Below are 125127 nucleotides of genomic sequence, written 5' to 3'. Positions count from 1 at the left end.
AGGTTAGAGGTGTGTGTAGTGTGTGTATGGTGAAAGTGTGTGTGTAGAGTGTGTGGTAAGTGTGTGTAGTGAGTGTGTGTAGTGTGTAGTGACTGATGTTCACATGTTCCAGTGCTGCTCTGGCCCCCCGTCTGTGGGTCGGAGTGATGTGAGCCGAGCAGGTAGAACAAGGCCTCTGGGGTTAGTCCATGTTAATAATATTTTTTTTTGGGGGGGGGGGGGACCTTGGCCCCTCAGAGCCACGCCGGGGTGTTTAATTAAATCTCTGAGACAGCCGGGCAGGAATGTTTGCTTTTTTCTCCCACAATCCCTCAGCTCCTCTCTTTACTTTTCTCAGAGCTTCAGCTCATTCCATCAGAGGAACATACAGGAACGTCTCAGGAACCGGACCAGGACCAGGACCATCAGCGCCACAACCACGAGGAACCAACTACACCACACACATGAACCTGAGGGTGACCATGGTTCCAGTGCAGAGTTATTAGGTTCCTGTTTCGATACATTTAATACAGACGTTTTTTATCTGAAGCACTTGAAGCAACTGAAGCAAAGTCTAAGCAATTGAGGGTTAAGTGCCTTGGTCAAGGGTCCAACAGTGACAACCTGGCAGTGGTGATGCTTAAACCAGCACCAGTACCTTACCCAGTAGTCTTCCTCTTATTGTGTTTTAGCTGCACCAGATTGATCATGTCAGAGGTCATTTACAGCAGGATTTGGGTGTTTTTGAGAGGTGCTGCTGGTCCCCCTGATGTCCCCCTGTCATGGTTCAGTACAGATCTGTTGCTCTCACTTCACCCTCTCATGTTTATCTCACGTTTCATCTCTGCTCCTCTCTGTTGTTCTGCTTCATGGTCACTGATTGATCTTTTATATTCTGGATCTTTTTATTTTAGTACAATTGAAGCTTCCCCACCTTCATCATTCAGCACTGTTTATCTAAGGTGTGGGGTGAAGTTCAATGCCACTGATCAGTAGGTTGTGAGTTTCAATTCCAGAACTGACAGATTCACTTGCACTGAACTTTTTCATTCTTAAACATAAACATACAGAAAGCAGCAGGAACAACAGTTACACTGAGAATCAAACTGCAGCTTCTGCATCACCTTAATTCCTACAAAAACACCAAACCTACAGTGAAGTACGGTGGTGGGAGCATCATGATATGGAGCTGCATCACTACACACAATACTGGAGGATTTCACATTAATGCAGGAAATATAATGAAGCAAAAGTATTTAATCTCATCGATCAATAAACTAAATCTGGACGTTTCAACAAAACAACGAGTCCTAACATGAGGACTTTTTCAGAGGGAAGAATAAAAACTGAACCACAGTGCTGCAATAAATGATTTCTAACTCTAAAGCCTCTAAGCTGATACTGACAGCAACGATTGACTGACTGAAACAAAGCGCTAATGAAATACATTTTATAATGTTTAAATACTTCTGTGAAATCATATAACTGTGTATAACTGCAGCGAGACGAAGCCAGAATCAACACACACCTATAATCCATCATGCATGTAAACAAAAAAACTGCTCAGATTTGCATCATGTGTCACATCAGTGAGAAACATATACAGCTCTGATGGTGCTGTAGGAACATCAAATACTGTGATCCACACATAATTTTGTTCCATAAATATCTTAATTACAGGTCAAGGCTCCGCACACACATGAACCAGGATCATCAAAAGATCTATTGAAATCATCCCTGTATATAAATCCCTGCAGTCCTGGTCTGAAGTTCTAGCTGCGTTTTAAACACGAACCTCCAGGTGAGCAGCAGAAACATCTACTCTTACCTCGGATCAGAGAAGGTTCTGCGGCACTCCAGAGTGAATAACTTTCACTACGAGTCTGTTTCTTCCATCAGAGGAGAATGAAAAGCAGCAGACAGGGACGCGGTGCGTGCGGAGCTCCTGTACAGAACAGCAGAACTGATCCTGTGATTGAGAGTCTGACTGCGCTCACACCTACAGCCCAGGCTAGAATAAACACGGGGCGGGGCTTAACACAGAACAGGGCGGGGTTACACCATACAAGGCGTGATTACACATGCGGCGGTCGGTGAGAGCCCGCCCCCAGCTGTGTCTGTGTTGCCAGATTGAGAGCGAATCCCACAACAGTGAGCCTGTTTCAACCCTTTCAGCTCCTCAGTCCAGGAAATGAAGTCCGAACAATTTTATAATTTATTTTCATAATTCAGTTCTCATTTCTGCATGATCTGGACTGTACAGTAACACATTTACATTTCAGTATACCGTACACTTACATAACTCAGCGTCAACTCTTGGAGCAGCTTGTTTGTTTACATTCCTTCCACCTTCTGAAGGTAGATTTGTGTAAATGATGTGAAATAAAACAGAGGAGGAACCAGAACCTCAGATTATTAATTATTTCATCATGGATTAATGAGCCATTGTCTTATAAGTGTTTATTTGCTTCATTAACAAGAGCACAGCCATGCTGGAACAGGAAAGGGCCTTCCCCAAACTGTTTCTACAAGATCTGGAAGCATGACTTTTGATTTATTTTTAGCTACACAGCTCCTCTCATCCAGCAATCCCACTACATGCGCACTTGACCCTATACCATCCACCATCCTCAAAGACATCTCACAGGACCTAATCCCCTTCATCACACCCATCATCAACAACTCCCTGACATCAGGTGTCGTCCCTACTGCTTTTAAGAAGGCTCAGGTCATCCCCCTTCTTAAGAAACCTACACTAGACACTACAGACATCAACAACTACAGACCTGTCTCACTCCTCTCTTTTCTATCCAAAATTCTTGAACGTGCTGTCTATAACCAACTATCTGCCTTTCTCACTCAGAATGATCTCCACGATCCGTACCAGTCTGGCTTCAAGGCAGCGCATTCTACGGAAACAGCTCTTGTAGCGGTTACTGAGAAGCTTCATGCAGCCAAAGCAGCCAAACTGTCATCTGTCCTTATTCTTCTTGACCTCTCTGCAGCCTTCGACACAGTGAATCACAGCATTCTCTTGTCCACTCTCTCCAACCTTGGAGTAACAGGTTCAGCATGGCAATGGATGGCCTCCTACCTGGAAGAGCGCTCCTACCAAGTGTCATGGAGGGGATCCATATCTCCCCCATGCACTCTCTCAACCGGTGTTCCTCAGGGCTCTGTACTTGGCCCACTTCTTTTCTCTATCTACACCCGCTCTCTGGGCAAGGTCATAGCCTCCCATGGCTTCTCCTACCACTCCTATGCAGATGACACTCAGCTCGTTCTGTCATTTCCTCCTTCAGACATGCAAGTCTCAGCTCGCATCTCAGCATGTCTGCAAGATATCTCACAATGGATGTCGACTCATCATCTAAAACTTAATCCCAGCAAGACAGAGATGTTGCTCATTCCTGGAGATCAGTCTCCAACCCAGGACCTAGTCATTTCTCTGGATGACTCCCAGATCAGACCATCTGATAAGGTAAGAAGTCTTGGTGTTGTCCTTGATAACCAGCTGACCTTCTCTCCTCATATAGCCAACATGACAAGATCATGCCGGTTCCTCCTGTACAACATCAGGAAGATTCGTCCATTTCTCTCCAGGGAAGCTACCCAGATTCTGGTGCAATCACTTGTAATCTCACGGTTGGACTACTGCAACTCCCTTCTGGCTGGAGCTCCCATGTCCACGATTAAACCCTTACAGCTCATTCAAAATGCAGCTGCACGTCTGGTTTTTAACCAACCCAAACACTGCCACATCACCCCACTGCTGCCTCATCATCACCCCACTGCTGCCACATCACCCCACTGCTGCGTTCTCTTCACTGGCTTCCTGTAGCTGCACGCATTCAGTTTAAAACACTGACGCTCGCCTACAAAGCCAAAAATGGACCAGCCCCAAGCTACCTTCGTGGCCTAATCAAACCCCGCTCTGTACCACGCAACCTCCGAGCCACTAGTCTCGCTCGACTTGAGCCTCCATCCAGGACTAAAAGAAGACAAGCATCAAGGCTGTTCTCTGTTCTAGCGCCGAAGTGGTGGAATGAACTTCCTCTGTCTGTCCGAACATCTGAGTCTCTTGCTGTCTTTAAAAAACGATTAAAAACACACCTTTTTACTAAACACTTAGGCTGACTTGTACTTATTTACTAACATTTTGTTCCATTCTTTTCCATTAAAAAAAAAAAAAAAAAAAAAAAAAAAGAAAAAAAGGCACTTTGGTTCTAAAAGGTTTTAGCAGATTTGTGTTCTTTGACTGTTGTTTTCCTAAACTTGAGAAATGAAATGTTCACTATAGAAGCACTTCTGTAAGTCGCTCTGGATAAGAGCGTCTGCTAAATGCTGAAAATGTAAATGTAAATGTAAATGTACTCTATTTAAATCCATGAACACCCCGAACATGACACACACACACACACACACACACACACACACACACACTCCCCCCCAACTGCTGTCCAAATAAAACTGGAACTCTGTCTATAATCACACTCACAGCACAGGTCAGAAGATTAAATACAGTTATAAGAAGTGTGGATCATTTCTGCAGGTTTGGTAAATTACATTATGATCAGAGATCTAACCAACGTCGTACCAGAAGCTTGCTGATAGCTCCTAAAATCATCTGATGAAGGTCAAAAGATCTACAGAGCAAATCTCTGAGACATCAGCTCTTTTAATCATGGCTTTTAGGAATAAAGAACATTCCTGATTTGGGCTCCGTGCTCTTTTCTCATTCATGTTTTCATTTGTGAGAAGCTGCAGGAACATGAAGCAGCACGTCCATGTCAGCAGGGTCTCAACAGGGATTAAATAAAGTGCACTCAACTAGAGGAACCAGGAATGGGATTATGAGGACCTCCAGCTTTCTGAATCTCAGAGGGTGAAGAGGAGTTTAGTGAGCGTTCAGCTCTGTATCAGACCCAAACCCAGTGAGATGAATGAGCACATAAACATCTTCTCTATTCTGTTCATGTTAAACCAGAGGTTTTCCAGCTGTGGTCCCGTTGTCACACGTCTGTATTTTAAGCTTATAACTGAATCCACTGACCATTTGTAATCGACTGACTGGACTGAAGCATCGAGCTCAAACCCTCCTGAAGAGGAGCAGTGGAACCATCACACTGAATCTAAACCTAATGCTGGTCAGCCGTCAGTGTGAAGTGACCAAGCTGCTAAAGCAGAAAGTGTAGAGGTAAAAGTGTGAATAAATCATATCATGATGATGAGGATGATGAAGATGAGGATGAGGAGGAGGAGGAGGATGATGATGATGAGGAGGAGGATGATGAATGACGTGCTGCAGTATTTTACATGCTGTGTGTAATAAAGTGAAGAGTGTTTAATTCAGGAACAAACTCTCACTAATCAAACACCTTAAATGAACCGAGTTGCTGAGGAAACTGTATATGTATGTGTGTATGTGTGTGTGTGTGTGTGTGTGTGTGTGTGTACATCGTGGAACAGCTGTGTTTGTTTGCACTGCTTGAGAGTGTGTGAGAATCACAGTCCTACTGTACACAGTGTGTGTGAGAGAGACCTTGGTTTATTAGCATTCTCATAATCTACATTGTGCTCTCTCACCATGGGAACTTAGAGCGAGTTTACATGGTGGGTGTGTGAGTGAGTGGGTGAGTGGGTAAGAGAGGGTGAGTGAGTGTGTGAGTAAGTGAGTGAGTGGGTGAGTGAGTGGGTGAGTGAGTGAGTGAGTGTGTAAGTGAGTGAGCGAGTGAGTGGGTGAGTGAGCGAGTGGGTGAGTGAGTGAGTGAGTGGGTGAGTGAGTGGGTGAGTAAGTGAGTGGGTGAGTGAGTGAGTGAGTGGGTGAGTGAGTGAGTGGGTGAGTGAGTGGGTGAGTAAGTGAGTGGGTGAGTGAGTGAGTGGGTGAGTGAGTGAGTGAGTGGGTGAGTAAGTGAGTGGGTGAGTGAGTGAGTAGGTGAGTGAGTGAGTGGGTGAGTGAGTGAGTGAGTAAGTGAGTGCGTGGGTGAGTGAGTGAGTGAGTGAGCGAGTGAGTGGGTGAGTGAGTGAGCGAGTGAGTGGGTGAGTGAGTGAATGGGTGAGTGAGTGGGTGAGTAAGTGAGTGAGTGAGTGGGTAAGTGAGAAAATGGGTGAATGGGTGAGTGAGTGGGTGAGTAAGTGAGTGGGTGAGTGAGTGAGTGGGTGAGTGAGTGGGTGAGTGGGTGAGTGAGTGGGTGAGTAAGTGAGTGGGTGAGTGAGTGAGTAGGTGAGTGAGTGAGTGGGTGAGTGAGTGAGTGAGTAAGTGAGTGCGTGGGTGAGTGAGTGAGTGAGCGAGTGAGTGGGTGAGTGAGTGAATGGGTGAGTGAGTGGGTGAGTAAGTGAGTAAGTGAGTGAGTGGGTAAGTGAGAAAATGGGTGAATGGGTGAGTGAGTGGGTGAGTAAGTGAGTGGGTGAGTGAGTGAGTGAGTGGGTGAGTGAGTGGGTGAGTGAGTGAATGGGTGAGTGAGTGGGTGAGTGGGTGAGTGAGTGAATGGGTGAGTGAGTGGGTGAGTAAGTGAGTGGGTGAGTGAGTGAGTGGGTGAGTAAGTGAGTGGGTGAGTGAGTGAGTAGGTGAGTGAGTGAATGGGTGAGTGGGTGAGTGAGTAGGTGAGTGAGTAGGTGAGTGAGTGAGTGGGTGAGTAAGTGAGTGGGTGAGTGAGTGAGTGAGTAGGTGAGTGGGTGAGTGAGTGAGTGAATGGGTGAGTGAGTGGGTGAGTAAGTGAGTGGGTGAGTGAGTAAGTGAGTGGGTGAGTGAGTGAGTGAGTGGGTGAGTAAGTGAGTGAGTCAATGGGTGAGTGGGTGAATGGGTGAGTGAGTGGGTGAGTAAGTGAGTGGGTGAGTGAGTGAGTGAGTGGGTGAGTGATGAGTGAGTGAGTGAGTGAGTGGGTGAGTGAGTGAATGGGTGAGTGAGTGGGTGAGTGGGTGAGTGAGTAAGTGAGTGAGTGGGTGAGTGAGTAAATGGGTGAATGGGTGAGTGAGTGGGTGAGTTAGTGAGTGGGTGAGTGGGTGAGTGAGTGGGTGAGTGAGTGAATGGGTGAGTGAGTGGGTGAGTGGGTGAGTGAGTGGGTGAGTGAGTGGGTGAGTAAGTGAGTGGGTGAATGGGTGAGTGACTGAATGGGTGAGTGGGTGAATGGGTGAGTGAGTGGGTGAGTAAGTGAGTGGGTGAGTGAGTGGGTGAGTGAGTGAGTGAATGGGTGAGTGAGTGGGTAAGTAAGTGAGTGGGTGAGTGAATGAGTGAGTGAGTAGGTGAGTGAGTGAGTGAGTGGGTGAGTGAATGGGTGAGTGAGTGGGTAAGTAAGTGAGTGGGTGAGTGAGTGAGTGAGTGAGTGAGTAGGTGAGTGAGTGAGTGAATGGGTGAGTGGGTGAGTGAGTGAATGGGTGAGTGAGTGGGTAAGTAAGTGAGTGGGTGAGTGAGTGAGTGAGTAGGTGAGTGAGTGAGTGAATGGGTGAGTGGGTGAGTGAGTGAGTGGGTGAGTGAGTGAAGCACTTGAAGCCAATTGGGTGAGTGAGTGAAGCACTTGAAGCCAATCAAGAACCTTCAGGTCCCCAGATCTTTTTAGACAATAACTCATGAGTACATGGAACAGTGGTCTCTTTGGCAAACTGGCCAAATGACCACATTCGCATAGTGGATAAGAACTACTACATTCCAAACATTCAGTTACAGAAAATAAAACAAAGACTGAAATCTGTTAAATAAATAAATGTTTCTAACAGGTGGATGTGAACTGGACTGTAAATGTAATAATGATAGCTATTATTATAAGTAAATTATTTTTAATTCTAAACGTTTTTAAACAAACTGTATTTCTGTTTTTATACTTTGTCGCCATCTAGTGTCATTCTCTGCAACAACAACTGCAATCATTCCGGTTTATACAGTACAGTGAGTACACCCCTCACATTTCTGCAAATATTTCATTATATCTTTTCATGGGTCAACACTATAGACATGAAACTTGGATATAACTTAGAGTAGTCAGTGTACAACTTGTATAGCAGTGTAGATTTACTGTCTTCTGAAAATAACTCAACACACAGCCATTAATGTCTAAATAGCTGCAACATAAGTGAGTACACCCCACAGTGAACATGTCCAAATTGTGCCCAAAGTGTCAATATTTTGTGTGACCACCATTATTATCCAGCACTGCCTTAACCCTCCTGGGCATGGAATTCACCAGAGCTGCACAGGTTGCTACTGGAATCCTCTTCCACTCCTCCATGATGACATCACGGAGCTGGTGGATGTTAGACACCTTGAACTCCTCCACCTTCCACTTGAGGATGCGCCACAGGTGCTCAATTGGGTTTAGTCCATCACCTTTACCTTCAGCTTCCTCAGCAAGGCAGTTGTCATCTTGGAGGTTGTGTTTGGGGTCGTTATCCTGTTGGAAAACTGCCATGAGGCCCAGTTTTCGAAGGGAGGGGATCATGCTCTGTTTCAGAATGTCACAGTACATGTTGGAATTCATGTTTCCCTCAATGAACTGCAGCTCCCCAGTGCCAGCAACACTCATGCAGCCCAAGACCATGATGCTACCATCACCATGCTTGACTGTAGGCAAGATACAGTTGTCTTGGTACCTCTCACCAGGGCGCCGCCATACATGCTGGACACCATCTGAGCCAAACGAGTTTATCTTGGTCTCGTCAGACCACAGGGCATTCCAGTAATCCATGTTCTTGGACTGCTTGTCTTCAGCAAACTGTTTGCGGGCTTTCTTGTGCGTCAGCTTCCTTCTGGGATGACGACCATGCAGACCGAGTTGATGCAGTGTGCGGCGTATGGTCTGAGCACTGACAGGCTGACCTCCCACGTCTTCAACCTCTGCAGCAATGCTGGCAGCACTCATGTGTCTATTTTTTAAAGCCAACCTCTGGATATGACGCCGAACATGTGGACTCGACTTCTTTGGTCGACCCTGGCGAAGCCTGTTCCGAGTGGAACCTGTCCTGGAAAACCGCTGTATGACCTTGGCCACCATGCTGTAGCTCAGTTTCAGGGTGTTAGCAATCTTCTTATAGCCCAGGCCATCTTTGTGGAGAGCAACAATTCTATTTCTCACATCCTCAGAGAGTTCTTTGCCATGAGGTGCCATGTTGAATATCCAGTGGCCAGTATGAGAGAATTGTACCCAAAACACCAAATTTAACAGCCCTGCTCCCCATTTACACCTGGGACCTTGACACATGACACCAGGGAGGGACGACGACACATTTGGGCACAATTTGGACATGTTCACTGTGGGGTGTACTCACTTATGTTGCAGCTATTTAGACATTAATGGCTGTGTGTTGAGTTATTTTCAGAAGACAGTAAATCTACACTGCTATACACGCTGTACACTGACTACTCTAAGTTATATCCAAGTTTCATGTCTATAGTGTTGTCCCATGAAAAGATATAATGAAATATTTGCAGAAATGTGAGGGGTGTACTCACTTTTGTGATACACTGTAGCTCAGTGTCCAGTAATTACACAGATTTTACATTTGTACTATGTTTAGTTTTCTGGTTTTAGATTTTATAGCTTTTATAATTAAACTTACAACCACATTAATGTAAATACAATAATACACAGTGATTCATTTTTAATGAAACACCACAAACACATTTCAAGAAAAGTTGGAACGTTTAGTAAAAGGCAGTAAAATGTGTGACGTGTTTCATTCTCTTCAATCTTTATTTAACTGATAAAAGTAAAAAGAAAAGATTTATAATGTTTCACTGATCAACTTCATTCTAGTTTGTAAATATTAACCACACACTCCAAAACAGTCAGGACAGGAGCGTGTTCCCCCCTGTGTTCCCCCCTGTGTTCCCCCCGTGTTCCCCCCTGTGTTCCATCAGCGTTCTTATTCATGTTCATATTTACACTGGAGATCTTTTCTCTCTACTTTTGTCCATTAAAGATTGAAGAGAACGAAACACATCACAGATTCTTCTTCTTACTGCATTACGCAGCGTCCCAAACTGTGATGAAAATGTGGTTATAGACTCAATAGTGCATAAAAGATTATAACAATAATAACAATGATTAAATCATCTGTGTGGATGCAATAATGACTGGCAGTGTAAATCATCAGGGCTCTTGTTAAGACAACAATATAAAGAGGGCGCTGTGGGTTTCAGGGATTAAAGTTTGTTTAATTATTATTAAAATAGTTATTTTAATTATTTACTACTATTTATTTCTTTATTTTTATTTCAGCTCCTGTTTTTCTCTGCTCCTCTGACTGGATTTGTAAACGTCATTTGGATTATTAGTGTGTTTGCTAATTTTATCCACATGGCGGCGCTCTTACTCCTCAAATGTGAGTAGAAACTCAATGATAGTGAGTGACAGCCTCGAAATGTTCACTCACTCACACCTCATCCAGTTACCCACCCACTCACTCACCCACCCACCCACTTACTCACCCACCCACCCACTCACTCACTGAGTCATTAACTCACACATAAACGGTGCAAATATAAAAGGTTTAAAACCACAACATTAACAGCAGGATGAAACAAAGATCTGAACAGACGTTTGGAGAAGAAAAAATGAGGCACAAACCAAACAACACTGTACCTACTGTCAATCATGATGAAGCAAAGCTGTTCGAGTCTAAATCAGATTAAAATGAAGCTTTTAAAATCAGCCTTTCCAAAATCCTGATCTAGACCTGATCAAAAATATGTGGACTGTACTAAAAAGTCTGTTCTAGAAAACAAACCTGTTTGGTTGAGACCAGAACCAGAAGCTTCACGAGTGTATGTAAATGTCTGACCTCAGGTCAGGGGGTTGAGCTAATTATTATGGGATGGCAGATGAACACCACAGCTTTTCCAAATAACACTGTTAATAGTTTGATGATTAAAATTAGCGCTGGAGGCATTTTAACGTGTTTACTCGTCTGAAAGTGAATCAATTCAGGTTTTCTCTGTCTGTGATGATCTGGTGCTTTTTATAGATGGAACTCCAGCGGTGGGAGGGTTTATTTTCAGACTCTCAGCGTTCCTCAAAGGTTCTTTCATGGTTTGGATAAACTGGACATGTTCGCTCTGGTTGTTTTTAGCTGTGAGGTTACAGCAGATCAAATATGTGTGAGGAGCTGATGTGTATAAACCCAAACTGAGCTGGTCTCCAAAACACAGAGAGGGGTGGAACGTTCTGCCTCTCATCTCCACCTGTCCAACTGGGACTGGAACCCCTCCTGCACACACACACACACACACACACACACACACACACACACACACACACACACTGAAGATACCAGGTGCCCGACACTGTGAATGTGTGAATAAATGCTGAGAGTGAATAAATGATTCTCAAAAATCAAACATCAGCCACGTTTAACTCCGGGATAAATACACATAAATACACCGTCCCTCCCTCAGCTTTAGTAAGTGCTAAGACCAACAGTTGAGATCTTGAGCAAGTCATTCAAAGCAAGTGCTGGACATTGCTGACCACTATCAGGGTTACAGTTAAGAGGTAGAATGAGCACATTGAGGAACTCCTCAACACAGTGGGTATACTTATGGAGGTTCTAAACCTCCAGGTGGACTCACAGGTAGATAAGATTCAGCCTGAGATGTTGAAGGCACCTGACAGAGCTTTGGTGCTTCAGATACATTTTCAGTGTGGAACAGTAAATTTGTACAGAGCTTTTGGACTGACAAACCAGAAGGACGAAAACTGAACCAGAACCAGAGTTTGTTCCAGATACTGCGGAACTCTCACATTTCTCAGCCAGACAGGAAACACTCGTGCCAGGCTGCTGAGGAGGAAACTTAATCTGATAGCTCAAACAGGGATGGAGGGGAACTATGTTGGTTCCAGCCAGTCTGTGGAACAGCAGCTGTTTTCTCCTGCACAGCTGTGTGAAGAGTCGTGTTAGTTCACATATCCGCCCAACACGTGTTAACCTGGAGAAGACGTGCACCTTTATACACATCAAACATCAACGAGAATTTATTTACATTAGTAAAGAACTCTGTTGGTTGCTCCGCATTTTATTCGTCCGCCATGTTTGTAATTTTTGTGAGGAAAGTCGTGCCGCACTGAATGCTGGGATTGATCTTCAGTACTGAGGAGGCGTCGGACGCTCCCTCGTTATTCAGTCAGATCATCACTCGGAATTAAGAACCTCAGTAGGAGCATTTTAAGGGGTCTAAGAATTTTGTGTAGGAGTGTAGGATGATTTGAAAACAGACTCTCCGTCATGGAATAAAGATCTCATCCATTTAGAGGAACATCAGAGCAGAGCTGATGCCACTTCAAATCTCTTTTTAAAGCTCTTTTTTGGAGGGACGTCCTCTGGTTGGTTTCCACTGGGTAACCGTGGGGTTAAACCATGACTGACTGTAGGGATTGTCTCTGTGACTTGAGATAATCCTGTATAGAAGCTTCACTCGTGTATGATGTTCATACAGGCTCTGCATGGCTCCTGCAGGTTTCTGTACATGTAGACGTTTGGCGTTTGGGTGGTTACCATGCCGTCGGCGGTGCCGCAGGGTTCAGACGTGGTAGACATGATCACAGCGCTGCTGCCATTTGGGCAGAATGAGAGTTTCCAGCACTGAAAGAGTTCTTTGTGTGGATCATTACATCACGTCATGCACACAATCAGCCGCGCCGCTTCATTACAGTGGAAATGAGCAGTGAGTGGGTAAGCGGAGGGGTGAGTGGGGGTGCGGGGGTGGTGCGGGGGTGTATTAGGGTGGGTGACGGCGTGGTTTGGGCTGGCCGAGGCTCAGTACAGTGCAGCAGTGTGATGTATATCTCCTCCTGTATGATGATGTCTTTTCCACACTAACCACAGCCCTCAGATCAGCGCTGCACGTTTCCATCGTTCCCACCGACCCACCGAGACACAAAAACAGTTCCAGCTTTAAATTTAGAGTTTCTGTTACCACAACTTAAAAACATCCCGCTGTTCAGGAAAATCTTTATAAAAGACGCGTTTCACAGCACAAACACAGCTTTAACACTGAGAGAAAAAAACATCCTCCAGACGCAGCAGGACTCATCCAGTCCACCAACACAAAAAACCTGTTTCTCTGTAGGAACGGACGCCACACATTTTCCTTAATCCCTTTTTTTGGTTTGTCTATAACCTCTTTCACTGGTGCACGTTTTACTGGAAATGTACTGGTAATTTTACTGTGTGAGTAGAAATCCCAGCTACATCTACTGTATAGACCGACCCGTTGTTCTGGGGGAACCTCAGGTGTCCCGTCCCGTTAAAAACATCATTTCTGAGGAATAAAATCTGCTTTTGATAATGAATATTTTGATGGTCACTGGTGCATTAGGTGTGATAACTGAACAGCGGTGTTAATTACAGTCGAGAGAAGACCGTCCTCTGCTTTTAAATATGATACTAAGATGGTGATTTAGAGACTCGTACACGGTGCAGATCCTTCTCTACACTCAGAAGGTTCTTCTACGAGCGGTTATAGTGCTATCAGGTGGTTATTTATCTTATCTTCTATCCTATAATCTTCTACCTGTACCTGGTTCTAACAGGGTTCTATCAGGGTTTATTTGTACTGGAGTGAGGAAACATTCACTAATGGAGTTCTTCAGTCACTCTGGAGAAAAGATTCTGATCACTGGTGCTCACTGTCAGTATTACTGGGCAGGAGTGAAAAGACACAGATCCGTGAGTCCCAGAGAGGCTGGACAGCGACTCCTACTGTCAGCTTGAGGCGCCGGCAAAAGAATATTAACATTTAACACAGCGAGTGGCCTCATGTGTAGGAGGAAGCATGTGCCAGCCTGTGGTGCAGCCAGCAGAGGTCGCCAGAGTGCCCCGAGGAACTGAGTATTTATCCCAGACTGAGAGAGAACCGGGTGCAGGAGGAGGAATAGAGGGCGCTGGTGAGCTCTGGTAAACAGTTTAGGGAAGGAGTGTAGATATTTAAAGTGGCTCCACATTTCTGAAGAAGTTTCCAGTCTGGACTGAGTGAATCTGTGTGCAGGTGAGCAGGATTACTGGGAGTTCATACTGGGATTTAAGGTTTCAGTGACCCGCAGGTTAACAAGCAGTCATGAAGCGTAATCCTTTAATACTGAGCTCTGTGTGCAGGAGACAGGGGTACCAGCCCAGGCCTGGGGCAAAAACCCAAATATTTACCCCACTGACCCACAAAGCAGCCAAACACGAGGAGAAGCTGAGAATGTTGTTTTAAATTCAGGACATTATTAATGAGCTCAGATCTCTGTGTATAGAACAGGCTCTGGATCCACCGCAGCCCTGACCAGGAGACAATGTTAACCCATAGCTGTTTACCCCACTTAGCCAGAATCAGCTTACAGTGACAGTTGGTCAGCATTAGTCATTATAAATGGAGAATGGTGACATAACTTGTCACTGTCTGAGACATTTGGCATGTTCTCCTCACTAGCGGTTTTTGGGAGAGCAGGAGTTACTCTAGTTTTCCACCTGCCCTTGAGTTCCCCTGTGTTTCTGGGTGGTGCTGGACTCACAGCAACCCAGATCACTGTGGGGTGGGTGCCACATGGCAACATGTGTCCTCGGTACCTGGGGTTTGATTCTCAACCTAGTGTGGCTGCCTGTGAGAAATTTGGCATGTTCTTCATGTATCTGAATACATTGTCTCTCATTTCCCAAAAATTGAGCAGTAACTGAGTGTTGCTCTGTGCTGTCCTCAGACCCACTGTGACCCTGACCAGTATAATTTTAAATAAGAGACTGAATTTTGGGATGTCCCCTGAAGGTTCTCAGCTCGAGTCCTACAGGAACTCTCAGCAGAAGATGAAGCTCTAACCATCACCAGCCTAAAACCATCCACACGTCCACCACAGTCTCGTCTCGTCAACCCCGAGGCCCGTGAGAACCGGGCAGAGCTCTGACCGCGCCAGGCTGTTACAGCGGGCACCTTTCACCCTCTCACATGGCACGATAAGATCTGAAGCAGCACCGGCGGCACTTCCCTCTTGATTGCTCAAACCAGCCGAGAGCAGCTGAGGCCAGACGGAGCCCCGGAGAGACCGTTTACTGGACCACCCACCAACACGCCCGCACAGTCGGAGCGCCGACGAATTCCTGGATTTATACGTGTGAGCGTCTGGACGGAGGAATGTTCACGCTGCAGACGGACCTTCTGCTCGCCGAGACGGTAACCAGAGTTACACCCTAAATAAATACCGACACCGAAGATCTACAACCGTGAAACCTGAGAGGAACCGCCGGAGGAGGACGCTGGACCGTCCAGATTTTATTGTCCAGACTCCCTGAACCTTTGATCCTGTTATAAATATGGAAACACCAAATGCTTCGTCCTGCTCAGGGTTACGGTGGGTGTGGCTCCGCCCGGAAAACACCCTGAACGGTTGCCGGTCCCACACAGGGCACCCCACACTCACACCCACTGGTGTCTTAGAGCAGCCAATCTACCTTCTGCATGCTTTCTGGGGGTGAGAGGAAACATTACCCATTTACATTTTATCTAAAAAGACTGACAGTTTTGACGGATACAGTTGAGGGTTAAGGGCCTCGCTCAGGGGCCCAACAGTGACACCTTGGCAGTGGTAGGGCTTGAACCAGAAACCCTCTGATTACTAGTCTAGTACCTTAACTGCTGAGCTACCACTGTCCTCATAGCTGATACACAGTGGGAACCAAGTATATCCAAATGAGGTGCACAAATGAAAGCAATGTTTTTCCTACACAGGTTTATCATTTCTAAACTGTCGTCCTAAACTGTCATTTACCTCTCCCATGACCCCCCCTCCTCACTTTTACACCACCTCCTCCCTTTAAGACCCGCCACGCCCGCCAGCACCACCAACCTCGCCAGAGATTCACTTGTCACCCATGTTCTGTTCCTCTCTGAATCCCTCCATTATATTCCAGCACACGTTCTGTCTCTTTGATGTGTGAGTCCTGTCAGATTCGGAGCACCCCTCCTCCCCCCACACGCCCCTGTCCCGTTTTAGGAAGCGCTGAATGAATGCCAGTGTTGTTTTTTCTGGATTTGAGTCAGAAAGTGCCAATCTCAGCTTTTCATCTTCGTTTTTATCCGAGAGCGGTGTTGTGCAATGAGTCGAATTCAGGGAAAACCCAAAATCACCCCCCCCCCCCCCTTCATCTGCAAGTTCAGGCAGCACTAGCAGTTAGCACTCGGGTCCATGTAGCTCTGTAGTATGGTCTAGTTTTTCTGCATTAGAGATTATAATGCAGCGAGTGCAGCTGAAATCATAGCATCCATATAAATAAGGCTATGTAACAGTGCCTACGTCAGAGAGAACATGCTAAATGCCACCTGATGCTCTGAGGAAATTACTCCACTAGTCCAAGAGCAACCATAAAAATCTGATCTGCACTGAATTCAAAGCTCCTTTAACATGAGCGTTTCTGTCCACTGTCAAGTGAGCTTCACATCACCGTGACATTTACATTTACATTTTCAGCATTTAGCAGAAGCTTTTATCCAAATCGACTTACACAATGAGCGGAACACGATGAGCAATTGAGGGTTAAGGGCCTTGCTCAGGGACCCAACAGTGGACACCTGGTGGTGGTGGTGGGGCTTGAACCGGCAACCTTCTGTTTACTAGTCCAGTACCTTAACCACTGAGCTATCACTGGCCCTGCTATCACTATCACTGGTGACCTGCTGAGCAAAACAACAACAATGAAAAGCCCTGAAGCTGAACTGAGACGTGCTGCTGATCACTTTAACAAGAAGTATAAATGTCTAAATGCAGTATAAATGCAGAGATTCTGTGCTCAGAGTTAATTAGTTTACATTTGTTTGGACGAGTCATTTAAACCCAACCACAGTGTAGCTGCTGTAAAGCATGGTGGTGGTAGCATTATGCTGTAGTGCATTGCAGCATGTGGACAGAATATTGGCAAACAATTCTTCAGCACAAACTCAAACTGTCGCTCAGGAGGTTAAATCCAGGATGAAAGTGGGTGTTCAAGACAGTCGTACAGCAACCCTGATGCTCTGTAACGTGTAGGTGTGGCACGGACTTCTGTACTTCAGGTCTATTATTATTGTTCACTGATGCTTCCATAAGGTCAGCAAAAGCCAATTCTGTCCAAACTGCCTGTTATGACGACTCAAGGTGAGATCAGTCAATTTCAGGCCTATTGAATGGCAGAATGTCGCCCCCTGTTGGCCACCACCCTAAGCAGTGGCTTATATATACGAGGGATCTTCATAAAAGTTTCCTCGCGTGTATATTATGGTTATAGGCGGTAAGGGTGGAGGAGGAGGAATCACTCATGTCTGAAAGACGCTTATAGTCGGGATTTAGCTCCATCTGATTTCCACCTTTTTGGAGGCTGAAAGAAGCTTTAAGGGGAAGAAGATTTTCATGTGATGATAATGTGAAAGCAGCGGCGCATCAGTAGCTACGAGGTCAATGTTTTAATGCTGATGGTATTAAAAAGTTGGTACGACGCTGGAAAAACGCATCAGAAGGCGACGATGTAGAAAAGTGGCGGAGTTTGTGTTTAAATTCTTAATAAATAAAGTTTAAAAAGTGCTGAAACTTTTTGAACCCCCTCGACATACTTCAGTTAGGAAGCTCTCCAGCAGCTGGTACGATTCTGTCTCAGCCTCTCTTCACCCTGAAGGATCTCGCGTCTCTTTTTACCTTTTAGTAGCCGTTTCCCTTCAGACGTCTCGTCCATAATCTCCAGCGCGAGTTGAAAGCCTCCGGTCTCCCGGGCGTTTGATCCCTCACGGTAAGCCGACAGATCCTCCTCAAGGGGCTCACGGCAGCGCTGGGGGGTGAGAGGAGGTAAAAAAAAGCACAACAAAGATTAGAGGAGTGATGATAGCTGAGATGAACCACTTCAATCAGCACCTTTGTTCTGAAGGATGGCAGGTCCACACTCGCAGCTGATGAGGATTTAGACCTTCTGATGAAAGCGTTTGAGATGAGGAACATCTGAGGAGCAGATCTCATCTAACGCTGCAGATAAACGCTGAATGATTGGTCCACAGATCACGACACGTACAGAAATCAGAGCTGGGTGAGATGTTCCGATTCATCTCTCTCTTTCTTTGTTCTCTTTTATATGTCATGACCACACAAATTAGCAGCGCTACATTTAAACATAACCTCCTCCCCTCCAGATGTACCTGCCATCAAAGGCTTTCATCAGACGACCTGCGCTCACTGTAACGTCACACTGGAGGAGGTGAAGCTGGAGCGCCAGGTGATGCAGCAGAGGAACCGTATTAGGGAATTAGAGATGACTAAATAGGGTGAAAAGCAAGAAAAAGCAGTAAAATGCAGCATCCCAAACCTCACATGACTCCACTAGAGTGCTGTTGGTTCGATTCTCTACTTGAGGAACTTAAGCATGAAGTGAGGTGCAGCGATTAGCATTAAATATGACAGCAGTCTTTTTTTTCTGTTATTATATAAACTCATTAAATAAAGTTATAAAGAATTAATGCAGCTCACCGACCAATCAGATTCTTCTGTGGTCATTACTTATAAATAACTGACGTTTAGATTTAATATAAATGTGTTTCTGATTTAAAAGGCACAAATGATTTTCTCTTTAGTCGGGTGGTGTGAGGTGTGGGATGCTGCATTCCACTGATTTTCACCAGATTTAGTCATTTCTAATTCCCTATAAAAGTTCCCTATTACTGTAGGCAGTTGTAGCCTAGTGGTTAAGGTACTGAACTAATAAAAGGTCGCTGGTTGAAGCTCCACCACTGCTAGGTTGCTACTGTTGGGTCCTTGAGCGAGGCCCTTAACCCTCAATTGCTCAGACAGTATGCAGTCACAGTACTGTAAGTCACTTTGGATAAAAGCATCCGCTAAATGCTGAAAATGTAAATGATTTTCTGAATTTAGATATACTCAGTCCCTCCCCTCAAACAAACCCCTGTTGACGTTACACAGCGTGTTTTTTCAGGCCGTCTGACTTGAGCTGTTTTTTGACAGATAGGAACATTTGGGGTGCGCTCCCCGTCCCTGTTTTAATGCACTACAGTAATGTGAGAGCACAGATTGGGTGTTACAGTGTTTTTTATGCTCGACAGGTTCTGAGCATTAAAAACACGAGACCTTGAGGGGTTCCTCACACCCCCCGTAATGAGACATCACTTATTCTGTAGTTAACATTCCAGCCGGGCGACTGCAGTCCGTCTTATCTCTCACCTGTCTGATCATAAATCTGAAACGCTGCCAGAACCACATGGATCAGATTGCACGCGCTAGCACACACAAACACGCGTGTAGTTTCACCACGGGTCAGCTTCATGTGTCCGACCAGACGGCGTTTAAATCCTCCTACAATCACTACATGATGAACAGCTCAACACACGAGGATCTTCACATTCTGAGATACCGGCCTGCGTGGTACAAATCCCCACAGTTTTATTCTGTTACTTTATTATATAAACTCATTAAATAAAGTTATAAAGAATGCAGCTCACCGCCCAATCAGAATCTTCTGTAGTCATTACTTATAAATAATTAACGGTAAGATTTTATATTAAATGTGTTTCTGATTTAAAAGGCACAAATGATTTTCTGAATTCAGTTCCCCAGTTTGTTTTTATTAATGAGGACTGGGTTTAAACAGGACGCTGGTGCTGCTTTCGTCTTTGTGTTGGTGTGTAATGTTGGAATTTGTTTCAGAGTCGGGCAAGCTGGCACCTGACTGCTCCACAAAGCCTGATGTCACAGGTCACAGGTCAAATGTCATGGGTACAGCCCCAACGTGGGGGTGAAACTGAATATACAACACTTAAACTAAGTCTTTTAACTAGCCTTCCCCTTCCATCATTCACTCACCTCCTCACACACTCATTCATTCACTGGGTTCCGTCGCTCTGAGCGTGATGGATACGCGGCTAAGTGAAAGAGACGCCCGGACTGAACCATTAGCACTGAAGCGCAGCAGATGGTTCGGTCCTTCACCGACCACCCAGAACTTCATGTTGGACATGACTGAGCTTCTCTAAAGATCTTAGAGTGCTGCAAAAATCCATCCCACACGGGGCTGAGTGGAGAAAATCACACCCCAAAATCACACCCCAAAATCACACCCCAAAATCACACCCAAAAATCACACCCCAAAATCACAATACATTTATAATAACAAACAAACACCAACAAACACCAACACAAACACCAACACAAACACCAACACACACACAAACACCAACACCAACACAAACACCAACACAAACACCAACACAAACACCAACACAAACACAAACACCAACACAAACACCAACACAAACACAAACACCAACACAAACACCAACACCAACACAAACACCAACACAAACACCAACACAAACACAAACACCAACACAAACACCAACACAAACACCAACACAAACACCAACACAAACACCACCAATAATATTATTGAATCTGAGTGTTATTAAATTACAGTATTAAATTACAGTATTAAATATATATTAATAGTATTAGATCAGTATTAAATAATCACTGATGATATCGAACTCATTACATTCATCACACCAGAAAAAAATGATCCAACATTTTATTTATATTAAAATGAAACAGAATCGTTTGTTTGGTTTAGATTTTTATATTTATTAATGAAGTTTATTTCAATCTAATAATTGATTTATAAATGTGTAAATCAAATAACAGAACCAGAAGATTATTTAGAGTGATTTAGATGTGTGGAATTATTCTGGAATGTTTATAAATCTGTTATAAATCCTGAACTTTTTATGTTTTTTATATCATTTTTAATGAATTAATATTTTGATCTCGTCCCTCGTCAGCGTGAGGAGATTCCTCTGTGTTCTTTTGTTCGATCTCTACCCCGTGGTTTCTCTTCTCCTGGAGGCGCAGGGTCAGGAAGTTCACACTTTAGCTCTTCTGATTGTCTATGTTGTTGGTTTTTTTCTCTTCGGGTCACTTTTTTACCCCCCGGTCTGTTTTTAAACCCAAATCTCTCTCAGTTCTCCAAAGTGCTTCTTGGTTCTCTCTGATCACGCTGGTGTTTTGAAGAGCTTGATGTGAAATGAACGATGGCATCTCTCTACAGCTGCTTCCCTTTCTTTCTTCACTCATTTCCTGTCTTCCTTTCTATTATTCTCTCAATGCTTCATCTGAGTCCAGCACTCAAAGCCACTTACCACCCACAATCCCAAAACAGGCACCAACAGGGAGGAAAAAAGAGAAGGTTTGAGGAAAGTGTGGGGGTGGATGGGGAAGGGGGGTGACTGCCATTAACGAGGAAAATAAAAAAATGTGTCTCTCAGATCCTCAAACCTGAAAACAAAGAACAGAGAGGCGAACCTGCAAAACTACTGAGAGAAACAGAAACCATTTCAGAGTGACGAATATAAACATCAGAGCTTTCACATGAAGAGGTTCTGCAGGAGATCCATATCAAATTAATTTAAGGATTTTTGGTGTCTAGACTTGATTACAATTGTTGGAATGTTATGATTAGGGTCACAGAGCTCGGAGTCCAGTGATTTATGGTACCAGAACTTTATCAGCAGGTCCTTTAACTCCTGTAGGTAAGAGTCCACATGATCTTGTACAGTTCTGATACCTGCGTGCACTCTGTAGGACACTGGACAGGAAGAAGTTGCATGGGGAGCCCACTACCGCTGGGATCCAGGGTTCCAATCATCAACGGTTCTCTCGGCCTTTTTTATAATAATGGCATTCAGCATGATGACGAACCACATCACACATCATACCAAACTGCCTCTGTCGTCATGGCAACGAGTTCAGGGAACGCTAATGTCCTTCCCAGGCTGCAGATCTGAATCTGATAAAGAACCTTTGGGACGAGGTAGAACAGAAGACCAACGTCCAAAATCTCACAGGAACGTTTCCTTCAATAAAGTGGCTGGTGTGTGTGTGTGTGTGTGTGTGTGTGTGTGTGTGTGTGTGTGTGAGAGTGTGTGATTTAGATACTCTTCCTTGACAGTTCAATAGTAAGTTCCTTTGTATGTTCAGTAAAGTTAAACAGCCCCCCCCCACACACACTCACTCCCACCCAGCCACCCCCCAGCTATAACTCAGCATGGTAAAAAACACTCCATCACCCCCCTGCCGTGCCGCCCATCCCATCACCTTTCATACCCCCCTTTTCCTTCCCAAAACATACACCCCTCCGTCTGGCCTGTCCATCCTTCCTCTTTTACTGACATTCCTGAGCTCTGTTAGCAGTGGAGAGTCACGTTTCTGCTCCACATCAGATCATCACATACACAAAAGTACCTGGACACCAACATTTCTGTTCAGTACGTTCAGGGGTTTTAACCAAACCTGCTGCTACCTGATAGATAAAATAAATTATATAAACTGAATTAAAAGCTCTTGACATTGTGGTCACAGTTTTCGGGCTCCTGTGAACAAAGCAGTTCCATATAGAGAAACACTGGTGTTCAGAAATGAGACAAAACAGTTTTGGGATGAATAGGAATGTTGACTGTGAGCCAGGCCTCCTTATCTAACACCAGCGTCTGAACTTGTCACAGCTCTTCTGCCTGAATGGGCACAAATTCTCTCAGAGACACTGAACAATCCTGTGAGAGGGATTTTCAGCGGAGTGGAGACTGTTAAGGACAGTTATAACCGTGGTCAGAAGCTGTGGTGATGAATAAACTGATGGTCAGGAGTCCAGAAAATGACAGAAATATAAACACCAGCTAAAAGTACGAGTTTTACTTTAATCTGAACAAGCAGAAATTACATCTGATCACATCATCACAGAAATAACAGATCCAGTACAAACACCTCAAAGTACCAGAAACCCACCAAACAACTGTGAGCTTCTCCTGATAAGCTCATACGTTTCTACTGAAGATAAAGATGAAAATAAATGTAACTGGTTCTGGTTCTGCAGGTGAACTGTGGATCCTCTGTGTTGTGATTTAACGGTTCTGATCTGATGGTTCTGATGTATCCTCTGTGTTGTGGTTTGATGTTAAAGATGGTTCTGATCTGACAGTTCTGATTGGTCTGGTTCTGGTTCTGCAGGTGAACTGTGAATCCTCTGTGTTGTGGTTGAATGATTCTGATGGATCCTCTCTGTTGTGGTTGGATGGTAATGTAGTGGACTCTGGTGTTAATGTGAACGGTTTGATGTGGTTTTTCCCTCCGTGTGTGTGGTGTGTGTTCACATGTATGAAGCTTTTATCTTCTTATTTATCTGTCAGCAAGTGGGTGGGGGGCGGTGCTGTGGGGGGTGCGGTCAGGGTTGTGGTGGTGATGTACGTCACGACGCTTTTAATGGCTTTGAGGTTGATGAGAATCTGCAGAATTAAATTCAGACCTGAACACAATGATACTGGAAACTCCACACGGTATCATAATCCCTACATACTGCCGGGGGATGGGGGGGGTAGATAAACCGGGGTAGTTATAGAGCTCTGTGGATTAGTGCAGAGAAGTAAAGTACATGAAGTAAAAATATTTAAGAAGTTAATAAAAACTAAAAAATACAATGAAATATAAATAAATGTTTTCCACACAATGAGATCTGACTGATGCTCCACACACCGAGTGGAGCATCATGCCGCAATTTATGATAAAGACATAGGTCTTACTGTAAAATCATCTCCCATAACAAACTCGTTTGAAGTTCTTATCTCTGACATAACCAATAAATGTTCATCTGATAAAAATAGTATGTTTAAACTGGTTACTGTTTATCGACCCCCTGGTCCTTACTCAGAATTTCTTAACGAATTTGCCGATTTTCTTTCTAAATTAGTCTTATCAACTAAGAAAGCTTTAATTGTTGGTGACTTTAATATTCATTATGAGGATAAGTGTAATCCACTCAAAATTGCGTTTGATTCTATTTTAGAATCCTTAGGCATCACCCAAAATGTAACAGGACCCACTCACCGCTGTAAACATACCTTAGATTTAATACTTACTTATGGTATAAACATAGACAACCTGGAAATTATACCACAGAATGACTTAATCTCTGATCACTCCCTACTAATATATGAAGTGTCCCTGTCCAATAATATACAGCAACCAAATCGTTTTAAATGTAAGCGCACTATTACATCTGCAACTGCAGCAGCGTTCATAAACTGCCTACCAGAATTACCAAATATATCAGCATCAGAACCTAAAGAACTAGATCAGGCAACTCAAAACCTAGAGACCGTACTGCGCACAACCTTAGATAACGTAGCCCCACTCAAAACTAAACTGATTAGGGAGAAAAAACTTGCTCCTTGGTACAATGACCACACATGCGCACTTAAACAAGCAGCACGGAAATTAGAACGTAAGTGGCGTCACACTACACTGGAGGTGTATAAGATTGCTTGGAAAGATGCTCTAACTGAGTATAAACATGCACTTATAAAAGCTAAATCTTTATATTATTCATCCCTAATAGAGAAAAATAAAAACAATCCTAGATTCCTTTTTGAGACAGTGTCCAAATTAACTAAAAACGTCAATGAAACTGAATCTAATATACCGCCTGACTGTACCAGTGATGATTTTTTAAAATTCTTTAATGACAAGATAGAAAAAATACGACTTCAGAGTCAGAGTGTGTCACTTGCCAATGTTAAGTATGGACTCACTCCGAGCAGCATTGGTGATAATAGTAACGAGTTAATCCAACTAAATTCCTTTAATCCAATCTCCCAAAATGAACTAACTGTGTTGATTAAATCATCGAAGTCATCATCGTGTATACTCGATCCTGTTCCAACTCGTTTACTTAAAGATTTACTCCCAGCTATTGTAGAGCCCCTGCTTACATTAATCAATGCATCCCTTAGCCTTGGGTACGTACCTAAATTGTTTAAAAGTGCTGTTATTAAACCCCTGATTAAAAAACCTAATCTTGATCCACATGTTTTATCTAATTATAGGCCAATTTCAAACCTTCCTTTTGTCTCAAAGATATTAGAAAAAGTCGTTTCCAAACAGCTATGTTCTTATTTGAATGAAAATTGTATTCATGAAAAATTTCAATCAGGATTTAGACCCAACCATAGTACCGAAACCGCATTAATTAGAGTAGTTAACGAGTTGTTAATGTCTTCTGATAATGGATGTGTCTCTTTTCTTGTTCTATTAGATCTTAGTGCAGCGTTTGATACGGTCGATCATAACATTTTACTGGAGAGGCTAGAAAATACAGTAGGTGTTAAAGGACTCGCACTCTCTTGGTTTCAATCATATTTGACTGACCGCTCTCAATTCGTTTATGTAAATAATAAATGCTCAGAAACTACAAAAGTAAAGTGTGGTGTTCCACAGGGGTCGGTACTTGGACCGCTATTATTTACACTCTATATGCTTCCACTAGGTGAAATTATTCATAAACATGGCATAAACTTTCACTGCTATGCAGATGACACACAGCTGTATATATCAGCCAAACCAAATGATACTGACACAATCAGTAAGATAGAAGATTGTGTAAACGACATAAAAAACTGGATGTCGTGTAATTTTCTTTTACTTAATTCAGATAAAACTGAGGTTTTACTTGTTGGCTCTAAAGCTGCAAGAGACAAGTTGTCTAACCTGGTGCTAAACTTAAACACGTTCTCTGTTACTCCCAGCCCAGATGTAAAAAACTTAGGTGTCACAATAGATTCAGATCTCTCCTTTGATACACACATTAATAATATTACTAGAGTTGCTTTCTATCATTTGCGTAATATCTCTAAAATAAGAAATATACTATCTGTTAATGACGCCGAAAAACTGATCCATGCGTTTATAACTTCTCGGTTAGATTATTGTAATGCTCTTCTAACTGGATGCTCTGGTAGATCCTTAAACAAACTCCAGTTAGTTCAAAATGCAGCAGCTCGAGTGCTAACTAGAACTAAAAAATTTGATCATATCACTCCTGTTCTATCATCTCTACACTGGCTGCCAGTTAAATTTCGCATTGATTACAAAATACTTTTACTAACCTATAAAGCGCTACATGGTCTGGCTCCACAGTATCTGAGTGAACTTATTAATTACTACAATCCAGCACGTCCACTTCGTTCACAAGATGCAGGGTTACTTATAGTTCCTAAAATTAAAAAGACCAAAGCTGGTGGAAGAGCATTTTCTTACAAAGCTCCACAACTCTGGAATAATCTTCCTGCCTCTGTTCGGGATTCGGACACAGTCTCAATGTTTAAGTCTAAACTGAAAACATATTTATTTTCTCAGGCTTTTGATTAGTATAGACAAAGGCGCAGAGCTTGGGGGTTCTTGGTCATAGAAACTTGTGGTGATCAGGGATGTTGGGTCGCTGTCGTTCTGCCTCTCTTGTCCAATCACTCTGGTTTGGGTAGGAGAGGTGGGCGCTGATGTCCTGTGAAAGCCTTCATGACCTTGTTACCTGCTCGCTCTCCCTTTTAGTTATGCTGTAATAATTAGGGCTGCCGGAGTCTAAAACTCTCTGTAAAACTGTTTGTCAACTAGCATTGTACATTATTAACTACATTCTCTGTTGTTTTACCCCGAGGGCATTCTGATGGAAACCTGTTTACCCGCCGAGGTTAAGGATTAAAGTCGAGACTGCCGGGACAACGATGCTGCTCCTGTCAGATGTGACGGGTCTGGAGTAATTGCAACGACAAGAAATCACTACAGACTTTATTGAAGACTAGAGTGGATAACAACTCTATTATTATTTAATTGTTTATTTATCTATTTATTACCACTGGATGACTTTTAGATCATTCAATTCTGTGTTTGTATGATTTGTGTAAATCGTGTATTTATTTAAAGTATCCTCCAGACCACCCAAGAAGGATGGGCCCTGTTGAGTCTGGTTCCTCTCAAGGTTTCTTCCTGTAATTTTCAGGGAGTTTTTCCTTGCCACAGTCGCCCTCGGCTTGCTCAACAGGGGTTTTTGTATCTGTTGGTCCTGGATTTTGTAAAGTTGCTTTGAGACAATGTATATTGTAAAAAGCGCTATATAAATAAAGTTGACTTGACTTGACTTGACCGAGGAGAACCAGATTCAGGTACAAACAGGAACCACAGTCTGAAACACGTGATGGAATTTACCAACGAGATTTTATTATAATAAAAGTGAAAAACATTAATTCTGCTCTTACACACTTTATTCATTTATTCATTCACAAATGTACAAGAAATCTAAATTATGTTTATTTCATTACGACGTCGTTGTTTGTTTTATTGTTGTTTTATTATTCGATTGTTTCTGTAGTTTCAGGTCAGAATCAGTTTTAAGGTTTTTTTTTTATTTTTATTTTTTTTAACCTTTTTTGAGGTAATTTGGACCCTGACCGGCACTGATCTTCACTTCTTTCCTTCTGGCTAAATCCCAACACACACACACACACACATGTACAGATGTTCCTTCAGTCATACACTTGTGTACACATGTGTTCATACACGAGTCTACGTGTATCTACAGATCTGGACAGAATAACAGAAACCCATAAATATTTACATGTGAACGAGGACGGTCGCTGTAACTCTTCTGTCAGGACATCAGGGAAACTTTAAAACTTTTTTAATAATATCAGAGTCCAGTTCTTTAGAGTCCAGGGGTGAAGAAGGTGGAGATCTACCTCACAGTCTGCTCAGATTTCTGTTTGAATCGTGTGTTTGTGGAGAACATGACAGAAGCTCCTGCTGTACATTAAACCGTTCATTAGTATAATTTTAGTCTTTATATGTAGAGCTGAAACTGCTTGCACCATAAGGTGCACCGGGTTCTGTCTAATGGCCCCATATCTGTTGGAAAAGTTATTGCTGGACCTGATGTTGCTGGTACCATTAAGGATCGTTTGGTGTCACCTGTCTGATTTTTAAGACTGTTCTCCTTCACACATTTACATTTTCAGCATTTAGCAGATGCTTTTATCCAAAGCGACTTACAATACAGTGACAGTACACTGTCTAAGCAATTAAGGGCCTTGCTCACGGGCCCAACATTGGCAACCTGGCAGTGGTGGGGCTTGAGCAGACGACCTTTGGATTGCTAGTCCAGTACCTTAACCGCTAGGCTACAACTTGGTAAATCTTTTCACGTTTTTCTGATGCTTCTGAAATTTGATGCCTACTGCAGGTTTGTTCTTCTGATAAATCTTGTAATCTAATCTGATCTGATTAGCTCGTCTGGGTTTCCTCTGTTTTTTACTCCCTGTGTTTTATTTACTGTGCAGTGCAGTAAAATCCCTCTGCACATTTTCTCCTGCATGGCTGCACTTCTCCTTCTCCTCGTTACACAAAGTGGGCAGGTGTGATCCTCCCAAACAGGAAATAGAATAACCTGCCCCCGGGCCACGCTGCCATAAACACACACACATTCAGTTCAGCAGGTTCAGGTTTGATTTTGTACTTAAGCAGGGGATTCGTGCCCGAACAGCTCCAGCACATTCCACAGTGGGATTGAGCAGTGGTTCTCCGGATCTTCTCTCCTGTACCTGCTGTTAGAGCCGTTTATCTGTGACCATTCAGACGTGAACTCCAGATTTCAGGACACTTTCCCACAGGGTCAAATTCTGAACACTGTATTTTTGTAAACCAACAACTGGGCCGTGACACCAAAAGCTCGGCAGCTTCAGTTACGCTCAGGTTTAATATTTAACATTCTGAAGCACTTCCACCTTCAGCACGTTCATTAGATTTTATCACTTTAGCTATCAGCTGCACAAATAAAAAGACTTTAGTCCTAAAAACTAATTATTGGTCTTGTTTTGGTCTCGGTTGATTTGTCCAGGGTCTCGTGTGATGGACAGATCTGAACTGGTTATAAGAGATGGGATTATGAAAGTTTGGATCTCTGTGCAGCAGAACGTTTCTGGTTAAACCGTCTGTGATTCTACAGAGACCGAAAATACATCATAAAAAAATCTGGACAGGACTAATGGTACAAAAGTTTTGATTCCATTCATTCATCTCTGAACACTAACTATTTCTAAACATCAGCTATTTTATCTGCTAAAGCTCGTGGAAGCTCTCTCTCTCAACTTGACCTTCATTTTCTGTCTTTATCTCAAATCAGCCATGAACACAAAATAAAAAAGCTGAAACATAAGAACAAGAAACAAATTCTCTCTACCTTCTCCTCTCTTCAGCTCTGAAACTCATCCTGGTGGTTCTGATGTATTTACAGCAGTTCTGAAAGCAGAAAAACAACATTTAATAAAATGTCTGATTAAAATAATTTTATTATCATACAAAAACTCATGTCTACAGTTTAACTGGAATAATTTTTTTAAAGGAATGAAGTGCAAATACACTCTTACAGAACCCTGTCACTGGGGTGGAAGCATCACATGTTTTTTTTTACTTTACCGTCATCAGTGTATTAAGTAGAGATTTGTTAGACATGAGCAGGTTTCCCTACTGCTGCATCGTCGAGAGTAATAATGGTGGTGAGAGTAATAATGGTGGTGAGAGTAATTGGTGGTGAGTGGTGGTGAGAGGAATAATGGTGGTGAGAGTAATAAAGGTGGTGAGAGTAATAATGGTGGTGAGAGTAATAATGGTGGTGAGTGGTGGTGAGAGAGTAATAATGGTGGTGAGAGTAATAATGGTGGTGAATCTTTTAATAATTTTTACGGACTGTAGATGATAAAAACTGAAGTATGCTGAGAAAATATTTGCTCACACAGTTTTTCACAGTGATGTAACTGTTAATGCTCCTATCAAAACCAACCATGAGCGTTTTTCATGACATTTCCAGTAATTTTTTGTTATTGGTTATTAAATACATATAAACAGTTTACAAACCAATTTTATTTACATTTTTACATTATTTATATGATCTATTAATTATTTACATTATCTATTTACATTTTTGGAATTAGATTTGTACTAAAATGTAACTTTCCTAGTTATTGAGGTGATTTTTACATGCACTCAATGTTACAGAATAAATCCTACAGAAACATTAGAATGAAACATGCAGTGATGGTTTATTTTAGTTCTTATTTAGTGCAAAATCATAAGTTGCTCAATCAAAGTCATGAAGTTGCTGCTGCTGTGTTTAGAGCTACAATAATAATCAGAGAGACTCAGAATTAAATCATCCACATTCATCTGCTCATACACACTGCTGTACTCAACCTGTACTGCTAATGGAAACATCCATCACATCCCAAATACACTGGTCCTATTGTTCACACACACACACACACACACACACACACACACACACACACACACACACACACACACACACACACACACACACAGACTAACACACACAGACTAACACACACACACACACACACACACACACACACACACACAGACTAACACACACAGACTAACACACACACACACACACACAAAGACTAACACACACACACACAGACTAACACACACACACACACACACACACACACAGACTAACACACACACACACACACACAGACTAACACACACACACACACACACACACACACACACACAGACTAACACACACAGACTAACACACACACACACAGACTAACACACACACACACACACACACACAGACTAACACACACACACACAGACTAACACACACACACACACCCATACACACACACACACACACATATACACACATACACACACACATACTATACACACACACACACACACACATATACACACACACACAGACTAACACACACACACACACACTCACACACACTCACACACAGACTAACACACACACACTCACACACCCACACACATATACACACACATACACACACACACACATACACAAACACACACACCCACACACATACACCCCCACCACACACACACAGACTAACACACCCACACACACACACACACACACATATACACACACACACACACACACACCCACACACACACACACACACACATACACAAACACACACACCCACACACACACATACCCCCCCCTCACACACACACAGACTAACACACCCACACACACACACACACACACACACCCACACACATACACCCCCCCCACACACACACACACACATACACACACACACACACACACACACACATACACAAACACACCCCCCCCCCCCCCCCCCCACACACACACACACACACACACATACACTGTATTTTTTGGACTCTGGAGCTAAACGTTGATATAAATCCTGATCAGTGGCGGTTCTAGACCATGTGAGGTGGGGGGGCCAGAGGCTATGTTAGAGGGGCCAATTACTTTCTGCCCAAATGTGCATTGTGGGCATTAGGAGGAAACAGTCGATATTCAATAGAATTCAACATTTTATTTATGCAGTTTTCAGTCTAGATTTTTTTGAGTTTGATGTAAACAGGCTGGTTGTCACAGGGGCACTGCTGCACCCCCCACCCCAGAACCACCACTGATCCTGATCATCCTGAGTGGAATCTTTCTTGCTGTATTTAGAGCAGAAATGTTACTAGTTAACCTAGTTAGCATGTTCTTGTTAGTAGTTGTACAGTAGTTTGTAATAATGTGTGTAATAAATGTGCTTTATGATGGGTCAGCTTCTTATTTGTCATGTGTTTGGAAATACATTGCAGTTTGATAATACTGTAGTTTTGTCATGTTTACCTAAGTACAGCAGATCTGTGTTTTCGGGTAGGTGTACAGCTCCAGCAGTTACAGTACTTTAGCCTTCTGTAATGTTTGATATGTGGTGGTAATAATTTCTTTTCTGAAGAAATGGTAAGCAGAAGGTTGCTGGTTCAAACCCCACAACTGCCAGGTTGCCACTGTTGGGCCCTTGAGCAAGACCCTTAACCCTCACTTGCTTAGACTGTATAATGTAAGTCGCTTTGGATAAAAGCGTCTGCTAAATGCTGAAAATGTAAATTTAGAGCAGGTCTGGTACTCAGGTACTTGCACAGTAGTTTGTTTGTTTTTCTTGAATAAATATCTTTATGCAGCGTGTGTCTACTGTCCCAGCAGTTACAGTAGTTTATCTGTTTGTAGTTGTGCAGCAGTTTGTTTGTAGTTACCTGCAGTTTACCCATTGTTAACTGTTCTTAGGGCAGGTGTATTAATAATTCACTATTTAATAATGTTTAGTGTGTTTGTATTAAAGTCGCATTATTAATATGTAACTATGGCAACACTTACAGCACAAACACAACACAAATCTACACAACCGGGAGCTAAATACCATTTAAAGCTACAAAAATAACACACACATGGTAACTCAGTGTCTTTAAATCAGACAGAATTTAGGCAGTGAGTTTTCCTCGATTATGATTTATTAACTAGAAATAATACATAATAGAACTATAAATGAACTCAGCCATAAATAAAACCCGTTTCATGATTGTATTTATAAATAGTTTATTAGCGGCTACATTTGAGCGTTTAGCTACTGTACTGTACTGTACATACTGTATATGAGATCTAATCAGACTGAATCAGTGTTGGTTGAAGAAATGTAGCTACAGAAGTGAAAAGTCGTGTAAATCTGTTGGTTACAAGGAGAATCGAACCCAAGCAACGTCACTGTCCGTTACCAAGGTTACAGCTCCATAATAAAAAAAAGCTAATTCAGCTTTTTCAACGTTAAATCCATGAGTGATGCAAACACGTCGAGTCCCAGAGTCTCTCTCATCAAGGTCCAAGTGTTTTGCTCAGAGCTCCCCCACAGCTCAGTGTGGGCAAAGTGAGTCCATGATTGATTGATCAAGTTTGCCTTCTCACTGGCTGAGTTCTGACGGAACCAAGGATTCTGATTGGACGATCAGCTCTCTATTTGACCGCTCTTCTTTTTGTTCCCCAATCAGAATCACCGTATATCTGCAAACACAAACACATTAAATTTATATTAGAATCTGTATTACTGATGTGACCAACTGTGACCTTCAGACCACAAAACCAAATCAGAACCTTTTAGGTCGTTGTAATGAGTTCTGAAAATGGAGGGATACAGAAAAAACAACAGAAGAGGATAAAGAAGCCCAGGTTCATATTTTATATTAATTATACATCAAATATTCTAGAGGAAACAAAACTGATGGACAAACCACCAAATCATTCAGTGAGCATTCAAATCCTGCACATAGGGGCATCAGAATAAACCCTAACCCTTAAATCTGAGCAAATAATCAGTGAAAATAATGTAGTGTGGATTTGCAGTGACCTTTATTTCTACTGGAACAAGTGGAGCCAGACAAAACAACTGTTTCAACACACACACACACACACACACACACACTGGCAGTGAGAGTGTGTGTACCTGTGTGTAGTCGGGACTCTGTGTGGTGTTTGGACACACACACACATTCGAGATGATCCTCCAGCTGCACCTGAACCTCCTTCAGCTTCGGCCTCCGACGTACGTACTCAATCTTTGCCACCTGAAATACAGACAGTGATAAATTACACACACATACACACACACACACAAACAATGCACAATAAAAGCACACACATTATGTACTGCCACACTCCTGAAAGCACCGACCCCCTGAAGGCCTGATTATAAAGAAATCTATTCAAGTCTCAACACACACACACACACACACACACACACACACACACACTCCTACACACACACTGCTCATACACACACTTTCTAAACTGGCAGTGAGAGACAGACGGGCGCAGTGGTTCATGCGAGGTTAGCGCTATTGAACGCTCCCGTGGGGAAAGTTCTGGCCTGAAACTCAGTAAGTTCAGCTGAGATGAAATCCTCTCCTCCGCCTCTACCCCCCACCCCACCCCCCATTTTTGGTGGTGCCAGTCGAATAAAGCTCCTCCGCTTCAGATTAAAATGTTTGTACAGTAGGACACAGTGAGAAACGAGCGTCAACATGTCTACTGCCAAGAGCAGAGCTAATGCAGCTAATGCAGCACGGAGTGGCTGAACCAATCGATTAAGACTTCAGCTCAACAAACGTCTTCAGCCTGTAATAAACACGACTGAGATTCAACACTGCATCCACAACCCAACCTCAAACCCTCAAACTCACCCTAATACCTCAAACTAACCCCCAAACTCTAATCCTCAAACTCTTTAAGCCCCATGTTGCAAAATTCAAACAAAAATATAAACAATTCTATGCTGAAACGTACATTTTAATATTAAACTTGACCTTTGAACAGGAGTTGATGGGAACATTAATCTGTGGTGTGAATCTAAAATAAGAAGCGATGGCTGGATTGTAGCGAGGCTAATTCTGTTTCCATTAAAGATGTAGCGTCAGTACCAGAATTATTTTATGTTAAATGTAGAACCATCTTGGTGATTAACGTCTGACCTTCATGAATGTCAACTGGCCAAGTGGCTAAAACAGAACCAGCCCAGAAAAGTCACTGTCACTGGTCCAGTTTAAACTGGTAGAACAATTGAAGTCAGAAGAAAAGGTAGCAAAAATCAGGCGTGTGATGGTCAGTGTACATGAGGTGATGATCAGATCTGTGCTAACACTGCAGTCTGTACAGGTGTGTATCAAGTGTCTGAGCACACTAGAGACTCCTGTACTTTGTCCTTGTACTGTAGCTCTGTGTGTGTGTGTGTGTGTGTGTGTGTGTGTGTGTAAGATATTCTACTAAACTAGATGTCTGAGCCGCTCTCGTTCGTTCTGCTTGTTTTGGATTCGGTTCAGTCGGGTTTTGCCGTCGGCTCAGCAGATACAGACCGGACCACGTCAGATTCACTGATCTGACCGACGGGTGTGTGTGTGTGTACCTTGACAGTCCGGTGTGTTTTCTTGTTGGCATGGCAGCGCATGTTACTGGTGTTGCAGCACCCGGAGCAGCGCGTCACCTCCACACACGGGGGCCAAACGAGGAAATTCGCCGCTGTGGGGTCGACCTGTGAACGTGGGATCTCATACACCACCGTCCGGGTCTTACACACCGCAGGAACCGCCTCCTCTACACACACACACACATACACACACAATTAGTTTAACTATTCTAGCATTTTAGTCAATTTCATCCTTATCACATGATTACAGCTGCAGCTCTGATTGGCTGGGTTTGAATGTGTAAGTAGTTTGAGAACTTGATCACCTTTTTTATCTCCATGATTATTTTCACTGTAATGATGAGCTACAGCTTTAGTACATTCAGCATTCATCTGTATTATAAGTACTACTATACCTTTACTATATCCACTGCAACACACACACACACACACACAACTACACATACAGCTATGTAACTACACAACAGTTACACACACAGCGCTACAACCCTACACACAGCGCCACATCACTTCACACACAGCACTACATCACTACACACACACACAGCTACACACACACACACACAGTGCCACAACCCTACACACACACACGCAGTGCTACACACAGTGCTATGTACAGTGTATCACAAAAGTGAGTACACCCCTCACATTTCTGCAAATATTTCATTATATCTTTTCATGGGACAACACTATAGACATGAAACTTGGATATAACTTAGAGTAGTCAGTGTACAGCTTGTATAGCAGTGTAGATTTACTGTCTTCTGAAAATAACTCAACACACAGCCATTAATGTCTAAATAGCTGGCAACATAAGTGAGTACACCCCACAGTGAACATGTCCAAATTGTGCCCAAATGTGTCGTTGTCCCTCCCTGGTGTCATGTGTCAAGGTCCCAGGTGTAAATGGGGAGCAGGGCTGTTAAATTTGGTGTTTTGGGTACAATTCTCTCATACTGGCCACTGGATATTCAACATGGCACCTCATGGCAAAGAACTCTCTGAGGATGTGAGAAATAGAATTGTTGCTCTCCACAAAGATGGCCTGGGCTATAAGAAGATTGCTAACACCCTGAAACTGAGCTACAGCATGGTGGCCAAGGTCATACAGCGGTTTTCCAGGACAGGTTCCACTCGGAACAGGCTTCGCCAGGGTCGACCAAAGAAGTTGAGTCCACGTGTTAGGCGTCATATCCAGAGGTTGGCTTTAAAAAATAGACACATGAGTGCTGCCAGCATTGCTGCAGAGGTTGAAGACGTGGGAGGTCAGCCTGTCTGTGCTCAGACCATACGCTGCACACTGCATCAACTCGGTCTGCATGGTCGTCATCCCAGAAGGAAGCTGACGCACAAGAAAGCCAGCAAACAGTTTGCTGAAGACAAGCAGTCCAAGAACATGGATTACTGGAATGCCCTGTGGTCTGACGAGACCAAGATATACTTGTTTGGCTCAGATGGTGTCCAGCATGTGTGGCGGCGCCCTGGTAAGAAGTACCAAGACAACTGTATCTTGCCTACAGTCAAGCATGGTGGTGGTAGCATCATGGTCTTGGGCTGCATGAGTGTTGCTGGCACTGGGGAGCTGCAGTTCATTGAGGGAAACATGAATTCCAACATGTACTGTGACATTCTGAAACAGAGCATGATCCCCTCCCTTCGAAAACTGGGCCTCATGGCAGTTTTCCAACAGGATAACGACCCCAAACACAACCTCCAAGATGACAACTGCCTTGCTGAGGAAGCTGAAGGTAAAGGTGATGGACTAAACCCAATTGAGCACCTGTGGCGCATCCTCAAGTGGAAGGTGGAGGAGTTCAAGGTGTCTAACATCCACCAGCTCCGTGATGTCATCATGAAGGAGTGGAAGAGGATTCCAGTAGCAACCTGTGCAGCTCTGGTGAATTCCATGCCCAGGAGGGTTAAGGCAGTGCTGGATAATAATGATGGTCACACAAAATATTGACACTTTGGGCACAATTTGGACATGTTCACTGTGGGGTGTACTCACTTATGTTGCCAGCTATTTAGACATTAATGGCTGTGTGTTGAGTTATTTTCAGAAGACAGTAAATCTACACTGCTATACAAGTTGTACACTGACTACTCTAAGTTATATCCAAGTTTCATGTCTATAGTGTTGTCCCATGAAAAGATATAATAAAATATTTGCAGAAATGTGAGGGGTGTACTCACTTTTGTGATACACTGTAACTATACACACACAGTGCTACAAACAGTGCTACCACCCTACACACACACCGCTACACACACTGCTACATAACTACACACACAGCACTACATGACTACACACACACACACTCTCTAGTTTTGTGGAAGGTGCTTATTTGAGGAGGTTACTCAGTTCAGCTCTAACAGGCCGCAGCACGATTACTGACACGTATGGAATCTCTACCTGTTAAACTGTGTGTGTGTGTGTGTGTATACATGTCTTACCAATGCTCCTCTTGCGTCTGTGGTGTGTGTATAAGCTCTTGTAGTTGGTCTTGTGGTTGATACGTTCTTTATCGTAGCGCCATTTCGTCTCCTGCACCACCTCGTTCTCTGCACCAATCAGAAGAGCAGAACAGTCAGAGCTAACAGGTACCTGTTTCATGGGTTCTGGAACTTTCTTAGGAACTGACCTGCAGTTCCAGTGGTTTGTGGTCCAGTGATTACATAATCAGAAGCTGAATTACATCAAACCCCTAAAGTTCCTCAATCAGGATCTGATTCAGATTAGACACCAGCAGGTCTGAATCAGGTTTACAAAAAACATCAGAACAAACGGTACAGGAACTTTAAAATTCTAATCATTAAAAAACTTTAGACGTTTTTGGCCAACAATCAAAGCACCTCTGTCACTCAACCAATCTGTCACAGAACCCATCCCTACAGCCACGCCCACATCCCGAAATCTGAGTCTCAGGGCTACGATCAGAGAGTGCGTTTAAATCTGATTTGTGTAACCTGATGAGCTGCGTGCTGAGACGAGCTCCTGTTTATGGATGAAGAACCACATGAATCAGCTCTCAGCTATACAAGATCATATTACACACGTCTAGACTTGTGATGACGATGAGATATGTATCAGGCACACGAGAACACGCCTGAGCATCATGAAGGTACCGTCTTCACCTCACGGTCCTGCTCCACTCAGTACCCTCACTGTGCAGAAGATCCAGCACAGATGTGCTGGTGGAGGACATGGAACAGTGGTCACTGGCCAAGGGCAGGAAGAAAACCTTACGCTGTGAGGACGTTTGTCGGGATGGTCATAAATTCAAAACCACTGGAAACTTTTGGAATACAGGTCTCACTGTCCACAGTCAAGCCAGCTTTACACAGCCATACATTTAGAGGCTGCTTTACTAAATGGTGTTAAAATTATACACATTGCATTATAAGCTTTAAAAGTGGCAGCAGTTTGGGGAAGGGCATTTTTATGCTCCACATGGATTGAAGAGTGTTTCAGAGAACTGAGGAGGTCTACACAGAGCCCTGAGATCTCTCTACTCTACACCCTTTACAACACCCGGCCTTTAGGTCTTACATAAATACCTGACCTCTCCCAAATGCTCTTCTGACTGAATGGGCACAAATATCCACAGTCACACTCAGAGGGACAGTAGGAGCTTAGTGGGTGGAGCTTTGGGTTATCAATCGGAAGACTGTCGGTTCAAATCCAGCCTCTGCTATGCAGCCACTGTTGGGCCCTTGAGCAAGGCTCTTAACCCTGCTTGCGTGACTGTTTCTCTTTACACGGTGAATCGTAGCTGTTCTGTCTGTGTTGTTTGTCTCTTTGTTTACATGGAGGAACCTAGACGACGCTGCTGGTGACTGTTAAACTGCGAGTAGAGTTCCAGTGTTCCCCATGCTGTGTGTTTATTACAGCGCTATAAATACCACGTTTATCAGCTCCATCCACCAGATCAGTCATGCTAGTCATGCATTATGACTCAACAGCTAACGTTCAGCCCAGGTTAATGTGCACAGACTTCAGACCATGTGCAAAACGGCTGTAAAATGATGAGCCATGAACACGTTCACACTTTATTTAGTTTAAATTTGCAGTCGATTCTGTTTAAAACGTTCTGACGGTGGTTATTAGAGTGGAGATCAGGCGGTGGAGAAGATCTGCAGTGTGACTGTTGGATCCACCAACAACTGATCCATCACTAAACATCTGTATGCTGTGTTAGATATAAAGAAATGCACTGGCCTCTACTTGTCTGCTATTAAATGCTTATATGCTAGATAGCATAATACTACCTATAACTACCGCCTGTTTAGTGGAGCCTGACAGTGAAATTGAAACCAATGGCAGAATGTTAGCCGATCATAATGAGAATGACTGGAAAAGCAAACAACACAAACACTGTTCCAGACGTTTGAGAACCTTTGGTGTTCCTGAAGGATCTTTTCAGTAAACATCAGGATGTTCCTCTAATCCTCTAAAGTTCAGATAATGAAGTTAAGAAATGCTAATCTGTAATTGCTGGGTAAACCTAACAGATAAATGACAGCATGAACCCCTGCTCAGTCTGATCCTCCAGCCTCTCCAAATATCCTCCTGCACCACGGTGGTCGTGTATTTTCAGAGATGTCATGAATGGAACTCAATGGCATTCCGATCCCACCGGGGTGGCGACTCCGACGTACCCAGATTAGATTAAAGGACACGTTTAGAGGAGAACCTCCAATGGAAACTGGCTTTGGCGCTGGACCAGGGTGACGTCATGTGTAAAACGAGCTCGGAGGGGTCGGGGTGATGAATTAGGTACCAGCAGCAGTGTGAAGATTTTCTCCAACACATTAAACCAGCTGAATCACTCCGGAGGGGGCAGGATGCCCCTCTGTCGCCCCCGGGAACCCCCAGCATGATGAGGAGGGGGTGGCTTTAAGCGCTACATGCAGGCTGAAGCCTTCAAACAGTCGTTAGCGGAGTACAGAAACACACTCCCCGAGGCCGCTAGGAATTCAACATGAATAATACATTACAGTGCTGGCATTCAGCCCGCTAAGCTCATAAAGACAGGATGACACAGGGCTAGAATGGAGGGAAGCTCTTGACACGCCTGGAGCATCAGCGCCTCTACACAGGCACTCGTTTGCATTTCAATTACGCATCCAGAGGGGATATACGAGGTGTATGATCCTAAAGCATTGACCAGTATCCAGTGCTACACACTGGGGTTCATCATAGCAAACAGAAGTTCTCTAGCGACCCCCAGCAAAGTGAAACGGTCTGAATGCTAAACCCAGAAACGTTCATTTATGAGAACAAGTCGGTTTACTTGCAGAAATGAATCTAATAACTTTATTCATACACACTTTGACTTCTGAAGGTGTGGACCGAAGTCATCTGCTGTAGCCAATCAGAATCAGAATTCAAAAATCCAAAAATACAGGACAGAAAAATGATTGACATTCCACGTTAAACTATTAATTTCTAGTTCAGTCACCACTAACACGACCAGCCGGGACCCTGAAGATCTTCACTTCCCAAAGCTTCCTAAAGGTCAGGAATTCCTAATCAATCTTCACTAAATTCCAACAAAGTCAGAGCAGGTCAGGCTGCTCATTGTGACTCTAAATCAGTTCTTTGTTCGGTCCTGTCGTCGCGCTTTCTTGCTCTGACACTGACTAATCTAGGAACACGAGAGAAACGGCCAAAAAAAGTGACATCCTTCACCAAGTTCACACGCAGCAGAACTCACGGCGCCTCCATGGGTGCGACTGAAGGAACCGTCTCCGAGCAACAGTCCACGAGGCGCTTGGCATCAAGCAACCGACAGTTATTAGAAAATGGAGATAAATGAATAGATCAGAAACTGTTGGGTTTTGTTTTGGATTCTTCTACAGCAGCTACGTACAGAACACAGCATACAGTATTGCTAACAGCTAAGCTAATCACAGGACTAGATTTCATCTTCCAAACATTACATTTCATTTATGAAGCTGCAAAACCAAAACTTCACTACAATATATCAGTGGCTAAACTGCTGACAACCATCGTCTGACAACAAAGATCGTCGAAGGTTCGTACCTGTAGAGTCTAACTCCAGAATCCGCTGCAGGTCGCTCATGCTGCGGATCTCGCTGTTGGCAAGTCTCTCGATCAGCTCTCGAGGAATCGGTGCCTCCTTCAAGAACAACAAACGAAATGAACAATTTATTAACCGTTAAATTCATGAATGAAAGAAAATGTTGTGATTTGTGTAAGTTTTAATCCTGAGAATCTAAATCAGTTACTTACAGGGGTAAAAAAGATCAGAAAAGCTGCGTTATTCCAAAAACAATTAAGAAACTTTTATTGGAATTATTCAGTGGTACCTCAGTGGTCAAGGTACTGGACTAGTAATCAAGATCAAGCCCCATCACCACCCAGTTGCCACTGTTGGTGCCCTAAGCAACTCTTAACCCTCAATTGCTCGAATTCAATTCATAATTGTAAAACGTCTTTTAAATGCCGTAAATCTAAAAATGTAAATAAAAATAACAAAGCAAACTGCGGTAAAAGTACTGGACTAACATTCAAAAGGTTGCTGGTTTATGCCCCATCACTGCTTAACTTTCAAAATCAATAAAACGTGTAATGAGTGTTTAAACTTTTGACTAAAGCAGATATGAATGTAAAAGTGTTGTTGGTTTCTATGATGAACAGTTGATATCTGTGTGTGTGTGTGTGTAGGGTCCTGTATTACAGTACTACAGTATCATTTAGGATAATTGGTAACCTGCACGGCTGGTATATTTACACTTTTTAGGAAGCTTTATTTACTCTTTAGAGAAACGTTTTCTCTGTTCCTTTTGAGAGAAGCTTTTAAATGTACTGTATTTATTTGACTGAGATAATAAACGCTGTAATTAAAGGCTGAGCGAAGAGCAGGTGGAAAAACCCCAAATCCCCGACTATTCATTTAGGTATTTAAGGAAAATGTGTAATTGTGTGGGTGTTGCAGGGCAGAATTAAACGACTCCCGTGCAGAAATCCACCACTAAAGCTGCAGTAAGAAACTTTTGGGCGTTTAAAAACCTGCCTGACTAAATTATTTTAATGAAAGCAACTTGATCAGATGCGTGAAAGTGACAGTTATGAGTCTGAGCATAAACACACAGTCATGGAAAAGTTAAGCAGCACCAAATTTGACCCAGTTTTAGCAGAGCAACACAGCAAGTAGGTGCTGCACAGAACAAAAGTTCTAGAGACCTGGGTTTTAATAATTGTCTCAGTGTTTGTAAGGAATTCTGGCATGTTCTCCCACTCTGTATAGGGTTAATTGGCAGACTGGCTCTCTAAACCGCCCCCTTGACCATAGGAATATGTTTTTAGGAATTTGTGCTCATTTGTGAGGTTAGACAGTGATGCTGGAATAAAATATTTCAGCAACTGATGTTCCAGTTTATTCCAAATGTGTTTAATGTGATTAAGTCTAGGGTTCTGTGCAGGTCACTTTGTACACGAGGGAACAATCAAGCATATACAGGAAAGGTCCTTCCCCAAACTGTTCCCCTAAAGAACATATACATTTACTCTATATTTTATTTAATTAAACATATTTTGAAGCAACAATCAGCAGTAAATGTGGCGTAAATACCCAAACATTAAAGATCGACATGTACCGTAGATCATCTGATTTTAAATCCTTGCACCGATTGGCCTGAATAATATAATTAGATCTGTGATGTTACTGGATTGTGATTAATGTTCTGATAATGTTCTCCTGCGTCCACGTGGGTTTCAGTTTCCTCCCACAGTACAAAAACATGTTCTGGCCAATTGGAGCGGCTAGAAATTGCTCTAAGTGTGAGTGAGTGTGTGAATGTGTGTGTATGTGTTTGCCCTGTGATAAACTGGTGACCTGTCTAAGGTGTATCCTGCCTTTCGCTCAACCGCGACCTTGACCAGGATAAAGTGGTAGTAAAATGGACTAGGAATAAAATAAATGAGTAAATGAATGAATGTTATTGAGTTGTGATGAATGCTGGTGTTCAGTAGTCTGTACATGATGAGACTGTGATATTACTGAATGCTGTAACTACAGCTACAGTTAAAACCGTTACAGTAGAAACTCCTTGACGTCACATCTTTTTCCCTTTCACTCAACTACAGCTGGTGTCTATGGAACACCAAAAGGGTCAAATGTGACCATGAACAAGTGCTTCCAACCTTTATGTAACAGTATGTAACTTTAGTATTGACAGTGGTATAAATATTGCAAACAAAAATATGATATCTGTGCTTTTTTAAATCTAACCACTTGGTTTGGCTTTTGGCCACTTATGGTGTGAATGTGTGGTTCAGTACAGTGTTAAAACAGTTCTACAAAACCTGTATTACTAAAACACAAATAAGACTTTTTAAGTCATTCTAAAATAAAACATCATATCTAACATGTTTAATGTCTTATAATACAGCTCTGTGTCGTTCACCATCATCTAAGCACTTGTGGCAAAACTGAACTTCATGGTGTTAATGCTGATATTTATGGTGCAGTGCTGAAGCGAGTGTTCACCTCGGTCCTGGTCGCAGCGGCGGCCTGCAGCACAGTGAAGCAGCAGCAGCAGCAGCAGCAGCACGCGAGGAGGCAGCAGAGCGCGGCTCTCATCTCCACTGTGGAACGTTCTCAGTTCCCATGGAGGAGTGGACCAAGAAGAGTACTGAACAGAGGGTCAGCAGAAAAAAGTGGACCTCCAGACGCAGTCCAAGAGGAAGGCAGAAAAAATGTGGACCAACTAAAACAGCCTGAAGATGAATTGGCTTCTGGACACAGGGTCAGCAAAGAGCAGTGGACCACGTTCAGAGAAGATAAGCCGGTTAACTGGTTTTAGAGTAAGTGGACCCTTGTTCAAAGGGTCAGTAGAACAGAGAACCACCAAGTCCAACCTTAAGCATCATGGAAATAGTGGAGAAGAGTGGATATCCGGCAGAAGTAGGGCTCCCTCTCTGATACAGGGTCAAGACTAAACTAAATAAAATCAAATACTCAAATAAAAAGCTACTACAAGAAGAAATTAGAAATAGTTTTAAACAGGTCTGCGGACCATAAATCCACGATTTACTGCCAGACATGGACTTGTTTTATACTGGTAGATGATTAATGATAGATTCAGCATGTTTTCCTCTTACACAGCGTGAAGTGTGTGTTATACATTCCTCTCAAATCAACCAAATTCAACTATAGAACATCAACTGATGAACATGAAATATAGATTTAAAAAACAACTGAAGTTGCCCTGCAGAATAAAACCGAATAGAAACTAACAAAGCTAACTTAAAAACTAACTAAAACTAAGCTAAAAGTAAACAAAAGCTCAGTATGATAATAAATCAGTAGTATACTAACTGTTGTACACAGTGACTAGAATAGATTTGGGTTCTTTATGAGTGCTGCACGGTGAACCTCCACCTCGAGTTCTGAACCAGTCAAAACAGCGCGCATACAGGTCCAGTCGGTAAAGAAGAAGCTGTTAGTCCTCCGTAAATACAAATCCACTCGCTTTCGGTGTGTAAAAGACGTAAAATCAGCGTTTTGTTGTTTGGGTTCCGTTGGTGCACGGTGTGTGTGTGTAACCCGGAGCTCCGCCGCACCGACACTGAACTCTGCACACTGCGCGCTCACAATAAAACAGAGAGCGAGGCGCGCTCACAGTCAACGCGCGCTCCCGCGGTTTACCTTAGTGACACACACTGACCAAATACTTATGAACCCAGTAAAAGTAAAATGTTTATGGGTGATTCTTCAATTGCGGGCTCTTTTGACCATCTTAACTTTTGAAAAATAAAATTAGGAATAATTTAGTTTTAATTATGTCAAGATAATGCTAGAGCAAATACTTAATGATGGCTACAATTGAGCTTATATAGAATTTTAATATTTCATATTTATTTGCGAAGTGACATAGCAAAATGTCATTATGTGTTGGTAATGACGTGTTGCGGTAATGACAATTTTTACTTTTTTTAAGAAAAAAACTAGATAGGCCATGGATTTGCTAAAGCTAGTCAACAGCTAGTACAAGATGCACTTTAAATACAAATAAATAATGTGTACATTTCTTTTTTTTTTGGTAAAGTACTGCCATACTGATGTAAATGGTAATGACGCTGAATAAATATACTCTATGATCAGGAGGAATACATGATTAAATTACTCGCATTTCCAGACATTAAAATGTTAATCTTCTCTCATGGCTGGCATGTGCTTCCTTGCAAGTCTTTGTTTCCATGGTTACAACATAAACAAGTGTTACCTTCAAATGATTCCCTACAGAAACCATACACTGTTGCGGTAATGACGATAATGCTGGGGACAGTAATATATTGCTCAAAAATATGCAAAGGTTGTACAAATATGAAAAAAAAATTTAAGTTATTATAAAACTCATATTTATAGTTATTTTTATAATGAATTGATCACTTTTTAGCCCAAGTTTTAAAGTCTGGGTTGGGGACAAGGCCAAAGTAGCTAAATATTGATGTTTAAATCATCATAAAAAATGAAGATCATAATTATTTTGGTATGTAATTTTTTTTAGTGATGCAATGAATGATCTTTTTAATACCTAAAATATTTGTTTTGTAATAAAGTATTTTTAACACAAATTTATAACTTAGGGACGTAAAAGTTCCCCCAATTGAAGAATCACCCTTATATGTAGCGTGTGTTCTGTTTGCATTGTATTTGGTATCAAAAACCACCAGATTCTCTGAGCGCCGCAGATTTTTTTTACCTCATTTACACGACATTTACATTTCATGCATTTAGCAGAAACTTTTATCCAAAGCGACTTACAGCACTGACAGTATACAGTATAAGCAATTGAGGGTTAAGGGCCTTGCTCAAGGGCCCAACAGTGACAACCTGGCAGTGATGGTGTTTGAACCGGCAACCTTCTGATTACTAGTCCAGTACTTTAACTACTAGGCTACAACTGCCCTGAGTGTTAATGTATTATTATTTTAATAGTTTTGCTAATATTAATTGTAATAAAAATAGTGCAGATGGGTCACAGCTTTTTTCTTCGTGTAACCAAACCACAAACTAACCTGAATAGTGTTTACAAATTAATAATAGATCTGATAAAATAGTTGAGTAGTTTGAGACAGACCCTGATTTCACCTTAGATAAACACGAGTGGACAAGATGCGTCCACTAATTCAGGCAGAATCACCAGTGTGGTCAGTGTTTCTAATCTGACATCAGGCTTTATATTATTATTTATAATTTTTAAATAATTAAATTATATCCTCACATTATTTTTTAAGAAATCATCAATAGAGAACCATAACAGGAAAATTGGGCCAGTGATGTTATAGTATCTGTATAAAACAGGAAAATATCTCAACTCTACGTCTACTGCTTTTCTGATGATACATTAAGCTCAGCCTGGTTTATGCAGCCATGTTGATTCTTGGAAGTCAGTTTCTGCATTTTACTGATTTACAGACACAATGACATCATAGGTGCCATTTTCTCTGGATCATTTTCCATAAATAGTTTTGATAAATTAATCTTATGCACTAACCCGACACTACTGAGACCTCACACTCCCGTTTAAATCTCTGCTGTGCTACAGACCATATCAGGTGTCTAACATACACAACTGACTGAATTGTGTCTGAGGGAGGAAAGATCAACAGGACTCCTCATTGTTTTTGTTTTTACCTGCACAAGAGATGAATTCAATGACTAACTGTGAAAACATGAGGGAGTGGGAATCAGAATAAGATTCTCTCACTATTCACCCACCCACCCATTTCTCCTCTCCACTTCCCTTTCTCCGTTTCAGATGAGTAAAGCTTTAATCAGCTCCCTTCACTCCAGACAGGAAGTGACACAGACAGAGTCAGTCGAGGTAACATGAGAAAAAATAAGTAAACAATGATGCAGGAAAAAGAGCACTAAGAGGTGAAGCTCAGAGTCCCTCAACCTGAAACAACAGTGGATAACATAACAGACACACACTTACACAAAACCTGAGGGTTTGATGAACAGCACTGTAACTCATTTCATTTGCAGCATTAAACAGATGCTTTTATTAAGGTGCAACAGTGGCAACTTTCTGATCAATAGTCCAGTTTCTTAATCAGTGAGCCAACACTGCCCCTATACTAATGCTATTGTTATTTTAAGTTGGGACACCTACAGTGGTATGTAAAAGTTATTACACCTCTGGCCAAATTACATCTTCGTACACTAATTGTGGATAGTCTGTACTTTTAGACATTTAGAGAATTTTGGATGTGCATTAGAAGCTTTTACTCTTGAGAGACGTGGCCTGTAATGGACGTGTGGAGCTTTAATTCCGTTTTTTCTCATGATGGGAAAGTATATCTAACATGCAGATTAAATAAATAAATGTGGCTTCCTCTGTAAACAAGCTAATAAAGTATATGAACCCGTCCAGATTATTAACTCTGAACTCAGTAACAGTAAAACTTTTACCAAGTGTGTAATCATAACGATCTGTGAGTGCACTCCAGTACTGCATGTTAAATTAGAGGTAATGAGTGTGAATTACACGCCACATTACAGCAAGTATCAAAGATACTGTTCAGCCTGATTTGAGTTCAATTAATACACACCTGCCAGCCAATCAGAAACCAGGAACAATGCTCATGCTGTACATTAGTTCAGTGTTGTTTGAGCTAAATAGCATGATGTCATACACAACTCCTAATGTGTGTGTGTGTGTGTGTGTATGTGTGTGTGTTGGGGGGGGATTAGGGTTAGTAATTCATCTGAATAGAATGTGCTTTGATTAATTTGTTAATTAATTTCTGAATGCATGAATGGAAACTGTGTAGCTGGTAACTGGTGTGTGTGTGTGTGTGTGTGTGTGTGTGTGGAGCAAAATGCTTTCATTATAATTGCAGCAAAAATAGCCAGAGACCAAAGGATCATGGGAGTTATTCTCCCCTGAGATTCAACACTGCCAAAGAGAATAAAGCAAGAAGCTCCTGCTTTTAGCCCATGGTGATCTAAAGCTTGCTGACAGTGGAGAGTGACACCCTTTTACAGGCTGCTTTAATTTCCTTCAGGATCAATAAAGCATCTGTCTGTCTATCTATTTATCTATTCAATTAAACATCAAGTTTTTATATAAAGACAGTTTCAAAAGCTCTGTGTATCAGCTGATCACTCATACTGCTGTTTTTATTCTGCTTATTTATGGCTGTATGGTGTTTTGTGTTAAATCAAGAAATGTTCATAAAGTATAGACAGTCAGCAAGTCACTGAGTCTATAAAATACAATTATGACTTTCTGACATTAATGGTAATATAAGTTAAAAGATTATTTATCATTGTGTTTATATTCATCTAATCATCAGAACCTCAGAACTTTTACTCTTAACTGAAGATTTTAGGTAGATAGGTAAGTAGATGATCATTAATCTAGTGGTGACACTTAATAAATCCAGTATCACTGCTGCGTCCAGATCACAGAACACACACACACACACACATCTGCAGACCTGAGGAACTGGTGGACATCAGGCACCTTAACCTGCCAGCACAAACATATACACACCAAACCAAGCACAGCCAAATTAGGACATGTTTAATATAGAGTAGAACTGCACCCAGGTTTGTTTGGGACCAAGCCAAATAACTCGTCCATTACAAGCTGTTTTGGTCTGTTAGCTTAGAGGGAGGTAATGGAACAGGCTACATTGATAAAACTTCCAGCTATTTATTACAGATACATGGTCTCCAAACAAAAACACAGGGCACAAGACAGGAATACACACTCAACAGGTGCCAGTCCCTTACAGTGCACCTAACACTAATTCACTAAATCATTCACACAAACTGGAGCAGCCAGGCGTGGTAGGGTGGTGCACCAGTATAACACACTAACAACCCACCACTAAAGTTATGAATTTAAGTCTCAGTGGTGCCACCTGAGGAAGGCAGGGCCGGATACACTGCATAAGTAAATGGTACTATTAGTTTATGCACCAGGAATACAAACACGAAGAGAGTCAGTGTGCTCTCTATAAGAAAACATTGTTTGCCTGTGTAAAAAAAAGCAGCAGGTGGCTACTCACGACTCGCCTCGGACACTTGTGGTCACCAGAGTGCACAGGGGAACTGAGCATATCCATATTGAGACAATGTAAAAGGGGAAAAAAAGATTCTTTTAATGCTTTTCATCTCCACCCTGTCTCGGATTACACACACACAATTACAAAGACACACACACACATTGCTTCTACCACAGCATTAAAATTAAAATGCCTATCAAGTCTCTTCAGTACAGATTCAGTATGTTTATAAATTCAGCCCCCCCCCCACACACACAGTTGTCTCATGGGTATGGATGCTTGCTGTCTGTGTCATGTCAGTGGAAATTCCCAAATTTTGATTATCGGATGCAGCCGTGGGGGGCGTGTTTATACAGAGACCTTTCTCATCACTACTGAGGACTGTGCATTTTATAGTGTGTGTGTGTGATCAGAGTTGTCTGGAAGCCTGCGGGTGCTGATGCCCAGTATGTGACCCTGTGATGTGTATACATTTGCGTGAGAGATATTTGATGCTGAGACCACACACACACACACACACAGAGTAAAGTGTGTGTGTGTGTGTGTGTATTAGTATGTAACGATATCCTGCTGATAACACATATTCTGTGCAGGAGTGTGTAACAATAGCTCCTGTAAGATGAACACTGTTAGTACAACATGAACAATATAGTGTAGCACATCTTAACCTGTGGACTGTAGCGGTACTGCAGCGGTTCTTCATCTTCTCAGACCCAAACCTGGATGTAATTTTCCAGGAACAAATAATCATTCAATAATTTATACTTAAAAGACATTGTGTGTAAATGTAAAGTGGAGATTTGTACTGGGAGTAATTTGAATTAAGAGATTATATACTGGTTTCCTCACAGTGTGAATAATGAAAATCCTCTATAAAAATCAACTACGACTTTTTATCCATCTTTTCCGACTTACAATAATTACAACATCTTTCTGGACAGGAAAGTGGATATGAGAGCTTAAAACTCAGAGTAAATCTCACTTGGCCACCGACCAACAGCCATTGTGCTTTAAAGCTGCAGTATTTGGACTCTGGCCACCCAAATCCTCATCCTGGATTATATTCCGACATGGGTAAATATGGTACAGTTTATTCATAGCTGCTGTGTGTGTGTGTGTGTGTGTGTGTGTGTGTGTGTGTGTGTGTGTGTGTGTGTGATCGTATTACAGGCGCTACAGCTTTAGTGTTGAGGTGAATCCGAGCTTCTTTGACCCCGGAGTTCTCAGAGTTCTCATGCCTTTAATAAGAAACAACACACACATATTTACATGCAATACTTACAGACATTAAATCTTATTTAAACATTTACTTCCTGTCTCATGCTCTGATATGTTAACTGTCTGATTTCCTACATTTAAATCATTGGTTCAACCAAAACTGAAATGTTCCCAGTGTTCCTCTTACCCCAAATGAACATGTGTGCAACAGCGTACATGCATACAGGATGCGTTTCATGTATTTGAAAGATTTCTGTGAGTAAATTACTGGAACAGAACCTTCATAAGTTCTTTCATACGTTTATTGTGGGATTTTTAAAGATTCACTGGACCAACCACGTCCAGACACGAGCTTACAATTGTGGTAGTTATGGAACTTCTATATTAATAATTTAACTTTGTATCATAATTTCTCATTACTGACTCTGGTGCTGGTGACTTTTTGTGTTCATATAAATAGGACTAGTTTGACCTCATTAGTTAGACTGAGCCCTAAGTGCTATAGTGGGAAAGTCTTTGTAGGTTCTGTTTAGATCTTAAAATAGATGATCAGTTGGTGATTTTATTAGATTTGTTTGGGTTTTAGCAAATACAAGTCTTCTATTTTGTGAAGCTTGTCTCTGATTGGCTGAAGGTAATCTAAAAGCCGCTTTGATTAGTGTAAAAGCAGTTACATTAAAAAAAGAAAGCCATGTTTAATCTGTAATGTGATTCTGAAATGTGTAGGAAACACAATATACACTCATGAGGGTAAAAGTCAGAGCAGGACTTTGTTTATCTGATCTTTGCTATTATATAAAAGTGCTCTGATGGTTTGATGTTTCCAGGCGGTTCATCAGATCTCTATATTTAGGCTCATGTGCAGCTCAACTAATCACACTGTTTAACAGTCATTTTATTGTCTGCAGCAGCATTATGACTAAATCATTGTACGCATTGTGCTTTCAGGCTTTTGTTAGCATTCACATTGTTTGCTAACATCTGTGCAAACAGTCCGTCAGCTAGCTTCAAGGAATATGCATGCCACAAATGATTCCAGGAATGTTTGAGGTTCCTGGAAACCTTTAATCTAATTCGACCCACTCAGACTACAATTGACTTTGGTGTTGAATTGAGACACGCCCCTGCAGGGTTCTGACTCTCTAACAGTGAGTGTTGGTGTGGATGAATCTAGTTAATAAGACTGGATTCAGTTGTGTGTGTGTGTGTGTGTGCTACCTACAGACTAATAACTTCACCACTAACTCTCATGAAAAAGGGGTGACAGGTAAACAACGTTAATGCTAAAAATGTAATCACACAGGCACCACAAACTAAATAAAAACTTAAAAACACTCAGCTGCACAGTGATGTAGGCTGAGCTCGATGCTTCCTTCTCTTGCTAATCTGTGATGTTTAGTTCTTGGTCTATAAGAACAAGAGATGAACATTGTTTATCATAGCAGAGCATCACTGAAAACCCACAACGTTGTTTATTATTTTCTTCTTTTATCAACTCAGTAGTCCATAACTGCAAAGAGCCCCCTAGTGGTAGAAATAAGTAATAACAAAACATAATCGGTGGTTAAAAGTCAGGTCTGGAAATACTTTTATACTTAAAATATTTATACTTTTCTAAGCTTGGTGATATTAAATATTTAAGACTGCATAATGAGACATTTCTTTAACTATATTTACATTTAAAATTTGCATTAAAATTATCCAATAATTTAAAAGAGCTCTTTATCATGATCACATTTCACTGATATTGGGATTGTGATGATTCTAATCGGATTATTGATAAAGTGTTTACTCTAATACCTCGAATTAGAATCACTTTATGTAATTGGTGGCACCATGGCAATGTGTATAAAGTCGGGGTTTAAATATTTGACAAATGCATCAATAACCATAAACTTTAATAAATAAACAGCTACTTTTTAACAAGACAACAAATGCAGTTATGTTTTAGATCTGAGCACTCATACAGTGTTTTATACTGGGAGTTTGTTGCACTTTGTGTGTGTGTATGTGTGTATGTGTGTGTGTGTGTGTGTGTGTGGTGCCCAGTGATGGATTGTCTTCCTGTGCAGGGTGTATTCCTGCTTTGTACCCAATGTGAATTCTAAAGAGGAACATAACCAGATAAGGAATGGTGATGTTTTCCTGCTTTTGTTTCAGGATTCAGCTGGTGAAGAAACTGGAATTGAGCTTGTAAACGTTTGATTGGTGCATCAGGAACTCTAATGGAACATGATTTTTAGAGTGAGTGAGAAGAAGTTACAAGAGTAAGTTACAGTTACAAGAGCTGTAGGGAGACCTGAAAGCAGCAGGAACAACAGTTCGAACAATGAGCAATTAACTGTCTACAATCATCTCCACTCCTACAGGCCACGCTGAACTCCTGATATGGTAACACCTTAGGAAATTTAGGACAGTTTGCCAAGAGGAATAAATAAAAGTAAATTCTTACTGTAGAGTACATTTATAGGAAGAAATTATTAGACTTAAAGTGTAAAAAAGTTAAATGGATTTATGCATTGGTAGTACTCTATATTACCAAAAGTATGCAGACACCCCTCAGAGAGTTCATGTGTTTAAGCCACACCAGTTGCTAACAAGTGTAGTGAATCAATTATATGCTTCAACATTTTGTTCCATCAGTTGTAGGTACGATCCTTTACTCTCCAGCCTGACCGTGTCACTGTGTATTAAGCAAAGTCTATAAAACACGTCTGAGCCCTGACCTTAACCCCAATAGGTCCTCTTGACCAATATACTGAACTAGTGTGTGTGTGTGTGTGTGTGTGTGTGTAAAGTGATGCATGTTGTTTTCTCTGATTGTAGAAATGATTTTGTATCGTGTTGGTGCTAAAGCTACAGTTTAACGCTGAGTGTGGAACTACAGCAGCTACCAGATGTGACAGGAAGTGTAAACGCTCGCTCAGGCTATTTATAGTTTATATCAACTCGACTAGGCAGTGTGATGGAGTATCAATGACGCTCCTTCTGTGTATAATGAGCTTCTGGTGTCTGTGTGTTACTTCTGCTCGACATTTGTGATCCAAAAGAGAAAACGATCACCTCCACCTGCAGATCAATATATAATTCAGATCAAAACACAAACATGATATTCCTGAATCTCATGAGCTATTAATGACCTTCTTTTAAAAATATGTCCCATATAATGATATCATATGTACTTAGAGTCAGTTTATACAATCAAATTCTCTCATCATACCTGCAAAACACACTTTCATGTTACCTCATCAATCATAAACACACATCAGCATCATAGAGACATCATCACACCTCAATAAAACAGGATATAAACACTGAAGTATAAAAGATAGGAGTGTGCGAGGTTAGTAAAAGAGGAAGAACATGGAATGTCCATTCTTTAATGAGAACATTCTGGCATCACCCTCTAATGTCATCCTATTGCTGAATTTCAGACGAGCCTCAAAGAAGCACTAAAACCGAGATTTTTGCTTCGACACTTAAGGAACTCTTTGCTCAAAGGTCTAAATTAGCTGACTGGCTGAATTTGGAACAAAAATAATGAAACCCTAATTTTACTACACTTTATTTTTGGGTTTCCTTCAGAACCAATGATAAAAATAGGACCCATGAGGGAAAGCAGACGATGAGACGTGGCTGATAGTTCAAACACAAATAAGAAATCTTTAAATGTAAATTTACTCTGATCTGAAAGGGCGTGGCTGGGGGAGGTTGAGGGGGGGTTACATTGTTCCTAAATGACTCAGTGAATGCATTTTTGTTGGCAAAGTTGTAGAGTGCAATGACATCATTCTAAACACCCCCATCAATGCATTTAAACACCTACCTGCACAGGTGGAAAGAACCCCATCATTTGAAGTGCACTTCAGTGGAAACTCCCCCATGTGATAATGGATCAAAACCTAAAACCACCGCATACCCTCCAGCTGTATCAAAACACACACACACGTATACGGTGCGTTGTTCATGCAGGTGTGTGAGAGACAGGAGTAAAAATAAATGCTGAGATGATGAGTGCACTGATAGAACTCTGTATTAAAATGTCAGAACAGGTCATCTACTCAGCTCAAATGTACACTTGCTAGCTAACATACGTAGACTAACATGATAGACTAACATGCTATCGGGTATTTTTTACTGAAGTTATGATGAATAACATTGGCCGCTGGTACGAGATAAAAGTTTGGTTAGTATTGAGCACTGTAGCAGGACTCGGATATAAATACAAAACCTACATTTACAATTTTTTTTCCCTTGTGTTTTTAAAATTGCTGTACACTGGTTGCTAGTGGGTGTTTCTAAACTCAAGTCCCCCCCTGCTAGATAGATTCACTAAGCAGGGCTGCCAGGTTACAGCTGAGACCAAGTAAACAAGACATGAATCTGTAAACTTCATGCTACATTTTTACTTTTTCACCTTGTTCACCAATTACACAATTTCACCTCTGAAGGACAAGCGTGTGTGTGTGTGTGTGTGTGTGTGTGTGTGTGTGTGTGTGTGTGTGTGTGTGTGTGCACAGGTGAATGTTGGTTCTTAGACGCAGAACAGGAACACCCCTGAATTTAGTGGAAAAAGTTCATCAGCTCTTTCAACCACTGGAAAATAGTTACACACACACACACAGCAGGTTATTGTTCTTGCTTTTCCACACTCATGTAATAACTACAGAACTACTTGCTAATTCCATTAATTACTTGGTAACTTTAAAACCCATCTAATCATTTAAGAATTTTCCTCTATGCTAAAACATTTAGGTCTAGGAAACATTTAGCTTCTATAGTGGGTGCATGAATAAATGTGGATGAGATTATTGCAGGACAAGCAGCAAGCAGTCTGATTCTGAGCTGAGATTTAACTTTTCTCTCTGTATCTCTCACTCAGACTAAATCTCCTGCTGCTATTGTTCTAACTTCCTCTCCATGTTTTGGCTACTAATAAAAGCCAAGGTCTCTCACATCAACACAGTAATAAAACAGTATGAACAGTGTGTGTGTTAATGCAGGTGGAGATCAGTTATAGACACGTCAGGATGAGCTGCAGTGTGAATATTTTCACCTCTACCAGCCTCCTGCAAAAAACTGAACTTTAATAACCGTCATCGAAGCTCTGTGATTGCTTGGCACCCTGTCCAGGTTATTCCTGCCTCACACCCTGTGCTTCCTGGTGAATCTGGACCCACTGTGACCCTGACCAGGATAGAGGTTGATGAAAATGAAGTATCAAACTAGTTAGATCGGATTATGTAACGTTAAGCAGTTACATGAACATGATGAGACTACAGGATAAATGTTGTACTGGATTATTTGACGTTGAGCTGCACAGATAAACAAAAAGTTGTTGCTTTTATTCCGCTTGTAATGACTGTGTATAGCGCCACCTTTCTGTGTGTGCGCTTCCTTAACCCTGCACTTATTTTGATTCATTTCATATGAAACTTCACATCTGATAAGTTAATAAATCTGAATGTACCAGATCTAGTCATGATTCTGTGATCTGGACCTTCTAAAGTGAAGCTTCTGATTTACACTTGAAGAAAGGAGCTCGTGCTTTATACCAGCCTGGCTAACGTCAACACACTGGCATGAGTAAACACCGCACCCTCACTAATCATTAACCTGTACAAACACTGAGTTTCTGAATGGAACTGAACACACATGTTATTCTAAGGCTTTATTTATATCAGCGTGTGTGTGTGTGTGTAAAGCAGACACCACTGCATGGATTTATACTGCATCAATCACTAAATGTAAAGGTGGTTTAGAATGTGTTTTTCACTCCAGCATCTATTTTACATGGTAGTGTTTGTACATGCTTGATCCAGAGCGGCGGAACTGCTAACCGTAGCGACTGAGATTCAATACAGAATTATTCATCAACGTCAATAATCCAGTAAACATGCAGCAACAGATCACAACTCCTAAAATGAGTGGAAGAGAAATACAGAGATCAGCACGGTGCTCCATAGGTACTGAGATGGTGCAAAGGAAAATTGAGTATATCCAAATTGGGACAGGAAAATGTTAGACTTGCTGTCAGGATTTACTTTGGTAAAACAATATGATCAATTAAATGATTGCACTTCTTATTTTTTTGCATTTACCCCCCAATTTTCCGCACAATCTAGTTGTATCCAATTACCCAATTGCACCCCCTCTAACGTGTGCAGTACTGACCGCTTCTTTTCACCTTTACCAGGCGTGTTCATACAAAGATCTGTATCGCGCATGGAGAGTCACACACTGATCTCCATTACCCCCGTCTCTGTGCAGCACCATCAATCAGCCAACAGAGGGTGTAAATGCAGCAGTTATGAGGAATCCCCTCCAGCATCTAACCCAAAGGACGAGTTGATCATCGTTTGTGTAGACGCCCAGCTGTAACTCACGAGTTTGAGGTGTCAGCTCTGGTTTGCTAGTGTGTTTTACAGCTGTGCCACCTGAATGCCCATGATTGCACTTCTTTAATAATAAATCATTTTATTTCGTACTAAATTCTTACTACACATCATTATAAACTCAGTGGGGGTTCTAGACCATGTAGGGCAGAGGCTATGTTAGAGGGGCCAATTACTTTCTGCCTGTTTTCAGTCTACATTTTCTTGAGTTTGATGTAAACAGATCAACAAAGAATCACCATTGAAGGCATTTGCTCTGCTTAAATGTAATTTATTCAGTTCTTTTCTTTTTCATATTCAATTTGAGTTACATATACTGTATTCCTGGGGGGGCAGTAGGGGGGCCAAGCTGGTTGTCACAGGGGTACCGCCACTGTATAAACTAAGATTTTACTGCAACTAACAGGGTGCTAGTAACAATACACCTAACACTCACCTGCATTTATCCACCAAATATCTAACTAATCTCACATCTGCTGAAGGTGGTCTAGGGTGAAACTGAGAACCATGAAACTGTTTAAAAAAATAATGGGTTAGCGTTAATGCCATTTAGGAGACACTTTTATCCAATCATTTAATAATCATGTTTAAATACAATGCAAGCAATTTAGCATTAAGGGCCTTGCTCAGGGACCAAACAGTGGTGGTGGTGTCTGGTATGGACCGACAGAAGATCTGCTGTGGCACAACACAGTGCATCAAACCCTTCTGTGTACGAGGCTGCAGAGTCACAGGAGGGTAAAAGTAATTCCTGCCCACTGTCCAGAACATCTACAGCATGCATGCAGGTATCAGAACTGGACAGTGGAAGAAGGTTAAGTGGTCCAAAGAATCCCGTTTTCTCCAAGATGATGTAAAGATCCAGGCATGCCCGCATTGCTTAGCTGCAGAATAAGATGGTACCATGATGCACTGCAGGATGATCAACCTCATAATGATCAGAACATGAAGGAGCTACTGGTAATGTTCTGGTACCAGAACCCTTCAGACGTCTCAGCAGGTCAGGGCTGTTTTGACAGCATATACTGTAAGGTGTATTTGTGCCTGAATAACATCATAATGCCAGAGATCTTTCTAAATCATTTACTGAGCATTTATTGACCTTAACTCAATCAGGTAAAATTTAACCAGGCCTGCTGATGTATCTGATATAAACAAGATTTTTTTAAATTAAAGATGTAAATGAATAATGGCTGGTGAACTGATGGTTGGATTCATGCTGTGGAATAAACAGGGCTTGGACGTTCATGTCCTTTATTTAGCTGTAACACGTTCTGATCCTGATATTTATGTTCACGTTTCTGTTATAAATTATTGCTACAGCTCATATTTTACAGATCTGTCTGTTTTGTAGATCAGACAGCAGTGAAATCCACTTTATTCATGAACAATGACTCAATCTAAATGTTCTCAGTATCTCACACCGTATCATGAACTATCATCAGCAGCCAATCAGAAATGCTGCTAACCCGAGAGGTCAGGTTAGAGTCTCCTCAGTGAAAGATAATTTGCATAAATTTAGCTTGAGATCACATGTAGAACAATCCTGGGGCTGCGCAGTGGGACGGAGCTTCTGGGTGGGTCTGGAGTTTTTTGTTGCCACTGTGGCTCTGAGCTGCTAATTCGAGGTTTTTAAACCAGAACTTCTGTTGCTTTGTGACGTTTATTATGAAAAGTGCAAATACATTTGACTTGACTTTTGTTTTCTGAATCTTTTTTCCTGAGTATCAGAAAACCGTTTGCATGCAGTAAACATGAAATAACATTTTGAACTGTAAGAGAGTAAAATTATCATACATAAATAATATTATGCTTTTATTTAGATTTAATAATCAAACATGAAACAAGTTTACTACATATAGTTAAAACTAACTAGTATTAAACAGGGGCAACGTTTGAAGAGTCTGTGGGTGGAGACAAATTTCCCCAGATGTAATCCTACTTACTGATCACAACTGGCCAGTGAAGAGTACCTGGTAATGGACACACTGTGTGCTTTGGCGTGTGTGTGCTTTGGTGTGTGTGTGTGTGTGTGTGTATCATGTGTGACAGCCTGTGTTGAGCAGTTCAGTAGCAAACTTGTTTAGTTGTGAACATTTCTCCTCCACCACACCAACACAGTCATCTGATGAGGGCCAGGACTCCACCCATGTCTGCTTTCCCATTGTGTAGGTGTACCTGTAACACACATTAAGAATCATTTAATTATTTTCTCCCAATCTAGTCAAGTCCAATTCCCCTAACTGTAACAACTCAGCTGCTGGCACCACACAGTTGGGTCGACTGAGGAGAGTTGCAGACTATCACACGCCCCCCTGACAGGAGCACAGTACCTGGCAGATTATTTTCTCACCGAGAGCCACAACTGCAACAGCAATCGAGATCCCCTAATGACGTCCCTCTCTCAGACACGACCAGCTGTGCCTGTGTGGATGCGTGGCCGGTCGATTGCACAGCTGAGGTTCAACCTCGATTTTGGTGGTGGTAGGCTGCATTAGGCCGCTGAACCACCCGAGCACCTACTTTTCTAAAATATGTAAACAATATTTCATTCATTTATATCATCAAGTCTTTTATATTACCATACTAAATCAGAGTCTGAACTGCTGCAGTTCCGGCGTTATGATCAGGTGGATTTAAAATCTGTGTATTGTGCCAAATGTTTGTGTTTCCTGTTGACATTAAGTCCTGTTGACTATAAATGAAAGGTGGCCGGGACTGGGGGGGATTAAAGGAAGTGGACGGTGCAGTGTGTGTGTATAGTGTTGTATTATCTGAGAGCTACAGTGATTTTGCACACAGCTCAGTGTTTGATCACCTGTTTTACAGTTGAGATAATGAGACTGATTTAGTGATAGCTGAGTAGGTATTGAGATAAGGTGCTTCCTCAGCATTTGGCTCCACTCACCTGACCTTGCAGAATGATTTTTTTTGTCAGCTGGAATACAAATCCTGACTTAACCTTTATTTTACACCTCTTTAAGAAAAAAAACAATGTTTGATCAATGATACATTTAAAAATGAATGGGGTTTTTTTTATTAAAAGTGCTTTAATCGTGTTAAGTAAGGGTCTGTGTGGACTGAGGGTGGCTGGTTGGTGCAGTTTTAATCAGACTAAAATATCAGGTAAATAAATAGGTTCTATTAAATATTTAATACTTATAAACATTGTTTTCACATTTTAGTAATGTCCAAATACTCGTTTTTGTTTTCTCTCTACTGCTGCAGACCTTCACTTCTGACTGAAGAGAGGTGTGACTAACACACACCCCCTCCAACACGTGTGCAGTAACCAACTGCATCTATTTACCTGCACAAGACGAGTTAATGTGGGGTTCAGTGTCGTGCATGGAGAGTCACGCACCGATCTCCTTTATCCACCGTCGGTGCAGCACCATTGAGAGATAGAGGTTATAATTGCACACTAGCGCTATTACCTTCATCACATGTTAATGAGTTGGGGTGCCAACTCATCCTGACCATGACAAAGCAGCTAGCGAAAATGAATAAAGGAAAGAATGAATGCTTGTACTTGATTAAAAGTGTTAATTATCTAGCTAAGAACCAGTGATGGGACAGAAGATTTCATCGTTTAGGTTTTTTTTTTTTTTTTTTTTTTTTAAATCACTTACTATCACTGAAGCTTTTGTAAGTGTGAGTGTGTATTCATGGATGTTCGTCTGTGTCCATGTGTGTTAAAAATGGTGGGTAACCTCACCCCTCGTTACTGCTGCCAACCGGCCACACGTCAGAGGATGGGCCGATGATGAGGTAGTCCCACTGCTCAATCAGGTTAAGACCCGCCCTACAGCTGGCATGAGAGAGAAACACCCTCCTCTCCTTTGGTTTTAGACCAACCTCAGAACCTACACACACATACACACAAACAGACAAACACACGCACATATGAACAAACACACATACACACAAACTCATATGAACAAACACAAGTACACACACAGAGTTTAGTACAACAGAACTGCGTGCAGTGTTTGCAAAAAATCCAGCTGATTTAAATACTTGTATGTAAGCTGCTACCTGTCCACATGAATATGAATCTACTCCTGCTGGCTGGTCTGAGTAGTAAAGGAACATAAAGCATGGAGGTATGGCTCTAAGTAAGAATTCACTGCTGACTGCACACATGTTGGAGTGGGCAGGTGCTAGTCTGCATCTTTTCTCAGACAGCTTGGGTAGCGGCAGAGGAATTGCAAAAAGGAATCGGAAATGACTAAATTGGAAGACATTATGGAAATGCCATAAGCTCTAACCTGTGTGAAATAACAGAGCTCCTTACCCTCTTTGATTACCTGTAGGATCTCCAGCTCATATCGATCGTACTGACTGGTACTGGCGCTCATCACTCGTACCTTAAACACTGGGGAGAAGAGCACACAGTACACATGCAGTACAAGCAATACACAGTTTCATTAGCATAATGCTAATCTGTAATGGTTACCGTGGTGAGTTCCGCTGCATGCTGCTCTCTTTCTCTCACTAACTGTGATTGGCTTATCGTTCAACTTCATGACTGTGCAGTCGCCTGTGCACAACAGGAGGGAGGGTTTAATTTCCACAACCACAATGTTCAGAGATGCGTCCAAGTAAAAGCTTTAAAACAGTTATCAGGTAAACACTCTATACGGCCAAAAGTATATGGACACCAGACAATGTACTTAGTGGACACCCTGTTCCTCAAAAATAATGGGCTTGAATATTTAGTAAAAAGTCTTCACTTAAGACTTTGGAGTTTATCTGCGGTTATTTGTGCTCATTTAATCAAAAAAGCATTTATGATGTCAGACACTCATGCTGTTTTGCAATCAATGTTCCAATCATAAGGTCAGGGTTCTGCGCAGGCTCAATCTCATCTTTATTATCCTCACGTTGTGCACAGAGGCACACTTACTCAGCCACCCACCCAACCATTTCCTAACTCACCCCTCTCTCAAACACCCACCCACCGAACCACACACTAACTTACCCACCACACACTAACTTACCTATCCATTTATTTAATGCTAAAGCAGAATAACTGAATGGAGAAACATAATGAGTGCAGGTGCTTGAACATTATTATTATATTTAAATGTGTTTCAGTATGAAATGCTCTTCTTACCCTGAGTGCATCTACATATATTATCCTTACAGATCTGACTGAGCTGCTCTTTATCTTCTGGTGGTGTGTAGAACCTGCAGCACTGTTTATCTGCACACACAAACACACCCCATTTTAATACAATTAATAACATGTTAAAGGAAATCTGATTATCAGCTTATATAAACACTGAAATACTATACATAAAAAACATCACATTCTTTCGATCATTTTATTTTTTACACTTTTAATTTGTAGGAAAATGTCACTGCACACTCACAGATTTATGTATTTAGGTGAACAGCTTGAAGTTTGACTTCATGACTCTTTGTGAAATTGCGTCTCAAACTAGCGTTTCAACTGCCAAAATCCTTTTTCATTGTGTAACATGCTCGATCCAAATACACAAACAATAATGCTCAGAGCTATAGTGATGGTGTAGCTGATGATGGATCTGATGGTGTTGTAAATCAGGGTTAACACTGAGGTTTACAGGATGTAACATAAAGCCTGCACAAGAGGGCGATCACATACAAGTTCATTTTGTGTTTCTGAGCTGTAAAATGTGTTTATTTAATTACTATTATTTTTCTCGCCATTTTTTGGCTCACAACTTGAAAACCCCTGATCTAGACTGTGCTGAGGGTTAGATGGATGGTGCTAGTGGTGATGCTGGTGCTGATGAACCTTTATTGTAGTACTGATATACAGTAACTGTAGACGGCTGCAGTAAACCAACTTTAAACTTCTGGTACAGCCTGAATGGGATCAGATCAGCTTCTTTATTAGGCACCTACACACACACACACAAACACACACATTAAAGCCTGATACATGTTCTAATCATGTACAATTCAAGCTTCCTGACACCACATTTCTTTTATTTTCTTTACATTAAATTCGATTTGATTTTGTTTTACTAAAATAACAAATCCATCATTTTATTATTCATAAATGTATTTCTATTACAAAAATGAAATTATATGAAAGTCTCTTATGTGTGAGTGGCCATTATAATGTACACTAGATAGCGCATTATATTTAACAATAAGCAACAATAATACTGTACATAGAGAACTACTTTAAGGACACTGTATACTATTTGGGTACTCTAGTTTAATTTTGTTATTAATGTTGTTGTGTCTGATCTGATAAGCCAAAACATTAACACCTCCATATCTCAAAAATGTGCATGGCTGTTTCTATCCTGTTGCAGGGGTGCATGTGAGGGTGAGGGATCTTTTAGATGTTGATCTGGATGGTGCACACACACACATGCACACTGTGTACTGTGACGGTAGGTAGATCTTAATGTTACCTTAAACAGGTGGATGATGAGGGAGCCTCGATCGCTAAGGTTATCCACCACCTGGAAGTTGTTAATGTAGCGATCCACTGTGTTGGTTAGCTATAGAACACACACACACACACACACACACACACACACACACACACACTTGCCATATGGAATATTGCTGTATTCCAAAATGTGTCAATAGGTTTTTTTTTATAACACAAGATGCATTCTGAATAATTGAGCACAGGGTTCTGTTGTGGCTTTACATCATATTTTACAATCAATTAAAAAAGGTTTGCTCAGTAGATCCTAAACACCACCAACTCTGGACTGAAGCTCATCTCGGATGGACTGATACAAAATAGAAATGTGAGCTGTGGTCTCACCAAAGAAGAAAAGAACCTACCCTAATGGTACCAGGATTTAAACACCTGATAAATGTATTCAACCCTAACCCTAGATAAAATTCTGTTCATAATTATTCTACACAAATGATAAAATTTTTTCAAAACGAGCAGTTTAGAGACAAACTTCATGGGTGCATCCCCTTACCTGCTCCAGATCAGAGGTTTCCGGTTCGAAACCTGTTGGCAGGCTGATATCCAGAACCACCATGCGCACCTGATGCTCTGCCAGAGCTCTGATTGGGTAAAAAGTATCACATTTACGAATGAATGAATACATGATGACAGAATTCATGAGTGAGCTGTATACAAGGAGTTGCTGGTTTACCTCACACTGATGCTGAGCTTAAACACCTTCTCTACATCTGCAGGAGGTTTATCTGTAACACACGGAGAACATTTACAGGACTGGAGCCTCACTTTCCTCCTACAGATTATTCCACCTAGTAGCTTATAGTGAATCTGACTCCTCAGATTAAAACATTATTAGAAAAACAACTTTAGCTGGTTTGGTGTTGGAATGTTTTGTCTGGTTCACAAACACATCCTGCTGTACTAACCGGTGAGAGAAGACTACACCATACTCATCAAAAAAGTATTACACTGTGTATACAGACAGCGCTTCTAGAGGCTGTACATTTCATTTTATACAATATTTTAAATTAGTGTATTTATGTTGAGTTTTGAATTATCAATATAAATTGGCTGCACATTTTTAATTCCTCACAAAAAGTCATCCTTTGTGGTTTAGTCATTAGCTAATTTGTGTGTTTTTCAGATGTCTTGTTGCATTATGTTTCACTGCAGGTTTATTCTGGACCATTGTGGTCAGTATTTAAGTTAAATGCATTAAAATGGTAAACGTAGGAACATTGAAAGGAAAAAAATGGTCCAAAGTCATAGTCCAAAGATCCTCATTGAGATGCTGTGGCAGAACCTTAAACAGGCAGTTTATGCTCAAAAGTCCTTCAAGGTGGCTGTTCACATCACTGTAACTGAAAAGTTAATGATGTGAACTAATCTTTGGTGGCACTGAGGATCTGAAACCATTCAGTGAAAAACGTGAAATCAGAGAAACAATTATAAATAAATAAGTTATTGTTGGATGTGTTCAGGTCAGCCTAATGTCTAAAATAATCTGCTGCACTTGTTGCTACTGGTAATTTAAAAAAATATCAAAATAAAAAGGTAGAAAATAAATGATTCAGAAATAATAGAAAATATGAACAATTCATTCTTTGAAGAGGGTATTTATATTGCTACTCCCCCCCCACAATGCAGCCCTAATAAAGAAGCACCATTGGTCTCGCTGATGGAAACATTCAGATCAAAGCCGTTACAGGAGCTCCTCTCATGAACATCAGGTAACTGGTTATACACAGTGACCACCTGCACAGGAAAACATGGGTCACAATTCATATCATCCTTCAGTTATTAATATTAAAACATTATTTCTATCAGTAGTGTACTGTGTGTGTGGTGTATAACCTCCAGAATTCCTTGTCCATTTCCTAAAGCAACCACAGAAAAGTCCTGATCCAGAGGCACCTGTGTGGCATTAACAGAACAAATGTGATCATCTGAGATTAATGTACTGTGGTCTGACAAGTCCACCTTTCACACCTACAACAGTGTCCTTAATTCTCAAACCATTAGAGAGCCCTGATCAGAGCACAGATAATTGAACACAGCTACACATCATCAAAACTTTTCTGGACTTCTAGACTTGAATGTAAATTAGATGAAAGGTGAACAGATGATCCGGTGTCTATATGAGACCTGTAATCCCTCACATCTGCTCTTATATAAGCAATTAGGCTTTGGTGGTTCATGTTGTTTATTAGCAGTTAGCTAGCTGACCTGCTATTATGGGATAGAAGAAGAACATGGGGTGATACCAAGTTCCACATATTGCTTAGTGCTGACGGTATTGATGAGGATGAAAATGTGTAGATGTTCCCTCATTATGTGAACGCATGTTTACTCATCAAGAATAAAATTAAATATTTAATCTACAATTCATCATAACAATCTTAAATGTTCTTTTAAAAGAACGCTGAAGAACTCTGACCCGAACTGAACGTGCCACATGAGCCAGTCGGGGTGTGAAAGCCCAGCGCATGTCCGAGCGCCCGGGAACGCTGAGCGCCACCTGCAGGTTCATGTCGGATGGAGGAGGTCTCTTCATTAGATACTCAGAGAGAGCCTGCAGCACCACCATGGTGGACTAGTGAGAAAAACAAGAATCCAGTTAAGCATGATACTGAAGATGTGTAAATTTAAAGTGTAACCACTTTGTATTGTCCTCATAATTGTGTTAACCAAATTTAGACAGCCAGCGAAACTCACTGAATAACAACACAAGAGGCAGGACGTAGCGTTTTATTCCTAAATTTACTGCAGACTCTTAAAGAGATTCTGCTTTTGGACGTGTGTAGGACATATAGTGAATGGTCTGTCATCTATCCAAAAAAAACACAAAATAAACACTTTTTTTTTTTTTCTCTCGCTCTCGTGGAAGACGGACGCACTTTTCCCTCCTCCTCCCTTATCTTCCCTGCTTGGCTTCTCCTGTATCGTATTGTCTCGTCTACTCTACTTTACAGAGATTTTCTTAGCACAGCTCCTCAAAGAACAAATTATGGAATTGGTTAAATGGTCTCTGAATGCTATTGACACCATCTTCTCATCGAGAAGTTCGGGTTCGGGGGAACCCACATGCCCCGACGGAATGCAGATGGCAGGATACGCGATGGATTCGTGGGAGAAGTGGAGGGTCGTGTGCCTGGCACCTCTTTCGTTGGCGGACGTAGAGGATGTTTATCTATTCGGAACTTTGATGGTGGGGTTTTTTGCTGATTAGATTAGGCTTTGCCCTGCTGTATCGGGAAATTAAAAGAGTTGGGTCAGTTGTCAAAGGTCCCCAGAAACTGCCCAATTTGATTTGATTGATATGGTGGGCAGAGCCATTGGAACTCAGACTGTGAATATATATTGAAATATGGATTCCATCTTGGAGAAACTAACGGCTTTGCGAAATGAGATGAACCAGAGACACATTCATTCATTCTGAGAGTAAAATTTTTAGTGCTCAGACAAAACAACAAGCCATTTCTGCTCTTGGCTACCCTGTTATCAGCAACGGCCTCGCTGATAAGTAAATTCCTCCAGAGAATCTGCTGCGATGTACCTACCCCCCCTTCACTGACTGTTTTTTTTTCATTCTGGGCAGTAAGAGCTGTAAACAGCCATGTTATCGCGAACTTTGTACAGACTTTTTCTTGCTGCAGGAATGGAAGACTGACAGACTCTTTCCCAATCCCAACCAACGTCTCCACTCTTAGCTTAATCCCACCAATACGGCAGGACGAGCGGCAGCGAGCGCCGACATATGGCTGCGAATCGCTGGTTGGCTGCTTGTCGTAGTTGGTTACTTTTTCCTATTCCAACATCCCTAACCCGTGGCTCGTTGTGTGACTATGTTATGTTCTTATGTTTACATGTGCTTGTGTGCTGTTAGGGGCTTTTTTTCGTGTTACCATATTCTCCTCAGGGAGCACAATCTGGTTGCTGGTTTTTTTTTTATCTCCTACTCTCTCCCAATGTGTTATAATTTCTTGTCTAACTATGTAAATTTCCCCATTGTGGGACTAATAAAGGATTATCTTATCTTATCTTTTCTTATCTTATAAAACACCTAACAGACAACAGTCTCAAAGAAGGTGGAAGTTCAAACCCAGGTCCCCAAGACATTGGAGCTGTGCAGCACACACACTACCTAAAATGTCCTCTGGATCTAAAATAAAGATGAATTAAATTAACAAGCTGAAACTGATTTTGTAATAAACATGTGAACAGTGGTGCAGCTGGTAGTGTGGGTGGTGCAGCAGATAGGGTACTATTTGGACCCTGCAACTGTTGTCAGTCAGTGTGGAGTCTTTAACCCTTAGCTGCTTCTCAGGTTCTCTAAGTAGAAGCGTCTGCAAATGCATAAACGATCAGAAATCCTTGTGACCAGTGCTGGACTTACCTGACCAGGATGAAGCCCTCAGTAAAATCAGCGTGTGTAGAAGATTTTAGATTTACATAGAAATAAATTGTGTTACCTGTGTGTTTCCATATCCTCCCCCGACCCCACGCTGCTTATTCAGCCACTTGAAGGGAGCGGTTGCCTCCTCAATATGGCCGCCTTTAAGCAGAGCTAGCAGGGCGTAACCTGTCGCCTCCAGTGTGAAGAACCAGTTATTTGCATCCGGCCAGTGTGTATGATCTGAGAGTGAAGGAATAACACAAAGATGTTGTTGCTGGTCAGGCTGAATCTGCTAATGAGGGTTAGAACTCTCAACAGGTTTTCTGTTGTGTGCACATCACATTACAATGTACCATTGTACAATAATAATTTTTTTATTTAACATTAAAAATGTCAGGGGTAAAAGGGGTTAAAATTCAAACTCAAATTCACCTCAAACCTACCAAAATCAACAAATAAGAGCTTTTAAATCATTTTATTACTATTTTCTATTGTGTGCAGATAAACTCTAAGCTGATGAAAAAATTATGAAGAAATAATTAAAGGTACAGTGTTGTAGTGTGGGCTGAGGGTGCGAGAACCTGGTGAAGCTGATTTTAGCAGAACACTCTTCATGCAGCCCTGGTTACTCATGGCTAGAGCGTAACATGCTATAGCTACAGAATACGGCCTGCTCAGCCTGTGGTATCGTGCCTTCAGGTATGATCCTGCTCTCCTAAAATCTACCTGCACACCACATATACACACACAATACACATGCAATGTGCACAAATGAAACTGCTTTCACAGCACAACAGTATATTTACATTCCTGCATATGACTTTATTAACGCCTCCCCAAGTCCCCCTCCCCGCCCCATTTTACCAAGCTTACCTACCTTTCTCCCATACTTTTACAATAGGCTCCACTGGTGTGTTTGTGAATGTGTGTGTTTTTACATGTAAGGTTGTGTGCATGTGTTTATGTGTACGTGTGTATATTACCTCTACATTCAGTTGACTGCAGGTAACCTCGCTCTGAGCTTCAGCCAGTGCGATCAGTACAAACGCTGTAAGTGTCTCCCTAGATTCAGCTCCCTGCAGCCCTCCCTACACACACACACACACACAAACATACACATCCACACACACACAGGTTCATTTTCTGACTTAGGTCTGCCTGTTTACATTTCTCCTGTTAATCACATTATAAACACGCCCTAAAAAACCATTCAGCACCACCTTAATCTGAACTGCTCACAAATAAAAACATCACAGACACCTCAGCTAAATACCCCCAACTTGTGATCCAATCGTTGCCTAAAAAAACAATTCACTGCTGTAGAAGTTCTTGCTCATGGGTCCACCAGTGCAGAGCCCTGATTTATACTCACAGCCCTCCTGTTGTGCTCTTACCGTCATGGAGGTGCTGTAAACTGGGTTGTCCTCCTTAAAGGCACCAGAAAATAGTTGTTTGTTCTTGAGCAGGTAGAGCAAAGGGCCACAGATGTGCTGCTCATCGACAGAAATGAAACGCAGAGCCATGGAAAAGACCTTCACCACAAACGCTGTAATCCTATTAGAAATAGAGAGAACAGGAGTCATATTTCAAAAACTGGCGTGAATGTAGTAAATGGTAAGAGTACAGTAGACAGTAACAGTACCAGGTGCTCGTTCCTTCATTACGATATGGTGGGTACGAATTGTCCTGTTTACGATAGTAAAGCTGGTTCTCATAACCTGCAACACACACACAACATCTATGCACCATACATTGTGATTTGTCAAGCTCACAATTACAAAGTTAGTAGAATAATTCCTAACCCTAAATCTTTGTTGTGCACACTAAGATTGTGCTTACCAGTGAATAATGGGAACATTATTACTCTCTGTAATTCCAGTCAAATGTAATCAGTGAAAAACATGAATTTTTCCAATGTGTCTCAAATTTTTCTTTGGAGCCGCCAGGTCTATACAGAAAATTAACATAGGTGTAATGTCGTTATTATTTTGAGTCATGGTGGAAGGAGATGGGGAGTGTTTTACACTGTTTTATAACGACACCCAGTGTTCAAACTAGAAATTTCATTTTTTTTTAACCAACTTTCATTTAAAATATATAAGGTCATAGTTTGGACAGTCCTGCTCTAACTCTTTTATAATTAATTCATTTGTCTGTCCATCTTTTCATCAGTGTGTCTAATTTTTCTCCACACATGTATCTATGATCAAACCATGATATATCTATAATCTAGCCAGCCAGATCTATCTTTCATCCATTCATCCTCAATGATGGAAACAGCGAAAAAAAAAATATTCCACTCAGCTGGGAGGATTCTGATACAACCTCCTAAAGATAATAGAAACAATTATTACACACTCTCCACCACCAATCGTACCCCTCTTGATGTACTGAAAAGCCTGTTCTCTACGCTGGATGCCCACAATCTCCCACTGCTTACTACCATCCAGATAGTGGGCAGCAATGAGGGGCAGTGTGATGCTCGCCAAGTTCTGTTCCACACAGCCGCCGGGCATCCGGATCAGTGCCGCCAGTGAGTCTTTACTAATGCAGTTATCAATACTATCAGCCAGCAGATTACCTACACACACACACACACACACACACACACACACACACACACACACACACAACTTTAAAAATGTTCAGTCAGTCTGAGGCGGTACTGATGAGTATGCTGATTAAACATTCACCTCTAACATTGACAAACGTTTCTGGACTGGAGTTTGGAACCACCGAGTTCAGTTTTGCTTTTTTCACCCTGAACACCTGATTTCCCTCTGAACACACACAAAAAAAAAATTTTATAATTAAAGCTCAAACTGATATTCTAAACTTGGATGTGTTTTTTGTGACATTTGTACCTTATAAAAATCTTTTTGGACAGTATCAGCCTAATTAAAGAAATAACAGTTCACATAATTACACTGAACTGACTATAGTTAAAGAAAGATATGAGAGTCTCACCAGCATCTCCCTGTTCAGTGGGGTTCAACACAAAGCTCCTCACATCCATCTTCTGTACACCTTCCACCTGGAGATCACACACACACTATTTAGACATTAGCTGGTATAGAAGTACTGAACATCAAGTATATGGAACACAGAATGTGGAGTCTCACCACCACACGGAGTGGTTTGCGAATTGCGTCTTGTCCAGTCATGTGGCGAGAGTATGCGGTGACCTGCAGGGGGAGCTCTCCTGCTCGGAGTGGGATCACAATGTAATGGAGGAAGATAGAGGATCGTGCTCCTACCAAAACTTGCTGCTTATGGTCCTCAGAAAATGCTGCACTGCACATGTCCTCTGTCCTTGCTAGGACCACCAGCACCTACACACACCCACACACCATTTTTCTGTTTTTCACAGACACTTTCATAGTTCCTTACACTAAAAGTATAATAACTTTATAACTAGCCAGTCCACAAGTCTTCAAAGTCTCCAAATTCTTTCTAACATGAATCCTAAGGGCAGACTGACCTTTCTGTGTTGTTACACACAGTCATTGTAGAGAATGTAATCATTAATCTCAGAAGAACTGAAGAAGAGTAAAACACTTGAGGAGTTAAGTCTTTATCTGGCTTTAATCTAACACATATAACATTCTAAAATAACATTTTAGTGAGCAACATGCTATCTTGCAAGGTTATATCAGCTCAGATTTAATATCGTAGTGTTGATGTTTTTATCCATAGCTCCACCGATAGCAGAGATTTTGCTGTGGTTTTGGCAGGTAAATATTGAAATGTAATAATTTTTTTAAACATCTTGTGGCATGTGGGGTTAAAGAGTTTTGCTAGGCATTTTGGGAAATGTAGTTAGTAAGTGATGCTCCTACTATCTCCCTGGACATAAAAAACTATTTTGAGTTAAGTTGAGTTTTTTATTTAAATGGTTTATAAAAATTGAAACAAAAGGATGTGCAGCATTGAAAATAACCTGCAGGTTCTCGTTCAGATGGTTGTGCACCACGACTTTGATCTCCACATGCTCATTTCTTGCTGCAGTACGAGGGAGACGCAGGTCGACAAAGAACGGCTTCCACGATCGCACATTAAACGGCTCAGCAACACAAAAACCTGCAGACACACAAAATAACAAAACATTTCCTGTGTCCGCAGAACAATTACACAATTATGTTCAAATATACAGTGAGCTGGATGAAGTGAATATAGAGAGGGGCTTCAGAGACACACCTGTCTTAGATGAGGCACTAATACCCAAAATGCCCCATTGTGTAATGCTGTCGGGCAGAACCGTGTCCACCGGGGCAACTGCCAACCTAATAAAAAAAATCCAAACACACACAACCTATATGTAAAGGTTTCATTAATAAAGAAATGTAAATGTGGATGAGCTAGAAAGTTGAGGACATCAGGAAATGTACCAAAGTGAGTAGATGAAATGAAACTCTAGTTAACTAAAGCTGTAACTAATCATGTAAACTGCATCTTAAACCACCCACCGCCAAACTGCACTGCTAATTACACTGTTGTGAAATAATCAACCACAAAACCACATTTGATCTGTTAAAATGGTTGGGTTTTATGCCCATGGCATAGATAACATCTGTAGGGGCATCGTTTGTTACAACGCATCAAAGAGTTCTACCGGACGCTAGACTGACCTGCCTGCAGGACAGACCTCTTTCCTATTGAAAACATGAGGAGCACTATGAAGTACAGAACAGAAGAATGAAGCTTAGAACGGTTCTTTAGCTGAAATTCCACTTTCAGACCTGAATCAGTCACACCATAAGTCCACAAAGATGATTGAACACAGAGGTGAACATGATCCTGTCCCAACTTTTTGAGACTTTTGCAGCTATTAAGGTTGAAATTAAAGTATGTATACAAAGTTAATGGTAATTTAAGATTTTCCATAATGTTTCATTAAAGACTATATTATTTTTAACTGGTCAAAAATTGTGAAGATTTTTAACCATTCCCAGCAGTGGTGAACTAGTGTAACGGACCCCTGCGTTGCCTGAGTGCCCAAGTACTACAACTAAATTAAAAAATAGGAAATACCAAAAAACTTAATATGATATTGGAATTAACCGAAATATGAAATTCGTACCCATCTGATCCGGCCTTTGAAGGAAGCTGAACGTCTGTCCACAGCCACGATTCAAAGAACTTGGTGCGAATGTAAATATCATCGAGATCCTCGCAGTCCTCTTCATCCAATTCCATAAGAGGCATGGTTTTAGAGTCTCCATGGACGAAGGAATTAGGGAGTTTGGAGAGTAATGGAACAATTCTAGCAGTATGAATGGGAGGACTTCTCATGACCACTGACATACCTGTTAATTGTGGATGTTCTAAAGACAGTGAGCAAATTAGAAGTTTTAACAGCAGAAAAAACGTGAACATAACATGAAATGATGCATTCCATCAAACACACACACACAACTACATTATGTGGTCTCAGGTTTCATCGATATCTTTAATCATTCTTAATTTACTGCAAAATGGTCAAACTATGGTGTGAGTATAGCTGGCAGCAAGCATGTTCATTTATATCTAAAGTAACACTAGTTGATAAGAAATTCGACAAGATCTTAAATGCCAGGAGTCTGTCGAGGTTCGTGTTCAGGCTCTAACTATTCATTCAAGATGTAGTGACAAAACTGTGATTACTTAAATGTGATTCTACTTGTGGGCTCTCCTATGAGCTCTATATTGGTTAGGATGGTACTAGCACCTGGTACAAACAAACTAAACACTAGTGAGACTAGAGCTGGTACCTATTTGTGCCTGTTTACGTGAAAGACTATACTGGCGGCGTAATATGTGGTCAAATACAGGTGAAGTGGTGGTGGTGGTAAGGGGCTCTGGGGTGGTTGGTGGAGGGGGTGTGACAACCCCCAGCACCTCTCCTCTGTAATGAGCACAGCACTGCAGGAAAGCCAGAACACAGCTCCAGGGCTCTGTGATGTAGAGGGCACGGCGGCGGCAGGAATACGGCATGGGGATCTCTCTCATACCATCATTACAGCAGCGCTGCAGATACTCATCAGCATAGGTTTTCTCTGGTCAAACACACACACACACACAAACAGACACATACATGCACACATGCAGAAAATTCAGTGTCTAGAGCAACATTTAAGAAACCCACCAGTAGGTGATACTCACCTCTAGTACTGATGTCTAATTGAAGCTTTTTAATAACAATCCTGACGGTTAGCACGGTGGCTAAGTGGGTAGCACTGTCGCCTCACAGCAAGAAGGTCCTGGGTTCAATCCCCAGGTGGGGCGGTCCGGGTCCTTTCTGTGTGGAGTTTGCATGTTCTCCCCGTGTCTGCATGGGTTTCCTTCGGGTGCTCCGGTTTCCTCCCACAGTCCAAAGACATGCAATTGAGGTGAATTGGAGATATTGGATTGTCCAGGACTGTGTTCGATATTAAACTTGTGAACTGATGAACCTTGTGTAATGAGTGGCTACCGTTTCCTGTCATGAATGTAACCAAAAGTGTAAAACATGACGTTAAAATCCTAATAAACAAACAAACAATCCTGACTATAGCAGCTAAAATCCAGCAACCTCCACATTGCCCTGATCTTAACATTAGTGCCTGATCTCACTAATGCTCTTTTAAATGGCCACAAATTCTCACAAACACATTTTTCAACCTCTATGGTTCTTATGGCTGTGAATGCAGGCTTTATGCCCTTGGTTTTGGAATGGGATGTGTAACAGGTTCATGGTCAAGTGCCCACATACCTTTGGCCATAGAGAGTATATTCTAGCTTGTGCACTAATCACTTCATTTTCATTGGTGCTAGGGTGACACAGCAGTGTAATTTGTTAGCCCACTACCACAGAAACCAACGGATCTGATATAGGATCAGATCAGATGATGTTACAGAACTTACTCAGATGTGTTAGATGTTCAAGTCCACCACTATTTACTTTAAAATCAGGTTTCTAGCTTTAAAGAAAGAGAACAATTATTTTGCTATCACTCACCGAGCTGGGCTCGGATCTGCATTTGTTCATCAGAGCGCCTCTTTCTGGTCTGCCTGGAGCATGGTGATTCTGAAAAGGTAACAAAAAGTTATAAGGGTTATAAGGTGAAGAATAATTAAATAAATTAAATATAATTAAATCAATTCTAGGCAGCCACAATGCTGAGTTTGTAGAAAAACAGGAGGTAAATTAGTGTGTACATTGAAAATCCTGATCCAGATGTAAATGTGTTTGTTTTGTCAGTTTTATTAAGACATGTTTAATTGTATTCATGACAAGACAGGTAGCACGTTACACGATTCATCAGTTCAATGTAAAAAAAATCATCATGGCCAATTCACCTAACTTACACATCTTTGTACTGTGAAAGGAAACTGGAACTCTAGAAACTTTACTACTGACAGATTAGTTTAAAATGTAAAATAAGGGAAACTAAAATTTGCTGTTGAAAAGGGAATAAATAAATGTACTTGTCTTAGCTTCAACATCCATAAGAAGCTTTTATTACTATTCTATTTTGATGACACCATGTGATCACTGCTGCAGTCAGGTCCACTAGGACACTAGAGTGTGATTGAGAAACCTTTTGGTCCTCCCAAAATCTAAAGGTGTCATAAGAATAAAATACAAGTAGGATGAATCTCTCAAAACAGAGCACTCACAGTTGTAACCCCAGATTATGTAAGGAAACGGTACCATTAATCTCCATGTTTGACAAGAAACTGGAGTGAAAGCTCAGTCCTGCATTCATGAACACTTTTAGGCTGTTCTCCCCTCCTCCTGAAGAGCAGCCCCCATCCCCCTGGAGGAGCGTGTTCCACATCTGAGTGTGCAAAGTTCAGTTAAATCCCAGGTTACACACTGCAGCTGTAATTATAACAGAATGATAGTATGTGTGTGTGTGTGTGTGTGTGTGTGTGTGTGTGTGTGCATCACCTTCTTCTGTGTCAGATGGCTCTTGCTCAGTAGAAAAACTGAGTTGTCCACAGCGACCAGGCTGACCTTTGCCCCCGGGTCACCCCTAACTTGAAAGCTAAAGCTGTCACCTGGTGAATACGAGTTAATTGCCTCACCCCTGAATAGTCCAACCTCAAGCTAAAAGGTAAGACAAGTAAATACGTTTAGGTAAGAAGGTGGATCGCAGTGTTACAGGTGACTTTACATTCAATACATTTACATATAAATGCTTTTCAGCTGATGCAACCACCTTCGTAGAAATAAATAAAAACTAAAAATAAGTAAATATTTTATCTGATAGATAGGGTTGGGAACCAAAACTCTGTTCCAATTTAGGACCAAACACAAAACGACAAACACCGGGTACAGACTAAATTTTGGTTCTGCTTATCAGTTCCTAAACAGGATACCAGGACCTGTCTACATTACTACATCTCTCATCAACACAACAACGTGCCCAAGCTAGGATGCATGGCTTACTTTAAAACAGTGTGTAAAATATGGAACAAGTTAAAGGGTCATAAGTGTGGCTTCACTTTATAAAATAAAAGGTAGGCAAGGTTTTAAAAAACGTGATCATGGTAGGGTATGTTGATTTTCCTTATTAGATTTATATACTCATAATAAGCATCAAACCCCTGACATGGTAAACTGTACCACCCTAAACACTCTCACACCAGCAATCAACATGCATTCTTTATGTCATTTGCCCTGTCACACAATGCACACTTGGATTCTTCTTGAGTTTTAATGGCTTTTGCACCTATCACTTAACGGAGAAGTTATTGTTGTGGACTTATCTTACTAGATAAATAATGGACAGAGCAAGTAATCTAACTCACCGATCCCACACACTGACTCTCCATCTCCACCAAAATGGAATCGGACACCAACTCCATATTATGTTTCCAGGGAAAAATGTAGTAGGCCACAACACGGAAGGCTGGCACCATCTCTGCAGTCACCAGCAGGGGTAAGTTAATCACATCCTGTCCTGTTACGGTTACCCTCCCACCGCGGATGATCTTTCCTTTGCTCAGCACCTACAGTAAATGAAATACAAAAGGGGGGAGGGGGGGGGGCGCATGATATGGTTCAAACAGGGAACATACATGAGTTTAAATATTCCATAGGACTATACACACAGAACACCAATCATGTTTATTCTAACTGTAATTAATACATTAGTATACCTATAAGAACACCTTTAGAACACTTAAATGTAAAATGCTTAATTCGCTTAAATTAATATAAAAATGTTAACTGCTTGAGAACATTTTTGGAGTGACCAGCACAGAACCCTGACCTCAATCTCACTGAACATTTTTGCAGTGAACGGAAGCAAGAGACTGACAACGAAAGTGTGAAAGTGTGTGTGTGTGTGTGTGTGTCTCACAGTGTATGAAACATGCTTCAAGAGGTTCTTCTCATAATGGGAGAAGGTGTTGATGTGCAGTTTTAAATTTAAGGTCTCTCCCACTCTCTGTTTCTTCTTATCCACGCTGATATAAAGGAAGTTCATCTGATGAAAGTTGAATGGTTGGTATGCCTGCACCGACCAATCCAGCTTTGTCTGCTTCTCTGCTGTCAATTCTGGTACCACCGTCTCTGCCTGAAAACACCATGAACACACACTCGCTCTTTATCCAGCTTTCCAAAAAAGCACCTCCACCACCCCTGCTTTAAGATGTTAATGATAAAAGGTTGGTGTTAGTTTTTGTTCCAGTATCTATGCCATGTTAAGTCATGTTGGCCATTGAATGGTTTAGCTCACCGTTATTCTCCTGACGTCCAGGTTGTATGGCATGTTTAAGGAAACGCTGAAGGTGCCACTGTGTGCTGTGATGGGTGCAGATAAGAAGGTGATTTTAACTGGAATGTTAGGAGCAGGGGAGCCGTCGTGGTGACTAACCATAACCTGAAAGACAAAATCCTGACACTTTAACGTGACCGTAAATAAATTAAATTCACAGGTTTTTTAAGGATTATGTGATAAGGTTACCGTCATGTCGTAGGGCAGGCCTGCTTTATAAAACTTGTGTGTGCTTTTTATGGCAAGTAGGTAGGGAGCTAAAACAATCTTGATGCCAGACTTTTCCGTCTCCACCAGGTCGCTTCCTGAGGACGAGAGTACATGGGGTAAATGACCAAAAAACGATACAAAAAAAAAAAAGCAAAAATACTACAAGTGTCCACTTGTCTTACCTGTACTGGTCATGACAGAAGCTTTGACATATATGGACGAGCCCACTAAGCTGTTAATGTCAGGGTAAGTGCTCTTAATCTCAGCAATGCTCAGACTAACAGTGCCACCATCTAACTGATATAAAAAAGTGTTAGGGTAGGAAAAGTGCAGATTGTGCTTTTTTGATGAATTGTTAAATCAAAATCAGGGTCAGGTAATATATTTAAAACAATTATACATAAACTATATGGGCACAAGTGTGTGGACACCTGACCATTACTAATCTAAAACTTTAGGCATAAATACTGAGGTGCAAAACCCAACCCTCCCCAATCCTCTGGGAAGTCCTTCCAGTTAAAGTGGACCCAATTCAGTCAGCATCTGTTTAGTTTTTAATGCCAAGTCTGCCTCTGGGCCATCCATTAAGGACCGAGTACTTGTAGATCTTATTTATGCTCAACTGCAACTGACTTTCCATGATTTTCATGTTCCTCCCTTTGTAGCCGACGCAGGTATCATCTACATAAAGGCTGCAGAAGCTGTTTTGTGGCATTATCTGTGTGACACTGTACATCTTTCTTTTGAATATAGTAACCTGTAGCCAGTCAGTCAGTGTTGTGGTTCTGTTTTGCCGCCAGGTGCTGCAGTTTAGCCAGATTAGCTCTCATACCCTGACAATTCCATTGGATATTGGGGTTCTTTTCCATTAGGTCACTGATGAGTGGGTGTGACACTGGCTTCCGTTTTTAGGTGATGTGCTTCGGGTTGCATTTTTCATTTCTATGTCTCTTACATGCTCTGGTATGCTTGGGTTGATTTCTTAGTCTGTTCTTGTTATGAGTATACTGATTTCTTTTTCTTCTTGCTGTTTGTTTTTGTTGGCATGTTTGATTGTTTTTTTGTTTGACTGGGTTTGAGTTATCATATGTGTACTCTGTGTACTGATGATCTTTGATTTGTTGGGGCTTAAGTAGTTTGCTGTGGTTTATCTTTATCTAGCCAGGTTAGGTCAGTTTGGCTAGCTATAGATTTTTGTTGACTGTACTACTAAAGCAAACTATTTCTCTAGTTTAAAATTAGGGAGTTCATCAACTAGTCTTTATGCCTCTGGGTAGGTCTCTTGAGGCAGAATTGTGTGATCCTCCACAGTTCCTACACTTTGCTGGTTTCTGGCAAGGTAAATCATGTCCTTCTTCCTCTTCAGTTAAAGCAAATTGCATTGCTTTTACCTGTCGTCGATCCATGTCCAAATTTCTGGCATTTAAAGCATATTCATTTGCCTGCACCACTTGAGTTCCTCCTTACCAAACTAATCAAACCGTGACTTTATGAACCTCATTTTGTGCAACTTTAGTCGTAGCTGATAGAGCAGGGCTGCGAAAGCTCCTGCAACTCTACAGAGTTTTGTCTTGTAGCGGTTTGTGAGAGTGCTTATTAGCTAACGAGCTAACTCTGTGTAATTACTGAGGTAGAATGCAGAACTCTGCAGGGCTGTGAGAATCTGTCACCCCTGATGGTCTTACCTGGTCGTATCTGGATCATCATCTCTTACTTACATTTTTCACTTGCTTCATGGATGACAGTCTTACTTTCTGCCCATTCAACTCCACTCCAAACACCACATATGCCACACCTTCAACTTTCTCACCATACAGATACCTATGAAAAAATTGCTTATGTTGATTTGACAAATGAAGCATAGTGACAGGGCCAGCACCATGGGAACCCTCAAATTAGCCAAACGTTATGTGTATAAATAAAGTTTGACAGCAACTTCTACTGTCTGGTAGAGAACCTGACATAAGTGGTGGAGAGAGTATAGTGCGCCATTGTGAGTGCTGGTGTAAAGGTGTTGGAGGCAGGTGCAAAGTCACCAAAGTGCACATGGTAATTGAGTATATCCATTTGCATGCAACAATTTATCCATCATCAGTTAAATAATGATTCATTTAATGATGGAGATTAATAAAAAATGTTCAACAGATCTGCATACACAATAGGGTAATTTTCAAATAGCTTCTTTGTCCAACTATATCTCATGCAGGTATTGTACAAATGTTCAGTAGCACTAAGAAAAGTTTAACTTATGTTTAACTTTTATAAAAACAATAGAATTACCAAAATGTAAACGTTTAGAAGCTACATACCAATTTTTTTTTTTTTTAGCTTAGTGCACAGTTACACTGCTTTGTGAAAATGTAAGCTGGCTGGAACTGACCTGGCATGCACCTCCACCACCAACTCATGGTCCTCCAGACTGAAATGAGCCTTTTTTGGTATCAGTGTGGCATTAAATGCAGGGAGAACTAAAAACAACAAGGTAAAAAAACCAAAATGGTTTAACCATATAAATTTGATCTATAAACCAAATAGATCAATATAACATGGGGATTTAAAATCCCTTTTCAAATGGCTACTCTGTCCATTGCTATCATACAAATGACACTGTAATGCATTTATCTCTGTTACATTGTGCAATTACTAAACATAATTATAATTCAATTTCAAGTAAACTATTAAGAATGAAAAATTTGAAATAATTTTGTTTAACAATTTAACTTATAGTAGAGCTGGGCTATATGAGGGTACATTCGGTACACTGGCTTTGATTCCTTGTACGGTATGGATTTCTCATACACCACCATACCATAGCATAGTTAATACAACAGCTGTAGGCTTCCATAGGATACAAATCATATAATATTGTTCGCCACTAAAAGCGCTATGGATCGTTGTGGAGATTAGATACAGCTGACTTGTACAGCTCACAGGTTAGGCGACGTTACTACAGAGATGAATATACAGTACTTTAGTTCAATTGCAATACCAATGTTATTAAAGTTGTTAAAGGGATAGCTAATGGTAATTGTATAATACTTTCATATTATATTAAAAATAAACATAGTATATATTGCACCTGTTTTATGCGTATTGATTCCATCATATATTGTGTCATTTTGTGGGGCCAAGCAAAGCTTATAGTGCTCAAAACCATCATTATATACATGGTAAAATGTTTTATATTTTATGTATTTACAAGGCAGTTGTAGCCTAGCGGGTAAGGTACTGGACTAGTAATCAAAAGGTTGCTGGTTCAAGCCCCACCATTGCCAGATTGCCACTGTTGGGCCCTTAGCAAGGCCCTTAATCTTCAATTATGTAGACAGTAAACTGTCACAGTACTGTAAGTCGCTTTGGATAAAAGCATCCGCTAAACGCCTGTAGTACTATAGTGTTGTACCAGTGTTTTGGGGGCAGTTGTAGCCTAGTGTTTAAGGTACTGGACTAGTAAGCAGACGGTCGCTGGTTCAAACCCCACCACTGCCAGGTTGCCACTGTTGGGCCCTTGAACAAGGCCCTTAACCTTTAGTTGCTTAGACTGTATGTCGCTTTGGATAAAAGCGTCTGCTAAATGCCGTAAATGTAAATGTAATGACAGTAAAATTAGCCACAGACATATATAAAGTCCCAGTCATACAAAAAAAAAAAACTTAGGAGGAGTCCATGCACTTTCGTCCATACAGTGTTCTTATTATACATACCATACTTCTTAACTTCAAAGTCTGCACTGAACGTATTCTCTTTCCAGCTGTCGAACTTGGCAACAATCTTCCATTTTCCCTCCCTTTAAAAAGTCCAAATATTTATGAGTTAATATGTTTTTAAATGGAGTAATGAACGGTTAAAGACTGCAGTACATACTTAACAGTGTTATGAACAGTCAAAGACCACAGTACATACTTAACAATGTCGGAGAGTGTGTAAATGTCTGAGTAAATGCCATCTACAGCTCGGACTCTGGGGGAAGCATACACTGCTATGCCATCTGGGTTCTGAAACACACACACACAATGCCAGAAACTACAGGAACACTGTCTGAGATTACTGTCACCATGCCATGTCACTTTGGTGTCATTGCTTTGCAACGGTTGTCTGCACAGATGGGTCAGCTTTCTCCAATGCCCTGTCTTGTGTCACTTGTAGCAGACTAGCCCTTGATAATTCAGTCTATGTCATGATGTTGTCAATCCAGCTTATTCTTGGTCTTGTGGTCCTTCCACAAGTCCTGTCATAACACCCTCTACAGTTTCCAACTGTAGTCATTTCCAGTTCCCCACTACTGTTGCAATACAAGGCTGATAGCACCAGACAATTTGAGGTCCTTTTGAAAAGCTGTTTTGACCATAATGGGGCTTGAAAAGTTTGAACTGTCAATCAGGAAATTGCTTTGGTTTTGAAATAACAACCATTATTAAAAGGGACATTTACTGTATTTCTTCAGCAAGACGTTAGAAAGAGCAATAAATGCATCAGAGGGTAACAGACGTACCTGAATATCCACAGAAATGGTCCCGTTGTGAGCCTGAAACTCAGGAGTGGAAACAAACACTCGGCAACGCACTGCACAAAAAATAAATTACATATATTATCATAATATAAACCAATTTAATCATTATATAATCATATGTAAACTCTAGTATATGTATATATTTATCTAGAGCAGGGGTCGGCAACCCGCGGCTCATTCATCCTTATACTGCGGCTCCGCGTGCTTGGGAAAATAAATGATAAGTACAGTCGAATTTCGGATCCACATGTGAGCAGCTATTCTCCACCATGAACAATGTTAAAAACAAACACCGCTCACGCCTCACAGACGGCGGCTTACAGTCCTGCGTAAAGATGAAAGTGACTTCATACAGCCCCGATTTGCAGACGCTGTGCGCAGAGGTTCAGGTCAAGGCTCCGAAAGCCCAAAGGCGATATAAGGATGATTTTTGTTTGCTACATAGACATTTAAAGTTCAGCTTTTTAATTCATTTGAAAGAGACCTTCAACTCGGCGTGTTTATTATTAATTTTTTTTAAGAGTTCAAAATGTGTTCATTAAATAAATAAAATGTAATTTTCACTGTAGCACTTCATGGATTTCATCAGCAACACACTATACAGTGGTACCTCGGTATACGTCCTTAATCCGTTCCAGATCCTTGGACTTATACCAAACAGGACGTATACCAAACGAAAATCCTTTTGTTATTGGCATATTATAAGTTGATGGGGTTGTATAAAACAATTTATAAAACGGATAGTTCCGGTCCTAAAATCTGATTGGCTGAGCTGCGTTTAAAGCCGCTGTTAAATCCCCGATATAAACGCACCTGTAACCAGCTCACATCATTCCATATTAATACGCCACTGAAAAGACAAAGTGCAAACTTGGTTGAGCACTATTTTAACTCATGTACTATACATGAAAATGTCCAGATTAATATAAACAGTAATCCTAATCATTAAGCGGGTGTTTCGTCCAAGAAATAGTCTAATAGTTTGTGAATGTTATGTTCGCTCTCATGTTGCCTAGCAACACGGCACGCCGTTAACGGGACTACAGTACCTGAAAATTCACAGAGAGTTATAGCGCGTTATAGCTATAGATTATAGCGCGGGTTGTTCACTGAATGGTACACTGCACACTATTTACCATAGTAATGTGGATTGGAACACAGCCTCAGTTTTCCCGCCTGATCATTTTATTATCTTCATAACCAATAAAATGTACTTAAAACGAATTTTATTAGTTTATTAAGAGGGTGTCAATGTTACTAATCTGGAATCAGTTAATGCCAGTATTCTGTTTCTCATGAAGCAGAACCAGCAGTTCAGTGGATTCATGTTTGCCCACAAGTGACCAGTGTACAGTGAGATGGACAATGTGTGGTTCAGTTATATGTATTATTATTTATTATTTTATTCAATATGAATGTGTTTGTTTAGTGTTTGTAGTTCTTACCTCGATCCCCTGGATTGTAGACGGGTTTGTCAGTCTGGATGAAGATATAACCAGCATGAAAGGAAACTTTACTGATGAACTTTAGTTCTTGTAACTGTCCAAAACTAGCAACGAACTGTAAATAATTGATGTGTTCCTTTTCTGGCTGAAGTAAGCTCGGATTAATCTGAACAAAACATTTACATATTTTACTAACATTATTAACAATAAAAGTTATTAACCAAAATATTTGGACAGCAGTGTTGAATCAAACATTAAACATTGTTAGATTTACATTTCAAACCAAGTAGTAATGATAGTAACAATGTAATAAACAAACTAATTCCAATTATTTTAGAACAACTTATTTTTAACTGATGTTCTAAAGATTTAATTTCAATAATCTTATTATTTGTAAAAAAATAAAAATAAATACAATATAAAAAAATACACAAATACTTAAATTTATATACACAGGTGCTTCACATACCCTGATCATGGTCACGGTGAGTCTGGTGACTGCTGGACACACCCCATTAATACATTTACTTCTACCTAGGTGTAATTTAGAGCAGCCAACATTGTAGGGGTTAGAGAGATAGCCAAAGCACCTGAGGAGAACTCACATGGATAATGGGAAAACATGCCAAACTGCTCAAAGAGACAGTAGCTAAAAGGATGGTTAAAACCCAGGTCCCCAGGACCCCTAAATCTATGCAGTATTTCCGCTGCACTGTGCAACACAAAGTTAAGTATTATAAATTTTAATTTAGCATTGACTGATTTTAGGAACAAATGAAGTGTATTTATTTAATTTTGTGAAATTACCTTAAGGGTTTTGAGTGCACTGTAGTTATTATCAAAGTTGAGGGTAATTGTTCCTTGCCACAGTAAGGTGTTTCTGGTTGGGTAATTATGTGCTGTTATAGAAACAGTGACAGGTTCTGACAGTCCGATTGCCTCTAGTAGAACATTTTCTTCATTTCCTACTTTGAAAACCTTTGGAGCTAGAAGAACAAACCTGCACAAATATAATGAACACCAGATGTTTCAGACTGACCACATTTTTTGTATGGGTGCACAGTTAATCATATCTTAGTCATGATTAGTAACAGGTGAATAATGGCTATAAACAATATTCTGATGAAAAGATCAAATGCACCTGCTGAAAGTCATTTAATTTTATGCTGTAATGGATCTGACTGAGGGAAATATGAGACTTAAATTGTTCACATGATTTTATTATGAAAAAAAAAAAAATTAAAAGAGAGCATTCGCAAAGCTCTCAGCATTGTGCACTACAAACACACACACATAAACACACACTTACACGTACACACACTCACATACTGCCATGCACACATACACCCACACACACCCTTAGCTCTCGACACATATTACGCTTACACACACACACACACACACACACACACACATATATATATATACTGTGTATATATATATATATATATATATATATACAGTGTATCACAAAAGTGAGTACACCCCTCACATTTCTGCAGATATTTAAGTATATCTTTTCATGGGACAACACTGACAAAATGACACTTTGACACAATGAAAAGTAGTCTGTGTGCAGCTTATATAACAGTGTAAATTTATTCTTCCCTCAAAATAACTCAAAATACAGCCATTAATGTCTAAACCATCGGCAACAAAAGTGAGTACACCCCTAAGAGACTACACCCCTAAATGTCCAAATTGAGCACTGCTTGTCATTTTCCCTCCAAAATGTCATGTGATTTGTTAGTGTTACTAGGTCTCAGGTGTGCATAGGGAGCAGGTGTGTTCAATTTAGTAGTACAGCTCTCACACTCTCTCATACTGGTCACTGAAAGTTCCAACATGGCACCTCATGGCAAAGAACTCTCTGAGGATCTTAAAAGACGAATTGTTGCGCTACATGAAGATGGCCAAGGCTACAAGAAGATTGCCAACACCCTGAAACTGAGCTGCAGCACAGTGGCCAAGATCATCCAGCGTTTTAAAAGAGCAGGGTCCACTCAGAACAGACCTCGTGTTGGTCGTCCAAAGAAGCTGAGTGCACGTGCTCAGCGTCACATCCAGCTGCTGTCTTTGAAAGATAGGCGCAGGAGTGCTGTCAGCATTGCTGCAGAGATTGAAAAGGTGGGGGGTCAGCCTGTCAGTGCTCAGACCATACGCCGCACACTACATCAAATTGGTCTGCATAGCTGTCACCCCAGAAGGAAGCCTCTTCTGAAGTCTCTACACAAGAAAGCTCGCAAACAGTTTGCTGAAGACATGTCAACAAAGGACATGGATTACTGGAACCATGTCCTATGGTCTGATGAGACCAAGATTAATTTGTTTGGTTCAGATGGTCTCAAGCATGTGTGGCGGCAATCAGGTGAGGAGTACAAAGATAAGTGTGTCATGCCTACAGTCAAGCATGGTGGTGGGAATGCCATGGTCTGGGGCTGCATGAGTGCAGCAGGTGTTGGGGAGTTACATTTCATTGAGGGACACATGAACTCCAATATGTACTGTAAAATACTGAGAAGAGCATGATCCCCTCCCTCCGGAAACTGGGTCGCAGGGCAGTGTTCCAGCATGATAATGACCACAAACACACCTCTAAGACGACCACTGCTTTATTGAAGAGGCTGAGGGTAAAGGTGATGGACTGGCCAAGCATGTTTCCAGACCTAAACCCAATAGAACATCTTTGGGGCATCCTCAAGCGGAAGGTGGAGGAGCGCAAAGTCTCGAATATCCGCCAGCTCCGTGATGTCGTCATGGAGGAGTGGAAAAGCATTCCAGTGGCAACCTGTGAAGCTCTGGTAAACTCCATGCCCAGGAGAGTTAAGGCAGTTCTGGGAAATAATGGTGGCCACACAAAATATTGACACTTCAGGAACTTTCACTAAGGGGTGTACTCACTTTTGTTGCTGGTGGTTTAGACATTAATGGCTGTATATTGAGTTATTTTGAGGGAAGAATAAATTTACACTGTTATATAAGCTGCACACAGACTACTTTTCATTGTGTCAAAGTGTCATTTTGTCAGTGTTGTCCCATAAAAAGATATACTTAAATATCTGCAAAAATGTGAGGGGTGTACTCACTTTTGTGATACACTGTATATATATATATATATATATATATATATATATATATATGTAATTGTTCTGCTGATTATATTATTTTTAATAATAAAAAAACCAAAATAATAAGCATTTTCACTATACTCTCCCCTGTGTATGTGAACGTGTGCATGAATGTACTCACTTTGGTGTTGAGTCAATACGCAAATGGTCCCTGTAATGCAAACATGATCGAAAAGCAGCAATTAAAAAACATTTCTTTAAATTAAATAATTCAATGTAATTAATTATTAAGTTTTAGGGTAAAGTCATTAGATCATTTTGCACTGCTGCATTTATAAATGTGGGTTTTTGAAAATGTTCTCTTTTTTCATTAATTAAGTTATAATTATTATTAAAAGAGGGGGCATGGTGGCTTGGTGGGTAGCACTGTGTGTGTTTGCCCTGAATAAATAAATAAATATTATTACAGTAAACCTGCAAATATGTTTTCAGGTACAATGCAAAACCATTTAATGTTCTTTTAATTCAGCTTTACTATGAAGACACAACAATATAACATAATCACAAAAAAAACCTCAAGAGTTTCTTGCCAAAACATGGATTAATTTACCAAAAGTTCTTGGTTTGTGGTTGTTTAAGGATAAGTTCATGGCGATATTAGTTAGTTTTTTTTACTTGCTTTGGTTGGACAATGTTGTAAAATGCAATGCTCCTGACCAGTAGGGGCGCACTTTATAATTGTAGCTTTTAGCACTGCAACAAGACCACGAGCAAAGCAAGAATTAGACGGTTTAATACACAGACCTAATACAAATAATGGAGAGAATCTGATGTTTGTATAACGAGTCGTTTTTAAATGTTTCATTAGAAACAATGGAGAGTTTTCTGCTGGAGCTGTTTGGCTCTAATAAAGTGCGCCCCTAGTGGTAGGGAGCATTTTAGTGTGAGCCACCAGTTTACCTCAAATGCAGCGTTTTTATAATGTATTTCGTTTCAGTTTATGCAGAGTTTTATGCTGTATTACTGATAATGTAATTGTGTTTCTCCATTAATTCTGTTGTGTTCTTTTTTATTTGCTTTGTGATGTGACTCAACAGGCCACCATACTAAACAAGCACGAGGTTCACAATCACAGAAAACCAAATCTTAATTTATATTTGATTTGTCACTTATGTACAAATAAAAAATTGATGATTTTAGTGGAAATGAAAAAATGTATTAAGAAATGTTAGTACTTACAGTCTATACCATGGAAAAGATACAGACTCAGTTTATTGTTGTGCAAAAATAACTGATAATAGGAATTTCATTCTAATAATCAGAAATAATTATTTAAAACTGGTTCACGCTCTAAACATAACCATTAGTTATAATAACAAGATACAATTACTATTTTTAATTATTGATGGTAAATTCAAACAATTCGTTACAAATACAAAACAAACTACTTTGAATGATGGGATGTTAATCTTGGAAATTGCTCCACATTGTTTTTTTTTGTGTTATTTACTGATTTATTTACTGATTGTCTGCATTGAACATAAACTTTAATAAAAAAATGTAGAATCTACAATTTGTGTGCTTCATTTATTTTTCTTTATTTATTATTAGCTTTATCAGCTGCCCTTCATAAAGTTTCAATAAATCTACTGGTTCCAAAAGATTTACAGACAGAAGCTTCATTTATTTTGTATCATGACATAATACAAAAATACTGATTATAATTTACTACATCTGGTGATTTCTCGGTGTTCAATGTCGGAAAGAAAATTCAAATTGTCCAAATGGTCGATGTAACTAAAGAACCCAAAATACACACAAAATGAATAAATCAATAAATAAATCAATAAAAGATCCGTCATAAACCGGAAGCTGCCGAAATTCAGGTGACAGTTTACATGAGGCCGGCAGAGGTCGCCAGAGTGCAAGGGAGTTTGAGCATGCGCAAACAAAAAGATTCGAAAAAACTATTTTAAGGTTAAACGTGTCTCAGTTATACACTGAAAACGGCTAATATGCATGTATATGTATGTAAACGTTTGACTGCAACTGTACATATCACAAACTTTTGTAAAAATGCTTAGGGACAGAAAATGATTCATGCTGTTGTTGCATTGACCCAATTTATGAATTACGTTCTTTACTTCAGCTTCCACCACCATTACTTAAATTTTATAAAAATAACAATTCCTTTTCAATCTGTAATAATTATAGGTATGAACTTCAATGAAAAAAAGACTAAATGGCTGAAATAACTCAAACATTAATATAATAATTTAATGAAGAAGGTGCAGAACAGAGCACTTACTCACCTTTTTCGTTCACTTCTCAGGTAAACGAGGTGGAACATGGACATGGTCCATAAGAACAGATTTACAAGACGCATCCTTAAACAGAAGACACTACACACTAAAATTACCTCAGATCTGAACTAACAGAGGAACACTCACTCCCCTCCACCCCTAAAACTATTGCTCAAACATCAGTCAATAATGTAGCACTGCAACCTGTATTCTACTGCAAAGAAATGTAACCCAATATTTCAAAATATAATTGCTGGGATTTATTTCTATTTAGCCAGGTTCACAGTCAGCTTTCCTATTCCTCCCAAAGCTGGATGGGGTTGAGGTCAGGGCTCTGTAAAGGCAGAAATAATAATATCTGAAATAATGAAATGACAAGTGTTCCACCCTCAAATTAACATATTTTAATGCACCAGTCTAACAATTTACAAACATGTTAAATGGAATCAACTGGCATTGAAAAATAAGACCAACCCCTTATTATGAGCTTTAATGTTTTGCAACACATTACCACATCTAACAGCTGTGTAAGAACACTACGGATTAGATGCAATTTTAATTCTTTCTTAAGAATAAAAAAGCTTATCTGCTTGTGAGGTCCATCACTACAGCTGATGGAGTATTATACAGATTTGAAGAACCACAGCTTTATTCGGTCCACAAAAAAGTGAATCATCTGTAAAGCTACAGCCACTCAGTCAGGTAAAACCAAGAAGAAAAAAGAGAACTGTTTACAACTGGCTACCTCTGACTGAATTAGAAAAGTCAGTGTCTAACAAAATGAGATGTTTATTGTCTATCCATATCCAAGATGTTGATATACATAGAAAAAATTAGCAAAGCATAACAAAAAACAATCAGAGAGTTGTGTGCTCTGATAGAATAATAAACATTACAGCATTAGCCAAATATTAGTACTCAGTGTAAAATATGATGCTGGTAGCATTACCATGCTATTTAGCAGGATGGAATGGCAGTCATGTCAGGTCTAATGGGATAGTAAATAGTGTACAGTACTGAAATGTCTTTGATAAAAGTATGCTACTGTATTCCTCAAGGATTTACCTATGAGGCAGGTTTAAGCACACCTGAGCCACAGCAAGAGATTATTATTAAATTTAGCTTATTGTAAAGGGTTCACCTTTTTCCCCCACTGAATTTCTGTGTGTGTTTAATGGAGGTTGTATTTACTGTGTGCTGATGGTACAAAGGTCGATCAGTGTTCTGTAAACACATCACATGTCCCAGCAGATTCACATTCTATGATCTCAGAGTCTCCAGATTTACAGTGAAACAGTGATCCTAACTTACGCCTGTAGTATCACATGCAGAAGCGACACAGGTTTTTCTGAAACACAATATATGTGGAGTGAGATAGACATTTTACAGTATTTTCCCCTTTTATCTATTCATCTTCAATTTTCTACTTTTTTAACCTTAAAGTCCATCCACTGTCTGCACAACACCCGCACATAATTTTACATTAAGCGTGGGGGTGGTGCAAACGGCGGATGAATCACAAAAAGTAATTGGACATAACTACATTGGTACAGAAATGGAAAAAACAAAATGTTCAGTCCTTTTTTTCAGATAGGTTGTTAAACATCTTTGCTACTGTAGCTGTGGTCTACTAACATTTGCAGAACTGATAGAGCCGTTTGGGTCGTGCAGTGTTCAGTGTTCAGATGTAGCCACTATTGCTCCGTCTGGTTCTTGTACTAAACTCGGGTACCAGGGTGCACCCAAACTGTACCCACAAGCCACACATGCCCAAACAGACTCATGTCCTGTGTAGGACAGTATCATTTTTAGAATATAAGACCTGTAAACAATTTTCATCCGAGTTTTTCATTTTTCTAAAGTTTCTAGAATTTCTCACTGTCCTGAATCAGAACCAGAATCGCTGTAATCTGCTACCAGTGACTTTGCAGTGCAGGAGTCAGTTCCAGCATCCCCCATCCCACAGTGCATCTCTGCACCCCGCTCTGTTTCCATGTGCTCTGTGCTCAGTGTGGCCGTGTTATATTTATGATTGGTGGATGGTTCTGAATCACTGTGCTGTGGGGTGTTTTTTGGCATGGAACATAGAGTCAAACTAGCACAGTCGGGTACCCTGGGCCCGCCGTCAGACCTCCTGCGTACCAGAGAGTTGGTGCTGGTTGGTGTTGTGTTGAGTGCTTTGGCAGCAGCAGCATCTCTGCCCTTCAGTCCCAGTTTCTGCAGGAGAGATCCCACAGCACCCCCTGACGGAGTAGAAGAGGAACAGGGAGAGGAGAACCAGGATCGAGACGAGATCTGCTGCCTTTTGATCACCTGTTGGCCATCGTACGCTGAGGAGGCACAGAGACAGACAGACATGGTACCATGCTTACCTCAGACTGTTCCCTTTAAAACCAACTAAGTCCACACAAGTATGTTTCTTTATTCATTATTAATTCTTGGTTCTGTCTAGAATTTAGACCACATCTGAAGGCACGGGTGATACAACTGGCTATTTTGCTAGCTCACCACTGCTGACATTAATCTGGTAGTATCTGCTGGCCAGGCATCTAGACATACATAACTTGCTATGGGGATGGGGTAAATGTTGCCAAATGCTGAAATGGATTGGGTGTGTGTGGTGGTAAGGAATGGTAGAGTTTCTCCACACAGCCATGGCACAACCAACTGCCGTTGTCTAGTTGCTTTTGTCCAGCATTATCGGTAAAATATTGTGGAGCAAGTAGCGTGGTCCTCTGTACCTGATAAGACTGTTCAAATGCACCGGTGTGAAAGTGTGGCCAATGGCTTCAAGTACTATTCTGCAGCCCTGTATGAGTGTAAAGCAAACAGCAGAGGGCGCCAAACTGTACAGGAGAATTAATTACGTCAAAACTGAGACAATAAAACAGGGAAATGGCTTTATTAATTTTTGCATAATAAAACTAGTCCTGTTTATATAAATTGTCTAAGCCTATACATTAATTATCTAAGTTGGTGTCTGTATATTGTTGGCCCAGCAGATTTTCAAAAAAATCCACAACAAGCAGAAAGAAACAACTTCATAAATGTTTGTTGGACAATGAAGTGTGTTTTAGTGGGTTTGTGTGGTTGTAGTACTACTGTGGCAAGCACTTGTTCACCACCACACTCTCAGACTGCTAGGTGACTTGTGTTAGAAGGGACCAAAAGATTGGTGACCCGCCCTGCTTCCTACTGCATACCTGGGCAGCTGCCTCAGTTTAGAGGATTCTAATAAGACATGGAGCTCATAGGGCAGATTATTTAGACGCTCTATTTATACCACATTACCACATTCGTCCGCCATATAATAAATGAAATAAAACAGTAGTTGCTCACACTCTGGGCTCTGAAAGGTGAGAAGTGAAGCCAGTTTTTTATCTTCTTCTTTCTCTGGTAACAGAGGGATGGACAGATTCATCCTCTTTCTCACAGCGTTATCCTTTTCTTCTTCTTCAATCATCACTTTCTTTTCATCCTAAAGTGCAGAATCAATCAAAAAATAATCAGAAATGTTCAACATCCAAAGATCCAAAACCAACCAGTACAGAGCAGAACAGCCAGCAATTTATTTTTCATGAACCTGAAAAAGTGAACATAATCAGCTCCGCTGTTCAAATCTGTATATCAATAATCACATTGATATAAGTATAAGTACACAAATCCTCCATTTGCAGTCTCTATGTGACCAAATGTGTGTGGACAATTGACCAAAAAACTTGTTGGACATACTGGTTCATAAACAGTAATTGCCTCCAAAACAACCTGTTCATTAGAATATAAAGACAAATATTTTGTACAGCAGGTAATTTTATATGAGGATTTGGAAACATTTATTGTGGGAAATGGCAGGATGATGTTTTAATACAAAACTATTTGTGAGGTGATAATTGGTGTTTGTATAAGATCTTATTTGCAGGTAAATGTATAAAATAATGGTGTATATAAGGTTAATAACCTAAACGTTCTTTGGTGAGGTTAAAAGAACACACCTCTGAAGCACCAGTGCAGGTTAACTCACCCTAAACTTTTTTCGGAGAGTGCTGTTGAGCTGAAAGTCATCCTTCCAGCCTGCCTGCTGTTCCTGCAGTTCAGACAGAGTGGGAATAGCTGCTCTGAGTTTCTCCTTATCCTTCCCACCATGATCCAGTTTATACATCGCATCCGTCTCCAACTTCTCCTTCTCAGTGCGCTCTGTGTGACCATGAGAGACCATGATACATGCAAGATCACTGCGTTACAAATAAACATGGCACATATTCAAACAATACATATTGTATTAATGTTATCCTAAACTCTGTACTCAGAACCCATGTCTCCATGGTGTTGGACTGAGATATGTGCCATTTATATTTCACAAAACACTGATTATATAGTATGTCTTTTAAGTATTTCGTATTGAAATATTTATTATGAACCCTCACAAATGATTGCATAAACGCAGTGTGTGTACCTGTGGTGAGTATCTGTTCATTTTCGGCCATGTTCCATCTCTCTTCTTTACGTTGGGCACCACTCACAATGATGTAGTCACAGGTAGCAGGGTCAGTCTGCATCTCAATGTAATTTACACATAGGTGGCACTTCATCCTGAACCTAAAAGAATGTATACACACGCACACATATTTTATTCTAGTTAAAGTAAAATGTGGCCAGGTGATTGCTGTGATAGTTCAGGTGGTTGCTGTGATAGTTCAGGTGGTTGCTGTGATAGTTCAGGTGGTTGCTGTGATAGTTTCTGTAATGCCATATCTACTGTATTCTTTGCTGCAACCAAACCATCCAAGTGTGTGAGGAGCAGCTATTGTAGAGTTTTTCTAATGTTCTAGGAATTCAAAATCTTTATGACCCCACCACAATCCTATGCTGTGGGTTTTTCCGATGTTAGAGAATGTTGATGATGTTTTAGTTAAAATATGTGTTGCATGACAGTTGCAGTATGAAGAACTGCACTGGTCTGATGTGCTACTCTACCACCACAGTAAGCATCACTGATCATAGAGTTTGTGTCACTTCAGTTGGGATTTTACAAACATACATGTGATCATGAGTGAAGTGTAGTGCGAGTTACCTGTATATAGGTGTGGTGTAGTAATTTCCTACTTTCTTTTTCTCTGCATTGTATCGAACGCCTAAAATCAAAAGAACAGTGTAAAATGAAATCATGGGTTTCAGCTACATGGTGTGGTTCTGAAGATAAAAAGGCTAATGTTGCTAACAGATAAGTTTATAGGTAGGTACCAGTTTCAGTCACTGTACAAAAACAACCCAAAACCGTAATATTACCCTTGTTAAAAGTCATTAGCCCTTAACTGTTATATTACTATTCATATAACATTTCTTTTTTTATTCTACAGAGCTTGTAAAATCATAACTGGCTTTGTCCAATGAATTAAACTGATTTATTAATTATTTTTGCTGAACTGGTGGATTAATTAACAAATGTATACAACACCTATATAACGTATGTGAAAATGTAACAGCCTGCTTAATTACCTAAATACCCTTAGTTTAATAGCATGTTTTGTTTAATGATTATTAAGTGTGACTAATTTGCAAGAGAGGCAATTGGAAATGGGGCATTTACTTTTTTACAGCTCTGTAAATCCTTACATCATATTAATCTAAAGTTTTGAACACTGTAACTTATGAAAATGTACAGAAGGACATGATTCATCTGTCATCTTACCCATGCCTATGTGATTCTTACAGCCATCACACCAGATATTGTAGGGCATCTCAAACCTGCAACAAATAGTAAATCTGTGAAGAATAAACACTGCATAAATATGTTTTGTACCTGTTCAGTTCCTCTAAAACAGAAGCAGAAAAAGTGACAATGACGACAACAACAATACTGTGCACAATAATGCACTTTGTACAACAGATGTTTCCAACCATGTTTTATGATGAATCAGTCTGAAACACATAAAGTGCAGTTTGTGTGTGTGTGTATGGAAGTGTCTGTACGGGAGTTTGTGTGTGTACGTGTGTGTATAGGAGTATGTGTGCACATGTTACCTGATAATGAGAATACCCTGTGAGAGTTTTCGAGCTCTCTCCCGCAGTGGGTGACTGTTCCTGTATCCATTGATGGAGCGATGCTGTAAATCAAAGCAATTAAACAATAAATCTCATATGTACACAACATATGACTGGTTAACGTTATAAAAACAACAAACTTTCTTTGATTTAGTCAATGAAGAATAGTGTAAAAAATACTGATATTTCTACTGATAAAAAAAAAACATGTGAGTGTTAGGGTTAGACATAAAAAAATATGACATAAAACTATTTAAATGTTCCTACAAAACTATTTTAATAATCCATGACTTACCTTGACTGGATCAAAATCTGGAGGGTAGTACTTGTTCACTCCTTTTCTCTCTCCCTAAAACAAAGAAAAAGTTAAAACTATGTAAATTGGCTAAATGCTGTATATGTGGATTTTAAGTTGTTCTGAATGAAGTAGAAGTTAAAACAAATCAGATCAGATTAGCTGTTATTTTTAAGTGTATATAGATAGATCATTTTAGCCAGAAAAAAACAGATAACCCTAACCCACCAAAATTCCTAATATCTCTATCAGTGAGTAGTCTGTGAAAAACTGATGAAACAAAGAATCATAAAATATCCTGTATGGTGAAAATATGATGTATGCAGTAAATCTGTATCATATAGCTCAGCTCAAAAAGTTACTAACCATGGTTCAGTTTAATCAGATCAGTCCAATCAACTCTGCAATAAAAGCACAACAAAACTTGTGATGAGTGATTATTACAAGCAGGCTGTAAGATAACAATTAGTTGCTCAATGGTAGCTAAGTTGTTAAGGTTCTAAACTATTTATTGAAAGGTCATTAAATCAAGCTAGATCAAGGCCCACATCTGTCTCAACTCTCAACAACTTGTATTGTTCAGTAAATGCTCACAGTAGTATGTTGCCAAATGCAGTAAATGTTTAGAAGCTGCAGCACATAAATGAAACTTCTGCATTTCACCAAATGTATTAATTTCTTTACTGCATAAAGTGTCAGTTTGAGGTTTCATTTCTGATCTTAGCAAAGAGACCACTGTTTGTTCCATGTATATTGTAATATGTGCCATAAACTAGCCCTTGTTATATGGACACAATGAGTAGCTGGATTTGAATCGGGAATGATGAATCAGGAGGTTGAGATACAAATGACTTTTAATAGTATTAAAAAATGTTAAGCTCAACAGAAAGTCGTACTGTTTCATGCATTGTTATGTAAAAGTGACATTGTGTTTTTTCTTTGTAAAATAAAGAGGAGATGTTAGGATTAGAGGTTTGCTGCGTCAATAATTAGTTTATTAATTTGGATATAATGAAAAGTAATCAACTGTTTCTGTACGGAACACTGTGACCTGCATCGCTAATTAAATAAGCTTTTCTGTAAAAGAAAATATATAGAAATAAATAAAAAAAAAGGCACTGATGTCAAACTGAATAACGTAATTCCTATTTATTTAACATTAGCTTAGCACTTAAGCCTGTTTACAACATGAACCATCGTTTCCCACCTGTAATAGAGCATAACCCGCCTACTTGGCTACAATTGGTTAATACAACAAGCCGTCTGGCATGTGATTGGCTACTTCGATTTGATATACGTATCCAGAGCGTTGTAGTGTGCGGGGTTTTCGAAAACGGGTGGGGAAAAAACATGTAGCCAAGCCTATTTATACTCCGAGCTCTGACAATAAACTCACTTTGTGTTAAATGATATATATTAAAATGTTTTAATGCACTAAAGTGTGTATATATATATAAATAAATAAAATAAAATCAGTTACCAAGTACAGAATCTCGAAGTGAATTAGCCGCTCCTGCTATCCCGCAGTGCCGAGTTCTTATCAGTATCAGGCTTGTATACAGAACTCAAGGTTCCAGCACCGCCTGCTGGGCAGAAAAATAACCACAGCCCATTTAAGCTTACCGACTATTACAGTAGATTCAGCTTTAAGTTGACCAGGGTCGCGGTCGAAACTATATTGCAACACAGCAACAGACAGTTGTGCCAATTAATCACATCATCTCACGCACGCACACACACACACACGCACGCACACACGCACACGCGCACGCACACACACACACACACACACACACACACACACACACACACACACACACATTCACTCACTCACTCACTCATTTACTTGTAATAAACAGAGCTTGTTTATTATGTTAAATCCAGTCCAGGAAATTGTTGGTGAAAAGAGGCTGTGTTCCAATCCACATTACTGTGGTAAACAGTGTGCAGTGTTCATGTCTCTGTACATTTCTTTATATGTATTTTATAATATAAAAATGTTTTTATTTAAAACTGAGGATTCTGTGAAATTTTTTCTGTTTTTCTTTTGTTCTTGTGGTGCTAATTCAAATGTATTCTTTTTCATCATTTTCTTGCAGTATGTAAAATAATTAGTGTCAAAAAAGTTAAAAAAAAATGCTCGTGTTTATTTGTGTAAGTTTTTTTTTCCTGTTCTTGTACATTGCTGAGGGTTTTTAATCAGCTTATATTTTATTTATAAAAAGAGTTTTATTTTATTAGTAGTAGTTTTTGTTGTTTTAATTTTTGGTTTAGTCAGGTTTGTGGAATGAATGATTTAGTTGATGGTAATGCGTGAATGCAGTTGTCTCTGTATGTTAAATAAGAAGAGGGTTTGTGTGTTGATGACAATTATAGTTGAATAAAAACTGCCGTTCGTGGCTTCGCGGGATGGTCCGTTAGCACAGTAGAGTTCTGCGGTGTTGAGTATTCCGAGTTCGAATCTTGGCTCTGCTGATGTACTGGTCAACTGGGCGCCCCCTAGCAGGGGGGTGCTCCCCTGCTGGGGTTATCAAAACTGAAAGGTTGATTGTTTAAACAGAGGAGTGCACTTTGGCAGTTGAATAGATATTTATGTAATATTTACGATAACAATCTATATAAATTGAATGGATAAACATGAAGAGGAACAGTATGAGGGTGTCGGGTCGGGTTCAGTGGTGTGAATGGTCCGTGACTGATTAGAATATGTGATGAAGTGAGGCATATGTGTATGCACCAGTGGTGTATAGTAACGAAGTAATAATACTTCGTTACAGTACTTAAGTAGTTTTGACTGCAAACTTATAAAGACACGTCCATTATTTTTAAAAACTCACCTACAGACAGATATTTCCTCAGATAACTTCTGTATTAGACCGGCAGAGGAGAGATTCATGGTGCTGAGGAACATGCAGCACGTCTTTAACCCTTTAATGCTCTTAACAAGAACTCAACTTATCCAACTGATTATTAATGATTTTTCAGCTGTTGGCTTCAAGTTAGAAATGGTGTTCTCTTAAAGTAAGAATACCAATGTTTTTTTAGTTTAACACATGCCATACAGTGAGTAGATACAGCCCAAAAAAGATTATTTAAATACAGCTTATTTCACTCAAATATTTTGATTTAAATTAATGGTTGAACAGATCATTAAAGGGATAAAAGTGTCACACGTTTTGTTAAACTCTCTTGAGTTTTGCTTTAGATTAATTATGCCAAAATTATTTTTTTGTTATTGAATATTGAAATATATTACCCAAATACAAAAATGGGACAGTATAGAAAATGCAGTGTTTCTTACATTTACATCGACTCACATTCTAAAAACGTTGGAACAGGAACATTTAGGGCTAGTAATAAGTAAAAAAAAAAAAACTAAATAATGTCATGATTTTAAACAGGTGATGTCAACAGTTGATTATGATCATGAATTGGCACAAAGCATGTTCAGATGAAAGGAAGAAAGCAGGTTAATTGTTAAGGTGGTGTTGTCGTGGATCTTTTGTTAGAATCGATCCGAATTTATCAGGAGGCAAGGTGACGTTCTTTAAAAGTTTTATTCAGAAAAGGTTGGTTCGTCTTCCAGGTCACAAGCAGCTGCGTTCTGGAGCCTCTCCGTCTAAGTGAAGAATCCCGTAGAGCGCGCAGTTGTTATTTATAGTTTACCACCCCCCCCTCCTAGTGGCCAGGTGTAGTACTACTCCATATAAGGTATGCCTTTTGTTCCAGGCTTCCACTCAGCCAATTCTAACCGGTTTTATGCCACACAACTCCAATCACATTCCTTGAATACCAAAATGTTTTAGACCAATATTGTAATGCCCAATAATAATTTAGATTATAACAATTCCCCCTTTGAATGCAAAACATTGCATTCACTTCAACAAAGAGCTTCAGAAGGCTATAATTACATAATCAAAGCTTACTTGGACCTTTCAGCAACCGGATAGGAAAGAAATTCAAAATTTATAGTCCTTTAGAGACTTCACTATATGTGTTACATCTTCAAAGTAAGCTAAATTCCCTTATGTGTTGATGATGATATCTTTTTGTTGACAGGAAATCCATGGTCCCCCTTTTGATCTCAGTGATCTCCTTTTGGACAACTTGAACCATCACCAATCATGCAAGGATTACATTAATCAAATATGTGCCTATGTGTTTTGCAACTTAACATTACTATTTACTTAAACTATCAATATGTCCTTTACCCTATATATGTTGTATTGTAGCTAAATACACACAAAACATTAATTCACGACATTTTCTTCTATTCTTGCTTCTTGGGGTCCCCCTTTGGTGTCATCCATCGATCAGCAATCTAGACAGAAGAATATTGACAAACGAGACAGACAAACACTCAACATTGAAGTTAAGTCCAGTACTCCTGATCTTCCTCATTCTTTAAGTTTTCTTTTGGCCCATCGGTTTGCATGTAGAGTACAGTTTCCTGGACTTCGCCTGCTGCTGCCCCCTTTTGAATCACGGTGTTGATGAATCTCACAATCAGGGTCTTTATGCATGGCACACAACAACATCCACACACCACTAGGATAGCCAATCCCACACAAACTGCCATAGCCAATTGCATTATTACTCCTTTCCATGAGCCAAATAAATTCTCCATCCACTTAGTGAACCAATTTTCGATACCAGAGTTCTCTTTCCATTCCTTTGAGAGAGCCTTCAGCCCCTGCAAGGCTCTGGAAACAGTTCCATCTGGGGCAGTATTGTTGGGTATGAAGATGCAGCAGGTGGTTCCAATCATGTGACAGACACCTCCTTTATCTGCCAGCAACATATCTAGTGCCATTTTATTTTGAACAGTCATTAGTGAGGTTTTGTCCAATTGATCTCTAAGTCCTTCCACTGCCTGGACAGTGAAATTCACAAATCTCTGCTGGTTATAATACAAATAGTTAATCCAATCTACATATTTGTTTATTGTGGACCACCAGAAGAATACACTCTCAAAGCCTGCAGCAATCTGGTCTCTAGCCTTGAACTCATCAGGAACTCCTCTCGGCACTCCAATTCCATCTATCCAGACAGTTTTGTCAAAAGATCCTCCAGGCTTCACCTCTCTGGTCTGGCGGTGATGTCTCATCACATCTGCAGGGTCCTCCACGCCTTCTTGATGATAGATTCTGAAAGTCATAATCAAATACACCAAAGCGCACTCCCCTCTCCAGACACCAGACAGCCTTTTTCTGACCTTCATGTCCCCACATAACCACAAAAGGTCAGCTCTTGCAGATGTTTGATTGAACAGTTTGTAATCATTATATATGCCATCATCCCCTAAGGAAATTGTTTCATTGCACCAACCCCTAGGGAAATTGCCCCTGTGAATTATTTCACCAGTTTTGTCTGATTTAAAGCAAATATACTCACCTTTGTATGCCTTTACGCTAGTGGGAGTTGGTTGCTCCGTGATTGGGAATAGTTTACCCTGTTCTCTACAATTTGTGTCATTCCTGGGCTCATCGGTGAATAGAGAAGTCAGACACGTCAGGTTTTCCGATTTAACAGGGCGAGTAGCTAATGTGGGTTTTGCTGCCGCACATACAAAACAGTTTTTCACTCCCAGTTCCCCTATTGTGTACCTTATCCACTCCAGCCAAGTATTGGTCTCTTCATAACCTGTTTCAATAGCCAGCTGGTCCCTCCAAGTCAACTCTGCTCTTGCCACCACTACTACCTTTTCCCCATCATCTTTCATCGGTATATTTGCAGTGCTGGAATTCCCATATGGAATGGTTGCTACCTTGTTGTTCCCATCTTGCCTTATGGGTGGTACCTGTCGGGCTCTCCTGACTCTAGCTAGATTATCGTTATCTTGTTTTAGTTTTAGTGCTTGATCCCCCTTTGTACTGAGTGGGAATATGGAACCCACCAATAATATGGTCAATATTGCCAAAATGGTCATGGTAATGCATCCACATCCTGATCGTTTCAAAGCCTGATTAAACGGATCTGTTAGTGGACGAAAAGGCATTGTGTTAGTCAGGCAGTTAGTTCTCTATTCCCTATAGAAAATAGTAACCTTAGTGCCTGTGTCCTGTAGTAAAGCCTGCAAAATTGGTCGGACTGTACGCCAATCAAGTCCGTCCAGGCCACCACCCAATTTAGGAATGCCTAATTCAGGTACTTCTAAGGTTTTAAGTAAGTCGGCCAGGTGTTGCACAGCTAAGATGAAGTTCTGCAATGTTGGTTTGTCCTTTGAGTGAGTTTTAGTCACCAAATTAAACACTGTCACTCCCTTTTCACTGTGTATTGTGCATTTACCCACAGGAGCTGTTGTCAAGTCCTTCACTCCAAGCTGCTCTCCTATCTGTTTTGCAACTCCGGCTTCTGGAACAAGATCAGTACCAATACAATGGGCAATATACTTACCTCCTTCAGTGACTAAATTACCTGATCTCTCTTCCCACCAGCCTGAGTGTTTCTCTGGTAATTCTGTCTCGTGCCAGAAAAGGGGCAGATTCTTGCTCAGGTCTTCTCTGGTCTCTTCACAGGTTCTGCTTGGTGGATCTGCAGGGGTACAATGTGTGATGTGGTGCCACAGATTTCCTTTCTTACCCTTGACTTTCACAGCATGTGAGGTGACCTCTGTCACTTGCCACGGACCGGTCCACCTTGGGCTGTCCCACTTCCTTTTGTGAACCTTGGTTCTTACCCACTGTCCAACCTTTACCTTTGGTTCTGGCTCCTTCTTCTTGTCCTTGGGCCTAACCTGTTGATTAATGCTGGAAATAAGCTTGGTTAAGGCTTTCATGTAGCTGTCCAATTCTTCATCCCACAAATCCAGTGCCTTGTTCACCACCCTGTCTCTAGGTGGCCCTGACATGGGTCTGCCAGTTAACAATTGATGTGGGGAGAATCACACACCTGATTTCGATCACGTGACCACGGGGATCATCTGATTGGCTGGATGGTGTTCAGGTGGGCGGTTTAGGGCGTGGACCCGCACCACGGGCTTATGTCAAAATACACGAGCTTAACGATTATTGTCAAACCATCGACGTCAACAAACACACCCACTGCTATCACCCATGTCAACAAACACACCCACCAGCATCACTCATGTCAACAAACACACCCACTGCTATCACCCATGTCAACATACACACCCACCAGTATCACCCATGTCAACATACACACCCACCAGCATCACTGATATTATTATTGTTATTGTTATAAATCCTATGATCCATAAACTGTGATGGTATTTTTTTCATGAGGTGTATTTTATTCCTATATCATTTCACACTGTGTATTTTTTATTATCAAATATTACATTATTTTCCCCATTAGTTTCCCCACGACCGACACTGAATGATCGAACGTAAACGCCTCGCTGAAGACCTAGCACTAAAGGATAGTGTACAAGCCTCCACACATCCCACTGACCCTGGCCATCAACATCTGTGCTGACTGACCGATTGACCGGGGCCCTGGAGAGCCGCTCGTCCTGTCGACGTGGAGCTCCATGACGGGACTGGAGCCGGTTTAGGACGCTGGATCCGTTTGAACCGTGTTCTAGGTGTTTTACATCTCCTCGTGTAGATCTTAATGCACGTAACGAACGTTTGTGTAGGATCTAAAAGTGGCCGTGTGAGCACTCATCACATCACACGTCGTTCTGAAAACACATTTATTGTTTTTTTTTTTTTGATTTTTTTAACACATTTTTTTAATCAAACACAAGCCAGCAAACCAAACTAATAAACCACAAACGCACATCGAACGCGTCTCGTTATTCGGCGCCGCAGAACGGTTCGGTGGTTGCGGTGCGGTCCCGACTCGGCCCGAGTCTCCTTCCACTCGATTTCGCACCCGTCCCGGTCGTCCCCCGCCGCCGCGGACCGCCCCTCCGTGCGCCGCGGACGTCACGACGGGTTCACCACGGTGGCCAGGAAGCGCTGCGCCCACCACTCCTCCAGGTCGATCGGCACAAAGTCTGTAGAGAGAAGAACGACATGTTGGTGAATTTGGAGAATTAAAAGCTCACTAGGGCATCGGTGGCGACGCTGCACGGCGAGAGATTAGCACGTACGTGCCCGAACCATGACGGTACGCCGACGGTCGGCCGGTGGTACTCACTCTTCATGCCGGGGCTGGGATTCCTCTCGGCGTACTGCACTGGACGTTTAGCGTTCTCCGGCTGCTCGCCGTCACCCAGCTTCTGCTCCACCTCCTGCCACGCTGCGCGCACACACACACACACACACGGTGTTATTAATAAAGCATTTTTAAAGACAGCATCACACTACATGAATAGGATCTAGGATCAGATTCATTATACTGGCCATCGCATTAACGTGCACGAGCTGGTGGGCGAGGGTTTTGGTGTTTTAGACCACGTCGCCTACCAAAGACCCCACGGGTTTGGATCGGCTGGACCGACGACCCCCTGGACCCGCTCCCTCTAACGTTCTCACCTTCGTAGACGAAGTGGACGTTCTCCTCGTGCGCCGGCGTGAACCCTTCGGCTGCGTTCTCCTCTTTGGGCGAGGTGGATCTGAGGAGGCGCTTCGCGTTTAGCCGCTGGAAGACGATTTTCGGGGCGGGCGAGCTAGAAGACACGAAAAATACACTTCGGTCGTCAAGAAACACCTTTCGGCATCGACACACCTGACACACACTAGCAGCACTCTACACACACACACACCTGCCACCAGGTGAGGGACAGTGGGTGACCATGTCTCACACACGCACACACACACACACAACGTGGGCTCGAGAGATCTGTCCAAAATGTTGGAGAAGCCCTGCAGGAGTGATAGCACATCGTAGGGCCGCGTTCACGACACGTGTGTGAGATCCTGCTGGCGCTATCACGAGGGGGTGATCTGAGATTTAGGCTAGTGTTGTTACCCTCGTGAGGAAGTTCTCGTTCCTTAACATGGTGAGAACCGGAAGCCTGATCGCCTTCTCGACGAGGGTTTCAATAACACTGGAGGAATGTGAGGAGGAGCTACCAGATTCTTACTGAAAAGAGCTGCACACACACACACACACACACACACACTCTACTGTACACACACAACTCTACACACACACTAATAAACACTATGCATACACTATTACACACACACACTATTACACACACACACTACTATACACAAACACACACTTTATGATTATACACACACACTTTTATGTACACACCATTACACACACGCTCTAGCTAAAGTTCAACTGTAGAATTTTTTACTTTGGTCTGGTTGAATTTGACCTCCAACAGGATGAAAAGTCCAGGGACACTGTACTTATTTTTGGTGTGTGTGTGTGCTTTCTGAAAGTAAAGCTCAGTGAGACACACAGAACCCCACCCTACTCACCTGGGATCTAACCAGTGGGTGCGTCTGTGTTTGGGGTCGGTGCTTTTACTCTCGACGGCCTGCTGCGTGGGACCTGCCAAAATAAACACGCGGAACAAACGACTGTTAATATAAACACTGTCGGATCAGGATCGCACACGACGACCGTGTTCACGCCGGGCGGGGCGGGCCGACGGCGCTCGGGGGCGCCCGGGTGACGCGGTGGTCCGTTACGCTAACCCTCTGCCTTTTGAACTTGGATCTCGGCGGTGCCGTCGGCTGGCTGGGCGACTACACAGACGTGATCGTCTACGTCTGATGAAGGAAGCGGGGAGTGATTTCTGATACCCTGCGAAGCCAGCCAGTGTTTCAGGTGAAACCGGACCCACTGCGACCCTGACCAGGATACAGCGGTCGATGAACATAACGGCGTGCGACCCTGAGTACACGGAGGAAACGCGCATGCAGACGGTGAGAACATGCCAAACTCTGTGTGTGTACAGACGGTGACAGGAGAAGAGCTGGGACCCTGAATCAGCGCTGCACTCGGCTTCTCCGACCTTCACCCATTCCTTCTGTCCCACAGGTTTACATAAACAACACAAGGCTGAAACCATGACGTCACATCACTTCGACATCTTAGATGGGGGGGGAAGGGGGGGGGGGGTTAGATTTAGGGGGGGCAAATCTACCTTTTTTTTGGGTGGGGGGGGGGCACATTCCTGCTACATCAATATAATGTTTAATATAACACAGTACATGTCAAGTGCAGAGTGGCATGTAAACGACAGGTCAGTTATAGTTCTAAATGAGTTTGATGGCATCATAGTTTAGTCATAGCCGATTCCCTGTTACGATCACGTGCTGTCCCGAGAAGGGACGCGGACTAGCACCTGCCCTCTCCGACGCCGCCGAGGTTACACCTGCATCGCCGGAGCGGCGTGGATTTTATTGTTTGACTCTGTTAAAACTGTGGTAACTTTATAGTGTGTTTTTGATTGTGCTGGGTCAGTAAGTCACACCGTAGACGTTCCGATTCACTAAGTTCGATCAGCTCTTTCTGTCCGTATATACAGTTCTGGTTTGACTTCGTTTCACCGGTTAAATATCTCGCCGAGGTCGTCAGGAAAACTATACACTGTACATTTACATTTACAGCATTTAATATATGCTTTTACAGTACTGTGACAGTATACCGTCTAAGCAATTGAGGGTTAAGGGCCTCACTCAAGGGCCCAACAGTGGCGACCTTGCAGTGGTGGGGCTTGAACCAGTGACCTCATGATTACTGATCCAGTACCTTAACCACTAAGCTACAGTTTGCACAATGGAACACACATTTACATTTTTGCCATTTATCCAAAACCACTTACAGTGCAAGTAATTGAGGGTTAAAGGCCTCGCTGAAGGGCCCAACAGTGACAGCTTGGCAGTGGTGGGGCTTGAACCAGCAACATTCTGATGACAAGTACCCTAACCGCTAGGCTACAACTGGCCTGTAGCTGAAACTGACTGGATGTCCGAACAGCAGCAACAAGAAGAACAGAACCCCATTAGAACTACTGAAACATGACACATGGCTGTACACAGTCAAGCAAGTTTTACCTTGACTTTACTTGTCAGGTGAGAACAAAAGCCACCTCGGTCTAAGTCCAGTTCTGGATGAAGCTTGCTTGACTGAGACAGACCGTGCCATGTGTTAACTTTGACCTCATAACCCCCGTGCTGTGGAGGACACATGTGGAGCGGCTCACCTGTCCGGCGCTGTGTGACCAGTTTGCTCGGGCCTCGGGTGATCGTGTACATCGTGGGAGTTGTGCGTCCTCTACACACCCCCACACCGAGCGGTTCGGTTCCACAGCTCGCTCTGGTACACTGAGGAACCCGGTCCCGGTCGCTGTTAGTCCGTCACTCCGCGATCTGAAGCCTGCGTGTGTTCTAGTTCGGATTTCGGGACCTGGTTTTGCGCGTGCGTGCGCGCTCCACACCAAACTTCCAATGACACACACACACACACACACACACACACACACACACACACACACACACACACACACACACACACACAGAGGGAAGGTCACCTGCACGTGAAGGCACGTCGCAACCCCCTGTGACGTCACTACACGCCCCCCGAAAACGGGCCGCGTCCCAAACAGCGATAACCTCAATGACGCGCACTCCACCGCGACTCCGGTCTAGCGATGAGTCGTTCGGAGTGAGTCGGTGACCCTATAATACAGCAGTAGTGCACTTATATAGGTATTATATAGAGATTTAGGACGGGTCCTCTTTCCTCTGAGCACGTGTTTACAACTGAAGCCGGATCAGTGTTGCCAGGTTTAAAATCCCCCAAATTCTTTCATGTAACAAGACTTTACTTAAACTCCAAAAACTGCACTCGTTTGCTTCTAATTGCTTAAAGATTAAGTTTAAGTCTGTATGAGCACCTCGGGAACTTCTGTCCTGCAGCAGAGTGCTCCCCAAATCCCCAATTCCAAGTGTCTGGTAGTTCTGTACAGGGTTTTGTCACAAATGTTGCTAATCTGGCAACCCTGCACTACACGCCTGGGTCAGTAGGTGAAAGGTTTGTTATAAATGTATAATGTTTATAATAGTCGTGTTATGAATATTACGTCTTTTATTTTTAAATATGTCAAATTTCAACATCTCACTCAAAAATAACCAACTGACTCGTTAACTACATACCTTATGTAACCGAGCGTTGCGTAAAGTTTGCGTAAATGTTGCGCAGCCGCCACACACTCAAGTGTGTTTTTAAGGTCAGGCGGTTTAACCCTTTAACCTTCTCAGTCTGATCTTTAAAGTTCATCAAATTCATCAAATTATTCTTATTACTGCAATAAACACATGCAAATTGCACTGAAGATACACCGAAGCGTAATATACACACCACACATGGCCTAAAACACTGGAATAAATCCATTGAAGATCATTCATTTTAATCTAAATGTACCCGTCACATGCACTAATTTATCAGAAGTATGTGGACAGTCACAAGCACAATCATTTGTCCACTCTTTTCATAAAACAAAATAAATTCAAAGCTGGGAGACAATAACAAATTTATCTTCTACAGTAAAATTCTGACCAAATGTCTCTATTTAATAGTAAAATGAATTAATTTTCATGTTGTTTAATTCCTCCAACGTGATTACAAGTATCTAGGGTGACCATATTTTAGTCGATGCATCGATAACCGCCCAACTATGTTAGTGAACTTTAATAAATAAGCAGCTACTTTTTAACAAGGCAACTAATAAACGCCTTTATGCTCAGATCATCTTATTACTTTCAATTCAGCTTTAAACAAATAAAATCACTAGAGCTATTTTGCCAGCTATGTGGTGCTATCACGGCATTACAAAAACCTCTATCTTATCTTATTTGTGTAATCTTACTGTATTACGTTGTTTTCTGTCTATAAACCATATAAGGTGTCAGTCACTATTAAATGACCTTTTGTATCATTTGACATCGTTGGGGTCGAGATGAGGCTGGACGTCACCTCATGTCAGGAGGTGGCATGTGCAAGACCCCCCGGTGCGCGTCCCGGCCAGCACAGATCTCCACAGGGCACAGGGAAATTGAGCGTCTCAAAAATAACGGATGCAAAGGAGGATTTATATATATTTATATATACATACATACACACTTGCAAAAAAGTGAATTCTTTACTATCTGCAGATATCAGTGCCGTCCATCCTCAGTTGTCTGACCGAATCAGCCTGAATCTGATCGATTATTGCTGTAAGTTGAGTCTGATAACACGGACCTGCACTGATTAACTGGATGAAAGATGGTCGACATTCTTACACAACACAGTTAATCAGACTGATGGAGGGAACTGATCTATCGGGCTTCGGTGAGTCTGGATTAGACTTTGGTACGTGAGAATCTAAACCTCAGCACGACACCGTACTGAAGTTACAGAATGACAGAACGTCTGTTTACTACCACAAATTCATTTGTTCTAAACACATTTTTACACAAGTGCTGCTTTGACTGTGTGCACCAGTCTGTTAAGTATTTAGGCTCAAAATAAACTCAACCGAAATGATTTAGCAGACCATTAAAGGGTCACAGGACCTTGTTATTGTTTTATCCAACGTCTAAACTGTTTGTCGGTTACCTGGCCGAGTATCGGCTGCGGTAAAAGGGCTAAAACACGCCGGACTGGTCAGTAAACCGGACAATGACACCGTCCGTCCAGAAGTGGAGGCGGATGTTACAGCACTGGAGTAAAAACTACCAAACTTGTAAACAAAGACACGCGATATAAAACTATAAAACAATAACAACACTGTTATTAGTTTATTATTGATCATTTATTTACTTATTTATTGCATCTCAATTCAGATAAATTACATCCACACAGCTCACACATGCATCAGGAGAAGATCTCAAACTCTTCTGTGAAAAAGACCAGGTGACCCCAGAACATTATTACATGTTTATTATTAACATTTATCAAGTCGGGAATCATCCCGACTCACACGGCACCATTTAAAAAATCAAATAAGCTGCAAAACAATAAACACGCAAGTCAAAACTGGAATCTAAACACTGCTGGTGGCTTCTGTTACACTGTGTGTGGTATGGAGGTTTTGGTACGTGTCGCCTTTGAGTATATGGACAGAACGCCGCACCACACCAGGAACTGACCCAGTTGTTCAGACCAGGAGTAAACACACACCCTCAGATTTCACCAGGGATCCTGCAGCTTTAGTTTTGGAGCTGTTGAAAACTGAAGGTGTCATATTGCACAAAATTCTCTGCACTATTCGTCTATAAATGTGTGGAAATGTTGTGATTGTGGCCCCAGAGGTTTGAAATGTTCAGAAACGGTATCTATCGTTTAGCGGCACTATTAACATTATCCTGCATTAGACTGAACCTGGTCATTATAAATTCCTGGAAGACCGAACGCTGACACCAAGGCGTCCCTGGACGTGACACCTGACCCCAGTGTTCTGTACCGCTATGGCGCGATGAGGAGGTGGAACGCCGGGCAGGGCGTCAGTAGTGCGGCTCGCAGTCCTCGATTAAACTGTCGGTGATGTAGTCGATGTTCAGCTGGCGCTGGCAGAACTCTTTCTCCACCGCCGTGTTCACCGTCCACGCCACCACCTCAACCCCCCGCGCAGACCAGTACTGCACCGTGTCCCTGTCACAGAGAGAACACGACACTCAGCACTCAGAATGACACAATTTAAGAACTTTTGCACTATTTTTTGGTAAGTGGTGTCACAGGCAGCACCTAAAACTGAGATGCTGTTTGGGAGAAAGAAAATGGCAGTAACGTTTTGTGTAAACGATGTCCACCTTTCCTAATCATGGCTGAAAAGTAACTGATATGTGACGTGAGTAACGGTGTCGTGAGTGTCTGCTGAATAAAACCGATATGAAATACAAAACCGAACCACTAGGATTGTTTTGGAGCTTAGCGGTGCAGAGAAAGTACAACAGTGCTTCGAAATACCTTGGACAGAACCGCATCAAACAGTAAGCCTATGTTTTAGACGTTCGTGTTGAAGATCCAGCGTGCTACTCACGGTGAGACGTAGTTCTTCTGCAGCAGGAAGGCCGAGACGCCGCACAGGTTCCACAGCAGGTGATGATGAGCCCAGTCCAGCAGCACGTCCAGCACCTGCATCCACTGCTGTTTCCATAGAGACTGGAACCGCGGTGACCCGTCCCCGAAGCGGCTCAGGCTCCACGGCCGGTGGGTCAGCGCCGTCACCACGTCCGGGTCCGCCTGTCTCATCTGAAAGGGGGACGAGGACAAATATCATTACGATATTATTAAAGTACACACGTGCTTCTGTCTTTACTATTAATAAAGTGTATGTAAACTGATGTGAACAACTGAGCCTCTGTGGTGGGGTGGGGGGTGGGGGTTTGGACGCTGGCTGTGACGGAAAGGAAGATCTGGGGACAAATGAGGAGTTTAACTGGCGCCGCCGTGGATCGGAGCGTCCTCTTTGGTCCCCTCTGGCAGAGAGTGCGCTTGTCCTGACACCAGAGTCTGTGAAGGTTTTGGAATTTAGGTGACCGGAGTGGACGTGTTACCCTGTAGATGACTTTGGGTTCGAAGGAGCAGACCACGCTGGAGTTGTAGAGCTCCGGGTGTTTGTGGTACAGGTTCTTCAGAGCTGCTGCTGCCTGCAGAGAATAAAGACATGAATCAGGAGGTTTAGCATGACCACCTTAAATCCTCACCACCGCCACGTGTATCTGTGTTTATCTGGATTCTCCTCCCTGTTTCACTTTTAAACTTGTGTTACAGCTCCAGCTTCTGAGAAACAGTGAGAATCAGAATCAGCTTCTCCCAGAGTCTAAAACGCTTCTGGTTCAAAGTAGTCATGTCAAATATTAATATCATACAGCGCTTTTTACAATCAACATTGTCCCGTAGCAAAATAATAAAGCTCAACATAGTTTAATGTACTAAAAGAAGAAGACAGGAGCACTAAACTTCTGCTCATAAGTTCTTATTACTTATTATTAATAGTTTATTACTGCTCATAAGTTCCTCCACTAATCACATTCCTCACTCGCTGTTTTACTACAATAAGTCACGCTAAGTTTTGTCTGTACGGCCAGAGTCGCTTTTACCGCCTCGTATCAAACAGTTCGTCTTATTGGAGGAGCTTTTAAAAGGTCGGCGAACGGAAAACTGGGTCAACGTTCAATCAGGATCACAAACCCGACGCGGCAAAAGTGCACAGTGCAACTCGGTGGCGCAAAAGCGGTTTTGCAAATGCACCGCTACACGTACCGATAATCGAACCTGTTATCTGATTATTCGAGAGGTCTAGTAAACAAGCAATCAGACACCCACTGTCAGACTGTATTTGGGGTGTTTTTTGGAGCTGTAATCTGATTTTCAGGATAAGTAATCAGGTTGTTTCTACTGGTGACGTGATAAACATGGATTCTAACAGCACTGAACAGCGGTCTTATCTGTGCAGGTCAAAGTGTGCATTTCAAAAACACCCGTCCTTCCTCATTATCCAAAACAACGTCTTCTAGCCTGCCGGCTAATCGCTAAGCTGCTGGACAGTACAGAGAACGTTACCGTGGGTAAATTGTAGGTAAACAAACAAGTAGAGCGTCTAAATAATCTGATTATGAGTCCATGTGTTATTAGAATCCTATCTACTGAGGGAGCTGATCAGGTAGGTAGTAGGAAGCAGGGCGGGTCTTCTCAGAGCGTACACGTGAAAGATTAGTGTGTACATGACGAGTGTACCTGATCTGGATGTCCTTTCACGTCGAAGTAGATGACGAGCTGGTGTTTGATGCACTCCTCCACGGCCTCCTGCAGAGTGGGAACCTTCTCTCCAGCGAAACGCTCACTGCAAGCCAACGACAAACACACGTACAGCTAGTTACCGTGCTAATCACCGCACCCATCCACCCAAATCTGTGTCCCTGTCTCCGCTTACCTGAGTCTGTGTTTGCTGGCTGCATCCAGTTTCTTGATCTCTGAGAAGCGCAGCTTGCTGAGCGGTCCTGATCCGTTGGTGGTCCGGTCCACCGTCTCGTCGTGCATCAGAATGGGAACCCCGTCTGCGGTGAATTCCAGATCCAGCTCCACCCCGGTCGCACCGTTCACACTCGCCTGCAATCATGAGTTCCTCAGATGAGCAGAAGAACTTCTTTATCCACCGACCTCATCGTAAAGACAATACAAGCACCCAACCCAACGGAGCGGCTTTTATTCCAGTTTAACAAATAAATGTTTAATTTAATGACAAATAACATGGCGCACAAAGGCTGGATGTAGCAGACCGATGCACTAACCCACCATCGTGGAGACTCGAGTTCTAGTATGAGTAGTGCTACCAGCCTTGTCGGGCGCCAAACAGATGCAACTGGTCGTGTGCGGTAGCAATTCAGTAGCAATTCAGGTGTGGCACGGATAGACCCGATTTTGGATACGTACCCCAGGTTGTGATGTAGGATACCGTGCAGTGGAAATGTGGCAAAACGGGGTTCTGCCATAACCAGACAGCAGGGGTCACTGTTGCAGCAGCACGGTCCAACCATCCCTCCCTCAGACACGTCCGATTTCACCCGACCAGGCGCCTGACCAGGGTCTAAGAAATCCCTGAAGTACAGACTTCTAAATGAGACTCACCTGTCTGATGGCTGCGATGGTATTTTCGGGGGCATCGTAAGCTCCTGCCCGGTGTGCCACCACCGACACCCCACCGGGACCGAGCCTACCGGGTCGCAGTACCTGCCTGGCCCTGCTGGGGTGCACCGGGGGGAAGCGGAACACCACCAGGAACAGGTACAGGAGCGCCGTGAGACCCCCCGAGAACACTGGGCTCCGGGTGCACAGCAACAGCAGCACGAACACCACCGAGAAACAACCGAGTCCTTCACCGAGTCCTTCCAACTGCAGCATGATGAGACCGGACAGGATTTATATCGGTACTACTGGAACCTCTGACCGCTGATTAACGCATGAATTAATGAATTAATCTGCACATTCACACGCAGCCTTCAAATTCTCCTCTTATATACAAATAAACCATCAGGCTGCTCTTCTCTGTCTTTAATCTAATGCCAGATTAATCCAGTAAATAGAATCAGATTTTAATTGAACATAATTTGCAGAATTTCAGTTTTTATTTCCTCTCTCACTGACCGACTCATTAAAAACACCCCTGGAGCGACAGGAGCTCTTGTGCGCATGCGCAAAAAAACAGCGTCCTAAATTCCTCTTTGTTCACTACGAGTGTTCACTAGAAGTGTTTCTTCTTCCTGGATCATGATCCACTGCGACCCTGACCGTGACATTAAGACTCACACATTAGGAGACTTAAGAGTAGCCAGTTATACTCAGATTTGATTTGACAAGGAGATAACAAGAAACCAAAACAATAAAGGAAAAAATATAAGGACACATTTAAATCATGCCGAACTCTATAGACAGTAGAGACAGTAACCGAAGACGAAGTTCGGAGCTGTGCGGCACTCGCACCTTCTTCGGAACATCGGTACTGTAGAAATGGATGCGACTGCACGGGACTTTTATTTTGAAACCCAGTATTAAGCTTCGGTTCACCTTGGTAGAGATGGTGAGCTATCGGTTTATTTCCATTAATAATATAATAATTATTATCGTTTATCGTTGTTGTTGATGTTTCTGGTGCATTCATGTTAAATATAATTAAATATATATTTTAAGAAATATTTATAATAATATTTAGACTAGATTATCTAATTTGCGCTACTTTTATTTTCTATTTATTTATTTAGTCTTAGCTTTCAAGATAATAATCCAAAATAATTCTATAAATATTCAGTTCGACTGAAATCAGATTTATTAGAAGTTCATTTGATCCGAATTTAATCGTGTCGTTGATTAATTTCATGACTGTTGTTTTGGATTTAGTTTTGGACCGGAGCTACAAGGCTAATGCTGCTAACTAGCAGTAAAAATGGCTTAAAAATATATAAAAAAATATAAAGCGAGTGATTACATTATTTTACTGAATATATTGTGGTCATGTGGATCCCGTACAGCTTCATGGTGCTGGGGTCGGGGTCCATGGTCGGATCCCCGCTTTCAGTCACTGTATGTGGAGTTTGGTATGTTCTCTCATGCCTGCCTGGGTTCCCTCCGGTCGGCATGGTTTCCTCTTAGGATTCAAACTGATGCAGAAAGAAAAGTCACTTATTTTCCTCCCAGTGCTTCATTCGGATCAGGGTCACAGTGGGTCCGGTGCCACACCTGAAGTAATTTCGAGCCCTCAGAAAACACACAGGGAGAACATGCAAAACTCCGCAATAATGACCTAATACTCCAACTTGTCTCTTTCCAGCTGAGAGCAGCACGGCTGATCAGCGTGAGCTTCTCGTTAGCGGCTCCTGGTTCCAGATGCCCTCACCCCCTAACCCTCCGCCGCTTCCTTCTCCGCCCGTGGACCAGCGCGCCGGGTCAGAGGTCAACATGGCCAGGTCGCTCCTCGACTCCGTCTCTCGCCTCCAGTTCTGACCAGGCGTCGCAGAAGTACACCTTAATCTACACCTTCCCCACCATCAGGGTCCTGCGTGCCCTCTCCAGGCTCAAACTGGCACAGACGGGCATCACGCTGCTCCTCCTGCCCGGCGTTTATTACTTCTACCTGCAGGGCCAGGCGTCCGTCACCCTGCTGACCTACACCACCAGCATCGCCGCCTTCGCCGCCATCATGCTCTACACCCTGAGCTACTACGTCCGCCGCGTGGTGGGCATGATGTACCTGGACTCCTCGCGCACCACGTTAAAAGTGGCGCACCTGTCGTTCTGGGGCCACCGCAGGGACGTGTACGTGCCCGTCTCGGACGTGATGACTCTGGGGGACACGGGCGACTCCCGGGCCGAGGTGATCCTGCGGCTGAAGCGCTACAGCAGCCCCGAGACTCTGTACTTCTCCACCAGACTGGGGCGCGTCCTCGATAAACAGGGGTTCCACAAAGTGTTCGGGAGTCTCTAACCTCCTTATTCTCATCACGTTTATCATGAATGTTGTTTGTTTGTGAGTTTCTCCAGTGAAATAAAGAGATTTCTTCTACACTGATGCACATCTGAGGTGTCTGATGTTCTTCCCCAGTGCTGCCGTCCTGACCAGGCCTGCGGTCACACCAGTTTTGCCGACGCAAAATTGCATGTGCCAGATTTTATTTCAACATGTTCTCCAACTTCTGATGCACATCAGATAGATACCAGGCGAGTTCAAGTTGGTTGACGTTTGACCTCTGAAAACTCTGCTGTCCTGCTGTGCTGACCTCTGAAGGGACGAAGCTTCATTTGCATACAGATTTCAATTCAGTAAAATTGTAGCAACAGTTCACAATCAATCAGGAGGCTAAATAAAATTGTTTAAATGTTTAAACGTCATTTACAGTTGTGCTTTTTATTGTTAACGGAGGTGGAGCTGCACTACATGGCCAAACATGTGGACAAACCTCCTAATTATAGAGTTCAGAGAACAGATGTAATAAATAGCTAAACAAGCTTTCATGGCATCTTTCAAGGTCAGAGGTTGGTGGTTGGTAGTTGGTGGCTCATTCCTCCACGCCAATGCCTGCCTGTGATACCCCTTGCTGTTTGGGAGATCTGATCATTACAATCTGGTCCTGATCAAAGTCCCTTATGAACGTAAAGCCCTGCAATGAATTGGCGCCCTGTCCGGGATATTCCTGCTTTAGTGGAGGACTGGTGTCAGGGGGTTGCTAGGTTGTTGCCATGATATTGTACTGTAGCTGGCAGCTATTCATGCACAGCGTTACTCTCTATTCCTGTTTAATGAATGTTCTGGTTATGTTTTCAATACAGTCTGGTAAGTCTGGTAAGTCTGACTGACCCCTAAAAAGCACAAGCACTCGCTGAGGGTACATGATCTACGAAAATCACAAGTTTGGTGGTTCTCACTCGAAAGCTTCAAGAGTACAAAATGCACTTAATAATAATGCTCATTAGGCTATGAAATCTGTCCAGGTTGTAAGAAGTGCTATATAAATAAATCTGACTTTAAAAACGAGAATAATTTCAATAGTTTTAAATAATTGGAGTTGCTGCGGGTTTGGATTTGGGTTTCTGTGCTGCAGAGTTGAATGTGTAGTAACTAGATTAGAACAGCAGAGGTCAGTAAAGGGCTGATCATGATTGTACAGTTTAATACAGTTACGATGCTAACACACACCGTTTATCTTTAATATCACTAAATAATAATATAACCTCAAATCCAAAAGAGTTGGGACAGCTGACAAAAATGCACATAAAACAGACAGCAGTGATGTATAAACCTATTTTTGACCTGCATTCAATTAAAAACAGAACAGAACAAATATTGAGCACTTTATATGTAACTCATGCTAAATCTGATCGCTGCAACACGTTCCAAAAAGTTCTTTTATTCTTGCTTGATAAAACACTTCAGCTGCTCAACAGTTCCAAGATCTCGGTTCTCATATACGGTATCATGCTTTATCATTTACATTTACAACATTAAGTGGACACTTCTATCCAAAATGCCTTACAAATATGAGCATATACGATCTAATCTGAGGGTTGAGGACCTTGTTCACAAGCCCAACAGTGGAAACCTGGCAGATTTAGGGCTCAATCCAGCAACCTTCTGATTACTAGTCAAGTGTGAGACTATTCTAGCACCCAAGCATTTAAAAGTTAAGAGCCGTGTTCAACCCTTCCAATTACTAGTCCAGTATCTTAACCGCTAATCTACCAGTACTGATCCTGAGCATGTTTTTAATGTGAGACCGTTCTAGCACCTGCACTCTCTGATTACAAAACCGTGCTGCTGTAACACATGCAGAAGGTGGCTTGGAATGATCTTGCTGAAACAAAAAGGAAAGTCCCTGAATGAGACATTGTCTATATGGAAGCATTATAGCATAACTGCATACAGCCTTGCCCTTACAGAGATTGATATGGATTCTCTGAATCTGTTAATAATGTTATGGACTGTAGATGGTGAAATACCTGAAGTCCCTGCACTTGTGCGTTTGTAAACTGTTGGATTGTACTCAGTTTTAAACCTTATTAGGATACTGATACTACTCACTTAGACCTTTAATAAGTCTAAATTATTTGTCATTTTTGATAGTTTTCTATTCTATTCTGTTATTAAGTTGCTTCCATGTTATTCTCATTCAATCAGAAAGCTTCGAGATTTTTTAACAGAAGTCTGATTGTGTCCTGATGACATTTGAGGTCACAACCAGCTACCTGAGCCAGTGAAATCCCAGAAGTGTGTGATTATTATCATGATGTGTGATTAATATACGTGCTTCCACTGCAGGACCTTCACATCAGACCAATAAAACCATCAACAAAGAAACAAAGAGCTGGAACCCAGAAACGTCCGAGTATTGAAAAGGCCTCTGAATCGTTAGCGGGGCGGTTTGTGCGGGCGCTGTCGGAGCGGGCGTGCTATAGGAAGTGCACTTTTACTTGTTTAGCGTGTACCCGGAGTGACCGTCGAGGAAGAACTTCCTTTCATCAACAATATTGCATTGACCTCGAGAGAGCCGCCGTGCTGCTGTATATTCAAACACCAGTTCCTGTGTTTATGAGTCTCGGCGTGTTTTTTGGACCCCGGAGCGATTACTGAAATGCTGCGTGTGTATGAATAGACCGTTACGCCACGCCGTGTGTTTTCCCCCTCGTAGCTACACAGAAATATTTTGTACGATTGTTCGCTTTGGATTCGCAGCTGGTAAAATCGTTACAGAGTCGAAAATATCAAACAAAAAGAGCGATAAATTCAGCCCTGTCAGTACTGATAACATCTTTATTACTTTCTATAGCTGTTCAGCCTTATATATTAGATACAGGTGCCCTGTAAAAGTATTCAACCCCCCATAGAGATTTAATACAGCGTGAGGGAACAAAAACTCACCTCATTTAGTTTGGGGTGGGGTGGGGGGGGGCAGTTACTTTTTCATATCAAACCTGCTGGTGTTGGAAACATTGAAAACTATTTTGTCTTCACTCAGGTTCTCGTTTTTTAATAATAAAAAGCAGCGATTGCTCAGTGATTATGGTACCGTCTAGTAATCAGAAGGTCCTTGTTTCAAGCCCCACCACTGGCAGGTTATCACTGTGAGTCGTTTTTGATAAATGTGTTTGCTAGATGCACAGCAGGAGAACATTAGACCCCAAAAAAGACATCAGACCCCAAAAAGCAGGGCATCAGACCCAAAAAAGGAGAACATCAGACCCCAAAAGGGAGGAACATCAGACCCCAAAAGCAGGGCATCAGACCCTTCAAACAAGGACATCAGACCCAAAAAAGGAGAACATCAGAGAAAAAAAAGGGCACCAGACCCAAAAAGTGACTCTCTGTAAAAATAAAATAATAAAAATAATTATTTGTTTATTTAATAAAATCCTAGTGGGTTTTAATTTGAGCTGAAGATAAAACATTAGATAAAAAATAATAAAATAATAATTTTATTACTCTTGACAACTGCTGTTGCCATAGTGACCCGTTAAACAGAGCCCTCACTGCTACCTGGCACTGGAACAGGACGCGGCGGCGAGGGCAGCGACCCCGCCCAGGCCAGAGTAATCGGAAACGGGCTCGGCACGGCGCTACAGGAGGAAAGCGTGGAATACAGGATAACAAAGAGAGGAACGTGTTCACGCCGGGCAGCGGCCGCTCTGCTCCTCGTTACCGCTCACAGGTGGGAGAACGCGGCGTCTGAATCAGCTCGGCTCCTGTTAGAGGAACAATGGTATACTGGGACTTACTGGTGCCTGGGAGACTGGGCATCCCAAACCACCCAGTCCCACAATGGCTCGTCAGGCGCCAGAGCAGGAAGACAAGAGGGTCGTTTACTGAGCTTACCTTCCCAAAATAACCGGAGACGGAGCGCGGTGGCTACATGAGGCTAACGAGTCCTCCTTAATTAGTTTATTGTCTAAATTTACCTGGAGTTATGGTAAATATTTACTGCATTATTACACTGCTAGAGTGGCCACTTCCATAACCCCAACAAGGAGGAACATCAGACCCCAAACAAGAGGAACATCAGACCCCAACAAGGAGGAACATCAGACCCCAACAAGGAGGAACATCAGACCCCAAACAAGAGGAACATCAGACCCCAACAAGGAGGAACATCAGACCCCAAACAAGAGGAACATCAGACCCCAACAAGGAGGAACATCAGACCCCAACAAGGAGGAACATCAGACCCCAAACAAGAGGAACATCAGACCCCAACAAGGAGAAACATCAGACCCCAACAAGGAGGAACATCAGACCCCAAACAAGAGGAACATCAGACCCCAACAAGGAGGAACATCAGACCCCAAACAAGAGGAACATCAGACCCCAACAAGGAGAAACATCAGACCCCAACAAGGAGGAACATCAGACCCCAAACAAGAGGAACATCAGACCCCAAACAAGAGGAACATCAGACCCCAACAAGGAGAAACATCAGACCCCAACAAGGAGGAACATCAGACCCCAAACAAGAGGAACATCAGACCCCAACAAGGAGGAACATCAGACCCCAAACAAGAGGAACATCAGACCCCAACAAGGAGGAACATCAGACCCCAAACAAGAGGAACATCAGACCCCAAACAAGGAGGAACATCAGACCCCAACAAGGAGGAACATCAGACCCCAAACAAGAGGAACATCAGACCCCAAACAAGAGGAACATCAGACCCCAACAAGGAGAAACATCAGACCCCAAACAAGGAGAAACATCAGACCCCAACAAGGAGGAACATCAGACCCCAACAAGGAGAAACATCAGACCCCAACAAGGAGAACATAAGCGTTTAAATATGTGCTGGTTTTTAAGTCCATCTGTAAGTGCTATCAACCAGCTGGACATCTACCAGTTGAGATGTAGCCGAGGCCCCACAATGGACTGGCGTCCTGGACTCATATGTTTATATTTGTGGGTCATTATACTGTTGAATGAAATGATGATGTAACAGTGATAAAAAAATGCCCCGTCCAGACTTTTTTGGACCTCGTTGGAGCATCAGGTTTAGAATTAAACATTAAAACTGCTTCATGTTCTCCAGATCTAACATTTGGTTTCTGGGTTTCCTGAATCCCGCCGCTCCATCTGTAAACGACACTCGGCATCATACGGCGAGCTAATTAGCGGTGGAAATTAGCGGTCACGTCTCCGGGGGAATCATTTAGCGGGAAAACGTTTGTGCTCTTGATGAAAATTCCTCTCAGCGCTGCGCGGCCGCTCGGTGACGTACGTGCTACATGATCACGAGTCGCAATAATAAACCAGAACCTCGGAGCGGGAACACCAGGAGCCTCACGGTCCCAAATCCAACCGCCTGTGAGGAACCCTCATGAGAAATTACATACAGTGTATGGTCAAAAGTATGTGGACACGCCTCAACATGATTTATTTCAAGGGTATTGGCCACTCGTGTCGTTAACAAAGGTATAAGATCAGACATATAGAAGCATTTACATGTAGGAACATAGGAACTCTAATGCTGATGCTCATAAGTCTGGGGGGGTGTTGGCACCAAAGGCATGGTAACCTGGACGTCTATAAGGGCACCGTTAATGCTGAGGGGTACATACACACACTCCCTGTTTTTGTATTGTGGTAGGAAACACACACTGACACAGGGAGAACATGCAAACCCCACACAGAACACCTGGGAATCAAACCCAGGACCTTCTTGCCGTGAGGTGACAGCGCTACCCACCGAGCCATCGTGCCGCTATCAATAATAAATTATTAGTCACATCATTTCACTCGAGTTCTCCCTGACCTCTCTCCCGGGACGCTTTAATCCTGAAGAATGTGATTCTCTTTTTTCAGGATGGAAAATTTCTTCCTGAGAGCGAAAACGTTCACATGTAGAAATATAAATTTATCTATAAAATCATCATCTGTCCTTCTATGGAAAATGAAAGCAGGCGCTGGATGTTTGATGGAACTGAGGGCAGGATTGTGGGCATCTCTGCACTGAGGCAGCTCATAAATCCTACATGATGTCTGATGGGTACTGAGAAAGCACGGCACTTTATTTTGGAAGCTTGAGAATCAGATATGTCTCGTTTTCTTCTCACACTACTGCACATTTTTCACTTGATTTATATTTTGACATATATATTTCTCTGGTATATTTAGATGGGAGGAATGGAATGAGATCTGTGATGCCTGATATCATGATGCACACGTTCCCATGAACCTCCTGCAGCTCTGTTTTAGGAGAACATGCTAATTAAACATGTTCCTCACATTAGTATTTATATTTTATTTAACAGTCTGGGTTCTTCATATAATTTTACATGATGATTATTATTATTATAACTATATGTATATACAGTGTATCACAAAAGTGAGTACACCCCTCACATTTCTGCAGATATTTAAGTATATCTTTTCATGGGACAACACTGACAAAATGACACTTTGACACAATGAAAAGTAGTCTGTGTGCAGCTTATATAACAGTGTAAATTTATTCTTCCCTCAAAATAACTCAATATACAGCCATTAATGTCTAAACCACCGGCAACAAAAGTGAGTACACCCCTAAGAGACTACACCCCTAAATGTCCAAATTGAGCACTGCTTGTCATTTTCCCTCCAAAATGTCATGTGACTCGTTAGTGTTACTAGGTCTCAGGTGTGCATAGGGAGCAGGTGTGTTCAATTTAGTAGTACAGCTCTCACACTCTCTCATACTGGACACTGAAAGTTCCAACATGGCACCTCATGGCAAAGAACTCTCTGAGGATCTTAAAAGACGAATTGTTGCGCTACATGAAGATGGCCAAGGCTACAAGAAGATTGCCAACACCCTGAAACTGAGCTGCAGCACAGTGGCCAAGATCATCCAGCGTTTTAAAAGAGCAGGGTCCACTCAGAACAGACCTCGCGTTGGTCGTCCAAAGAAGCTGAGTGCACGTGCTCAGCGTCACATCCAACTGCTGTCTTTGAAAGATAGGCGGAGGAGTGCTGTCAGCATTGCTGCAGAGATTGAAAAGGTAAGGGGTCAGCCTGTCAGTGCTCAGACCATACGCCGCACACTACATCAAATTGGTCTGCATGGCTGTCACCCCAGAAGGAAGCCTCTTCTGAAGTCTCTACACAAGAAAGCCCGCAAACAGTTTGCTGAAGACATGTCAACAAAGGACATGGATTACTGGAACCATGTCCTATGGTCTGATGAGACCAAGAATAATTTGTTTGGTTCAGATGGTCTCAAGCATGTGTGGCGGCAATCAGGTGAGGAGTACAAAGATAAGTGTGTCATGCCTACAGTCAAGCATGGTGGTGGGAATGCCATGGTCTGGGGCTGCATGAGTGCAGCAGGTGTTGGGGAGTTACATTTCATTGAGGGACACATGAACTCCAATATGTACTGTGAAATACTGAAGCAGAGCATGATCCCCTCCCTCCGGAAACTGGGTCACAGGGCAGTGTTCCAGCATGATAATGACCCCAAACACACCTCTAAGACGACCACTGCTTTATTGAAGAGGCTGAGGGTAAAGGTGATGGACTGGCCAAGCATGTCTCCAGACCTAAACCCAATAGAACATCTTTGGGGCATCCTCAAGCGGAAGGTGGAGGAGCGCAAAGTCTCGAATATCCGCCAGCTCCGTGATGTCATCATGGAGGAGTGGAAAAGCATTCCAGTGGCAACCTGTGAAGCTCTGGTAAACTCCATTCCCAGGAGAGTTAAGGCAGTTCTGGGAAATAATGGTGGCCACACAAAATATTGACACTTCAGGAACTTTCACTAAGGGGTGTACTCACTTTTGTTGCCGGTGGTTTAGACATTAATGGCTGTATATTGAGTTATTTTGAGGGAAGAATAAATTTACTCTGTTATATAAGCTGCACACAGACTACTTTTCATTGTGTCAAAGTGTCATTTTGTCAGTGTTGTCCCATGAAAAGATATACTTAAATATCTGCAGAAATGTGAGGGGTGTACTCACTTTTGTGATACACTGTATATATATACAGGTTTGTTTTCTGTGTGTGTAGGGTAGATGTCGTCAGACCCGGTGTGTACCTGCACCTCTACAATCTCCCAAAATAATCTGCCTGGGTCTGGACCTACAGTCTGCCCTAGCGGGGGGTTCGGCTCTAATCCGCCCAGTCTGGAGCTGTAAATACCCCCCTGACACCCATACAGGATGGTGATATCCCAAAAAAACCCTCTCCCCTGCCCTACTGTCCCTCAGTTCTCTCGGTCTGGGGGCTGATCGGTGTGGTCTGTGGTTGTTTGTTCAAAAAATTCGGGGATTTTCCCTCCAATCCTGCTGCTAATCTCTCATCAACAATACACCTGTATACAATAGAGACGCTGGGGACGTCTCTCACACACACACACACACACACACACACACACACACACAAACACACACACACACACACACACACAAACACACACACACACACAAACACACACACACACACACACACACAGATCATTTTAAAGTAGAAGCCTGGCACAGACTCAAACCCTCCTAGTGCTAGCATAATAATAATAATAATAATAATAATAATAATAATAGTAATATATATATATATATATACACTACTAATAAATACAATACACATAAATTGAATAGTGATAATAATAGAAATTAATATAATAATAATAATATTAAAAAAAACAAAAAAAAACAATACTAATTATATAATAATAATAATATTAATAATAATAATGCTATAATGATATTAATAATAATATGTATAGTATGTACAATACATATAATAATAATAATAATAATAAATATAATAATAATAACAATACTAATTATATTAATAATACTAATAATAATCATATGTATAGTACGTACAATACATATAATAATAATAAACTTTATATAAACTATGAGTGTATGCAGTGGTATTTGAACCCCACCCCTCCCGGCTCCCCTGTGCTGTACAATCGTTCTCATATTTGTGTGTTGACGTTGCGGTGTTGTTGTAGAGTCACTACACGGATCATCGCGCCTCTATTGTGTTCCACAGTGACACGGCTTCCTAAAATACAGAGGCTTTACAAACAACACACACACACACACACACACACACACACACACACACACACACACACACACACACACACTCACAGCTCAGGAATGTGTGTGTGTTTGAGGGGGGCTCCTTAATAATGCCTTTACAACCTGATGACAAATTCGCCCTCACCCCCTCTCACCCCGGAGTCCAGGCGCTGATTCATTTTTAATACGTTCCATCAGTGATGGACACGCTGCAGCGTGGTGATGAGATCCAGACCCGGTCCTGCTGGTACCAAACATTCATTATTATAGAGTTTAGTTCTGTTCTGAAAGTCACATTAATAACTCATTAACCAACCTAACAGAATATTAACCAGACCCGCCTCAGCACTGAACTCTGACAGAACATTTGCAGAGCGTCCACATCACAGGAGGATCCCATCCATCACCCGAACACTCGCCCTGAACACTGCTACATCCTGAACATACACACCAAACTTCAGCCCTACTGCACATAAACCTCCTCTAATACTGTACTCGAACCCTCAGCCCTGCTGCACACATACACACACGTCCTCTAATACTGTACTCGAACCCTCAGCCCTACTGCACACATACACACACGTCCTCTAATACTGTACTCGAACCCTCAGCCCTACTGCACACATACACACACGTCCTCTAATACTGTACTCGAACCCTCAGCCCTACTGCACACATACACACACGTCCTCTAATACTGTACTCGAACCCTCAGCCCTACTGCACATAAACCTCCTCTAAAACTGTACTCGAACCCTCAGCCCTGCTGCACATACACACACGTCCTCTAATACTGTACTCGAACCCTCAGCCCTACTGCACATAAACCTCCTCTAATACTGTACTCGAACCCTCAGCCCTGCTGCACACATACACACACGTCCTCTAAAACTGTACTCGAACCCTCAGCCTTGCTGCACATACACACACGTCCTCTAATACTGTACTCAAACCCTCAGCCCTGCTGCACACATACACACACGTCCTCTAATACTGTACTCGAACCCTCAGCCCTACTGCACATAAACCTCCTCTAATACTGTACTCGAACCCTCAGCCCTGCTGCACACATACACACACGTCCTCTAATACTGTACTCGAACCGTCAGCCCTGCTGCACACATACACACACGTCCTCTAATACTGTACTCGAACCCTCAGCCCTACTGCACATAAACCTCCTCTAATACTGTACTCGAACCCTCAGCCTTGCTGCACATACACACACGTCCTCTAATACTGTACTCGAACCCTCAGCCCTGCTGCACACATACACACACGTCCTCTAAAACTGTACTCGAACCCTCAGCCCTGCTGCACATACACACACGTCCTCTAATACTGTACTCGAACCCTCAGCCCTACTGCACATACACACACGTCCTCTAAAACTGTACTCGAACCCTCAGCCCTGCTGCACATACACACACGTCCTCTAAAACTGTACTCGAACCCTCAGCCCTGCTGCACATACACACACGTCCTC

At 41.7% G+C, this 125127-nt stretch overlaps 6 protein-coding genes across 10 annotated transcripts; 1 reads left to right on the top strand and 5 right to left on the bottom strand.

Moving 5' to 3' along the window:
• Positions 1-32230: 32230 nt before the first annotated feature.
• LOC134304197 (platelet-derived growth factor subunit A) lies at positions 32231-43742 on the bottom strand. The gene is made up of 6 exons (XM_062989783.1): positions 43138-43742; positions 40668-40764; positions 37076-37183; positions 34601-34788; positions 33146-33266; positions 32231-32706 (listed from the first exon to the last, which is right to left on the bottom strand). The coding sequence occupies exons 1-6, from the start codon at positions 43228-43230 to the stop codon at positions 32696-32698; spliced, it is 618 nt and encodes a 205-aa protein (XP_062845853.1). The 5' UTR covers positions 43231-43742; the 3' UTR covers positions 32231-32695.
• Positions 43743-58089: 14347 nt separating this feature from the next.
• On the bottom strand, positions 58090-88504 carry LOC134304192 (complement C3-like). 2 transcript variants are annotated; one of them, XR_010007778.1, is made up of 43 exons: positions 88408-88504; positions 86277-86306; positions 83835-84027; positions 83028-83193; positions 81565-81635; positions 80976-81067; positions 80777-80859; positions 79453-79540; positions 78791-78893; positions 77255-77369; positions 77052-77167; positions 76824-76967; positions 76446-76661; positions 75892-76092; positions 75029-75187; positions 74789-74915; positions 74093-74161; positions 72867-73151; positions 72197-72440; positions 71314-71399; positions 71057-71196; positions 70239-70448; positions 70084-70150; positions 69810-69896; positions 69494-69697; positions 68759-68834; positions 68511-68670; positions 68100-68204; positions 67698-67842; positions 67193-67356; positions 65158-65313; positions 64575-64634; positions 64385-64475; positions 63415-63466; positions 63235-63322; positions 62704-62793; positions 62073-62178; positions 61407-61496; positions 60747-60830; positions 60585-60665; positions 60006-60153; positions 58641-58814; positions 58377-58465 (listed from the first exon to the last, which is right to left on the bottom strand). XR_010007778.1 is itself a non-coding variant. In XM_062989777.1 (42 exons), the coding sequence occupies exons 1-42, from the start codon at positions 88479-88481 to the stop codon at positions 58327-58329; spliced, it is 5205 nt and encodes a 1734-aa protein (XP_062845847.1). In that variant the 5' UTR covers positions 88482-88496; the 3' UTR covers positions 58090-58326. The 2 variants fall into 2 exon arrangements, 1 of the variants encoding a protein (XP_062845847.1); XM_062989777.1 differs by lacking the exon at positions 58641-58814 and having other exon boundaries at positions 58090-58465; positions 88408-88496.
• Positions 88505-88779: 275 nt separating this feature from the next.
• Positions 88780-96645, bottom strand: yju2b (YJU2 splicing factor homolog B). 2 transcript variants are annotated; one of them, XM_062989778.1, is made up of 11 exons: positions 96582-96645; positions 96216-96318; positions 95102-95136; positions 94736-94789; positions 94420-94502; positions 94088-94143; positions 93470-93530; positions 92852-92994; positions 92420-92592; positions 91738-91876; positions 88780-90728 (listed from the first exon to the last, which is right to left on the bottom strand). In XM_062989778.1, the coding sequence occupies exons 3-11, from the start codon at positions 95102-95104 to the stop codon at positions 90274-90276; spliced, it is 1167 nt and encodes a 388-aa protein (XP_062845848.1). In that variant the 5' UTR covers positions 95105-95136; positions 96216-96318; positions 96582-96645; the 3' UTR covers positions 88780-90273. The 2 variants fall into 2 exon arrangements, with proteins under 2 accessions (XP_062845848.1, XP_062845849.1); XM_062989779.1 differs by lacking the exons at positions 95102-95136; positions 96582-96645 and having other exon boundaries at positions 96216-96246.
• A 5733-nt stretch (positions 96646-102378) lies between these two features.
• On the bottom strand, positions 102379-106166 carry mcrip2 (MAPK regulated corepressor interacting protein 2). The gene is made up of 5 exons (XM_062989560.1): positions 105816-106166; positions 104083-104155; positions 103180-103313; positions 102842-102943; positions 102379-102698 (listed from the first exon to the last, which is right to left on the bottom strand). The coding sequence occupies exons 1-5, from the start codon at positions 105865-105867 to the stop codon at positions 102628-102630; spliced, it is 432 nt and encodes a 143-aa protein (XP_062845630.1). The 5' UTR covers positions 105868-106166; the 3' UTR covers positions 102379-102627.
• A 2219-nt stretch (positions 106167-108385) lies between these two features.
• On the bottom strand, positions 108386-112915 carry gde1 (glycerophosphodiester phosphodiesterase 1). Of its 2 annotated transcripts, none has more exons than XM_062989738.1 (6): positions 112226-112915; positions 111531-111706; positions 111335-111440; positions 110152-110244; positions 109635-109846; positions 108386-109246 (listed from the first exon to the last, which is right to left on the bottom strand). In XM_062989738.1, exons 1-6 carry the CDS (start codon positions 112496-112498, stop codon positions 109099-109101), a joined length of 1008 nt encoding a protein of 335 aa, XP_062845808.1. In that variant the 5' UTR covers positions 112499-112915; the 3' UTR covers positions 108386-109098. The 2 variants fall into 2 exon arrangements, with proteins under 2 accessions (XP_062845808.1, XP_062845809.1); XM_062989739.1 differs by having other exon boundaries at positions 112031-112311.
• tmem186 (transmembrane protein 186) lies at positions 112820-114663 on the top strand. 2 transcript variants are annotated; one of them, XM_062989741.1, is made up of 2 exons: positions 112820-113174; positions 113922-114663. In XM_062989741.1, the coding sequence occupies exons 1-2, from the start codon at positions 113109-113111 to the stop codon at positions 114573-114575; spliced, it is 720 nt and encodes a 239-aa protein (XP_062845811.1). In that variant the 5' UTR covers positions 112820-113108; the 3' UTR covers positions 114576-114663. The 2 variants fall into 2 exon arrangements, with proteins under 2 accessions (XP_062845811.1, XP_062845810.1); XM_062989740.1 differs by lacking the exon at positions 112820-113174 and adding an exon at positions 113602-113835.
• The last annotated feature ends 10464 nt before the right edge of the window (positions 114664-125127 follow it).

Source organism: Trichomycterus rosablanca, chromosome 27 (genome assembly GCF_030014385.1).
Source record: "Trichomycterus rosablanca isolate fTriRos1 chromosome 27, fTriRos1.hap1, whole genome shotgun sequence".
In the NCBI taxonomy this organism is placed as follows: domain Eukaryota; kingdom Metazoa; phylum Chordata; class Actinopteri; order Siluriformes; family Trichomycteridae; genus Trichomycterus; species Trichomycterus rosablanca.
Note: the sequence above shows the minus strand (reverse complement) of the source record. Positions and strands in the feature narration are given on the sequence as shown.

What these genes read in the sequence shown, in the direction of transcription:
- LOC134304192 (XM_062989777.1), bottom strand. Translation starts at nt 88,481, where the DNA reads ATGCGTCTTGTAAATCTGTTCTTATGGACCATGTCCATGTTCCACCTC. An exon ending in TTCCATCAGCGAGACCAATG is followed by an intron (nt 63,467 to 64,384) that starts GTGCTTCTTTAT and finishes CGTGTGTTACAG; the next exon opens with ATAAACCTCCTGCAGATGTA. An exon ending in TATATGTAGATGCACTCAGG is followed by an intron (nt 60,831 to 61,406) that starts GTAAGAAGAGCA and finishes TGTTGTGCACAG; the next exon opens with GCGACTGCACAGTCATGAAG.
- gde1 (XM_062989738.1), bottom strand. Translation starts at nt 112,498, where the DNA reads ATGCTGCAGTTGGAAGGACTCGGTGAAGGACTCGGTTGTTTCTCGGTG. An exon ending in TGAAAGGACATCCAGATCAG is followed by an intron (nt 110,245 to 111,334) that starts GTACACTCGTCA and finishes TATTCTCTGCAG; the next exon opens with GCAGCAGCAGCTCTGAAGAA. An exon ending in CAGAAGAACTACGTCTCACC is followed by an intron (nt 109,247 to 109,634) that starts GTGAGTAGCACG and finishes TCTCTGTGACAG; the next exon opens with GGACACGGTGCAGTACTGGT.
- mcrip2 (XM_062989560.1), bottom strand. Translation starts at nt 105,867, where the DNA reads ATGTACACGATCACCCGAGGCCCGAGCAAACTGGTCACACAGCGCCGG. An exon ending in GGTCACACAGCGCCGGACAG is followed by an intron (nt 104,156 to 105,815) that starts GTGAGCCGCTCC and finishes TTATTTTGGCAG; the next exon opens with GTCCCACGCAGCAGGCCGTC. An exon ending in CGTCCACTTCGTCTACGAAG is followed by an intron (nt 102,944 to 103,179) that starts GTGAGAACGTTA and finishes GTGTGCGCGCAG; the next exon opens with CGTGGCAGGAGGTGGAGCAG.
- tmem186 (XM_062989740.1), top strand. Translation starts at nt 113,677, where the DNA reads ATGTGGAGTTTGGTATGTTCTCTCATGCCTGCCTGGGTTCCCTCCGGT. An exon ending in GGTCCGGTGCCACACCTGAA is followed by an intron (nt 113,836 to 113,921) that starts GTAATTTCGAGC and finishes GTCTCTTTCCAG; the next exon opens with CTGAGAGCAGCACGGCTGAT.
- yju2b (XM_062989778.1), bottom strand. An exon ending in CAGATTTTGATCCAGTCAAG is followed by an intron (nt 94,503 to 94,735) that starts GTAAGTCATGGA and finishes TTTGATTTACAG; the next exon opens with CATCGCTCCATCAATGGATA. An exon ending in CAGGGTATTCTCATTATCAG is followed by an intron (nt 94,144 to 94,419) that starts GTAACATGTGCA and finishes TATTTGTTGCAG; the next exon opens with GTTTGAGATGCCCTACAATA.
- LOC134304197 (XM_062989783.1), bottom strand. Translation starts at nt 43,230, where the DNA reads ATGAGAGCCGCGCTCTGCTGCCTCCTCGCGTGCTGCTGCTGCTGCTGC. An exon ending in CCGCTGCGACCAGGACCGAG is followed by an intron (nt 40,765 to 43,137) that starts GTGAACACTCGC and finishes TTGTTCTTGAAG; the next exon opens with GAGGCACCGATTCCTCGAGA. An exon ending in TCTGGAGTTAGACTCTACAG is followed by an intron (nt 37,184 to 40,667) that starts GTACGAACCTTC and finishes TGATTGGTGCAG; the next exon opens with AGAACGAGGTGGTGCAGGAG.